We start from the raw sequence: 144179 nt of genomic DNA on the forward strand, positions 1-144179 counted from the left end.
ACCTGTCTTTTTTTTTTTTTTTTTTTTTTACCTTGCTGTTCATCATATAGCTATAAATTGAAATGTCATTACTCTGGGAGAAAAGCAGACAACATTAACATCAATTATCTCAGTAAATCACTGCAGAAATGTCTATAAACATACCTAATTCATTTATTTTAAACTCATTTGCTAAGAACCACTTTCAGCTTCAATATTTAAGTTATTTTCAGACAATTGTGGAGAAAGTATAGATAAATACTTACTTGCATTGTAGCCCAGTTAACGTTAGTGTTATTGAATGCTACTTGTGTGGCAGCCATAGTAACATAATTCCCTCCTTTTTAGACACTTCAAGATGCCACGCGCAGGAGAGTGAGATTATACAAGACAGACAAAAGGCCCTCAGGATTTTGTTTCTAACAAGAACATATGGCTTTTTGGTTGGGGGTTGTGGTAATTCTTGTTGGTTTCCTTTTCCTGTGAAGTGATACCAAAGCATCAGTAGTCTACAAGTCTAAAGTCTCTGTTGATGAAATACTGATGTTCCTGCTGGAGATGCAAATATTTGGCTGGATCCATAATTATGTCTTGTGGAAACGTATCTATATAAATTACACTCCATGGTTTCCTCCTGCTTAAAGAGCCTGATCCCATCTTACATATATAAGATTTGCAAAGGAATGTTTACAAAGAAATTGGGAAATAGTACAAAAAGGAAAGAGAGTTGTCAGAGCAAAAGGGAACAAGATTTAACTCCAACTGGACAAACAAAGAATCCAAAATTTTCAAATACTTTAAAAAGCACCGTTAAAAAGATTGCTAAGTGTCCATCTGCTCGCAACTTATCAACTGAAGAAGAGGAAAGTAATAGAGAATTTTCTCTTTCTCCGACATTCAGTTACAGAGTTGCTATTGCCAATGGACTGCAAAAGCATGTTTTTGTAACAAACAGTAATAATGAAGATTTAACACAAGATCTGTCTTCAAATGATAGTTCATATTCTGATTCATTAAGTGAGGTAAAAAGTAATAGCAAGAAAAACGAGTGCTTTTCACACACAATGCCTGTGAGACGCAACAGAAAGAGTTTAAGCAGCCTTGCGGCATCTGATGGAAGTTCTGATGGAGAACGTACTTTACATACACTGAAGCTTGGAGCTCTACGCAAACTGAGGAAATGGAAGAAGAGTCAAGAATGTGTCTCATCAGACTCTGAACTAAGTACATGGAAGAAAACATGGGGCTTGAGAAGTAAATCTCTAGATAGAACTGGCCGTCACCCGAAATCAAATACTCTTGAACCTGGCTTCAGTTCAACGGGTTGTATTAGCCAAACCCATGATGTCATGGAAATGATCTTTAAAGAGCTTCAGGGAATAAGCCAAATAGAAACAGAACTTTCTGAACTACGAGGGCATGTAAATGCTCTGAAACAATCAATTGATGAAATTTCCAGTAGTGTAGAAGTGGTGCAAAATGAAATTGAACAATTGCGAACTGGATTTGTACAATCCAGAAGAGAAACTCGAGACATACATGATTACATTAAGCAGATAGGCCATCCCGGAAACAAAGCAAGTCTTAGGTTTCTAAACGTGCCTGAAGAGAGACTTGAAAAAACTGAAAATATAGTTTACAAAATACTAATAGAAAAAATGGGGTTCTCAGAGGCACACAGCACTATTAAAATTGAGTTTGCCCAGAGACTGGGGCAACAAAGAGACTGTCCAAATGCAAAGCCAAGACCCATTCTTGTTTACTTTGAGTCATCACAACAGAGAGATTTGCTTTTAAAAAAGTCTTATAAACTTAAGGGAACTGGTATTGGAATTTCTACAGATGTTTTTTCACATGACATAAAAGAGAAAAAAGAAAGAGGGTTGCCTTCTTCTCAAACTTATGAGAGTATGGATATGAAGATTTTACCTGTGGAGACAAAAACTAAAATGCATGACTGGGAGTCACCTGACAGCGATAAAGACATGGAATCAGATATAAATAAGAACAGTTATGCAAAGGTATCTAAATCAGCACTTCAAATAAAAGCAAGCACTACAAAGGGGAATGTTGAGTCCCCAGATCATAAAGACCTTAATAGAACTGCTGATAATAACACCTTTTCAAACAGAAGAAATTATGACAGTCAGTCACCAGAATTTGACAACGTGGAAAAGCAACCAAAGATGTATTATTCAGACATGACTCCTCTATGGCATTTGCAGAATGACTTTGCTGCACCTAAACTTAGCCGTTCAGAGTCAGATTTCTCAAAATTGTGTCAGTCCTACTCTGAAGATTTTTCAGAAAATCAGTATTTTAGCAAAGCAAACGGTAGTTCATTGTTGTCTTCCTCAGATCGAGAACTTTGGCAGCGAAGGCAAGATGATTCTGCCAACTGGTATGGCAGTTCTCAGGAACAGACTTTTGCACAGGATGCACAACAGTATCCAGAGCAAAATGAAGTAGAGAATACTGAAACTGTTGACAGTGGATTAAGCAATGGAATAATGTGTGTATCTAGAGACAGAAGCCGCTATAGTGATTCTCAGCTTTCTTTACATGATGACTTTTCACCGTGGAAAGATTGGAATCAGTTGGAACAAGGGGCAGATTTGGGCCTAGACTCATCTACACAAGAAGTTTTTGTGTATGATATGAGCAGCCCTTCAGATCAGCAGACAGATTTTGGAAAGTGCCAAAGTTCTGACCTACAGTATGATACTGAAAGCTATGATTATACCCTTGACGGAACTTCCCCATCATGTGCAGGCCTTGATAGCGAATCACAAAGTCAGTGGACTGGTCAATATGACGATTATCAGGAAACAAATTCTAAATCACCTTATCAGAATCAAAATCGTTTGCCTATGATGTACCGAAGTCAGAGTGAACTACCAAGTGATGACTCAGAAGAAGCAGCCCCTAAGTCGTGGCACAGTAGATTAAGCATAGACCTTTCTGATAAGACTTTTAGCTTTCCTAAATTTGGATCTACACTTCAACGTGCTAAGTCAGCATTAGAAGTTGTCTGGAATAAAAGTACACAAAGTTTAAGTGGATACGAAGACAGTGGATCGTCTTTCATGGGAAGATTTAGAACTTTGTCTCAGTCTACTGCAAATGAATCTAGCACAACACTAGATTCTGATGTTTATGCTGAGCCTTATTACTACAAAGCAGATTATGAAGAAGATTTAATTGAACCACCTGGTGAGAATGAAACAGACTATGTTGAAGTAATGGAACAAGTCCTTGCTAAACTAGAAAATAGAACAAACAGTAGTGAAACAAGTGAGCAGGTCCAAGAATATGAACTGGGACAACCTCCACGTGAAAGTCCTTATACAATACTTCCAGAGGAACAGTATGATGGACAGTTTGATGGTTTGGTCAGCGAGGAAGTTCTGGAAGTTGAAAGTGAGATGGATGCTCAAATGGATGCTCACATGGAAATAAGGGAAGATGAAAACCAGAATGTCCAAGAGATGCTTACTGAAGCTCCAAAGAAAAAAAGAATACGACCGTCATTCAAAGAAGCTGCTTTAAAAGCATACAAGAAACAAATGAATGACTTGGAAGACCAAATTCTTTCTGGAGGTAAATTTAATATTTTTTATATTGTATTTTAGCAAAATGTTGTTCTTGTTAGAATTGGTTATTAATTTCCGTATGGTATCCAATCCTGCTTCAGTTGACATTTGTGACAGAAGTTCTGCTTATTTCTGGTTTGGTTTATAAGGTGAAGCAGTCCCGTGGAATTCAAAAAGCTATAATTATCCAATTTTCAGAGTACATTCATTCAAACATATATTTATGAGCAATTGCAGTGCTTCTAATTTGCTACTTGAAAATAAAAATTTCACAAGACTTACAAAAAGAACCAGTTTAATATTCTTGATACAATTGCAGTCACAGGAGCAAAACATAGCATTCAGTGTTTCTTAACAGTTTTAAGATGCATCTGTTTCTGTATTCATCCTGATAAGTAGTGGTCCTCATTCTGTATGCAACATGTGCTCTCCAAAGCACATAACAAGGTACAAGTCAAATCTGATGTAAGTTCTGTCCTTAATTATACTGGCAAAATACCCTTAAATGAGTGATTTGTCCTGAAAAAAAAAAAAAAAAGGGGGGCGGGGGGGAGGAGAAAGGATTTGAAAGAGGGAGGAAGCATAACAGGTATCCATGTATAAGAATGTGTGCAGGAAATGAATTTAACTTATGGAGGCTGATAGAGATATTTGTTACAATCTTAACTTCCCTGTGAACAGACTTCAAAGCAGACAGCCATATGCATAATTTTAACACTTCTAGTAATACACCAAGTATAATGATCTTCAGTGTTAGCCTACACAAATTGTAATGTTATAATATTACTTGCTCTTTTAATTGGAATCACATAATTACTATAGCTAGCCAGATGGTAGTTGTCATCTTGTCTGAATCTTTGCTTTCTTTATCAACCTTGCAAAAGTATTCATCTGATACATTCATATTAAAGATGAAGAATTCTGCTTCTGGCTAAAGATTGTTGTAGTAGTAATTAGCATCCAAATCTTGAGGTACCATGGCATTTATTTTGTAAATGAACAAGCACTTCATGATAAAATTAGAGTGAAATTGGAAGTGTGTTCTACAAAAAATGACTAATTTGAAAGTCTATATTAAAGTCTGTTTTTATATTCAAACAGTGTAACAAAATTGTTAGGTATGTGTTTTGTGGATGCAGCTTTATGGTGTTGTATATATATGTATATATAGTATTATATAATATATACAGTATGATATTATGTCTTGTGTGGCCAGTCCTTTTTTAATTCCTTTAACCCAGCAAGTGAAAGAACTCTTTCAGTCTCTTACTCTACTGTCATTTTTTTCTTCTGAACTACTGAAGTTTTTCTTACAGTATACTTACAGAGAAGACAACCAACCCCAAATCCTGTTCATAAAAGTGCACTGTTAGATGTACACTACAGGATTTAGTTTTTGCAGTGTTATAAGTTGTCATACTAGAACCTGAACCTTTTTTCCACTGAAATAAAGGTTAAAGGGAATTTACTGAAAGACAGCTACAATAGTACTTCTTAGATTATCCAGACAATGACATGCATTGATTTTTTGTTTTATTTTGTTTTATTTAGTGGCAGATCTGTTTTCTCTTCACGCTTTATTTTCCTGACAATTTTTTTCGACTCACTGGTCTCTGACTGGTTTGTTAAAAATATGCTTTCATGTCTTGTAGTATGTATGGTGGTACTTACTTACAGTATAGTCTGTCATGTTTTATGCCTAAATACACAAACTGTACAGTTTGTAGCCTCTAAGGTTTTCTACTCTGTCCATTCTCTTTGCAAGTGGGTTCATGCCTTTGGAGGTAGAATTGGAGAGTAAACGGGCTAGATGACAGTGAACAATACCAGAACTGTTTAGTGGTGTGATTCAATTTTTGTTGAAAATTATTGCCTATTTTTTTAGTGACTTGTTTCATTCGTCAATGTAGGCAAGGAAGGGAGGATAGTAAGCAATCTGGACAAGAAGAAGCATAGCTTGATAATATCATAGTGTCATTTCTCCAATCTAGTATTAAAAGAAAAAAAATTTAGAATCTTTTCATCTTGTAACACTTGAGGTAAGGTCAATTAAACTTTGGTATGTAAATAATGTATGAGTGCACAAGAGTCCTATTGGATAGCCCTCATCTGTGCTGCTAGCGGAAAAGAAAAAATATGTTATGGGCTGATTGCTTATGTATTATTTATTGCAACTTGGTTTTGGAGGCATACTGGAGTGAGTAATAGGATATGAGGGTGAGAGGAAACATGAGCAACATAGAAATAAACCTAGGATTTAAAGTTTTGTAAGGACATAGGAACATTGTAATTGTGTGAATATTAATTTTGGAAAAGAGTATCAGAAATATTTGTAAGTGGTCTGGTTTTCTGTGCACCATAATCAAGAAAAACCTTTTCTTTATTCGTTCCAGTCTTCGCTTGTTACTTTCTCTCTTTTTAGTTTTTTCCCTATTAGTGTCTTTCATTCCATTCCAATTTTGTTCTCCTTATCTTTTGTAGATGCCTTAGATAAGTTTATCTCCTGATGAAACTATCATTCTGGCTAAGCTTCCTGACTCTTGCAAGTCACTTCCAATGACAATACAGACTTCTGTCTGTGAAGGGTAATTTACAACTAGTAGCTTCATGATCTTGTTGATGAAGATCTTGTTAATCATTTGGTGGCTGGACAGGTTTTAGTAAGCCTTTGGTCTAGATGTTTGTTTATTATTTTAAGATGGGTGAATGCAATCCTACCCTATGCATACATATATTAGCAAGTCAGATTGCAGTGGCCAGGAACAGGAGTTGTCTTAAAATTGTATGACAGCTGCTTTTCTTGTTGTTTTATAGGAAGAGATTTGCATTATCTTTTTTGGTCTCTTACTAGAAAACTGAATTTACAGAAATTAGGATCAATAAAAGCCTCATTTTGTGTAGAGAAGGGTGCTTATATTTTTCCTCCTTCCTTTGTAGAAGGAAATGTTAAGGCTTGAAACTGTGGTCATTTGGTTGCAGATTAAGAAAAGCTGTCAGTAAAAGAAGTATGTAATTTACATACATTCCAAACTCTGGCAATTTCAACTACGCTATCTGGAAACGAGTGTATACTTTCTTATTTGGAAATATGAACAGTATGTATTAGATTATTTTCCCAAACAGTGTAGGCTTTAGAAAAGTAATCTAGTCTCGTCGTACTCTGTGTTTTTGTTTTTTTTTTTTTCCTTTTCCATCTTACCTCCACTTATTTTTACTGTACTCGTGAAGGTACGCACATTTATTATTAACTGACAACGTTAATGTATCAGTTTTGCTGTATGAATATGAATCTTGGATTTGGACTTCACAAGATCACTGCTGTGATTCACATGAAAATGAGTTAAAATACTGTTAATTGTTTGAACTTTTTGTGCGTGTTTTCTTGATTGTTTTGTTTGGTTTAAGAATAAAGTTTATTCTCAGTCAACTGATGTAGATTGTGTAGGAGAAGGCTTTCTAGTAGGATGGAGAAATTCTGGTTTGGTGTATAAAATAACACAACAATCAATGCTAATAGAATGTGTTTATCTGTGTGTATTATGCCAAAATGAGCTGCTAATTCTTTGACCAGCAGAAAGTTTAAGTACCATCAGTATTGTTCATACCATAGTGAAACAAATGTCATTTGTGGGGGACTTTTGCCCATTTTACTCAGTCTTTTTTTGCTGTAACAGAAGTAACAGTTTGGAATCTTCAAAATCTTTCAGTTGCTCTGTTGTTATTACCTTCTCATCTCTTCAAGTATTTTGTTGCTTAAAAATATAAATATAAATAATAATATAACCTTGAGTTTATAGCTATCCTGTTTAGTTAAAGGTGTTGAGATGCCACTGAAGACTTAGATGTAATTAAATCCAAACAAGCTGCATTGAGCTAATCTCCGCTACCGTAAATCTTACAAGAACAGAAGATAATTTAACATTATTTTTACCAACTTTAGAATTGATGTAGATTGATTAGTATTTGTGAAATTTCCCTGCATTTTTATTTAAACTGATTCAAAATAAAATTTTTAAGAGCTCAGAGAAAATCTAAGCATAAATACCAGTTCAAGCATTTGTTTACATTGATTCTGCTGAGGAAATGAGGACAAATTAATATTGTATTATCCAGATTAAGAAATACTTTCTCTTTTTATCTAAAATATTTTAACTTTTTTTTTTTTTTTAGAGAACTGTATTTTAGAAGCAAAAAAACTGCATACTTCTATAAAACAGTGGTAGGATAAAGGAATTTTGTTAAAACAACTGACTGAAAAGTATCTAGATGTATATTTTGAAAAAGTATAATGTCTTAGAAGTCATCAGTTCATAAATATGCTCAAACCTTTTTCTGACCTATTGAGAAAGCAGAATATTGCAATAAAGTAAAAAGCTGGAGAGGTTTTCTCTTTTGCTGCCTAAGAATTTTGACTACTTTCATGCAAGAGGTGCCCAGCTTTCTCTTTATTCACATTTTCCAGGTGATCTGTAGAAAATCCACAGAATTTCTCTTCGTACCTGCTCTGATGTGCAGACAGTATTCAAAAGATGGCTCGCATGATCAGAAATTTTGGTAAACTTAAAAATAAGGATAGAGCTTACTGATAAACATATGTGGGGTAAAAACAAGATGCACGTACACTTCTTAATTTTTACAAGTTTATTTCCTGTACTGGCCTAGCATGAAGTTCTTATTCATTCTGCTTCAATTTTACTAATTTTCATGTTAAAATCCACAAAAATAACAGATTTTTCAGGAAGCCCTGAAAAATAGCCTTGTCTTCTATAGTTGCGTTGCTGATAGAGATGTTTATAAATGTCCTTGACACTCTCTAAAATTAAGTGAATGGTGTATAAAATATTAAATACAGGAGGGAGGAAGAAAAAAGAGACCATTGTAAATGGAGGACTAATCAAGTAGTAGCAGACAACAAGCTACCAACTGGTAGCTGGTAGCTTCTCTGCAGTTGACTAATGAAGATAGTTATATTTAAATTTTTTCTTTTTCTGGCTCTCCAATTTTGTTTACTCATACTGTGATTCCAAATACAGGGAAAACCATTTCAGCTGATGTTTTTACAGGACTAGTGCCAAAGCATGTGAAGCATGCAAAGAATATTTTGAATTCTTTCAAATGTTTGAAACCTATTCCAGTTCAATATCTCCTACAACCTGTGTAAACTTCTGTTCAATTAAGTTGCTACTGAGAACGTAGCCTGAAATTTACTTACATGATGTAGTTTAATAATCCACAGAATTCTTCTACCCAAAGAATTATTCCCAAATATCACAGTGCAACTAAACATTATTTTCTATAATTTTTATCTTTACTCCATTTATCTTGTATGATAAACCGTATTAGCATTGAAGTAGTTCAAGTCTTTTTCTTCTCTCATTATTAGTTAAACAATGTTCCCACCAACAAATGAGCTTTCTTTATCTTATGTCAGTAAACAAAAATGGCTGATGTCACCACCTTACTCTGCTGGTGCTTGTACATTCACTCACGTTTTCTGCCTCTACTAAGTCTTGAAATTATTCTGACTTATCTAAAGTTTTCCACTTGATTTCAAACTTTTAAGGGTCATTTTTTAGACATTTGAGACTATTTAAAAAACATTCTTAAACTAAGCTAGGAAGCGAATACAAAGACATAGGAGAAGAAACAATCAACAACACTTATGAATGCCGTAGCCTGTGGAATGCACAAGATTGTTGTATAGTATTCCAAGCCAAATATATTGTGAATATGGTGGCTGTGTAGAATAATCAATTCTATATCAATATATAATCAATACATAATATCAATATTATATCAATACATAACCAGTGTTGATTTTGTAGACTTGGTTCCTTTTACAGTTATGATTTGTATTAAAAGAGATAAAATATTCCTCCTTATTCTCCACAGATTTTGTTTTACAATCCCTCTGCTTTTTGGATTTGGAAGAGTTCCTAAATGCACTCTGCATTTTACTGTAAGATCACTCTGACAAGAAGGAAAGCCCAGCTGAGGGCTTTCTTGTTTGTGAACACCAAATATTTAGAAACAGTAATATCATTCCACATATCACTATCAAGTAGTTCTTGACAAAGATTTATTCAGGAGATAAATTTGAGAAGTAAATAGTTGTATCCAGTAGCTCTTTGAGGATAAGTGAAGACAAGAGCCATTGTAAGTCTAACGCAACTCTATTTCTAAACACCAGAGATGTTTTTAAATCACGTCTTCTTGTTTCAAATTTTCAGACCAGCTTGTTTGTAAAGACACAGATGCAGTTTTTATCTTCACCAAGCTGACCTCCTGTTTTTGCTCTCGATGTATATGCTAGTAATTTTTCTACATCACTGCTAGTAAAGTGCTAGCAGCAATTCTTCCATTTCTCCTGTCAACCAAGTTTTATTCAAGTGTGACCTTCTCTCTGTCAGAAAAGCATCACTCATCTCATGTGATGTGTTAGCTTTGAGACTACCTTTCAAACATTGCACAGTATCTCTTCCTCAAATATACCTTAGCAATGCAGCATTCTCTAGGATCAGATTCTGTAATATTCTGTTCTGTACTGATAATTTCAGTTTTTCATTACCATATTTATTATATCAGCTTATCTTAATTTGTGTTATTATTTCAAACAATGTAGTGCACATCTTTTATTTTTGACACATCTTTTGCACATTTTTGCACATCTTTTATATTTTATTTGGACTTAGTTTTCATCATTAGTTTCCCTTTCTTAGCAGTTATATGCTACTTAGAATTGTCCAACTCAGACTATGCGCTGCTTCTGACTGGGTGATTTTAGACATGTTATTTCCACGGAACAGCTGTGTTGTTTTTTTTTAATCTATTTGAAGTATTTTGTCCAAAGGGTTTCCTTCCAGGAATAGCATAATTATCAGTCAGTTTGACGTTCTTGGAACAGTTTGCTAGAATTAAAGATTAAAATGTTACTTAAAAAGAATAATGAACTTTGTCATCTTCCAATTTAGTGTCATACAATTAAGCATAATTACAAGAGAGAAAAATTAAGATTGTATGCATAATAACATCTTGATCTTTCCTAATATTTTGATTTTTTTATGACCTTACTGCTGTTTTTGTGCTAGAGGGAGGAAGTTAAACTACGTTTTTGCAGTCATGAAAGTGTATTATGATATTCCACTGCTCAGAAAAGTGCAAAAATTAAATAATGCCACAAGGCTTGAAGGATCAATATGACTTAAATAATAATATAATCTTTTATAATTATAAATAATAATAATAATCTTTTAAACATTTTTAATGGAATTATTGCTAAAGGCAAACTGATCAGGTTGTTGTCTTGGGTGTATGTTTGATTTTCTGATTGTCTCATAAAAGATGAGTTTTAGATTAGAAATAAGGAAAAAATATTTATAGTGAGGGTAGTTGATGCTGGAATAGTTAAACTAGAAATGTTGCAATTCAGATCACTTGTTAATTTGAAAACAATTGATTACTGGAAAGCACAGCATTTATAAGATCTGTTGTTTTTCACACTGAGCTTGTGTAGTAATTATGCAGCACTCAGACACTTTTTGAAAGTTTTACCTGATCTGCTTCAAACAGTGTAAACAGATATATAGGCAGAAAGACACTTGTGGCCTCTTTTGAAGGAAAACCAAAAAGCTATTCTCACTTTCCCCTATCATGGGAATAGTTTACCACAATGGTACATTTTCAACAGAAATCAGTATTTGGTGGAGTTGCTGAAAATTATACAGCCTTTCAGTATTTTCTTATTGGCAGGATTTTAGCAAGTGATTATTCTGAATTTCTTGTTTACTCAAATCTTTGAGTCTGCTTGAGAAGCCTATGGAGTGATAGAGACAGGAGAAGGAATGAAGAATTAGAAGAGATTGAGAGGGTTAGAGATTGCGGTAGAGCTGTAGAGAATATTCTACCTCAGCAAGAAAAGCACCTGAAAATATGGATTGCAAAGTGTTCCTTAAGAGTATCCTCTCCTTTTTTTGTTGTTGTTATCAGCTATTAGGAATGCTGCATAGATCTGTGATAACAGATCGTGTGTTCTCTGCTGCAGTTAGTGATATTTTCCCTTTTCTTCTTTGTGTTAATTAAATTGTTGTCATTAGATAAATTTAAATGAAAAAGAGGGGCATTGTAGCACTGCGGTACCCTTAACCAAAGTTAAAGTAGGTTTTTCCTCTCGTTACCTAATTTACCTAATTATTATTGAGTTTGAAACTGTTAGACTAACAGAAATATAAATAAATGTTTTTTTGCCTTTTCTGTTTCATGTTTGTAAATGTAATTTTCACTAGTAAGTAGTTGGATGACCATTCTACTGCACAGTTGTATGTATATGGAATATACTGGGCAGAAATAATGTATTTTGAAACTGTTACTCCCTGAATTTTATTTCTAAACTTGGTAAAATTCCCTGCATAAATAACAGAGTGTATAACAAGAAGTGTATATTTGGGTATATAGTGAATCTTCACATAAAACATAGTATAAGTAGAGAGAAGCTAATTTAAATGAATTAAGAAACATCCCATAGGCTTAGCTAAATGAACCAGTGTCACACTGTTCTTAATACATTCATAAATTCTTTAATGTTTCTTGTTTGCCATGGGATGGGTAGGTGGAAGAGATGAGTTACATGAAGATAAGCTCTTTTAAGTAAATCACTGTCATTCTGCAGTATAATCAGAGATGTCTGCTTTCGTACCCTGAGACAAAAGTACATTCAGTGGTCTCTTACATAATCACAATTCACTTCCTATCTACATCAAAGAATGCTGCTGTCTGTTCTGGCAGTCTAATGACTACCAAAGTGAATTGCTTAGTGATTGCACACTTCTTAATTTGGTGCTCTCACACATAGAAAACATTTCCTTAGCTCAGGGTATGTTCAGAAGTAGCAATAAATGCTGAACTTTTCAGATCAATTTTATCTCTGAAGTTGCAGTCGATTCTCAAAATAAAATAAAAAGATGTCCTCAAAATTTGTTTTGAGGAACTTTGTGCCAGTTGCCTGCTTCACACAATTACTGTTGAAAAAGGAAATAGAAATGTATTTGAATTGAGAAATAAATACATCTTTTCTAAGTACCAACTGCAAAGAAGAACAAGTTAAAAAACCATTGTAGTACCTTGTTTCCCTTTCTAATTGTTGATTGTTACTCTCCTTCCTAGTTTTAGGAAAAAGCAAAATTAGGTTCCAGTAAAGGAAGTGTAGTGGATTTAGATGAAGCTGGCTGAAACCAAGGAGAGGTAAAGAAAATTTCCTATGTCCATCTCATGTTCCAAAACACAATATTCCATTTAATGTGGAATGCAAGTCTAAATATTTTTTTATTCTTAATATAACTTTCTGAACAAAAGCCATCTGAATTAAGCGTAGAACTCATCATGATTCTTTAGGCAGCTGGTAACAAAATTTCTGTGAACTGCAAACTCCTTAAGCAACTGCAAATTATTTAAAAGTTCCCTTTTCCACACACAATCCTAAAATTTATTATGAGTCGTTGAATATGAATATTTAGTTATTATTAGATAGATATTCTAGGAGGAAAATACAGATTGCATGAACAAATTATGCTGAGATTTCTTACCTTCCAAGTGTCTAGAACTTCCTGTCTTCTGTCTAAAACTTCCCTCAGTCCCAAAATTTCTCTTCACCTTCTGCACCATGCCTTTTCTGAGTTTGAGAATTACTTCCTTTTCTCTGATTCACCTGTCCAGATGCTGTTCCAATGCTTTGATATATTTCTTCTTTTATTTAGTCCCCATAATCACATATCCCCCCCCCCCCCCCCCCCCCCAAAAAAAATATTTTTCTTAAAAAAAAATAGAACTAAGAAATGATACTGTGTCCCCATTTGTATTTGGAAGAATGAATTTAGAAGGAATCACTTAATGGAAAGAAGATGCCATTTCTACATAAAGAACTTACTCTATTTTTACTAAATCACGGAAGATTTTGATGCTAGTAATAGTTATAATTTCATATTCTTTATAATGCATATTGCTTTTTTGTTTAAGACAGTAAGCAGTTCATTCTCTTAGACATGTTCTTTCTAAATGGATTGCTCACAACAGATTTGAAAGAAAAGCTAATATCTGCAGGCAAGCATAAGAAAAGGGCAAATTTTCTGGTGTTGCAATGGAGAAGGTCTGCTGCACAGTTAAATTTTCTGTGGGTTCATGTTTGGTATTGGCACACTGATAATATGTAGTAGCCTGATCTCTCAATTTTTTTTTTTAATAACACAAAATCAGATATATCTATCTGGTAAAAACACATTTCAAACAACTAACATCCAGTTTCTATTTTGCCCATTCTTGTGTACATGCTAGCCTTGACCATAAAGGTAGGGTTTCAAATTAGTAGCACTATAATAGGCAGTGCTAGTGGCACAACAGTGGCCTTTGATTTTGCTGGATTGTCAATGCTTTTAGGAGTATACACTTTCAAATCTGACAATACCTTTTAAATAAATATATACATGAATGTGTTGTTTCCTTATAGATAAATTGTTCTAAACCATAAAACGTGATGTGATTAACACAAAAATAATCATTATGTAACATACATATTTTGGGGTATCTCCAAATATCTAAAAATAGTTGAACTATTTTGAGAGCCTGTAGAAAATATGTACTCTGCTTGTGGAAGAAAAATGGAAAGCTCAGTAAAGTGACAAAACAATGAGGTTTTGCATATGTACTGTTCTATCTAAACAGAAGAGACAATTTATTGATGGAATATAGTACATAAAAATAATTTTAAATTTTCCTGTATTTCAAAATTGACAAAACAAAGTAAGGCCGTGCATCCCTGTCAATAAGTACTTTTTATGTGATAAGAAATGTGAATGCCTCGCAATTTATATTAAACAGTTCGTATACGTCATATCTTAAACTTGCACTGTTGTAATTCTTATGCAGTAAATCATAGCCTTTTTCATGGTAATTTTTATATCATTAAATGAGTAGTTGTAGTAGAACAAAGTGAAATTCAGGAGATATGTATATCCTTTCAGAGAAAGTCTTTACTTAATTTTGAAAATAGAGCATCATTTTTTAACACTTTCAGAGTATTTGCTTATTGGTACTAAGCACATATATATATATTAAAAAGCTAAAAATGCTGTGGAGAGGTGAGATTACAGAGATCATATGTTCTTTATACAGTCCTGCAGTATCAAACAGTGTCATCAGGTCTTAGCTGCAGAAAATATCTTTGAATTTCTTTACAATGTAGAGAGAGTGATTGGACTACACTGAAACAGCTGAACAAGGTGTTCATGCAGTTTGTTTCTGCACTAGCAGATAAAAACTATGACCGTTTTTTGTAGCATTAGATACTTTTTCAGAATCTGTTTTGTCTAACCTATATTTCCCTTCTCAATTCTCTTTCAGATAGCGGTTCTGTGGATGAAAAGGTTTAAAATCGTGTATTTGTGATAGGGATCATGCATTTTGTTGATACGTGTTTGTGACTTAGCTGAGCTGTTTTGTTCCTTCATTGTGAATTCAGTTGTGATATTTGCATGTTTTTTTTTCCATCTTTTCACTCTTTTGTTTTCCTTTGAGTGTATTGCATTATGAGCGGGATATCCCTCACTGTTGTGCTTGTTGTAATTGTGAACATAGGGGTCTGCTACTGTCAAACATTATATCTGAGATTTTTGCCTCAATTTATCATCTATGTTGCATACACTGTAAGACATGAAGAACAAGAATATTTGGGAAGTAATAGAAAATATTGCAGGTTCTCCCACTGTATGTCATTAAATGTTGAATGTGACTAAAATGTATTGAAAAGCAACAGTTAAAATAGCTTTGGCCTGGAGCTGACCCATCTAAACATATTTTCACAGTAGATGTTAATGTTTGTCACAGTTAAATTTTGTCCAAGACTGAGAGCAACTGAGTAACTGTGATTTTCTGCTTTTCTTTAAAGGCTCGGATAGTAAGTGGAAGTTCCTTGGATGCTTCCAAGCTATATGCAATCCAGGCATTTAGTGGGTAAGTACTATATGAATTTTTTTTATATCTGCAAAATAGTCTCATAACATTACTGTAATTTTTAAAGATTTGTTCTTATAAGAAAATTGTTTGTTTGTTTGTTTTAAATTCTATGAAGTCAAAATAAATTAATGAAATAATTCAACTGCAGAGGTCTATTTGAGGACAAAGGTTTTTGCCTCTTTGCTTACAAAGCTGTAGATTGATTTTGTGTCCCCATTTCAGTAAATGGGCCATAATGTAACGACATAGTCTAGCGTTTGAAGTTTGAATAGAAAAATGAAAAAAAATCTCTTTCAGTGACTGAAAGAGAATGAATGTGACATGAACTTGCAAGCTTTTGTTGTCTCCAGAAAGAGTTATCTTGAAGTCAGTCCTAGGGATCACTTCCTTCATATTTGGCACACCTTTTTATCATTTAATGTGGAGGTGTGTGTGTGTGTGTAAACTTATTGATAAAATTTATCTAATTTATTTAACTATTTAAAAGAGATATTATGTTTATTGGTGTGCTGTTTGCTGTAGTTACGTTACGAAGAGAACATGATGACATCACGTTATATAATTTATTTTTTTCACTTGAACATCTTAAAGACTTACTCAACAGAATTATACAACAGCATCTAGATACTCTGATGTGTTTCCACTTTGATTGCTATGGCTTTTTTTTCTCCTAAAAGTTCTTGATGGTGTTTATGTGCTTAATATAATTTGCAAGATGTTGTGGAGAGTGGTATGGTCATGGTAACTTTTGTACTTCTGACTAGATAACTTTGGGCAAGCCTAGGAGCACTGTCCAGTGGCTTAAATAGTTCTGCATAGCATGTCATATCTCCAAGCATTGCATTTTTACCTTTTCCAGACTGTAGAAACTTCTAGTGCCAGAGGTGACATTGTTCAGGATTAATGACTGAACTCGGTGTGAAAAAAAATTTTAATATTGTGAGAGATAATTGCTGATTTTTTTGATTAACTTGCTTTTTGACATTGGAAAAAAGTTGTAGCATACTTTTTTGGCTTGCAAAATGCACAGCCTGTTTGCTTTCACTTTCCTCAGCTGCAGTTTTCTCATAAGGCTGGAGAGAAGTCTGTCACAATTAGAACTATAGATTTTCACCTTATATATTGTCCAGCATTATTTATTACTGTGCCAAAACTACTTCTCCTTTTCTAAGTACTGTACTATTCTGAATCCTCGCAGCTCCCTTCATTTCAAAAACAGAAAAATATAACAGAAAAAAACAAACCAATATATGTGAATTTTTTTCCTGACTTCTAAATAAAAAGTTTTGGTATTCATATTCAAACGATATTGTCCATCAACAAGAAACTAGCAACATCAGAACAGCTTTCTCTTGTTTAGGCTACTGATTTGAAGACTTATTCATTAATGTATTAGCCTTGAAAACATTTACTAAAACTCGCTCTGTGTCAGTGTTCATCTAATTATTGCAATAGGATGTTCCATGGCTTTTAAGAGATTGCAGTTATGACAGCAAATTGCGATGCTAAACTTTCAGTTTGATGTATGTCTGTATATCTGGTGGCTTCTTTGTTGAAGCATCACACAAGCAGCTTGTGATATTTGTTACGAGTTTTTTCTTTTCGTGTTAACAGAAAAAGGTATATCCTTTTCTTTTTTTTTTTTTTTTGCTCTCCCACATTACTTTTTTTTTCACTTGTTAGCCTCTGATTGGAGTAACTGAGGATATGAGGCACTACAAAAAGTATTATACCTCACTAATGAGAAGCAGGAATCTTACATCTTGACTAAAGTAAGCTGTGGCTTAGTTAAACTAAGACAATTTGAAGCATTAGTTTGTAGGCCTAGCAAAAATGTTTTAGTCTGAAAAAAAATATTGCTGCATATTACTTTCAGCAGTTAGTTCTGAGAAGTTTGATGTGTAGGTCACAGCATAGCTTTGAGAACTGGAAGGAGAATATTTACTACCAAAACCAGTTCAAATTAAGGGAACAGAACTGAGAAACTGTCATTTATAGATAATTTAATCAATGCTGTTCAGTGCAGAATTGTTTGTTACGTCCAATGCTACAGTTCAAGAATGAGTAGAAATGGTGTTGTTTTGTTTCCCTGTGAAAAAATCAGATGAAAATTGTAATAACAAAGCTGGTTCCTAACTGTCTTGGATTTCTTGTCCATGCTTTTTAATGTCCCAGTTTAATCACTGCATGTGATTGGACTTCCATTGCTTAAGTTGTTAATTGTTTCTTAATATAACCAAAACCTTAATGAGAAAAAGTTCTATTTCATATGAACTTTCATTGTTTTTTCTTCTATAATCCACTTCTAGTTACTGTATTGCTTTTTATATATTGCCCCCTACATGAGCTAACTTAATAAGAATTAGTTCGTTCTCTCATGTTGCTTGCAACCTGCAAAAATGGTTTGTCCTTGTTCTTTGTTGGTTTAAAGGTTTGACACCTTGTTGCTGTGTAGATTAGGAATAGCGTTTCATAAGCAGACTCTGTCAGTGCAGATACTGACAATGAAACATTGATTTTATGGCTGCAGAAAGCTCTGTGACCATGCAGTTTAGCTGTGTGTTCCATTTTCTATTGCCAGTTACTTAATTTATTCGGGCAACTGTAATTATGTTGTAGGACCTAGAAAACTAACCTACAAGAATGTATAGAATCTGTATTCTAAAGTGTGTTGCACATTTGTAAAGCTAATGAAAGGACAAACATCCATCTTGTATGTATGACCTTCTGTCATTGACATGGACTTTTTAAACATAAATTGTTTTGTTTTTATTCACTCTGTTTCATTCGTAGGTGAAAAAGTTTAAACTATGAATCCTCTGAGGATAAAGTGTGTCAATTTCTTGTGTAGGCATCCTGTAACCAGAGCATAGGACCCCTTCAAATGACTGACAGTAGCTCAATACTAGATCATGTTCTTAGATTAAACTTTGCATCTTTTTCTGATAAAAATTGAGACTGGGCCTCTACCCCTTTTGCAAACCTATTTCATCAGCCCCCCTGAAAATGATGATACAATTTTCATTTAACTTCTCATTCAGGAGAAGAGTCACTGCAGTGGCGCTCTTTTAATTATACTTCCCATTCTACTCCTGCATTGAAAAATGAATCCTAAATGCTAGCATCCCTCAACCTGTTCACTGCTAGCATAACTGGCTGTAGCCTTAGCTGTAATTCGTTTTTTTCCTTTCCACTGACTTCAGCCAGAAAAGTGAAGTGAGGGGAGATGATAATGTCAGAGGCTGATCGTTTTGCCAGATGGCCTAATTCATTCTGAAATTTGCTAATGGTGCACAGATGATTCTGCATATAAATGGTTACTCTTCTCCTTCAGTGATGTGTTGGCTATGGCAACGCTTGCTATGCACTATGCTTGCATTTTCTGACAAACCCAAATAAATTATAAAAGTTAGATATAAGACTTTGTTAGATTACACTTTGTCTCACAGCAATAAAAGAACAGGATAATTTTGTGGGATCAATATGAACTCATGGCATAATTAGGGTTAAAGTACACACAGAAATAAAAGCAATGAAGTACACATAATCACCTTTTCAACATTAGAAACCGAAACCAGTGGAAGTTGTTAGAATCTCAACTTTTTTTTTTATGATCTTTACTATGCAATGGCTAAATGTTGGGCAAAGAAGAAACAGAAAAAGTTGTCATCTGATATTCATTCTTATGTTCTGTGTTTGTCTTGTCACTGATTCTTTGCTTAAAATGCAGATATTTTCCTTTCAAAATTGCTTTTCCGTAAGTTCAGGGTAGTTTCTTGAGTCTTTTAATAGTATTCAGATATGAAGTATACTCTTATAATTTCTTAAATATATGCAACTCTCTGACATTCCCATATTTAAGAAATTATAAGAGTTGCAAAGAAATTGCAGAACCTGTTGATAGAATACATATACTTCTGGTAGCTGCAGTACTGCACCAGTGCTGTCGGAGGAGATGGTGAAGTTCCTCCTACACTAAAACATCTTTAGTATTTTTCAGATGAAAATGGAACTGATTGTTTGAAATAATTTTTAGAAATAATGAGGTGTGGATATCTTCACCATTTTTAACTTTTATGCAAATATTTTCAACATTGCATAGATGCACAGAAAGGAAATCAGATGCAGATATTTTTGCTTAGCTGAATTTGAGAAATCGTAATGAAAAGATTAGCAGAGGGAGAAAAAATACAGAGTGGGGAGAAAAGCAAGTGATTTAAAGAGAAGAGGATTTGAATTATGGCAAATTGATGACTGATTAAGCATGAATTACACCACTCATAACAAAATCTCCTTGTCCTATGAAACCATCAGTCTTGATTCTGTCAAGTCACATTATCATTCTTAACTGTTCCCTCAAAGTCTGTGTCATCTGTTTCTTACTTTGGCAACATCATCAGCATTCTTAATTCAGACATAATTTTTTCTCCTGGGAAATACTATTATTCATTATTGAATTTCAAGCATTTCTTTTCTTTGCTATAGGCTAGTCCTTAGTGATCAGTAAAGGAAGTTCAGTAAGGGCCTTGGTTTTAATCAGGTTTTGTGTTACAGAGCAGAATAAGAGATGGGAGTGAATTTAGAGCCATTTCTTCTCCAAAGTAGCCTTTTCTAGCATAAGAATGAATAAAACTCGTCATGTGTATAAAGCATTGGCAAATAATAGAGCCCTGAGAATCTCATGTATGTTCAATTTTCACAACTTCAGAATGTTCTTTTAATTGCCTCATGCTTCTGCTGAGATTTATGGACATGTCTGGAAGGTGAATTTGGGGGGATCTACCTTGATTTTTATGTTCTTAAGAGGAAAGAATTCTAAGATCAAAACTCATAAATCAAAGACTCCTGGTGTGAAAATATAGAAGAAAATCATAAGCAGTCCATGAATCCCTTTTCCTTTCTTACAGAATGGTGGAGGTGCATCAGTAGGAGATATGGGAGAAACAGATTGTCTCCCAGATTTGTAGGATAAGAATTAGGATACTGCTTTGGAACATTGTGATGTTTGTAAGGTTAAAATGAACTCTTCTGTACTCTGGATAAGTTTTTTGTCCACTTAACTAATACACAGAAGAGATTACTATTTTTTGCACTTGTAACCAGAAGGAATTCTAGGAACATAAATGGGATGCTTTTTTGGAATTTTGATGTGCCTAAAATTTTGGAATTTTTTGTGCAAAAAAAAAAAAAAAAAAGTCACCTTATACAGTGCATTAGAAGAATAAGATGGCAATCCAGAATCATGTATTTTTAAAAAGAAATGTCCAAATTACTCAAATGGATATAAACTGAATATGAATTAAACTCTTAGAAAAATCAGCACTCCTTGTTTATCTGAAGAATTTCAGTAATAGCTTGAAGTCATTAAAACTACTTCTTCTTATCTTTCCAAGATTTTTTTTCAAATTTTACAGGCCAAGAATGATTTGTTTAGAATTACTCTGATGTTCAAGTCTCTTATAGCCCGCCTTCTAGCCACTGCCAAATCTTGTTAAAGTCTTCCTCTTTATTTTCAAGATTTTGTTCTTATCCTGTCTCAGATATCATCTCTGTTGCTCTCTACTTGCATTTCACCCTTCATCTTAACTCTCAGGTAAATCGTGCTTTGTCAATCACACCCATTCGGAACTCTCAACCTCCCAGATTCCAAATATTTTCAGTGCTCTTCAGATTTACTGAATTCTCCTTATTTCTTGCTTAACCATTCCATGAAGGACTTTCTAACCCAGCATTTGGTGTAAAAATAAATTTTCTTCATTTTATTGGCAAAGCTTTAATTTGGACGCCACCAGATGCAGATATGTGTGAAGTTGGGAAATAATTGTAGTTTGTTTAATTTTGTCTGTATGTTTGTTTGCTTTTAGGTTTAGGTTTTGCGTTGGTTTGTGGTTTTTTGGATTTTGTGTTGCTTTTTTTTTTTTCCCCATAGTGCAGAGAGGAAAGGAAAAGAGTTTACAATTTGAAGTCTTGCTACTTTGAGGCTGCATTGCCCAAAATCTGCCAGCATCAGCTTGCTGTTATGTGACTAGAAGCATAACAGGAGGAAATAAGGTTGGAACTCCTTTACAAGCAACACTATTTTTTCCAATAGCTCAACTGTCTCAAGAAACTGTTTCAAGTAATGTGTAAAGATGGTACCAAGGGACACGGTGTAGTGGGCAATTATTGGTGGTAGGTGGGTGGTTGTGTTAGATGATCTTAGAAGCCTTTTCCAACCTTAATGATTCTATGATTTAAGAGGACAGGGAATATGTGCAGCAGTTTCTGTTTACCAGCTCAGTTCATTTCAGAAGCCCTTAAGAATGTACACAAAATGAGAATTCTTTGTAAAAGTGATTTATAGCCTAGAATAAAATCAACCTCAGTGTCTGTGAGTTTTTCATTGCCTTCTTACACCTTTGATGGCCTTTTTATTAAGGCCGATATGTCTCAGAACTAGCTAAATAATATGAATGGAGTTCGGTGATAATGTTTTCAGTATAAGACAACCAGAACAACTTTGAGATGCTTATTGTTTTGTTGGGTTTTGTTGTTGTTGTTTTGTTTTAACAATGAAGAAATGGTGAGTACTTGTTTAACCAGAATTTGCAAGGGGAATATAAGTGTACACCAAAATGAAGGAGAGAGGCAAGAATCAAGAGGTTATATATACAGAATTACTCCAGAAAGCACTGCAGGGAGAGAAGTAAGATGTAAGAAAACTAGAGGAACTCTTCAAAGACTGCAATTTTTAGGTATTAATAAATAAAATACATAAAGAATAATAATAATTAAAAAAAAAAATCGACAGAGATTCTCTCTATTGGTTCTGCAAATACATAGGTAAGACTTCTGCTAATCTTCCATGCAGACTTAGTACCTGTTTGACACATTATCTATGTAGGTCACACTGAAAGTAATGCCTCCTATTTATTTCCATGGAAACTACAACTGGTACAAAGAGAATAATAGCACGGTTTGATAGAGCAAATTCTTAGCTACAAAACACTATTCTTTTACCAGTCACAACCACTAGCTCATTTGGACAGATGAGCTGATTGGGGTGCTCTTAATTTCTTGGTGTGACAGCTGTGCATGGCTGTCAAGAACATGGCTTGTTTTTCACATTGTCACCACTGATGAAATGCACCACACACTGCCTCGCCATGCTCACATCCACTGTTTCATCTCCATAAACATTCAGCAAGTATAAATGAATGTCAGTGAGTCCCAATTTTTTCTGCATGAAGGAATTCATTTCCACTCCTTTGCTTCCTCTGCACTTCCACGTTACACACCGTTCTGTCAGACTGTCCCTCGGCTGTCATTTGCCTCACAGCAACAAAGGGTGGGAAGGTTCAACCTCTACTGCCATACCACCACCATCTGCCTCTGATGTCGCGAGTCAACGTAACAAAATAAGAGATATTACTTTCAGAGCAACCCTTGAATGTCTTCTGCTTAGTGACATATTTTTTCAAAGATAATTAAAACAAGTTTGGTATTGTACAGGCACTGTATGTCATATTTTTAACTATAGCTCTTCTTTTTTATAGTTTTTAATAGCCTGTTTCTCTTTGTTTTAAACATTGCCCTTGCACTTGCCTTCAGCATAATCTTTACTGACTAGCAAGCATTTACTTAAAGATGGGTATTTTGTTCCCTCAAGGTGATACACATCTTTGCACTAGCAGACAATAACTTGCATGTTCCTGTATGCTGTCTGGGTTATTTTTCTTTTACTCAATTCCAGGGTCATAGATGAAAATTAGAATTAGAGACTGCTTCTCTGGGATTTCAGTTATAATGATTCTTTTGGGTAAAAATAAATAGCTTTAAAATCCCATAATCTTCTATGCTCCCTATGACTCCAGAAATTGTTATTTCTTCACTAAAATTATGAAATATTAAGCATATGCCTGGTTCTAACAAATGCTGGTTTCCAAGGAAATGAGTTTGCATTCATTTTCACTGTCAGTGAAGTTCCTCTTACCAACTGACTGTTTGATCTTTATAATACATGTTACTGTATCCCAGCTGAATCAAGATATTCGGATGAATGTCACTTAGAATAGAATTGCTTCATATTATTTTCTGTATGGGTTATGGATATTAAAGTAAAAAAGTGAGAATTTCTATTTCTGAGAACCATTTAGTAAATATAAGGTGAATCAAAATGCTAAATCGAAATGATGTGGGATGTGGTTCCAGCCTCCCAGTTCACCCAAAGCTGCTTCTAGGCAATTAGATATATCAAGTATACTACAGAGGATAACATACAGAGATACAGTTTCCAATTATAGTCTAGTAGCTGATTTCTCTGTTTATATGTTCTGAAAGGAAAATATATTTGAGCAAATTCTCATCAACGAAAAATGATATCTGTTTACATAAACATACATACATATCATCTGTCATCTTCTTCCCCCAGACAGGCTACTTACCAGTTACACAACAGAAGGTATTACGTGTTTCACTACCAGGATGTGTATCTGTATAAAATTGCCAGTCTCAGAGAAAAAATCAGATTTTATTGGAAGATATTGTTTTCATCAGAGTTCATTTTAGGTGCTTTGATTATAGCTTTCCAGTCCTATGTTTATCAGCAATAAAGAAGAAAGAATAATTTCACTTGAATGAACAGCGTGGACCTGATGAAAGCTGGCAGCATCAGACTTAAATGGGATATTGTTGTTGCTGCTGTGACTAAGTGAAAAGGATTTATTCTAATGTTTTAAAGTCATTCACGTGACTGACTTTAGCCTCTATCACAATCTTATTGAAAGCTTTTATCTCTGGGGAAATTTTTTCTTCATAACCTAAGTACAGATAGGCATGATCTAATTTATTTTAAAATGTCATGTGACACCAAGAATAAGGCAGATCCAGTTCTTTCCAAAATCTTACTCCAGAACTGCACTCTCCTTCCATTAAAAATGTATTTATGCTTTTCTCTACTCTTCATACTCTTGTCCCTTGGGTGGCATTTTGGGCTTCAGAATTCTCCAGCTTCCAATTTAGTTTAATAAAAATAATAATAATAGTAGTAAAGAAAAAATATTATGTCCAAGTAGGAGAATCTTGGATTGGTAAGACTAGAATAATCAGTTTTTTGTTGTCCTGTGTCTGGTGGATTTGAAGTGAAACCAGTTGATTGCACAGAAAGATAGCTTAATTGATAATTATTGGTGTGAGCTGAATGCATTGCTGTGTTTTGAACAATATGTAAGAAAGGGGAAATGGTTCCATACTAAAGACTGTGAAGCAATAGCTCAGGTAGAAGATATTAATCCACTTCAAGGCCATTGATAGGAAGGCAGCTGGTAGTCATCCATTCCTTACTGCACTGTTGACCAATAATGTGACCTTCTAACACCAAAATATGACTAAAACGGTACAACTTCAGCCTTTGTTCTCTTAAAAGTCAAATAGATATATTTTCTAATCACCAGGCTACTTTAAAACAAAAACTTAAGTTCTTGTGATGAACTATTACAAATACTAACAACAATTTAGAGCAGAACTCTTCTGAAAGAACATTCTGAATTCTCTTCCGGTTATAGGGTTCTCAACAAGATAAGTGGCTGACAATTTTGTCAACTATTTGTTAGTGTTGGGGAAATTATTGGTCTCTCTTTTGTAAAGACCGCTTGCTAAACATTAATGTTCATAAGAATTACCAGTTTCCAGCTATAGGATGTAATCTAATTTTAACTATGCACACTGATACTGTATGCACAGCTTAAGAATGTAAGCATTTAAGCTCTAGATTTTTATTCACATTTTCATCTCCTACAGATCTGGCCGTGGACTATATGGAATTGACAGTATGCCAGACCTTCGCAGAAAGAAATCTTTCCCCATTGTTCGAGATGTGGTAAGTGACTTCTGATAACATGAAAGTGTCCATTCTTTTTTCTCTTTGTCTAGATCTTACTTTTAATTACTGTTGTGCGAGGTGCATATCTGTCTACAATTGATTGTTTCTTTGGGAAGAACTATCTTGAGAGAATGGATTGAGACTAGGAAAAGTCAACGTTACTTTGTTATACTGTAGTCTGAGTACTGTATACTGTAGTTGTTAGACTGTAGTCTTGAGTATCTCAGTGAATATTCAAGTAATGCTTGTGGAGTCATGCAATGTGCATGTTTTGAAATAATAACTAATTTTAATGTTGAACTAGCTTATGTGAAAAGGCTGTTCTTGAGTGCTTGAGCTATTGACTGATTGATTTATTATGATACTGAAAGAGGAAAAACATTCTTCTTAAAACGTAACACTGACTTCAATATGAATATTTTAAAGACATTTTCAGTGCAAGATGGATATGTTATTTTAGCAGGCAATGATGATCTAGGCAAATACATTTCAGAAAGTAGAAAGGAATGGAAGTTGCTTTAGGATTTATTTTGACATATAGTCTAAACAAAATTTAGTAATATCTCTCTGAGCTGAAGAACTTTAAGTGCCATTCACATTTCCTTTTTTGATTTTCTGAAGTACAGAATTCATAATTCCATAAAATAAATATTTAGTTTCTGGCAGCAGCCAGCTCTCAAACCAGTTTCTCATGGTAGAGAAATGAAGGAGAGTCAGCTAAAGTAAATTATGAATGTTTGTCTTCATCCTTTCCCAAGTTATCGCTTAGTTTTTTCTCAGTCTCTCAGTTAATCTGCTCTGAGATATCATACAATCTGCAAGACAACAAGAAAGCATAGCAACAGTCTTAGAGTAGAATTCTTTCTGAAATCAATTGAAAGTTAAAATTTGTGGCATAGCAGAGCCTGTAATCATTGAAACCATCTTTTTTACAGTGGCTACTATACTGCAAGTTGTGTTACACAGGTGTAATCTACAGCTGCATTGGAATGCATTTATAAGTAATATCTTTATAAATAAAGCACTTTGCTTTATTTTTTATTATTGGAAGTATTTACAGAAATTTTCCTCATTTTGAGCTAGGGTATCAGAATCTTGAATATCCTTGTCTTTGAAAAACATAATCGAAAACATCAAAATGGAATTAAAAAATGGCATTGTGTAAAAATGGAATAGAACCTGCATTTGATTGTTCTAATATAATTACAGATACTGTTTACTGTTTTGGTGTCCAGTCATTCAAGGATAATTATTCCTGGAGAAATTCCATCTTGTAATTCTGACTGGAAGTAAGATTTGTAAAACTGCAACTTATTTGGAATTCAATAATTATGAACATATAATTGCCTTTTAACAATGTGTTATCTAGCCGTATGTTATTTTAAAACAGCAACTCATAGTACATCTCAGTTTTTGCTGCTGTAAATCTAAAATAAGTTTCTCATAACTTGGTAAACTTATTTCAGATCTAGGGTGAAATATTGAGATATTATTTATATTTGAAAATACATGCATTACAAGCAAACTCCTTTTCAGCTTTGAGGTTTCATTAGTTTTATTTGAAAATAACTCATTTAATTTAGTAAATTAATTCTTGAGTCTTTCTAGGATGTGATACACTGTAAATGGTCTTTATGTTCACTTATGACTATTTCAGAGATATAAAAATAATACTGCTTGAAATGAATGCTAGTCTCTTCTGACAGTGAATGGAATAGATATCATTTGATATTTTATAATAAATCAGGCAAATTATTAATGTTCTCTTATTTCTTTCCTATCATGTCTGGATTTTTCAGGCTATGGTAAGTGCTTTTATGCTGATAAATATTCTAACATATAATAGGTCTCAGGAATTTCATGCATGTCCTTCTTTATGCTGGCCATTTATTGCAAAATAGAGAACCTATTTTATGACCAAGCATTTAATCCAAGTGAAATTATGTCTTATGTAGATGTCTTGTCCTCCACATCATATGTGCTAAAATTGGTAGGTAAAGTTCACGTTTATCTATGTAATCCAAATATGCTTTCTGATAACGTAGGAAGATTGTTTGAAACCCAGTCATGTCCCTCTGGAACTGAACAACATTACTGAAGGGCTAGAGGTTAGAAGTGTTCCCTAATCTGTAATACTTTTGTTTCAATCCATTGGATTATTTGTTCTCTCTTGTAAAATATATATTTCCCACCAGAGATAGACTCTTAGGTGTTATGGCTTAATTTAGTCTGACAACTAATTAATTGCACATGGAAATATTTTTTTTCCATTGACTTTTGTGTCTGTAAAGGTCCCTCCTTTTTCTCCTATTCCCTTTGCACTTTCTGTTCCTCTGCATAGTTTCCACGTTCTCAGCATATTACCTACATTTTCAAAATAGTGTACAATTTGTTAAGACAATATCTTCTGCTCCTGTCTGCCTTTCCAAATAACGGAATCTAGATCTTTAGGGAAATGAACTTCCTCCACTTGCTCAAACAGACACAGTTATGAAATAGTGCAGCTTTTAAATGCTGAAAATGGAGTTTTGTGACACTCTTCTCCAGTGGATAGCTTCTGCTTTACATTAAAAAAGAAAAAGAAAAACAGTATTTGTAAAGCATTATCAAATATTTTGTTGTAAGTATGTTGATTCTTGGTGCAAATGATCTATAGATTCTGTTGAAGAAAAAGCTCGTGAAGGAAAAGATGAGCAGCAAAATTGAAATCAATTTCAAAAACAGAGGAATGAGTTTTGCATGGCACAGCCTACATATGTGAATAGCTGAAGAATGTTAGCTTGCCTTCTTCTTCCTCCCTGTTACTTTAGCTTTTCAAAACGCAGCTTTCTTCTATTTAGTCAAGACAGGTGGCTCTTTTTTCACCCACACAGTTTTCATTTAACACTTAATTGTAGCTTTAGTCTAATCTTCTCGTGCTTATAGTTACAATTTTCAAAGAATTTGGTAGAATGATTTCTAGTCTATTAATTTATTTATTTAATCTGCTAAGGCAAATTTAGAGGTAATACATAAGATAGTGTAGTTACAAGTTTTTAGGAGGCGTAAAATTCATGAGCGCAAAGGGGAGCATGAGCTATTTTAAATTCTGTAGCAGGGATTTGTAAGAACATAAAAATTAAATAGATTATGTTCTCTTTTATAACCACCTTATTGTTTTGGGTTATTTGATCATTGGGTTTTTCCTTTATATATTTCTGGCAATATTCTCATGATGAAATAGTACCTACATAGACATTTTTTACTCTGTTAAACTCAAATTATCATATAATGATAGACATGAGACGTGGTATCTGAACCATTTGATGGGGTTAGCAACTGTAAACTGCTGGCCCAGTGTTATCTCCTTTCAAAGGAAAATGGTGTTTCTGACCCTGTTCTTCTGATATTCTGGCAATTTGGCCCTCTTCCCTGGAGGCTTGAAATGACTAGCTTCAGGAACCTTTAATCCTTGCTTGTATTTGGGGGAGGGTATGGTGAAATATATTCTTTTTGGTACATTCTGTATCTGTCGCCTTATTTCCCACAAGTGAATCTGGCAGCATCTTTCCATCCCTCTTTGGAAAATAGTCTCTTCTTGTTTCACCGCCTGCTTAAGAAAAGTCACCTAGCTATTTCAGTTTTGTACTTTAGCTGTTGATTTATTACCACCTAAAGCATTTGAGAACAGAAACATTTTGTGTGCCTTCTCTTAAAGATGTATTTAATTCTGACAGAGATGTATAAATAGAAACAATCCCTTTTTAATCCATAATGGCTGTTAACTTTTCTGCTTTCTCACAAATCCTCTATCTTCTTTTATGCCCCAGCATTGCAAACTTCATTAAGAACAATCTAGTAATCTGTTTGTGTATAGGACATACAGGACACTGTACTGTGATTTTAGGCACACTTCGATTAATGAGTAAAACTGTGAGTTACATGATTCCAGGCACAGCTCTTGGAGATTGAGATCTCGCAGACATGTGAAAGCATCAAAATTACTTCCATAATTTGATTATTTTCTTACAGAAAAATAGCATGTAACTGTTGCTGTGTTGCTGGCTCACATGCATTAACAGATAGATTGCTGAGAGCACAACATAGTATGATTCACTGCTCTAAATTCAAGATTAATGTTCTTATGCCTCTTATATTCCTGCCCTGATATGTAGTCCACACTGTCCTATAGCCCCTAGAATGGGTATCACTGTGTTTTTAGAACTAAAAGGATCAAATCACTTTCTGAGTGTACAGATATGAATATTAGAGATAAAAACCATAGAAGCAATATACTTCAGGGAAGTAAATATCAATGGCTACTTTCCAAGACTTTGAGAAGAAACATATGCTTCAAGAGGGTTGGGGAGATAGTTATCTTTAATATTAGTCATTATTTTTAACCCTAACTTCTAATCATTATGAAAATTGTCTTTTCCTCTTGATGATCCTGTTTTGCTTGCCGTTCATCGCTTTGATATCTAGGTACTGTAGAGTTTGGTATTGTCACAGAAAGTCTGAAAAAGCAAAGTGAGAGTTTTCTCTCCTGTAATTTTTTTGATCTTGCTGGCCCAAACTGATAAGATTTGCCATATTTGCAGAAATAAAATCTAGAGATGGACATACAAGCAGAATTCTTTAGTCCTTAAGAATGATCTGGCTAAAGTGATAATAATTTAATATCATAGGTTTAGTTAATCCATTAACAGTTTAGCAGAAAAAAAGGCGTTCTACGCCATATTAACCATAATAGGACAACAAGGTTATAATCTTTGTACCAGAAATGAACTGGCAGATATTAATATACTTTTCTTGTGATCAAGGGAATAGAGTCCGAGCCTTTTTCCTCCTAAGTTTGTTAGTTAAAGTTAGTTAAAGTTAACTAACTTAACTTCAGTTAAGTTTCTGCTAAACTTAACTAAACCTATGAAGAAATAACCAGAGTATTTCTTCCGATACCTACTCATAGCACTGAATGAATGAATGTGCCTATGAGGAAAAAAGTTTTAGGTTTCATTAAGACTTTTTTATTTAAGGCAGATAGAAATTTATACATATCTATGCTGTTTAAAAAAAGTGCTGACTGAATTACAAGATATTATCTGGAGTGACAACCTGAAATGTAACACTTGCAAAATGATCTCCCATGTTGCTGCAAGCACAGACAGTTTCCAAATTAGGGCAGGATGCCTATCTTTTTACTTGACTTGACTGGTAAAGCAGAAAAAGTGACAGCCTGTGATTTAGGGGAAAAAAAAAAAAAAAAAAAACCCTTTAAAAAAAAAAGAAACAGAGTCAGAAACCCTGTATAACAGGTTAACAGGTTTTATATTAGAACTGGCAGCTCAGCTAGGCACTGCTGAAAGAAACAGTGATGATGTGAAGCACGCTTCCACTGTGTACTGAAAACTCAGAAGTTGTGCACGACAAACATTAGCTAAAAGTGTCTGTAACTCCTGCAGTTATGCTTAAGTATGATTAGTTTAGCATAATCTAATATGCTTGCTTTTCATTAGATTCCAAAGTTTATGTTGTAGTATAATTTTTAACTGTTTTTCATTTGCTTTATACAGACGCTTGCAGCTCGAAAATCTGGTATTTCTATGGCCATGCTCATCCGGACATCAATAAACAATGAGGAAATGGTAAGTGCTTTCAGTGGCAGGTTTTAATTCATTGAAATAATGGAGGTGTTTTTGTTCAGAGCTTCTTAGAAATTATTTCATTCTTAAACAGGGTAAAACTGCATGCATGTGCATTTTCTTAATTGTGCATGGACTTCTGGGGACCTTAATGGCACAAAGCTGCACCAACAGAGTTTCAGATTGACCATTAGGAAAAATTTGCTTGCTTTGAAGGTAGTCGAACACTGGAGCAGGATTTTGAAAGAGGTGGCTGTGTTCAACCACGCCTGTGTTCAAAAGTCATTTGAATAATACACTTGATAACATGCTTTAATGTTTAGATATCCCTAAAGAAGTTGGGAAGTTGGACTAGAAGGACTTTGAAGGTTCTCTACAACTGAATTTTTCTATTCTATTTACTATCTGATCCACTGTGACAGAAATTGTCATTTGTCAATTTGTCTTCTGCAAATGCCCCCATGTGCTGTGATATTTGCATTTCCCTCTCTAACTGCTGTTCAGAATCCTTTGCATTTAGAAATTCTGATCCTCAAAACTGAAGCCAAATGCAAAGAATTGCATGGAAAATTCAGAACATTAAATGGTGAGGCTATAGAATTTGGTGTCTCTGGTTGAAAAGTAACACATGAGGAAAGAAATGTAATTAGCTGTTCAATCATGCAGTTTGTCTATTACTATTATCAGCACCATAAAAAATATATATTTCTTGTTGTGGTTAGAGATACGTGTCTGAAAAGATAATTTAGTACCAAAGGCAAGTCAAAAAGACAAACAGAATGTTAAGAATTGATAGAAATGAACAGGAATATTCTAGGATTCATTATGCTGCTGCAGAGCCCATTGCATAGCTCAAAACACAATGCTAAGAATCACAAAAAGTATAATCAAGACATAAAAAATGCAGATGTAATCACATGCAAGAAAAGAACAAACAAATGAGGTCTGTTCTACATGGAGAGGAGAAGGCTAAGAGAAGACCTATGAATTCTGAATGATACAGTGAAAATATACCTGTAAAAGTTATTCACTGTTTCTCTTAACATAGAATTTTGTAGGTGTAAAACAGAAAAATAAAGTCGTCCTTAAATAACACGTTACTTTTTTGTTGCCAGAGTTAGCAGAAAGCATGAAAGTATTGAAAAATGGGGGGGGGGGAACAGTGTAGAAAAACTTCTGAAATAAAAACCTTACATTGAGAATGAAATATGGGGATTTCTATGTCACCTTCTGCTAAGAAGTCTGGGAAAACAGTCTATTGTTTGTACAGATTCAACTCTTTGACCCAGACTTGTTTTTGAATGTTATTGTAAACCCTATACTGCAATCTGCCCCACAGTGATGGCTGAATTACTTCCAAGGTTTGCTTCTGCTGATGTGCATCCATGACAGTCAGAAATGACTGTACAAAAAACCTTTGTTTCACAAAATAGTTTGGTGAAATTCTTAATTTTAGGGTGTCCAGTTTCACCATCCTTTTTACCTGCCTGCTATTAACATCTAAAGAGATCACACCATCAGTAAGAGTGCGATGACTCTGCAGTGTTTCTGTGCAGCCTTCTTTAAGTCCTTATGGATGACAGACATCTTTGAATTTTGTTCATGTAATTCTTATCAATAAAAAATGTGATCCTAGTCAAAGATTTTACTTCATACAGGAGCTTACCTGGATTACCTTTTGAAAAAATCACGTTCTCATAGGTAGTAAAACCTAAGTGTTGTTATCCAATTTTTACTTCACTTAGATTTTGCAGAAGAGAATTATTTTGAACAAAAACAAGGCAGATGATATTTAGGGAATTTTTTGATTGTGATGCTTGCAAATTTATATGGCTGAGCTCATCATGCTTAAGAAGGGAAGCTACTAATTTGAAGGAACAAAGGCTTCTTTTGTGTTCCTCAAAATCCTTATGCAAATAGAATCTTCTAGAACATACGCTACACTGAAAAAAATAATTAAAAAAAATAATTTTTCTCTTATTGTTGTTAATGTCCATAGCAGAATGCAAAAGCAGACTGAAACACACAGTGCGAGTGCAAGCACATTCATCAGTCCTCCCTGATTTGTTGTGAAACTTTTATGCTTATATGGTAATCGTAAAGGAACAGTTTGCTGATGCTCAGGGGTGGATTGTTGAGAGAGGAAGCAACTGTTGTTTGAGATGATTTTTCAGTGGAAACATTATTCATTTTGTTCTGTAATCTCAAAATAGCAAGAAAGGTTGATGGAACAAACTGCTGTGGGATCTTAAGAAACAGTGTGAAGCAGAGGGAAAATTGTAGAAAACAGACTTCTGTCTAGGAATCAGAGGAAAAGAAAAGTTTTTCCAGCCCTGTTGTAGCTGACACAGAAATACCTGAGTTCAGTGGGAAGACCCTGGGATATTTCATATGTTTTACTAAATAATATCTACAAAGCAAGCAGATATCATTCATGAATATTACAATTTTTTTGCAGTAAGTTCAGGTTCAACTACTCACATACGTGTCAGCCCTCATGCAAAAGCTGTCATATTTAGATGCTAGGGGACTGAAAGTGTAAATTAATGGAGCCAGTATAAATTGCTAGCAAGATACACTTGTAGATTCTGAATTAAGATGTACTATTCAGGAGAAAAAAAAGAAAAAAGAAAAAAAAGAAAAAACAACAGAAAATCTCAGGGGACAGCTCAGTGCAAAGATTTCTCCTCTGCTTACTGTCAATCAGGAAAAAGCTAACGTACGATGATCTATGATAGGAGAAACTGAAAGGGAGAATATGCTGAATTTGTCTTTATGTTATTACTCTCTTTTAATTTCAGTCTGAGCCAGTCCACGTGAAAAATTGTTTCAGAAATAGAAATTTCTTAAGAAGTCTTTAAAGCATTAGTGGAGAAACAGATTACAAATATAATTTAGAAACAGAAATGTTTAAGAAGAAAAATATAAAAGGTTACCTCACAGAAGAGGTGAATAAGAAAAATCAGTCTTGTGCTATCCCTCTCTAAACATACTGAAATGCTCGTTCTACAGTAGATATAATGATACAGATAAAACTGGCTTCAACATTGAAAGCAGGTGAAAATTAATATTTTTCTGCTTAGTCTGCAAATAGGCAGCAGAACTCAGTGCCCTAAGGCCCAATCAAAACAAAGTAGAGCAAGATACAGAAACAAAAGATACTTTCAGAGATAAAACAACTCTTCAGATAATGTCCATGAAACCAGATGAAGCAGCATCCACTGCTGAACTTTAAGGAGGAAGGCTCTCTTCAGGCAAAGTATACTTCTAATTATGGCTTTTCTGTTTTGTTTTGTTTTGTTTTTTGTTTTTTTACTTTTTGACTTTTTCCAGAGGGAACGTTAGTGTCACTAATGAAAACAGGTTGTTTGGCTGGTGAAAATCATTATCAAAATGCCTTCAGTATAGGAATTACTGGAACTAATATTTTTTTTATATTTTATTTTGAAAAGATCCAATGTCACTTACTTAAAACATTAATAGGTGAGGGTAAATGCTGAGCTTTGCTGCCCTACACCACTATCCTTCTAATGTAACATATTAGTGAGTGTGTCAGTCTTGACACATTGAGTTTGTGTTTTCAAGCACTGATCCAAAGGCCTTTTAAACACTGTCGAAGTATTAACTTCAGTGAAACTGAAGCACATGTTTGCTGTTCAGCATCCATTTAATTACTTTGCTGAGCAAAGAGGAGCAAAGAGATGGAGCAATAAGTTTGTGAAAATAATATGTTGGGTGACATTGATAAATCATCTGAAGTAAAATACAACAAAAATAAACATCACTTGGAAAGATAAGCAGATACATAGAGAATCCTCCTCAATGTGCTGTTACCATGCTTAGAGTTCAGTGAATGCACATGGTACATACTTTAAAATAGGACAGAGTATTAGGAAAGAAAGCCTCTGAACAAAAATATAAATAGAATTTTCCTTTACAACCATACTTTGTTTTATTAACAATAATTAGAAAGGGAAAGATCATGTTCAGCAGCAAAACTCATCTAAAGACTGTGTCTTTCAGCTGAAAACATCATTTACCTTCAGATGTTTGTTTCAAGGCTGGTTCAGCTGTTGAGCTGTGCTATTTCATTACCTGCTGCCCTTTCAGAAGCAGATGAAAGTTGCTGGCAAAATTCCAAAATGACTTATATTTTATGAAAAAATCAGTGAAGTTAACAGGGTGAAAGCATAAGATTTATTCTGATATTACCAGAGTTCAGATGGGTAAGATTGATCTACACATGAATCTTCAAAGATGTGATGGCTTCTGATTCGCAAGAAACGCAATTCCTCAGCAAGTGGCATAAATTAACTTTGGGTCATTTTTGAAGTTTTGTTTTTGGTCTCCACAGCCTCCATGGGAAATGGGGATGGATACACGTACAAAGAAGTTTGATGGTTTGTGGCTACCTCAGTCCTTGCTAGAGTATTCCAAACTGAACCAAAGTGGACTTTGCTTGCTTTTTGAGGAGTTATTAGATGGCTGATGTTTTAGGGAAGGCTAAAGTTAAAATGCAGCTTTTGGTCATTCCTGCTGTATGTTCATGTCTTCCTAGTTTTACAGTGTTCTCAGGTGCTAGGATCAATGAAATGTCTGACATCACAGGATAGAAGCTGTTATTAGTATGTAACTAGCAATGTCAATCAGAGCTCTTGTAGCCTAAGCTACTTAACAACATTTGCTTTTATTACTTGTAGTGCTTGAACCTATGAAGTTCTGATTTATGATTCCAAGGCAGTAAATTCATTGTTTCATGGCTATGAATGTGCAATATTATGCAGATATATTTTTATAAGTTATTTTTAGCACGTTGTCCCACATTTGAGGTGAGATGTAGCCATATAAATAGAAGAATTAAGTGCAAGAACATGTCAACATACTATTAGAGAGAGTAATACCTTGTACTTGAAATGCACTTCCCACTGCTGAGAAAATGTTAAAATTATGAGTGTTAATGAGCACTTAACAGAGTATAATCAATTGAAAACAACTGCAACTACAACACTTCTTACGGAAGAAATACACAGTTCACAGAATAATTGTTGCACTTCATTGGCTCTTGTTTAAATTCTTTTTCTGTTTCTCTAGCTCCACGGTAAAGCTATTTGTTGTTTCTTAAACTCAAGCTTTTGAATTCAGTTAATTCCCCTGTATTGGTATTCTGATCTAACCTTGCCTTTTTTATACTTATTATCAGAACTGTAAAAGTAGAGATAAAGCACATTGACAAATAATACCCATTCCAAAGTGCTTTTCCCTAGTTTGCTACAGCCATGCAGCCAGCATATGGCTGCCTTGGGTTGTATCTGCAGAAGATGAAGTGATGGCAGAACAGATTTTCTGAAATATCTTGGGCTGAAATATCTTTTACTAAGAGAGACAATTAACAGGTCTAGAGCTTCTAAAACATTTGTAGCAGGCACCTGTACATTTAATGAAAAAAAGAACCAGTCATATTTGTGTATGGAGTCCATTTTCTACTTATATACCGCTGAGTTTTTCTCATCTTCAACAAATCAATTGGATTTGAAAGGAAAAAAAAAGTGGTGGATCTGTGTGGCTGGAAAACCTTGAGCAAGTAAATCAGACCACTGTTCCTCAGTGACTATTTTTTTCTTTTTCTTTTTTTTTCTAGTTTTTAGCTCATTAAGCACTGTGGAGCTGATTTAGATTGTTTGTAATTCTAATCAGCAAATAACTGACTGTTCTCCTGCTAGAACTGAACATGGCTGCTAAGCCAAAGAAGAAGTCCAAAAAATGGGTGTATATCTTTAAGAATATGAACCATTCTAGTTTATTAGGTAAAAAGTGTCAGTAACAATAATGGAAGAATAAAATGAGAAAATTATTATTTCTGAGATAAGTTCATACTTCAATGTCTATGACATTGTAAATGTAATAACATATACTTAATAAGATGCAGTTTAACTTCAGTTCACTTGCATGAAGCAGTACTTCAGCTCAAGTCCTGATATATTTTTCTCACTCAACAGAAAATACATGTTTTCAAGAAGACATTGCAGGCCTTGATCTACCCAATTTCATCAACTACACCTCATAACTTTGAAGTTTGGACAGCAACAACTCCTACATATTGTTACGAATGTGAAGGTCTACTTTGGGGCATAGCCAGGCAAGGAATGAGATGCACAGAATGTGGTGTTAAATGTCATGAAAAGTGCCAAGACCTCCTAAATGCTGACTGTTTGCAGAGTGAGTATTTTGTGGACAGCTAACACTTTGCAGTACTTGACACTGTTATTTTATCTGTACGATCAGATATTTCTTGAAGTGAAGGGCCAAATCATCAGATACTAGTGAAGGCGTGTTGATTTTCAATGGCTTAGGATCTAGCCAGAAACTGTGAATGTTATTTTTGTCCTTGGAATGTATTGAATGTTGCTGGTCAGTAACAAAATTCTGTAGCATCAGTATATTATCTACTTTGCATTGCAAATGGCAACATCCAGAGGAATTTATTGTATGAGGTAACTCCTTGTTTCGACTCAAGGTATAAGAAATGTCAGGGCAAAGATAAAGGAAACAGTAGTGTGATATTCATTGTAGTCATAGTAATGTGCTTTCAGTAATAAAAGCACAAAAGTATGAGTAAATTAGATCTTCTTCTTACCAAGCAGTAATACAGGAACTCCTCTGGGACTAGAATTCAGATAAAATAGCCCCCTTTTTAAAATCTTTTTCTCCAGTCTCTAAGATTGGGAAACTATAAGCAAGTCAATACATTACAGTGTGATACCTTTTGTATTTGTGTTCACGTGACCTCCAATTTGGTCATATTTTACTTTGTGTTTTTCAAGGATACAGGAGCTGATTCTGAGTATTCATGTTGAAACTCATCTGTGGAGGGGCTAAGATCTTAGTATCACTCAAAACTGGTAATCCTTTACTTGGATATGGCACAACACCTTGAGTTAGTATTTACATGCTGATCACAATTCTTCCTGCTCCACCTTTCCCACTGCTTACAAACTGATAACAGCTGAACTGCTTTTCTAGGTGCAACAAACCTGAAGTTGGAATGAGATGCATCCATTCCTGTACTACTTAAAGCTTAGCCAAAAACACTGTGTAATATTAACTTTTTTTTTTTTTTTTTGTACATTTCACTTCTTTGAAGCAAACCTCACCCCAGTTTTTTACTGACTCACTGACTATTGCCAGCACTCAGCACAAAAATGGAAGTAATACTTCAGAGAGCCATATTGCCTTTTTACAATCTTCACAAATATGTTGGATGAGAACCTACAAAAATTTTAAAAAAGAACTGCTAGGTTTTTGTGATAATAAGTCTGGAAACAGTGAACAATTTAGTTTTAAAAGAGTAAACCTGTAGAAGACAAACTGCAGACCAAAAAAAATTGACACACCTGAAGGATCCTGGTCTTCACATCAGCACACAATAGTTTTTGAGCATCCTGTCATTGTGGATGCTTTTAACATCATCATCATTTTGGACATTCCATAATCACCAGGACATATTGGCCCCCAAACTTGTGGAGTTTTTTTGTTTGGGGGCTTTTTTGTCTGGTTAATTGATTTTTTTTCTTGTTGTTGTTGTGTTGTTTGGTGTTTTTTTTTTAATGTGTAGCTACTGATAATAACAACATAGAAACAAATTACCATCATAAGCTCTGTAAGATCAATACCTTGTTTTAAATTAGGTTTAAAAAAATCAGTGCTATGTTCATTAGAGTTCTCTTATTCAACAAGATGCACCTTTCTAACAGTAGCTGCAATATTAAATCAGAATTGATTCTAATCTTGCTGTTTTTGTATTAGTCCCTAAGGTGGAAGGGGCTTGTTACCTTATTGTGCAATGCAAGTTATATTGCCTTAATTAGTCTGATCAATAGTGCACAAATAAAGACATTGCTAGCTGTCAGCAACATAAGATATAAAAGCTGTTGCAGTAAATGTCTTGGTAGAAATTGAAAGATATGTCGATTTATTTATTTATTTTGACTATAACTTAAAACTTGCATTTTGAAGCATATTCCGATTTTATCTACAATGTCTCTAAAATCAGAAGATTTTCTGTGAGAATACACAGTTGCCATTCAGGACGTGTCCATGGTTCATGATGTTATATCCATTGTTTTTAAAGGACTGGAAGAGAAGATAGAAAATGTTGATTTCCTTCATCTTTCAGGAACGACTTGTCACAGTTTCCGTATCAGCCCAGTGATCGTCTCTTAACATAAAATTACTAGATAGTTCTCCATCTGGTATTTAATTTCATGGTAGTATTAAATTCTTTTTGTATTAATTCCTAATTTTTCAGTGTCCTGAATCTCCTCGTGGCTTATAAGAGTCTGAGGATACTTCATTTGTTTAGTCTGGAAAAAAGTACTGCATTTGTTTAGTCCTGAGAAAGGGAAGCAGAGAGGGAGGTGCTGGTCTCTTTTCCCTGGAAACCCATAACAGTACACATGGGAATGTCACAAAGCTGCAGCAGTGGAGGTTGACTGGATATAAGGAAGCATTTATCTATTGTGAGACTGGCAAAACTGTGGAACAGGTTTCCTAGTGACATGTTTGAAGTTCCATGCTTGTCAGTGTTCAAGAGGCATTTGGATAATGTCTCCAGTAATATGATTTAACTTTTTGATTAGCCCTGAAGTGGTCAGGTAGTTGGACTTCATGATCTTTAAAGGTCACTTCCAACTAAACTATTCTATTCTATCACTTAAACATCAGTTTATTTTTATTTTTTTTGAATTTAAGTGAATTAGACCAACAGATTTCCAGGATGTCTTGAGACTTACTGGCTATGGAAAATACTTTGACAGCCTTTTGGCTATTTGATATCATAAGTATCTGGAATCTCATCCTACATTTTTTCAATCTTATGAATTTATGCCATTCTCCTTTACTATATATATATATATCTCTTTTTGCACATCAGAGGACATTTAAAAAAAAGAGAGAGAAGTGATGCTTCAGACACAATGAAAACAATAAAGAGAGCAAATTATAAGATTGCAGTTATTTAAGATTTTGCTGAGATCTTATGCTGAAAGATAGTCTTTTCCAACTGTAGATGTATTGATAATTGATTCGGTACTCATTGCAAGCTGTGAGAATCTCAAAAAAGGCCATAAAAAAAAATTGTTGGTATTGTAGGAAATGAACTGAGATCCTCTAAATTGAGTAAAGCATTGAAATATCTGAATTGTAATTGAAGAGCAAGGTGTTTAACATATCTTTGTCATAATTTGACTATCCGTTCAAAAGGAGCCATAATCCTTTGCACCTTTCATGAGCTGTGTTTAGAATGCTAACTAGATAATGTTTTTACAAACTTCTTGAAAAATGCTTGATGCTAATAGTTATAGTGATGATGATTATGATGCTCACTGCCACATATTCTGGAACAGCATCTAAAACCATGAGCTAGAATTCAGTACTACTTTGGTCAAATGACAATATGACATTAATTATTAAGTATTATTTATTCTTGTATCTGACCTTAGATTTCTATCAAGAATTGGAATAGCCAGCTTAGTATGGTAGGGGTTTCAGCTTATGCTTCAGCTGTTTGTAATACTATTCTGGCCAAATGTCTGAGTTCCTTTCCTCATACTCACCTGCAAAATAAGTATTGACACTTTTTTTCAAGAGCACACAAGTTACTCCAATACAATATGTATTGCAGAGACATTGATTGGGAACACTTAATCTGACAGACAAATGACACTTTACAAGGAGAACTTTCTTTTGGCTTTAAAGTGACTCTGATATGGGTTATAATTTCAAAGGAGAAATCTCTCCAGAAATCTCCTGGGAAGAATAATGGATCAAACCCATAACAACAGGGTCTCCTCGCACAACACTGAAATACTGTTATATATAGCACTAAAATCTGAAGTGGTTGGTCTGGGACTTCAAAACCAGCAAATTGCTTGACTATTTTTTTTTCATTTCTGGAATTATTTTATAGACTAAACCTGACATACCACCATAGATTAATATAGTCTAAAAGTTATTCTCATTTGGATAACATACTTTATCTTCTATCTCCTCATATATTCACTGAAATTACCAATAACAAAAATGTTACTGAGAAATGGAATCTCTGTTCCATACTTGTAGTATATTCTTTGGCTGGGTGGTCACTCAGTAAGTGTTTTCCAAAGAACCATGAATTTTGATAGCACACAAGCTCAGGTATTGTGTTGACTAAGTTTTAATATCAAAATTTAGTGCTTGCCATTAAGTTTTGTTCCCATGTTTTTGACATTTGTTAGTGTTGTGAAAGCAACATGTGCCGTTATGTTATACTCCAGACAAGACGTGAATAATTACCAGGTATCAACACATAACGAGCAAGTGTTGTTCTGTCTTAAAACTGACAGTTCCATCATTGTAGTTTCTCTGTACTTGACACACGCCTTTGCAGCAACGCAATGCATATTGTTGCAAATATATTGATTTTAGCTTGAAGATTTCTTCCATTAGCATAGAGCTTGGTGAAACTCCTTTGCTCGCTCATGGTGTTTAAAAAAAGGGAAACAATGTATTGCACTCTGCTCTGGAGTGAGGATGTCAAGTCACGACTACTGACCTGTTTTGGCAGTTAGGGTAGTCTCAAGCTAATCTAAATGTTTAAGTTCAATGGATTCTGAATGCCTTAGTTAAAAGGATTTATGTGATAATTACAGTATCTACATATAAGCATATATATGAACGCTGTACAAGGAAGGAATGAAAAACTTTCTATGAGTGTCAGCAAATGAGATGTATTTGGAAGTGGGCAAATAAGCAGCTATGGCTGGTTTTTTGTGGGTTTTTTTTTTTTGTGGGTTTTTTTTTTGTTTTTTTTTTTTTTTTTTTCCTTCATTTGTTCATTAGATTTCCACTGCTGGAGAGCATAGTAGGAGTCCAGAGTAATCTTTTTACTGTCAAACTTAAATTCTCTGAAAAATGAAATAGAAACATTAGCAGTTTAAAATATTATTTTTGCTATTAATATTTTTGTCATAATAGAACAAGTATGTTTCCTGTATCATCCTGTTCTAGAAGGAGAAAGGGATGAAAATACTGCACTGTGCTGACTTAGAGAAAAAAGTACACGCAATTTGAAGAAGAAATTTTAAACACATTATGGCATTTCAGCTAATAACAAAGGCAAGATCAGAGCAAATAGACCCAGATACTGAACACTTCTGTACATGCTTCTGTAAGAATCAGCATGCCTAACCATATAAGAACCATTAGATATTCTGATGTTTTGACTGTACTGATCAGTACTGAATAGTACTGATTCTACAAATATTTCTGCATATAACGTGTAACTGAATGAGGGTGTATATTAACTTCTCATGTTAAACTTAGGCAATTGCTAATTTTTAGATATTTCAAAGAATAATTATAAGTAGCTTGGTATTCCCCATATGAAACATATACCTGCTTTGGATGCTGCAGTACCAAAAGAAAAGTTGGCTAAAGACTCTAAATGGGAGAAAGAACTAAGAGAGCAGTATTTTAAGAAATGTGTTGACCTTTTTTCTCCTTTTAGGAGCTGCTGAGAAAAGTTCCAAACATGGTGCAGAAGATAAGACGCAGAACATTATTAGTGCTATGAAGGAAAGAATGAAGATCAGAGAGAAAAATAGACCAGAGGTGTTTGAAGTGATCCAGGAAATGTTTGATATTTCCAAAGAAGATTTTGTACAGTATACAAAAGCAGCAAAGCAAAGTGTTTTGGATGGGACATCCAAATGGTCAGCAAAAATAACTATCACAGGTAAATATTCTTCTGAATCGTTTGCTGTCAGAGTTCTCTCCTTCCCGTTTTTCTTTGTTCAGGAATAACGTTTATTATAATTAGAATGGGATCTGCATGATAAATGGCATACTTGGTACATCTATGAATGTCTGAACTTGTATCATCCAAACCTGGAAGAGTTTTAAGTTGCAGCTATTAGCAAAACTATTTTATATTCCTCTGCTCTAGTTAGTACACTGGTCTAGATTATAAGGTAAGTAAAAGCTTTTATTCAGTTTCTTCTGCCTCCCACCAATAACTCTTGTGCTTGAGAAAATTTTTACTAAGTGTTGGTAAGTTGCAAATGTTAAAGGTTACAATGACTGACATGCTATAAATGCTGCAGTGCACAGTTCCTGACCCTGCTGATCGTGGGACTTATCATCCATTTTTATTTCTTGACTAAGGGTCAAGCAACTTCTCAATGCTTCATAGCAACCTTGCTAAAATGTATGTTTAAATCAATTCTGACTGTAGCTGGTGTTTCAGACCTGTCTGTGGGGTAATCTTCCCAACAGATTTTATAAGACATTTTTGAAACATTGTTTGTATGATCAAACATTCACAGCGTTAAAAATTACAGGAATGTCCTCTATTGCTCTTCATAAACCAAGCAATTAGAATACTCAGGCATATGAAGGGCAATCTTAGCAAGTTACTCAGAAAATATACAAATACTTTGTCTGTCTATCTGCTGAGTAAATACCAGTTTACTACTGTTGGTTCAAAACTCACACTGTTGAATGTTTGGTTCATCTCTTTTTAAAAGAAAAACCCACTGCTATTTTAGTTTTGCAGATTCAGGGCCTAATTATGGAATCACAGAGTAACATATGAAGTAATTTTAGAAGGGTAATCTCCAGTATATTCAAACCCTCTATTAAAAGTAGAACTAACTTGGAACTTACACAGCTCAGGGCTTTGTCCAAACTAGATTTGAAAGAATGCAGATTCTGGGCAACCAGTTCAGTGATTCACCACTCACAGTGTGTTTGTTTTGTTGTTTCTTAACACTGAGCTAAGCAGGTATGGCTGATCTCCCACAGGGAGATGATGTGCTAAGAATACTCAGCCATTTTTATGTATCTGTTTTTTCTGAGCACACTGAGGGAGCTTCATTATCCAAAATGATTGACATCAGAAAATATTTACTAAATGCTTCTACTGAGACATTTTAAACAGTACGTGCAAAATAATGAAACCTAGCTCCGCAGATGTTAGGAGGCAACCACAAGTGTTCTAGCTGCAGCTTTCTGGGTTTGATGAGTTGCTCTTTGAGAATTTTGCTTTCTCCCGAGTTTTCCAGGAAATGATATGGATTTATGCTTGCCACAAAATGTGTATATACAACATTAATTAGCATAAATGCTGAAAAATACATAAACAGTTAAAGAAAAATGAATACAACTGTCACCCTGTTTATGGTAGAATGGAAATATTCTGAAAACCATCATAATTTGTCTTTCAAGTGAGAAAGAGAAATGGCAATCACATTACTGATGACTAGTTTCATAATCAACCATGCAGATTTTTGGAAGTTTGGGGGTTTAAACTTTCTATATATCTTTTGCATATTTGCAGAAAAAAAAGAATTTATTTTGAATTTTGAAAAAGAAATTTTATGATTTGAGGTATCATAATATTGAGGCCAAATTATGCAACAGTATTATGTTGCCATGCTGATTAAATCAAAGTTTGAGTATCTGAATTATGCATGGAAAGAAAAATACTTGTTTTTGTGCTTTCTACTGACTCATTCAATTATTCTTCTATCAAACTATTTTTGTAGATTTTATTCAGTCCAACAAAGTAGTTAGAAAAATCTTATTTATCTCCGGAGGAACAGAAGCGGGGAAAAATGACCTAGAAATTTTTGTTTCAGCAGCCCTCATTCTGAGGGCTTTGTTTCCTGTTGCTGCTGTCACTGTCTCATTTATTTATTTGCAATAAAGGCTATGAGGGCTAAAGTGCATCTCTCCTTTTGTTGCAGTGCTTTGTGCTCAGGGCTTACAAGCTAAGGACAAAACTGGCTCAAGTGACCCATATGTTACTGTGCAAGTTGGCAAAACCAAACGGAGAACAAAGACTATTTTTGGAAACTTGAATCCAGTATGGGATGAGAAATTCTATTTGTAAGTGTAGAACATCACATTGTTTCTTACTTTTCTATGTTACATTTAGGTAATATAATGCTGCCAAGTGGAAAACTTACTTAATTTGAAAGCATTTGTTGTCTGTACCATGCATGTGCGTGGTACCATGTATTAATAAACTAGCATTAAATTTTGAGAGCATAGGAGTTTTTACAGATGTATCTATAGTATTCATACAACTCATATCTATTGGGGAATCTATTGATGGTGTCTATTTGGTTCCTTATTTTATAAGGAACTTCGATAACAAGTTATTCAGACTTTCACCTTAGGTGCTAAAAGATGTAAATGCATTCCTGGGCCTTGGGCACTGGCTATGAGAGTTAAAACATGGCTTTATTGGACGTCATGATTACCCTAGGTGAAACTGGGGCATTGACATTACTTAGTACACTTCAGACACTGGGCTGAGTTGTTCATAATGGTTATCCTTTCCAAGGCTGGGTGTTGTCTAGAGGTCAGTTCTGAAGAGTCTGATAGGACCCGTCTGTCTCTTTTCCTTGGCTACAGCCCTGGAACTGATAATAGTGTCGTTTGTTGTCAGCACATTACTGAAGTTCAACCCTGACCACAAAGTAGATGTTCCAATCTGTAATAGGTTGACTGAGGTTTCAATATGATTTTGTGCCAGTTGTAATTTTGGCAGCGTTCCCAGAATCTCTTTCAGAAAGGGATGTTACAGTAGAGGAAATTCCAATTCACATGTACTGTATTGTCCCTTTCCTTGAAACATTGTTTTAGGGCACAACATGTTCCTGACTGAGAACTGTACTGATCTGATAACAGCATCAGTTTGCTTAGTGTTCTTCCCCTGCATGGATCAGAAGTATTTCAGCATTTATTTTTTTTCTCAGTTCGATTACTATGTGCCACTGTATTTGATGTGCACTTAATTACTCTTAATTACTCAAAGTCAGCAAGGGATTCTGAAAGGCTAAAATAAGCTCTAGCTTTGTTTAGAAAATTTTTTGTGAAAGGGAACTGTTCGTTTTGACAGATGTATAAATTTTCAGTAAAGTTCTTGTCGACTCTGAAAGCACCTATAATAATATCATATAAAATTAGTAGATAATTTATGGAATAAACACAGGAGTAAATTATGGAAAGATAAAATCATAATAATTTTTGAAATGATATGAAATTCCAGTCTTTGTTAAATAAAATACAATCTTATTTGTGTTCTTACTGAGAGTATACTCAAACAGGTAATACATTATAATAGTCTATGTTATAGAAACCTGTTGTACTTTTCAAAACTGGATGTTAATTTGGTACCACTTACCCAATGAAACCCTGTACCAGTGATTATAAAAGCAATGTATCATCTTTATAAGCATCTGTGACTTTATTAAGCAGCTTACTGGACTGCTAAGGATCCTGCACACTGACCAGTGAGGATTATGAACCACTAGTTTCTCAACATATGCAATATACAATTTCACAATAGCCACTCACCGCAATGAAAAGTAACTGTCTTCAGGCTGTAATGTTTAATTTCTTCTCCCTTCCCTTTCTGAAGACGTCAGTTCTCATTATTTCTGTCCATACAAAACATGGAGGGAAAAATCTGAACAAAAAAAGTTCAGGTTCTTGAACATGAAAAGCACCTGAAAAAAAACTTTGTTTTCTTCAAGAAGGTGCAGTGTTGTCATGTAGCACAACAACTATTTTATCTCCTCTGCTCTTTGACTAAAATCTTTTGCCTTAGTTTGGGGAGATCATCATTCCACTTGTGAGTTTGGAAGACGTATGACCCAAGGTGCCACTTTTACTTCTCAGAGAAAAGTCCATCTGTGTTAAACAGTGTATGCCCCTTCCTTGCACAGATTCAAAGGCCAATAGTAGAAATAAAAAATTAATTCAGAGCACATTCACACTCAGAAGCTTTTTACCAGCTACTTGTATATCGACAGTGTTTTCTTTATGGGGATTTCACGACTCCAATAGCTGTTCAAGTATCATATCTTATTGAATGACTGTAATATAAGGTAGAAGAATGATTACTTTCTTGTATTTAAATATATGAATTGTGTAATATCTAGAACTGGATGAGCTACTTGATATGAAATTCTGAATTTATTTTCTCGAACATGTAAGCAGAGCTACCAGAAAATCACTGGAAACTTGAAATTGTTATTTTTTTTTCCACCCAGAAATTATAATCTGCTGCCCTAGTAATAATGTTAAAATAACAACAACAAAGCTACTACAGCTTAAATCTCCTGCATTTGAACTATATACATTTGAACTGATTTGAACTTATATGCATTTTCAATCGTTTTTGACACGTGCATTTTCTGCAAGGGTTATCACTCTGACTTATTTAATTTCAATTAAGGGAATACCTGAAGTGTATTAAGCACACTATAAATATCATAAGATTTAAATTTGAAGTAGTCAGTATAACCATTTCATTGACTCAGGAATTTTCACTTAAAATTGGCTTTATTTGTGGTCTTTGTCAGTCCTGAATATAATTGAACACTAATTATCCTTACAATTTCTAAATGCTGAATTCAGAGATTAAACATATCACAAAATCTTACCACTGCGTATTTAATCATAATACCGAGACATTCATTTAAATTTCCCAGTGTGTGCTAAAACAAGGAGTTGGAACAAATGTTGGCTCCCCAGCGCTCATTTGCTCTATCATAGCAGAGTGAGGGCAGTATTCAAGCTTGTAGAATTGCACATAATCCTAACATAATTGTATGGTTAGCAGAGAGTGAACGTTTCTAACAGCATATTCAATAGAGCTCTGCTAAACAACCATGATGCAGAAATATGGGATAGATTTAAGTGTGAGAACTCATAGATTATGATTAAAGGGGAGCATGTGTACACCTGCATGCAATTCAGCAAACAACCAACTAAAGACTATCAGAGGAAGAATCTTTCCTTGGAATGTGTATTTTTTGTACATAAGCTAAGAAAGTAAATAGACCTATAGACACCTCTTTAAATAATGTATTATAGGCAGCAAGGGCTTTTTATTATCTTAATGAGTAACAAAGCATCATGATTGGTAATTTTTTCAACCCTAGAACAAATGAAGAATCCTACAGCTGTCTGCTTTCTACCTTCTTCTGGTGGTATTGAACAAAACAAACAAAAAAAGGCTGCGTTTTTTTCTCAGTTACAGGGGAGAAAAATATTTTGGCTGTATAGTTTTCAACTTTTTACAGACCTCTAGGTCTGTCAATATTTTACCTGCACCCAACACTCTAATGGAGTCTTCTCCACTCTTATGATTTTCTTGACTATTTTCAACAGTTGATTCAGATTGTTAAAATCTTCCTCTGATAGTGTAAGCTAGCAAAGCTACCTCCCCAGACAGCCTTGCAGATTCTGCAGGGATCGTGTTCCTCTGATCTCTCATTAAGTTAACACCTCAGCTACGATTGTATATTCCAAAAGCTTTTTGTGTAACTGGATGATTATTTTATATTACTAATTCTATTTTGGTTTTCACTAGACTACCATTTGTCTCCAGTAAGCAGTTTTGTTGGATATCTGTTACCCTATTCAATGCACGAATACGTACGCTATTTGACTTAGATCAGTGAAAAGGTTTTTGTGAAGACAACAATTACCATCTGGACAAGATCTTGGTCATCACTAAACAGTTACAATTTGTCTAATGTCTGATATTGTTGAGATTTCCTCGTGGTATACTGCAAATGCCATTGAAGATACAAAATCCAATTGATTGTGTCTGGGAAGATTTCCAACAACTCTTAAGGGAGAAAAATTTATCTTTGTATGAACTAGATTGTTCCTGAGTTTTCTTACTGCTGTATGGCCAATCGTAATGAGAAAAAGTATCTTCTTGCCCTGAATGGCATTCAGGTAGGTTAGATGCAATGATAGTTGGTCTCCATTTTAGTCAGAGAAGCTGTTCAACTGCTTCATATTTCAGATATTTCATTCTAGAGTTTCTGATGAACTGAGACATTTAGGCAATTTCAGGCCTCCAGTTCGATGTTGTTTAGAATTCCCCTAAAGAGCAGTATTTGCACAGTTTAATAGATACAGCCAAAATTTCTGTGCTGATTGCTTGCAGAATTTCACTGTGATAGAATATTGGAACGTTATAGCAGTATCACTTTAGAATGGGGAAAAAAACTCTCTTAACAGAAAGTCTAAAGAATGTTCATCTCATTATATAGTGCTATACCTGAGAGGGTGTTTCTTTACAGGTAAGCAAATTACACAGAGAAAGCTCTGTAAGCTTAATGGTAAACCTTTCTGGAATCTAACTGTTGCGGGGTAGGCCAGTAGAAATAGGTGTTTATCCACCCAGCCTCTTTTTGCATCACAAGTCTGTACAAGTTTGCAGGCCTTGCATATGAACCTTGCAAAAAAACATAGAAGCAAAGCTGATTGATTAATAAGGGTTTAGAGAAGATGAACTTGTGAGCAAACACATAGGTAGCAATAGGTATCATCATGCTTCAATGATGGAAAAAAAATGTGATAAGGATGAAAGGATATCGGGGAAAAGTACATGATTCCTGACCATCTGAAATTCCTTAATCAGCTAAGTGTACATCAGAGGGAAATATATGCTGCAGCAGGAGAATAAAATATATTATTTGTAATGCCATTTAATGACTTTCTATATGTGTTACCTCCCCAAGAAACAAAATGGGAGCAAAACCTACTCATTAGCATAGATGTGGTGATTAGAGTCACGTAAGTGCCTCACCAGTGATAGATCTCCCTATATCACAGAAAATTCCTGTTTAAAGTTTAAACTGGATGCATAATTAAATGTGGTTCTGGACTGTGTCAATCAGTAATTCAAGGCTACACGTGAGGAACATCAGATGGTTTGATTCTGGGATTAGTCTGATTTCTTAACGTAAAAATGTTTAATTGATCCATCTTCATCTGTATTTTCCTATCTTATTCTGTCCTTGTTAATAACTTCTGAATTTTGCAGTCAGAAAAATTTTAGATTGCCTAATAGTGGTTCTGTCACATTCTCAGAAAAGCAAAAGACAGTCCAAGAGATGAGGTCCTAAGAGTGTCCTCGGTATGAACTCACCCTATAATAGACCCTAGGGAGTCCATATGAAGGGATAATTTATGAAAACCCCAATTATGGGAGAAGATTCAGTTTATGATTGCAGTTTGTTAGATGTCAGGAAAGGCAGTCATAAGACAAAAGGAAACCAGGCTTCATTAGTCTTGCTAATCACAGAATAATGTATTTTTTAATTACCAGAGATATCTTCAGTGTTAAAATTTGGAATATGGACAGGCACAAGTATTTCTGTGATTCTGAATGATGTCATAGTGAGATGTGAATACCATTTTTAGTGACTGATCAGCCCTGACAGTAATAATGACATTTAAAGCACTTTGTACTTCTAAAGCCTATTACTACTGCTAATTAATTCCTAGAACAAACCCTGAGGGGTGCCAGTTGGGAGATAAGTTATAGTATTACTGTTTTAATGCTGAAGTTGCTGAAATAGATCATTAAACAGTGTTAGAATTCAAACAAGAGCTCAAACTAATATCTTGAAGGTAGGTCTGAAAAAGTTTGTCCAGTTGGGAACTCTTGATGACAAGTGAACCACCTCACTCATCCAGAAGTCCAGAGATTTCTAACATCAGCTTAACTCATGAGAGTTTAATAAGCCACTTGAATTTGCAATTCTTTACTATACAACAGTCTGTCACCATCTCCTGATGATGGAAATGGAGACCTAGGATGACAGTAACATATCTTTTAAATAAAGCAGCGGTGGTGGTGGTTTGTGGTTGGTTGTTGGGTGGTTTTTTTTTTTTGCTTGGTTGGTTTAGTTTTTGGTGGGTTTTGCTGCTTTTTTTTTTTTCCTTTGTCTTTAGCCAAATTCATGCATGCTTTTTGGGCTTTTTCATTGCAAATTCAAAACTATTGTGCTGTGTATTAAAAATATTAGGATTTTCTCACATTTTTTATTATTACATTGTAGGCTACTACTTTTCTGGCCTACTAGAAGGACCACATAACATTTGTAAATAAAAAAACCCTATCTGACTTTAACATTCAGAAGGTGTTTTTAAAAGTATTGAGAAGTACGTATTGTAAGCATGCTAATAATTTCAACAAGAAGTTCATGACATTCATAAATGCAATCCTTAGGTATATGTGATTTATTCAAGTTAATCTCTTTACTTTCTACATGTAGTAATTCTACCTTTTTCCCTAGCAGTGTGCTATGGCCATCTGTTTCGCTGAATATTGCACTTGTAGGTATTCTATCACTTAAAATGTTTCTACAGAAGTCAAGCTCAATGAATAGCAGTACAAAAGTAATAACTGACTTATAGATTTTATTTTGTTGTTATTTTTACAGTGAATGCCATAATTCTACAGATAGAATAAAAGTGAGAGTATGGGATGAAGATGATGACATCAAATCTAGAGTAAAACAACATTTCAAAAAGGAGTCCGATGACTTCCTTGGGCAAACAATCATTGAAGTAAGAACACTGAGTGGAGAAATGGATGTGTGGTATAATTTAGGTATGATTCTTTTTGATTATTATTTTTTTTAAACAAATTTAGTACAATCTCAGCATCTGTGCCTTAGGGAATTCAAAATACACAGCTTTAGTACTGACATGCATGTTTTTAAATCCCAGATGTTACAGGTCAGTTTGAAAATTGTGGATCTTTTCTGAGTTTTGGTGAATTACAGAAATTGAGCTAGTCACAGCAACACCAAAGACAAATATTTGGTTTTAATAAAAGAGCAAAACTGTGTAAGAAAAGCCATCACTCCAGTCTAGTGTATTCGCAGCAGCATTGGCAAACATACGGTAAACAGTTCTATCAAGACGCATAGAAAATCCTAGCAAGTATTTTCCTTGTGCACTTTATTACATTTTTTATGCCTAATCACCTTTTATTTTCAACAGCTTTAGATCTGTCATTCTTCACAAAACTTATTTCATTCAGTTGTTTTGTATATCTGAAATATATTTACATGCAAAATCTTAAATTAATGCAATCTGCTGCAGAAGAGAACATTCCCTGATATCCTTACCAATGGTACTTTCTTGTCTGGTCAGGTCTTAAGTAGTATCATTCTTTGAACCAGAAATAAATTAATGAAAGTGTCTCAGAGTACATTCCCTTAATCTAAATCTAAGCACAAAGCTCTTGCTCAATTCTGAAAATCTTTGTGAGCCCTAAGTGTTCTATAATAGACCTTTAAAAGTTAATCTCCTATGTATAGTAGCAAAAGCATGTTAGAAATATTTTCCTTAACATTTCTTTCTATAAGAAACACGTTAGGTGAATTACATAATATACATTTCTGAAATTGTAAGTCATCTTTTGTAATTAGTGGTCCTTGTTTTCCTGGATAGCATTTCATTGCCCAGCAAAATAAATAAATAAATAAATAGGGATGTATCTGGAAATGTTTTTGTCTTCTTTACAATTACAGAAAAGTCTTGCTTTATTTCCTTTTTTATAATGAGGTTTGTTTTTATTAGAAACATGTCATCACGTTTTCCAAATGTTAACACTTCAAACATTTTGTTGGATTAAGCTGTTGTAAAGATTTATATAAATAATAAAACTTAGAAAAAGTCAATCAGTATCTGAAAAGAAATATCAGTAAATGGAATTTAACATTCTGAAAAAGACTGACAACTTTTAATCTGATACATGTACCTATTGACACAAAAGCAGTATATTGGTATCATATCACTCAGAGCGAAGAGGCGTGATTTTGTTTTTGACCATTTCAGATTTAGTCTTCAAAATTGGTGGCAGATATTAATAACTACAGTTGTTATTATTATTAGTTCATATACGAGATAGGCAATGGAAAATTGTTTGTATTGAAAAGACAAATGTGTTGCTTAAAGTGGTATGCAGCCTGCTTTGAATTTGGCAAATAAAAGAAGAAAAGATTCTTAATAACTTCATGTCCTGCTTTGTGGCTTTAAATCTATGGGACGTACTTAAAAGGTATTCTCTGTTCTCAACAGCAGGACTTTTTAGCTTTAAAATGAGTGTATTTTGTGTGACTGTATGTATACTTGATGGTTACTAATGTCATTTTTCTGCTTTCAGAAAAACGGACAGACAAATCAGCTGTCTCTGGTGCTCTTAGATTGAAAATCAATGTTGAAATAGAAGGAGAGGAGAAAGTTGCCCCATACCATGTGCAGTACACCTGTTTACATGAGGTATGTTGCAGAAGTTAAAGGAAGCAAGCTACATAGAAGTTAGTATTCAGTTGTTGCAGAGATAAGGAAAAAAAAGAGGTGAGAAAATATTAGAATGCTGATGCAAATAACTGCTCCTTCAGGACAAGTTCATTTTTGGTTTCTCTTTTTGTATCACTGATGGCATATCAAGGTTTGGAGTCAAAGATGGTGCAATGTAGCACTGTCAGATCATTCTGGCTAAAAGGAGTCAGAAGAGGAGATGAAGTCATGGAATTTTTTTTATAACAAACATGATTGCTAACATCAAGATGATACAACCATTTCTGCATACTACTGAGATATTACTATTAATTGAAAAGGACATAATTCCTGCTACAGTTATCCATAATTTGGAGATGGGGGGAATGAAGAAAAAAAAAACCAAACAAACAAGGAAGCACAGAAATTTGAATATTTTTTCACTGGCATAAATTGCTTTTATCAATAATGAAAAGCAAATCTTAACTGATTTGTATCTTTTAGAGATTCTCTTTGTATCTGATTCCTCTTGCCTTAAGCAGTGGTCCACACTGAAGTTTTATTCTAAATTTTTTGAGAACTTATAGCTAAAAGTTCATCACTAGTATGCATCTGCAAAATGCTGTTGTTCACCATGTGTAAAACTGAATTTTTACAGCGTTTGTGCCCACAGATATTCTTGTTCTTGTAGAATAATCCCCAAAACTCTTATGAACTAATTTGAACATTTTAAATTATTTCAAAGTTTTAAGACTTGGTTTGTTGTTTGGGGTTTGTTTGTTTTCCAGTGAAAGCAGACAGGAAATCGAATCTGCAGTTTATGGACACTTACAGAGTTCAGTAATCTGAAAAGCATTCCATGACTTTGCCTCTAAATAAAATAACAGGTTTGGCTTACAGTTTGCTAAACTTGAACATTATTGCACATGTTTCAGTGCTTCAGTGGCTTCTTCCATATTTCTAATTGTTTCCCTGCAGCATATTTTTTTAAATTGTGAATTTGAAATTTAAAGTTACAAATCCAATTCCTGTTGAAAGACTCCCCAGTGAGCATTATAACATCAGGATTAGCAAGGGCATTTAGGAGAGGAGTTTCTGCACTATTTTATGTTGCAGTCTCTCTGTGCCAGTTCTCTGAGGTGACCTTATGTCAAGAAGATAGATCAAAGTGCTGAATCATGGGCCTGCACTACAAGAGTTCAACAAAAGCATTTAGTGTCTTGGGTATTTTGTTTGCCAAATGATGGTTCATTGATGCCAGCCTTCAAAGGAAAAAAATAAAAATCTAAGTGAATGAGCATATGGCTGATTATATATAATATACTTATAGAATGTCATTTAAAAACTTCATATTCCTATTTGAAAAATTTCTTGCATTTAGAATCTATTCCACTACTTGACAGAAGTTAAATCTAATGGTGTGGTAAAAATCCCTGAAGTTAAAGGTGATGATGCCTGGAAGGTGTACTTCGATGCTGCTGCACAAGAAATTGTAGATGAATTTGCGATGCGTTATGGAATTGAATATATTTATCAAGCTATGACGTAAGTATTTTCATGTTTGTCTTTTTTTTCGTTTTACTCTACTGTCAAGAACGTGTTTGAGGGAACTGATGAGTTCCAAGACTTTGTGACTCTGTTTTCCATTTCACGCTTGTTCTTGAATTTGAATTCTGACTGTCCTTTGTGCCCCTCTGACTCACTGAAAGGCTGCTTAGCTGCACCAGCATTGCGATATTTTATAAGCATTTTATAAACTATTACTGGTATTATCACTAATGCATTACTTAATCCTTATGATATTGAGCAAGGATCAGGGAGACTTCACCTTCCTTAACTGGGATTGGGTTACTTTGCTAGCTAGAACAGAGTCTATCAAGCTGTGTACCCCTCCCCAGGAATACAAAAATTATTTACAGAATGCCAGCAATGGATATAGTAACCTTCCATATCAAATGTAAATAACTAATGCAAACTGCTTTTAATGGTATTAGAACATATCTCTACATCCTTCACATTGAAGTAGCTATGATTACTTTAGAACACAGCACTTCTGAGCTTATTTGGAAGCCTGGGGATACAAAAGCTATATCATACAATCTTGACTTGTCCAGAGGAGAGTTTTCTGGTGAAAAGGACTACGTTCTGCTCCTATTGCAACTGTAGGAAAGCAGAGGGCTCCAAATGAGTACATTATGACTACAGAAAGCTGACAAGGAACTTTTAATTGGAATATTTATTTTGTTTCTTCCATCACTTTACAGTCCAACCTAAAAATATGATCCTCTTCTGTAGTATGAAGGTACATAAACACAGAAAGTTTTCTTTTTGTTGCAAGATATAAGGACAAAATCTGGTATTGCAATGAACGTGTCCTTCACTTCATTGTGAGTTACTGTATTGTACATCTAATAGGAAAGTAGAGGTGTCTTTGCAATATATACTTGTTTAATGGTCTTCCTCCAAAGATCTCAAACAACTTTTCACAGAAGAATTTAATTAAGCCTAACTCTTCTCATGTGGTACTGTATATTCACACTACATATGGAGGAACACATGCAATAAGTTTCGTGAATAGAAATTGGAATTTCTAATTCCATATTCTTTGCTTTGTTTGATTTTTCATGTTTGCCTTTCCATCAGGCATGTATGTCTTTATATCTTATATTTGTAGATTACTGGACTGTGCAAATCAATCCAAAATATGTCTCAATTATGTTGATGTTCTCCTTTGGACACTGTACCCCAGTAATACCTTAGGATGAATTGAAGTATGATTGAATCCTGATGTTAGAGACAGACAAGCCACATTTTTACCAGAAAAAATGCAGACAGTTCTTTCCTGAAGGATGCCCAATTAGAAAGACTTATTCTCATTTCAAGATACAGCTATCAAGATATATAACTATCCCCTTTCTAAACAAGGAAATCCAAATGTGGAATTCATGTGAAAGAAAAAAACAATCATTAACCCAAACCAAAAACTAAGGTAAAACAAAAAGGCTGTTCGTGTTGCTACAACTGAAGCTCTTTGAAAAAAATTGACTTTATAGGTTCTATAATTCACCTTTTATTTTTAAAATCAGTTTATTTTTTTTCAGTTGGATAAAGAGATGAAAAATGATTGGGTTGGAAGAAGAAAATTTATTTATTCTTCTAGCAGCCAAATAAGAATAGTTAGCTATGCTAATGTTATGCATATACATGAATTCAGAAGAAAATGAAAATGAAAATAGGTACAATAGAAAACAGATGAAAAAAGCAACATATCAGTGATCCAAATGGCCTCTGTTTTGATGACTCCAGTGATGGGTGTAATTTATGTTGTGATTATGATGTCTTGAAGGAGTCATACTGGAAGTTTTTTTACCTACTCATATTAAGTAACGAGGAAGAATTTATTTTCTATCGTTCCTCTTCCAGTGTAATTTATTTCTCTTTGGAAGACAAGAAACAGGGTACATATTGAAATGGTTTTGACTAGATAATGAAAGTATACATAGCATCACCATCCTAGATCTACTCTGTAGTAGAGTCAAGTGCAGTGAAAGCTCAATTTTATCTTGCTGGCAAGTCACTACAGGAAGCTTCAGTGCTTCTGAATCAGCAACATTTTTCTTATTCTGGAAAGTTGATAGGCATTAACTATGCCATCTTGTTTTCCAAAAGGCACACAAATCATCAGTTGAAGTAATTTTCATTGATAGCTTTTGCTTACAAGCAGTGTGTGTTAATGAGCCTTATTTCTTTGCCTGTTCACACTACCAGAAGTACTGGAAGACTCCCAGGCAGTGAGGGATCATCAGGAATCGGCATAGTAAGAAAGTTGCAAGATAAAGCTGGCAGACCTGAATTAAAATATATGACTCTGGGTTAAACAATGCAATATAAACTCTAAAATATGTGATGCTTGGTAATGTTTGCTGTGATATACGTGCCCATTGGAAAGAGTTATTACTCATGCTACTGGTTGCTGTTTTCAGAGATTGACAAAGACAAGCAAGGAATTTCCTTGATGTATTTTTTAATTTATTTCAGCAAGCAGAAACAAGCTTTCAGATTTCTTACCTGGTTTACCAGCACTCTCAGAGTTATGGCCATTCTTAAGTGTCATAAATGTAATAGGCTCTATGAACTTTACAGATTTTATTTAATGACACAAATAAAAAATTCACGTAACCTTGACAGTGATGTTGTCATCAATATCACTAATCAAATTACTGGTGAAATGGAGTAGTGATCTAAATAATGATGTTTATAAACAAAATTATATTTATGGGTTTAATTTTTCGTTACAACAAATAAATATAATTTGATTCTATTTTCAAGATAGGAGCTCAAACCAGGTGTTGGATAGTTCAGTGTGTGTATTCATTAGAAGAACCTGCAGAAGTGACCTCACTAAACTCAAAATGTTGACACAAACAATATTTCCACAGTCTGTGTTGTCTCCTGGGGACAGTTATCATAATGGATTTTCCTATAGCAACTGCTGGTGATTCCCTTGAGCAGAGCATATGCTAGAAGTACAATTCCTAAGGGTGAATAATTACTGCCTTCATATCTCCAGCTTAAGGTTTTTCATGTACTGTGGATCTTTAGGTCTATTACAAAGTTTTTTGAAATTGTAAGTCAGTTTTAAAATCATATGTTAATTATTTTGGTGTCAATTAAAAAAAAAATAGAAAAAAAGAAAAAGAAAAAGATCATCAAAGGATTGTAGCAATTGGAAGGGACCTCTGGAGATCATCTAGCCCAATCTGCCAAAGCAGGTTCCCTACAGTGGGTTCCACAGGAAAACATCCAAGCAAGTTCTGAGTGTCTCCAGAGAAGTAGACTCCACAATCTCCGTAGACAGCCTGTTCCAGTGCTCTGTCACCCTTGCAGTAAAGAAGTTTTTCCTTTTCTTCATGTGGAACTACTTATGTTCCAGTTTGTGCCAATTTCCCTTATATCAGCATCGCTGAAATGAGCCTGGCCCCATCCAATTCATTCCAGTCAACTGCGTATTTATAAGCACCGGTAAGATCCCTTCTCATCCTTCCCCAGGCTGAACAGCCCCAGGTCTCTCAGCCCTTCTTCATAAGGGAGATGCTTCCAAGCCCCTCCTAATCTCTGTTGCTATTTACTGCTCTCTCTAGAAGTTTCCTATTCCTTTCCTACCTGTTCAGGTCCCTCAGAATGGCAGCACAGCCTTATGCGTCAGCCACTCCTCCCAGTTTTGTATCATCAGCAAACTTGCTGGGGGTGAAGCATGTGTCTCTATGTATATTTCTCAAAATTCATGTGATGAATAGATCTGGTGACATTTCTTTTACCTTTAATTTTACCTGTAACTGGGGAATATCACCTAGTATCACTATTTTATACAAAGGAAATTGTTTTTCCAATTGCTTATAGTAAACATGTGATCTGCTGAAAGATTTTCTTAATTAGATAGCTGGGTTCCTTTTTTTAAGATTCATACTGCAGTATTTAAAAGCACTTCAGAAAAGCACTGGCAATTAATGAAATGTTTGGTATTATTCCAGTCAGCTGGGAATGTTGACTTCTATTACCTGCTCATGTGATTGATTTGTTGTGGAGACGAGCAGTTTCCTGGAATTTCATAAAATTTGGGTAATAGCAGCTAAAGATATACCTTAAAGGAATGCTGAGAAATGTTTGCAAAACACTTTGAATGTGACCAGGACAATATGAAATTTACACATCAATACAGATCATCATATTGATATAATTCTGAGCCTGTGATCTATAAGCTGAACATGAAAGTATTCCAGTGAGTCTAATGCTAGAGAAAGCCCAGGGAGTTGGTCTCCTGTCTTGGCCTCAAAATGTTTCAGATAGAAAGGAACCTCTCAAATACACACTGAAGCCGTAGATTCTCTTACATATGAAGCCTGCCTCTTCTACCTCCCAGCTGGAGCTCTTTCCTTCCAGACTCTTTGCCCAGTCAGATAAACTAGAAAATCCAGCAATTATTCACCTTCTTAGTCTAGCTTTGGGAGGGATTAAGGCCTTGATTCATCACACTATCCCTTTCTGCTGTAATCTTATTTCCTTAACCATTCCAAGATTTTGGACAAAAATGAGTATGAATACTTGGATTTTCTTTAGATGTTTGTATATATGTAATTAATGACTCATTCTTTTTTCTTGAAAGTTGATTTAAATTATGAGAGGATTTATCATGAGATGCAAAAATGTTTGAAAATTACAATTTTCCAGCCAGTTGCATTTCAATTACAGAATAAATTGCTTTCATCTTTACAGTAAATTACCTCATGGATCACACATGCTCTTAAGTACTCATTGGTTATTACATCCAGAATGAGTTCAAGACTTGTCCTATATTGAGCACAGAGATCGTCTAGCTGTAGTGATGGATGGATGCGTTTAGCATCACTTTTATCTTGCCAGTAGTTGATTATACCTAGAATGTCTTTGTATGTCTTCAGATATGCAAGTTCTGTTAGAGGTCCCATTGACAAAGAATATTGTGGAGAATAGGTTGATCAGTGATTTTATAGAGCCCATTTATGATATTTAGGTACTGAATGGAAGATAGCAGCTATCAGGTTTATTAATGAAGGTTGATTCATGAGCCTGGACATCTGCAGAGTTTTGGAATTTTCTTTTTTTTTAATGGGTATGTGACCTAGCACAGATTTCTGAAGTAAAATTTGCAATTTAGATGTCTCATTGTGAAGTAAATGGAAGTGTTGGAGAGGGCTTAGTTTAGAGCAATGTGAGGTACTGGCAGCCCAGAGCATATTTTTAAGCTCATTTCTGAATCTGTAATGAATGCAACTGAAAAGAAATTATAATGACAGAAAGTGCAGACTCCTTGCCACCTTTAATAACTGTCAGTTTGTTTGAATTATAGGCACTTCTCCTGCCTGTCTTCTAAATATATGTGCCCTGGTGTTCCAGCAGTTATGAGTACATTGTTGGCCAATATAAATGCTTTCTATGCTCATACTACAGCAACAACAAATGTATCTGCCTCAGACAGGTTTGCAGCTACTAACTTTGGGGTAAGTAGACTTCTTTTTTAATAGAATAGTAACCCTTACTTTGCAATATATGATAAAATAACAATTTCTGAATTCTAATTTTAAAAAAGTTGCTCATTTAAAAGAATGAGTTGCTGTATGCTTTCAAAGATTTTACCAAGTCTTTATAATCAATCACTATTAAATCTGTGGAAGGTAGGGTATAAATCATCTACTGTATACGTATAGAACTAAAATGTTTATCAATCAGCTTTACTTTTTTATTGCAGTGGGTCCTACAGACTATAAAAACTGCATAAGCTAAGTACAGTTTGCAGTTGCTTGCTGGGTATGTCATTAGCAAATTCATTAACCTAAAAGACCCAGGCATAAATAATTGTAGATAATAACCTATAGATAGATAGATAGATAGATATCCATTGTTACAGACATATATTTTATGAAATAGTGCTGAATTGACCAAGCCCTGGCTTTAGGCATCAGAATTTTAGGCAGAATTTCAGACTCTAACGTGGTAGCACTTTGTTGTCATTGTTAACTCTCCTTGTGTGGACTTATATTTCACACTGGAAATATAAATGATTTTTAAAAAAGAAATTCACAATATATTCTAATCTACTTCCCTCCCTTCACCGTGGGTGTGAGAGCAGGAAGGAGGAGGATTAATTCAAGGGTGATGCTTACATATCTGCTGTTAAACGTGATATGGTCAGTGGTTGTGTATGAACACAATTTGATACTAAAAAATGAATTCCTGCTCACCTTCCTCTTTTACTTGTATAGCTAATATCCAAGACATTCATAAATTAACATTATATATGAAAGTTTCCTTAAATACTGTTTATGAATGTTTATGAACATAAAATCAAATACTAAGCAATTAAAAATAACTGAGTATGAATTATAATGATATGAAGTAGTGTCAGAGGTAGTGAAGCTCTTTCATATTTTAAGGTTCGCTATGAAATGTGAGTATTAAGTTTCCTCTATATGTATTATGAAAATCAGGATATTTATTATTTAATTACTGGAATATTGCTCTGTACTTATTCTAGTTTGTATAAACTAATTGATGGCATACTGTGGAATGAATCTACATCTTTTTGAAACAAGACAACTCGCTCCATGCTTGAGCTCTATTAGACTTTTGACTTTTATCCAGCTTTTGAAATGTAGACTGTTTCATTGCGTTTTCCACTCTTTCCTTCCATTTTGCTAATGATCTGAATTACTTTTTTTCATCCTCAGATTGGAGAGAGATTAAATCCTCTCTCTGATGTTAATGCCAGTGTTTACCTTTGACACAATTTCCAATGCAATTCATGGTTCAGCAGATGGATAGAAAGACAGAGTAGTAAGCATCACTAACAGAGATTTTTGAGATCTTTCTTTAAAAAATTGGCTTATAAGCAAAAAGTTATTTTACTGTCTTGTTCAAAAGGCGTTTGTTAGTGGATAGCTGCACATCATTCATCAAGAACATCTCATTTCAAGACCTTAGGCTACAGCTGGGAAGGATTTGGCTGACGGAATACTTTAGTGCAGATTTATACCATGACAGAAAAAAATCCTTTTGATTGATCCCTTAAGGGAACCATGCCACATTGGTGGCTTTAGGTGTAGGTTAGTGTTCCACTGAGGGATAGGAGGGATAGTGCACAAAGGGCTCTGTTTTATTATTAGTGCATATCCTATTTCACAGGTAGCATTATGAGAGCTATTGGTTTTCACTACTTCCAACATTCTGCTGCTTTTGCATATGTTGGTAAGAATTTATGCACTGCATTGATGTATGTTCTAATATGAAGAACAGCAATTAAAAACTCTCATTAATATTGCTTGGGAATGGCACAGATTAGGTGGTTATCTCATAGCAAAATGCTTTCACCACAACTCATCTATGACGATGACAAGGTAATCTTAATGTTTAAAATGTAACGGCATAGATTACTTGGTTTATTCTTCCAAAAGCCACTGTTTCTGAATTGTTTATTTTCAATCATACTTTTACTTCAAATTCTTTTGTAAATGAACATCATTTCTTACGTGGGAAGAGGAAGTCATTTCTTCAAGAGTATGAGTAATTGCAAGGCAAATATAAAAAGTTTAAGAAGCTCATCTGTTTCAGTAAGCCCTGATAACATAGCTGAAAACTTTGGATTTTTGTCACAGACAGCAGACGACATTTTTCAGTTCTTAGGTGGTTTGTCTGGGTTATTTAACAGTGTGTCAGAAAGGTAAATACTGTACAGGAAATCCTCCTTCATCTCTGTAATGCATTGCATGGCAGCACAGTGTTGAATGCGTACAAGGTAAATGGCAATACAAAATAAAAGCAAAAGCACAGTAGTAAAAGATGCGTTGCCTGCCTCAAAGCCCAGATATATTGGACAGTACTCTTATATGAAAGAATGGAAAATAATCTATCTTTCAAATGAATTAAGAATATAAACAGATTAAATGATTTCTTAGAAATTTGAAAAGAAAAAAATTGAGTTGTAATTTTACCCTTGTTTACAAAAATGTGCTAGTTCTTATGCAAAGTATTCTCATTTTCATTTTACAGAGGGAAAAGTTCATTAAACTTCTGGATCAATTGCATAATTCTCTGAGGATTGATTTATCTAAATATAGGGTAAGTTTATCATATTTTACCTAGATGACCCAAATGTGTTTTCCTACAAACATCCTTGTGCACTTTATCTGCTTTAAAGAGGTTTTAGAGATTAATTCTTCCTGTGATATAGGAGCTATAAAAGAGTGCTAATAGAAGACCCCAAATTCTTAAGATCAAAACCTGCAGTGTTTAAGCATTTTAACTATTTTTCCAATTTGATTTTTTTTTTTTCCCCAAAAGCTACTAAAGAAAGTCAGGGGATGAGCAGACATTCAGGAAAGTATAGGATTCAATGACTTCAGTAAGTTAATTCACCATTTAATTCAACTGGGATTTACCTTTCACTGATGTACTGTAAATTGCAGTTATTGATGGATTTATTTTGAGAGGTGCTACAGCCACCGAGATTAGATCCTAGGAACGCTGAGAGTTGACTCTTCATTTTTCTAGATGATAGGAATCCTAATTTTACTTATGTGTTATAGAAGTTCTTTCCACTGAGTTGTGCCCAAACCCATCCTTCTCTGGAAAGAGGCAGGCATGAAAACCTGCCACTTATCATACCATTCTTTCTCTATCTCCATGTCACTGGATCATGATGTTTTTTAATGAACAGTTATTTCATATATTAATTAATAAGGACTCCACCAGCTTAGCTCTCCTTTCAAATTCTAGGAATGGCAGCACAAAGCTCAGGATTGTCTTTGTTCAATCTGGCTTGCTTTTAAAATGGAAAGATGGAGAGAATATTTAAAAGAACCCTAAGGCATGAGAGATCATAGAAGCTGCATATACTCTGTGTTTAAGACCTAACCCTTTGCAGTTAACTGAGTTATTTTAATGTTGAAGAATGTTATTCAGGTTATACTGGGGCATAAAGATGTTTGGCTGATGTTTCATTATCATGAATCCTTTTAAGTAACAGTACTTACCATCAATCTTCCTGCAAACCTAAAGATCACAGCATAAATTTCATGAATGATTCCTTCAGTAAGCTTACTGAATCTATGGTCACCAGTGAATTGTATGCTGCGCAAAATGCATGAATGATTTTCATTAGCAACACTTCCCCCAATTTCTTGTTGTATTTTTATTATTAATGTTTTGAAGTCATCACAGTAATTTAAATAATTCATATTACAGACTCAGTAGTACTATCAGAAGTGCTCCTATTCATGTGAAAGGAGGTATTTATTCCTAGCTTCCTCACAGGCAGAATTAAGGCAGCAGTGAACATTTCTAATCCTTCCAAGCATCACTTTTCTTTTTCCAGATAATTTTTTTTCCTAGTTTTTCAATTATCTTACCTTCAACTTCCGTTTCACAATTCCTCTCTTCCTCACTCACCAGGATAACTTTCCTGCCAGCAATTCTGAAAGACTTCAAGATCTGAAATCAACTGTGGACCTTCTTACCAGCATCACTTTCTTTCGAATGAAGGTATTGTCCTTTATTTGCACTTCAATTATCTAGAAAGCTAGTATTATAATTCTCTTGATCATTTCTTAATCAATTCATCTCCTGCAGTTTTTCAATCTCTCGATTTCCCAAGATCACTGTTGTAAACATTAGCAGATCACACTAACAATGTGGTAAAAATAAACCCATTCTCTTTGAAAAATTTTCAGCTACCTTTTCCCTTCCTAATAATTACTTTACATGTTCTGAAGGAAACAAAACTAACAACAATTAAAAACAACATTTTAATTAAAGTCAAGACAAATAAAGGAAAATCAATTTCCTTAAGAACGTGAATCATCCAGACTGTGTTCCTAGTAACATCACGTGTGAAATAGAGAAACATATCTGATAACTCTTATTTCTTTCGTCAATTTAGAGATTCAGATCTAAGTGATAGAGTTTAGAATGAAGAGTGTCAAATTGATATTACTGGATGGGAATACTGAAACACTAAACGAACTTTGTAACAACAGATTGTGATTTCACTGTGTTAGGCACAACATAAGGAGAATTAAAATGACTAATTAAATTGGAATTCAGATTAATGTTTCCTAAAGTGGAGTAAAAAGCTAGAGTTTTTGCTGTAAAAAAGTGAAAAGCAATTGGGCTGGTATTCAGAGAAAATCACATAATCAAGGGCCTAATGTTATCTTAAAGAGGAAAATTTTAAGGGAAAGAAGGAAAAATCAATCAAAAAGAGGAAAATCAAGGGAGCACATAAACAGGAGGGGGAATGGCTGTTTACAAGGGTGTATAGTGACAGGACAAGAGGGAATGGTTTTAAACCGAGACGGGGAGGTTTAGGCTAGATATTAGGAGAAAGTTTTTCACACAGAGGGTGGTGAGGCACTGGAACAGGTTGCCCAAGGAGGTTTGTGCATGCCTGGAGGCATTCAAGGCCAGGCTGGATGTGGCTCTGGGCAGCCTGGTTTGGTGGTTGGCAACCCTGCACATAGCAGGGGGTTGGAACTAGGTGGTCATTGTGGTCCTTTTCAACCCAAGCCATTCTATGATGATATTATGATGTTTAACCTTGGGTATGGATGTTTCTTCCATTCTATGAATAATTTCATTCAAATAACATGTGGTGATATCACTTATTTGCTTAGCTGAAGTATGCTTTAATGCATCTTTAAATTTAGATCAGTGTGAAGTCAATGTGAGTTAATACATTATCATTACTGTATTTCAACACTTGTGTTCTTGTATTTCAAAACCACATTCATTGCAACATTCGGATTTTCTCTATTCCACCTGATTCTGAAATTGTCATTTATGAAATGTTTTCTTAGGTCCTTGAATTACAGAGCCCACCTCGAGCCAGTACTGTGGTGAAAGACTGTGTGAGAGCCTGCCTGGACTCAACATACAAATACATATTTGACAATTGCTATGATCTTTATTCCCAATTAATAGACCAGGTAAGGCTCCATGCTTCACTCAGTCATTCCGGTTGGCTTACAGTAAGTAAATACACAAAATCCCTGCATTGTCTGATATGAAAGCACTTGAGTTATTTTATTTTCATGAAAAAGAGCATAATATAATAAATAAATCCGCAGACAAATGTGAACTCTTAAATGGTTTGCAAGATGAGTTTCAAAATGAAAATGTCAGCCTATAAATTAGACTTCCCATTGGACACAGCTATAAAATCGTCCAATGACTTTAGGGAAGATGAAATTTAATTGCTTACTGTTCATTTATGATTCGTAATTGGAAAATAATTTTTAAAAATTCAATATTGCACTTCAGTGGTTGTAGGAAAGAGGTATTATACTCTGTGGAAAATAATATACTGCCTTTCCAGGTTAGTATTTTATCACCTGTGATGCATACTTTGATTCAGGCTTTAGAAGCAGAGGATAATCATGTAACATTTCTAAATAATAGTCTATCAGGGTGAGCTTTCCATGCAAAGTAATTACAGCATTTGTCATGTTCAAATGCCATGCAAAAGCCTCAAAAATGCTTTTTTTCTATAACACTGACAGAATTTATTCTATAAATAATGCTAAAATAAGGAAATTTGCAGAATTAAGCTACTGTCTAAAAGGAGCATCACTGCTTTATCACATTACCTCCTGTTCACTAGCTTTGCCTTCTGGGTGATACACTGGAAAAATGGTATTTTGGTGACTACTGTCTTGGAAATGATGAGTTATGTTGTTAGGCAAATACACATTTGCTGTGTAGTGTATCATAAATAAAAACATTTATACTACATGATATGAGACATGAAATTTAATTTGAAAGCACATCTCAACTGAATTAAAAAGCTGAATACCTGCATTCTAGAAGAGGAAATACAGGCCATCCGTTCTACTTTATCAAATGAAAATGTTTTTTCTAATGTTGGATTCCGAACACATGAGAAGCTTATCTCTAGTTTTCAAACTTTTAGTGTAAGAAACTCCAACCAACACCTGTAGGCAGAACTCTTCTAGGAAATCAATTGTATTTATTCAGCTGTAGCAATGACTGTCCAATAAATACAAAATTCAGTAACTTTAAGGCTTTGTGATTCTGCAGAAGCATCAAATCACACTAAATAAGAAATCTCTGAAAGGTGATTTGTCATAGGCTCATATTGATTTTTGCTGCTGGGTAACAGGAAACAGTTAAATTATTTGAATTTCTAAGTGCCTGAAATTTATCTTGCTGCAGCTACCTTGATACTACTGAAAACAGATGCATATTGTAGGTATTAAACAATGTAAAGTACAAACTATATGTATTGCTTTTATAACAGTACAAATGATTACACAAGTTATTTGTCTTTTTCCCCTATTTTTCATACAGCTTTCTTTTTGTACTGTGGTTAATGAATTATTGCAGAAGGAAGTTTTCTACAGAATTCCTTGGGGGCTTTTTATTTGTTTGTTTGTACAGAGATTAATTACATTTATTTTATTCAATTTTCTGGAGAAGAAAAGTTAAATAAACATAGGAGGAGAAAGGGATTGTATAAAGAAAGTCTGTAGGGAGAGGGGGGGGAGGGCAATGATAGTCAGGCACTCCTGAAACTAACCTGACTTAGCACGTTTTCATTAGCTTTATCTTTGAGAAGAAGGGATGTGTAAGGCTTCCCACTTTCCTGCATGCATTTTTGTTGCTTTTATACTTCTGCATTTCATTTCTTCTCCATGAGACACCATTTTTTTCTTGTTCTTATGTTATACTTTCATCATGCAGAATTGTTTTAAAATTGTTGTCTGTTTTCTTCTAAAGGATGTTTGTTCTTTGTTCCTGTGATAACCTTGAAAAAGAGCATGTTTAGTCAAAGAGCACTAACCTGCTAATTATGAGCACAGGCTGGTGATTTTAATTTTATCCATTTTACTCACATGGCTGCAGGTAGCACAGCACCCATTTCTGCAGGCAACTTTTACCCCCAAATAATCAAGAAGCACACTCTGAAGGGTTCATGTATACATTTATTCTCCAACAGAACGTACTGCAAGCTGAAGACCATTGTGAATCAGTGGGAGCAGCAACTTCAAGCATCACATCTATTTGCCTTACCAACAGCTCTGGTGTTGTTTTGTTTGGTTTTTTTTGCTAACATTTACTTTGCAGCAATTTGAATTTGCTTGTTAAACATAGTATGGGCAATTGCTAGCCTGGATATTGATAAGTCTGCAGAGCTTATCAGCAAAAACTTGAGTTAACAGGTAAATGTGGAATACGATATAATCTTCTGCACAGCACTGCAAAACCTACAGTAGCAGATAGTCTAAAATGCAAGGATGTTGTAGACTGCTTTGGTGGAGAATGTAAAGCAGGTTTAAATTGATGTCTCTCTCCAGATTAGCTTTTTAGAACAGAAGGATGAGTGAGGCCTTGTTACATTATTCATGTCTTACATAATTATTTTGACATCCTGTACTTACTGATAGAATGGTATGAAGTCCTTAAAATAATAATAATAGTCTGCAAATATTCACTCAGCTGCAAAAACAAATTAACTGCAGCTTCCTCATAGTGACATACCTCGTCTGCTCCCTTTCAGCAAGTATCCAGCAGGTGAGTTTGTATGTCAAAAATTTTTGAAGGCAAGTGTCAAACTATAAACTGATAATAACCGAGCAAATGTGGGAATTTTAGTGAAAATTAGAAGAAAGTACAATATAAACTGAATAAATAGACTATATACAAAATAACTCATCAGAAATCAAACAGTCGCATGCAATCTTAACTGAGAGGAAAAGTTTCTGTTTCATGGCAGGTGGTAGGTAACTGAGGAAATTTAATTAATTAGCTTTAGTAAAGAAATTAATAAGATGATTCAGATTAGAGCCTAAATTCTGCATCAGCTCTAGAGTAGTACTCATTGTCCTCTTACTGTTTGCCATCAATACATCTGCACACAGAACAGCTGCTAAATACAGTTTGTTGGAATCCAGAGCTTTGAAGGATTTCTGGTGAATCAAGGCATATTGCAGACAGATTTGTGGTACTGCAAATATCATCATGAAGCAGAAAACAATAATGTAATTAATATTTTATTAGCATTATTTCAAAAACCTTTATTCCAGTTACCATAGATTTCATCATTGAGCCTTCTTCATTAACCATTCTCTTATCTCTGCTTGCTTTCCTGTTCAATGGAGGCCTCCTCCAAAAGGAAACTGAGTTGATGGTAGCATGGTGGGGAGCAAAGGAGGCTCACGTTTTAGCTGCACAGCTGAGATTTGAGCTGTGAGGAGTGAGAGCTGAAACCAATGAACCCCAAAGCAACAAGACATGGTTTGTATATAGGCCACCACCTGCTCTCACTCAGGGGAAAGACTGGCAGCTGCTGTCTTGCTGAAGCCCACTGCAGGCTTGGAGCTTTACAGTGCTTCACTTCTTGCCTGAATCATCCTGTAGACAGCATTACCGTTACTTAAACAGTAGTATTTCCATCTGCACAGAAGTGGTAGGTTCCTGCACATTATACTACTATGTGTGCAACCCATGTTAATCACCTCCTACATTTGCCCTTCTCTACAACCTGAAATTCTCAAAGGCACAGTATTACTAGAAAATATGCTGTCTGAACATGTGTAATTCTCTGATTGTAGAATGAAAATGAAATAAATGTTGTAAAAGAGGATGGTTAGGGTGGGGATTGGAGAGTTTCCACTGCAAGAGGAATGAGCAGAAAATCACTGAATATGCTCAGCAATCTTTGCTTCCTATTTTTATTACCTTCATGTCAGACAGCCAGCCACAGTTGGAAAGCAAATGTCTTACACTTACAGCAAAATATCACTCTCCGGGAATAGCAGTATTTCCTGGAGTGAAGCATGGCAAATGCTAACAGTATGCAAAAATGTCACCCTACCTCTTCATAGCAAGATTAAAAAAAACAGCTGATTAAGAATTAAAATAAATAAACAACAACAAACGAATACAAGAGAAAGTAGAACATGACACTGACAATCTTACAAATATTTATTACAGTTTTCATTATTTGAGACAAAGCATTTCAATGAGGAACTGTCTAATTCCCTATGCAGCAGATGTAGTATCTTCTGTTGACACTGAGCTCAGGGAAGAGCTAGATGTCTTATGCTGAAAAAAATAATGCTGTCAAAAGCCAGTTTAGGAAGAATATTGCTAACTTTCTGCCTTAGTTTACAAATATGTTGCTGTTTCTATTTTAAGGAAACAAGTAAAAATTTCCAGAATTTTTTTATGTTCTCAATACATGAAGTTCCTTCAGGAATCCTCTTGCAGTTTTGTCCTGAGAGAACGTATGCAATGTAAGTGTGAAAGTATGAAACAGAAAATAAAGTTATGCAGTAGCAAAAACTGTTTTCCTCTCTGAATGCTACTTTTCAGGCACACCATTTCAATGTAATAAGGCTGTGAGGGATTCATCCTATTTACACACTGATTTAGACAGTATGTAAATACTGCACGGATACTGTTACACTGTAAAGGTACTAAGTTTTCTTCTAATTTCCTTTTCCCTGAAACTGATCAAAATTTTAACCCAAACCTCTTATTAATCTTGGTACAATGTGAGTGATTTTATTTTGCATTAATCCTATGATGCTTTTTTAGATTTTCTTTTCCAGTAGGTGTGACATCACTGCTCAAGTCAGTGTCAGCCTTGGTTCTGCCTGCTGTTAGGACTTTCTCCCATTTCATGTCTTCCAAATAAGTTGTCATGCTTCTAATTAGTGTTAATATACTGTTGTGGAAATTTATTCTGCTGATTGATTCATGACAGCATTACTGCCCGGTGTGAGAGCAATCCTTGATTTCAGCTTGTTCAGTGAATTATGCATCCACCAAAAATGAAAAAGAAACTTCAGAAAATGACTTTTGAAAAGTAATGAATCATGAACAATAGCTGTTAACTGGTGACTTTTCTTCTTTGTATACTTGAGAATTTGTTTTCCTTGACTTTTTAAATGTATTCTTAAAAATCTCCTTAAGACTACTATCCTCTACAACAATAAGCAGTATTCATTGGCTTATGTATCTTTTCACTGTGTTTGTGCATTTGTGTGTAAACTGAGTACACTGGGTATTTGGTTCACATTTTTATACTACTTTTTTCTTGATGTACATAACTTGAGTGAATGGATTACTGATATTGAGATAATAATGGCAGCAACCATTACAGTGCAAAAATAACTTGAACGGCTTTGATCCTTTCTAACCTATCTGTCAGATTTTAGGATTTAGAATGGAAATTAAAACTGGGTGTGTGCAAAGCATATGCTTTTATTTCAGAGCATAAAATACATATCTTAATTTCAGACTGCTTAAAAAATTACTCTTTGGGGCAATTTTGTAGAGGTCATCTTGACTTTTAGAAGATTTCTGCACTCGAGCTTTTGTGGAAAGCACTTCTTGTGCTACTCAGACTTTGTGAACTAGATATATTTTTCTACCTATAATAAAGCATAGAATTTCACATTCTGTGATTAATTTTCACAGTCCCAAAACATAGTTTCAGCTGCATGGCATGGTAGATTTTTGCTGTGAAATGCAATTTTTGGATAGGATGTTGGACTAAACGTGAACCAGCTTTATCTTATCCAAGTACCTCTCAGTTAGCTTGCCTGAAATATTATCTAGCTTCTGAGAAACGTATATAAATACTATTTGAAAAATATCTTTCTTATGGAAACAAAATCTTAATGTACACCAGGGAAAGGCCTTGTGAGTGACACTAATGCTCCAATATTCATTCCTGTTTTGAAAAACTTCTCTGTTTGCAGAGGTGGTTGCTGATATTAGTCATACTCCACTCACTGTAACTGCTTCTGAGCCTTGCCATTATTTCAGCTGTGTTAGACACTGAAGCTGCAGTATTTGTAGATGAACTCAGTTTGCAGCACGGTTATCTGAGATTCTCCAGAGGCTGCAAAAACACTTTCAGTTATGTGTTGTTGAAATTCCCTTTTTGATACTCTAGATATTGTTAACAGATGAAAGTTAATTGAGGTTAAGATAACGTTTAATTAATTCACTATGACACTAATAGAGGTCTAACCAAAGAGAAAAAGGATTCACTGAAAAGGTCTTATTTGGACTACAAGTGAGAAGTACAGAGAATGCATTCTTAAAGTTAATGCAAATTTCAGTGAGGTGAAAATTAATAAATTCTCAGGCAAAGTTTCTAAGTGGTGAGTATTAATACATACTTACAGCAATATTAAAAGGTGCAAAGGGCAAGCTTTCAATCAAAAAGCATATAAAACACTGCATTACTTGCCAAATTTTTATTAATGATTGGAGAGTTCTGTTGGTAATTCATCTGACATGTCAGTATCTCATGTCCTTACGTGGTCCTTACAGAAATATAATGTGGCTCCTCAGGCTGTTTTGGATGCAAGCTTAGTTGTGGTTCCTTTCATTTACAAAAACATACAAAATTCCATTTCCCAAAATAAAAAAGGAATAAACTACGTGTCTGGGTTTGCTCATGTTTATAAATCCCTGGAGAGATAACATCCTTCTTGAATATTCTGAGGTACCTTTTCCTAGTGTATCTCCAGGTTTGTTTGTTTTTTTTTCTTCCTACTCTGCACTGTTTTTCTTTGCTTGTCTTAAATGCACATGTTGTGGTTCTTGTCAATCTATCAGACCCTGTTAAAATGTCTGTGAAAATTCATTGGGCAATAGCCTTTGTTATTTTTGTTACTGCAAAATAAATTAAAGTGTAACTGTTTCTTTATTTAGAGTGAAGAGCACAGACAGTATTAGACCCAATAACTTTGGCATAGTTTAATCCACAACAAAACAAGAAATATTTCTCATTATTAATTTATTCAGTGTTTATTATTTAGAGAATAAAAGTTCTATTTCAGCAGATCATTTTACCTACACTCTGTTTCAGCACAACAAAAACTTGAAGAATGAATTTAATGAAAGTATGGATATGCACAAAATGTAAAATCTGCTCTTGGCTGACTTGGATGCCTTAGTACTATGCCTGCAGCCACGTACAGGCTATTATGCAGTTTACTTTAGTCTGGTTAGGTTGAAGACAGTGTTTATCCAATTTTTTTAGGATTCTTAATATGTCTAAGTAATAAGCTGTAGGTGGAAATTACCTAATAGTTTCTCTTTTTTTAATATATGCTATATTAAAATCTTGTTTTAACAGGGTAAGAAACAAGAAGTTCCTAAAGAAGAACAGGGACCAACAACAAAGAATTTGGATTTCTGGGCACAGCTTATTACTCTGATGGTCACTATTATAGATGAAGATAAAACAGCATACACACCTGTCTTGAACCAGTAAGTAACTACTTTCCCCATAAAAAGTAGGAATCGTTGATTTATTAAGAACAGGAAAAATACACCAGAACAGTTGTATTTTAAACATTATTTGATTATGGATTTAAAAAAATTTTTTTTAAAGCCTATAGAATTGATTGTTTGCATTCTAGTCACTGGAAAGAAAGTCTTTTGTTTTAGGAACACTAGAGGCACATGGTATGTGCACCATCCCAAAAAGTCAAAAAAGTATTATGCAGGAGCATAAGTGAAACAATGCGAGTGCATTTGTTATCAAATGTCTTGGTACATAAGTTGTTTAAATGATGATGAGACTTCTCTTAGGAATTGTAACAGAGTTTTTTGAAAGAGGGGGAAAAAAGTACTGAACTTCAAAAAAGGGACACTGAATTTAGGACTGGTTGGAGAGAAAGCCTAACTTAACCGACTTGAAAGTTCTAGAAACAGAGCAGTATCTTGAGCTTGCCACAAGTGGAAGTTAGTTTCTCAGAACTCAAGATATAATATGCAAGGAAGGAACAATCAGTAACCAAGACAAATGGAATAACTAATCACTGGCATACCTGTAGAGAAGAGCAAGCCAATCGATTGACGTGAGAGAGGAAAGGTTTTGAAAATGAAATATATGGAGAATGTCAAAGAACATGCCTCACATATCAAGACTGAAAAAATGTAATGGTGGTAGTTGAAACGTGTCATGGCCTACAGAAGTGTTTTAGCTCTTTTAGCTCCTTAGGGATATCTTGCAGAGTCTACAGATTCTGAGCATCATCTCATTGTGATGATTTATACTAAAAGTTAAAATTGCATCTTAGACCTGTGTTACAGCTAAGCCTTTAACAGAGGCATCTACAGTGGCAGAAGAAATTTAATAGAATGGTCTGAAAGGGAGCAAGAATGACTCTTTCTTTCAGACAACATTTGACAGATACTGAAAAGCACTCTATACAGGTAGATGTACTTGTCTGCAGACCCAGAGAGTTCAGACTTACTCTTCAGTATAATTACCAAAGAAACCTCCAGGTCATAGCCATAAACTGGAAAATTTTTACCTTCTCATTCCAGTAATTCCTTTAAATAAATGAAGAATTGTCTCAGCCCTGGGGAATAAGCAGCTCTGAGCAATCATTTCCTTCACTGACCTTATTAAGGAACAGCTTTCTATCCAGAAGAAGAAACAAAATATTTTTCCTGTTTACTCCATTTACACAGTCTAGTGTGAAATTCCTGGTATCTACTTGTTTCTCATGAAGATATGTATCTCACACAGTAAGACCAGATTAGCTAGACAGATTGTATAAATGGCTAATTTATTTGTCATGAAAACCTAGCATGTTCTATTTATTAAGAAGTCTTACCAAATAGCACTGTTTGGCTGATTTATGACTTGAGGATAAGAGACTGTCATGTGGTGTGGAAGTTGATTTTGACAGCGATGTTTTAGATAAACTGTGATTTTACGGTATTCCTTGAAGAATGACAGAAATTGGGAAAATTAGGACCTATGAGATAGAAATAACTGTAGCAAGAAAAACAAAGTGACTCATTGAGCATCCTCCTGGTTGTCCTTTTGCTTCCCTAAGAAATGTGGAGATCATGGCTTTTACAAAGACTAGAAATGTGATATGTAGAGTTTTGCTTGGGAAATTTCTCTGACATTTTGTTGCTTAGAGATTAATTTCTGAAATTGTTCAGAAAAAATATTTCAACATAGCAATAAAATAGAAATAGTACAAAATTCCTTATGTGCACAGGTGCTTTAGAATTTAACCTTTAATTATCAACTGCCACTGTTACAATTTACCTTCAACATAAGGATTTCTTTTACAATTCTTTTGTATGTTAAACCTTGTTAGCTTCTCCCAGATTTGCAGCACTGAAACAATGGTATTTGCATAATTCCTATGACAGCTGCATAATGCCCACCAGTCTCTAATTGCTTTAAGTATGGAAACAAGTGTAAGTTTTGGAAAGGAAGTTCAGAGAGAACTGGAATTAAGCATTCATCTTCCACAGCCATTTTTTTCTTATTACAAATTTTGAAATTCCAGCACAGTAATCTCTTAAACCTATTAGAAGCTTCTAAGTGCTACAGTAGTGTAAACAATAAGCTACTCTGACAGGAGTAATCTTAGAAATATGAGTAACCAAATGAACATTAAATGTGGCTATTCACATGTAAAGCTATCTCTGAGGGTAAATTGTGGCTGGAGTGGTGCATGCCTTAGTGATACCAGCTACTGCTTTCCACAGGAAAAAAGGAGAGCACGTGTATGTACACCTTACCTGCAGAAAGTCTTGGCCAGTTTGTTGAAGTCTCAAACAGAGAATACAGTGACTGCGTCGTAAGGGAGTTATTTAGCAGAAAATAATTTCCTTGTGGAAATATTTGCATTTCTGTTGTGCAGCTGCAAGAATAATTTCTAGCAACAGGCTAACTGATGTAATGTGATTAATTGTAGGTTCCCTCAGGAGCTGAACATGGGAAAAGTTAGTGCTGAAATCATGTGGACTCTGTTTGCCCAGGACATGAAGTATGCTCTGGAAGGTAACTGTAAAAAAATGTATGAATTACACTAGAGAGTTCACCCAATGATCTCCATTGCAAATCACACCTGTCACTGCATTTTCACAGGTGGAAAGAGTTTTCTGATATACTTGAAATTATTCACATGGTAGTAGAAATACATTGTAAAGGAAGAGATGTACTGACACTGTATGAAGTAAACTCTGCAACCAGGAGGCAAAAGAACTGTAAACTGAAATGCAAATTCTAATTATCCAAATATCCAAAAATCATCTTCAATGTCCAAAGAATCAAAAATATGCCGTTATAGGTATTCCCAATTTTCTTACCAGCTGAAAATCACTTGCTTGGCCCTAAGAAATATTTACAGAATGAAGTTATGGGAAAAGTGCATACAGGTAGAAAAACTGTCTTCAGAATGTGAAAACAGTTTTGTTATTCCCAACAGGATCAGATGCAGTTCTCTTTCACTCTTTAGGATAGTAAACCACAGGTGAAATATATATTTTTCTTACAAGAGTTAAAATCCAGATAATCTGCAGACTCATTAAAGTATGATTATTGCAGAATTCCCAAGTAAAAATTACTGCGTGAAACATTAAAAACACTGAAGAGATGGTATTAAGGGAATAGGCTTAATAAATAATGGAAATATTGCCAGCCGAAGTACACATAATCATTCTTCTAGGTAATTGTTAAAGCCATCTCTTCAGCACAAATTTTTCAAACTGTAATGTATTTCTCCAGAACAACAACTACAAAAAGTGTTAAATTAATTTCACTCTTAAACAGAGCTCAGATTTAAATCTGGAATATCTGCAAGCAGATTGCAAATAAATTGGAAATGAAATGGATCAAAACTGGATTTGACCAGAAAAACAGTTTTTTGCAATATAATGCAATGATATGTAATGGAATGTATTCCATTAGTCTTGACCCCTTTTTTTTTTTTTTTTTTTTTTTTTTTTACTTGCACTCTAACAAAAGTAGCTGATTAGAATAAGCCAGATGCTGTGACTTTTAGGAAAGTAAACTCATACATTGTCTTCAGCCAAGCCTGCTGCTGACTACAGGGCATCTATTCCAGGGTGAAATTATGAGGTCAGACTTTAAGGAAAAAGCAGTGTTGGAAGATTAATTTCTGCAGTATTTTCTCCAGAATGTGATAATGGGATACTCTGATGATGATACAAACTTTCATCTTGATGAGCAGAGAAAAAACAAGTGACTAAAGCATTTATTAATGGAAGAATTAATTTGTTCATCTACTGTGGTATTGCTTAGTTATTTGAATTCTGGAATTTGCACACTAATCAGAAAAAAAAAAACCCAAGACATTAAAAATGGGAAGGAAGGAAGGAATTACAGGAGCAGTGATTATAATATGTATAATGTCAGAAGAAGATATAAAAAAAAAAAAAATCTAGAATGTGGGTAAGAGAAGATTTGAAAACTATTATTAGAAGCCAATGTTCTATAGGCATTTTAGAGAATCAAAAGGACTAGACTGAGAAAGCTACTGTCAGGCAGGAGATAACCCTTTAAGAGTGATCAATGAAGCTGAAAGCCACCAGACACTGAGAAGCAGGAAGACCAAATGAAAGCCATGATTTTGGGTTAGAACACGTTCCTGGAAACATGAGTGGTAATAGCCTTCTATCTCAACAAGCTGTAAATCAGGAGTAGGTATCAACAGAACAGTGTACAGCAACTGAATTTTCTGATCATAACATCACAAAGATTCATAAGAATTTCTAATAGCCTTTATATATTGTCAGGCTCCCATAATTTTGAATGTATAGTTCATACTTGGTGCACAGATAGCCATAAGCACCTCCCGTTCTTGTAGAGTTTTAGTCATTCAACTACAAACATTTCCTACAACAGAAAGTCTATTCACCCGAGATCACTCTACTTGCCAGGCAGAGTGTATCTGATCCCACAAAAGCTGCTCTAGATCAAGTAAGGGTTTGTATTCTGGTTGTGAAGAACAGGACAAGAAGTTCTTGAGGAATACAGGAAGTACAGAAGGTTTGAGTGGGTCAGGACTTGAAAACAAATATTAATGTGTCTAAACATGATTAATATATTATGTATGTCCTAACTGTTCAGAAAGAGGTACAGAGGATTAATTAGGAGGCATGTGACTTTTAAAGTCTATTCCAAACCAGACCCTGTGTTTGGCCTTGTCTCTGTGCTGCTGTGGATACTCTCTGAGAGGAGCAAATGCCATTTTTCTAATGAATCATCTCAAATCATTCCCAGAATCAACAGTGAAATAATTTCTGTACATAAAGAATAAGTAAAGGAAACTGAGTTTAATTACAAATTAATTAATTAATTACAAATAAATGTATATAATTTCCATCCTGCAGCAGAATCTTGATAAATGTAGTCACAGAATATAGATCAACATGCTCCTCTATCCACATTTACTGTTCTTTAAATCAGTATTTCCCCAAATCCTCTATAAACTGAATTCAATTCTGCAATTGTTAATGGCAGGAAGATCTTTCAGTGTGAATTCTGCAAAATTACAAGTAAACCATTAAATATGATCAACCTCGATCCATACAGTTTTTTAATGGTATTTATCATTAAAATGTATCATATTCAGCTATGCAAGTCTAGCCTTCCAAATTATTAACACAGGCTGCCATCTGCTCATATGTAGAGTCCAGGGTTGTTGCAAACTCAGCTGGATCCAATTTAGTATTAATCTTCTCAAGCATCATCTTTATTGTAAAGTTGATTCCTTCCTGTGTCTGATCAAGAAGCTATGACATAGTCCAGCATCATTTGAAAACGGATCACTGGTGTGGTAAAAACAAACAAACAAACAAACACAAAAAAACACCTAAGATCCTGTTTCTGTTCTTTTTCTCACTTCATTAGTTCTTACCCACTAACTCCCATAAATGTAAATTCAGGGAATCAGTATGTCCTATCTCTGTTCTCTAACAGAAGATGAATACTGAAACATCTAGCATCTGTTTTCACTTTTTCCTGAGAGCAGAGAGAATGGCTGTCCAGGGCCTGTCCTCTGACTGCACAGCTGAATGCTTCATCTGTCCTCTCGGGGATGCAGGGAGCTGCACCTGCTGGTGTTGCTCATCAGTAGTGCTGTCTGACCTCATTGCAATAAGAACCAGTAGGTGCTAGGAGGCGGGAAGCAGTCACTACACCTCTCCATCTTGTCCTTTCCTCAGTTCTTGCCCAGGGACAATCCAGCCCTTTGTGATGGGAAGGAAGGGTCCTTGAAGGCTGCTGCTGTGTAACTGAGAAGACAGAACAGCAGCCTCCACAGCAGTGGCCTTTTGCTCAGTCGCAGTGGCTGCATGATGGTACAAATGCTAAGGTAGCATATCGGTGTGACAGGATAGATTCTTGCTGTCAGTTCAGTCAGTTCAGTCAGCTCTCTTTATGGGTGAGGGGAAAAGGGCATCCCAAAGGACAGATCCAGACTCCACGGCTGCTGAGACCAGGGCTGCACTGTTCCAGGTTGACATGACTTGCAAACAAGAGACTGCAATAATATCCAGCATTGAGCTAATTGTTTTATTTTAGATTTTCTTCCATTTCAGATTAATAACAATGTTTAGTCTTTGGCTAGTATTAAAAGTTCTATACAAACTTGAGCAGATTCATCCCACTCCAGTTCTTATTTTTTTTCTAATCTGAAGCTATTGGGATTATTTTCACGTACTGATGCTGCATGGAGAAGGTATCAGATATTTCTCTTTGAGAACTCACTTCGTTAGGTCTGGCTTTTTTTCTTCTTCGTGAGTTATCTTTGAGAGGTAGGAGTGATTTGCAAGATTGATTATATGTTGTTGTTTGGCATTTAGTTTATACAAGCCCATCTGAGTTCACAAGACGTTTAAATTTGTTCTGTCTGGTCATTGAAATATTCTTTATTTATGGTTTGAACAAGAGAGAACACAGAGAATTCCAGCAGCAGTGTAAGTGATTTGATACTGACTTCATATGTTAACAAATCTTTTTTTTTTAAGCGGGAAGGCATAAAGGTTGGAAGATGATAAGAGACTAACCGCTGAAATGTGACATACAATTTGAAAAGTATCTTTTTTAACCTATGTCCTCAGAAATGTCTTTCTCTCATAGTTTGCATCTCTGAATTTTGAATAGATCAGATCAAATGTCCAAAGCTATCCAGACTGTCAGAAATAGAGCACTCTAATTGCTGTTATTATGATTATCTAATTCTGATAGTGGCCAGAAGTCAAGATCAGGATCAGACCAGAAATTGGCGCCTGTATAGATACAGCAGGAGATCACCTCAGTTCTGCAGAGATGATATTCTGAGTTGTCAGACCTTAAAAATATAGAAGCGGAGAGAGAGTGTTTCACCATTTTATGCACTTCATATAGGTTTCATATAAGATATTTCAGAAGTAATGCCTCCTATACGTTTCCATGGAAACTACATCAGATACAAAAAGCAAAATAACACCATCTGATAGAGCAAATTCTCAGCTACAAAACGCTCTTTCTTAACACAGTCACCACAATCTCCACACAGAGAAACTCAATTCTACTCCTTTTTTGCATCCACACTTCCACATCAGACACCATTCTGTCAGACTGCCCCTCTGCTGCCATCTGTCACTCAGCAACAAAACGTAATGGAATATTGGTACAAAGGTTTACCCTCTACTGCTCTATCACCATCTACATCTGACATTATAGACCAACATCTAAAAAAAAAAAAAAAAATAGGAGGCATTACTTTTGGAGTGGCCTTGCAGAATGCTGTTGTCCTCAGTGCACAAGTAAATATCTTTTTGTTTCTCTGACAGATTCCTTGTTCATTAGAGAAACTGATAAATGGTGTGAAAGAGGCAGTTAGTGAGTCGATTCCAAGCACGGTGCCAGCATAGACAAAAATAATAATGCTGCCCACAGAAAGGTCACACCATTTCATGGCAGATTTCAAATTAGTTTTCACATCAGCTTAATTTACAAATTTCCCCTTAAGACAGGATATACCCTTGTCTTAGATGAAGACTACATAGCAGATTTGGGGTGAGGAGGGTAGTGAGGGCAGGTTATTGGAAGAAAAAGAAAGGCGGCACCCTGCAGAACGCTGCATTTCATCAGGGTATCCATTGAACTATTGAACTTCTTGATTTTAGTAAATCCTGTTCTGTATTCAGGTACTTCAGCAAATGCGTCTTCTATCCTCATTTCTCCTAAGACCTTAGGAATGAAGAGTCCAATGCAGCCTCATGGGGAAATCAGAGAGAAAGGGCAAAGAGGAGCAGATTACTACTGGGGTTAATTAACAATTTTCCTTTGGTAGATAATCAGTTAAATTGAATATGTCATGATCAGAAGATCAAGGAAGTTAGAAATGCTATTTGGTCAGCATAATTGGCAATGATGACAATAACAGCAGCTACATTCTGTGCATACTGGAGGGGTGCCTGAGCTTTTTGAGTACAGCAATCCAGTTGATTATTGATCTCAAACGACAGAAAGATCTCAGTTCTTGTCTAAAAAGCACTGTAGCCATACTAAATGGCACTACTTTGTTGAAGTTAATTAGACACACTAATTAAGACAGATAAAGTGAACAGAACTGTTCCCAGGGGCTAATTTAATACTTCTTCATGGCATCATATTGTGCTGTATCATTGTGTGATCTTACTTGCCATTATATCTCAGAGATCGCTAGTATGGCACTATCTTACTACTTGGAGATATATCTACTGTATCTCTGGGTCATTCCCTAAGCCATTTTCTTCAATTTTGCAAACTGAACCATAATTAGAACTAGAAGTTCTACTGGGTGCTTGTACACAGTGCAAGCCTACAATAATCTTAATAAGTTAAAGCTACTTTATTTCTCATTTCAGTGCATTCATTACACCAGATCTTACTGGAGAAAATGCAGTGAATGTCTGACATCATTCTACTGGGTGCTTGTACACAGTGCAAGCCTACAATAATCTTAATAAGTTAAAGCTACTTTATTTCTCATTTCAGTGCATTCATTACACCAGATCTTACTGGAGAAAATGCAGTGAATGTCTGACATCATTATTTTATCTTAAAGTTGTGAGTCAATAACAGAAAATGTATATTATACCATGTAATTCATAATCAAAACCCTGGCCTTATTTAATCTTCTTTTATCAACTTTATTCTGCCTTTTTTAAACACAGATACAGTAGTAAATTTGCCCTGATGGGCAAGCCCATCAGCTCTAAACTGAACATTTGATGCTTGTCCCAGCAGCCTTCAGGAGAATAAGATGAATCCATTAAAATTGTTAGTTTCCATATTAACTTGTTTTAAAGCTTAATGTGCAATTTCTGAACATCTCTGTTTCTCCCTTCTGCTACAGAGGCACATCTGGATACAATGCTATTAATAATTAAAGTCTTGCATTTATCTTTCTGCCTGATTCCTCCAGTTCTGAAGTTTTTCCCACTAATTGCTTATAAAACACTACCATGAGTGTTTTATACTCAACTTGCACTCTTGTGGTAAATCAAAGAGGAGTGCATCAAGTCCAGGTGTTTCCTTCATGGAAGGAGGTATTTAAAATTGCTGTTGGAAATGTTAAGCTGAAATGATATACAACACAATTAAAACTACCTTTATTACCTTTATTCTCTATTTCCTCCCAAACTCAAGCATTATAGTATCGCATTTAATGAGGTAAGGGTTTCCAAGACGTGAATGTATGCTCTACTTGTTTCACAAGTATTGGCATGTATTAGAGATCTATGAAAGCCCAATAAATGTAAAGGGAATTCCTATACCAGCATTAATTTTCCTCCTACATGTAATTACTATCTAATTATATGATTACTTTGCAACAATGTTGAAGCTTCGGTATTTGCAATTTCCATCATATGTTTCACAACCAGAGCTTTAATCATTGTCATGGATCTCGCACCTGATAGAATGGACGATTTCTTCAGGTCCATTCACAGTCTGCCTTCCTTAGGCCTTCTATGATCAATTCATGTACAAAGAATTCCACTAACAGTAAAAAAGGACAATTCAAATTATTTAGCTTCTTGGAAACAAGTGCTTATTTCCTTTTGTAGTCAATATTAGCTGTGTATACCCAACGGCTGAATTTTGTGTTTGAGTGCTTGTTCTTTGGATTTTATCGATCAGTTTGGCTTTATAGTGCAGATTTTAATCTGATGTGATACTGAAGGGCAGAAGCTATATTGAGGTTGATTATTTGCTATACTGGTATTTTTATTTTATTTTTCTATTTTAGTTGCTAGCAGTGCAGAGCAAGCTTGTGCTTCGTCTGTTTTGTATCTTTGAATTGTTCTGTTATGACTCACCTATCCACTTCTGGTACTTTTTGAGAAGTATTCGATGTTGAATAAGTAATTAACTGATGCGACTAATAAGCTAAATTTTCAGTAAGGAGTAACAAAGGAGTTCAGTAACATTGGGAAGATATCAAAGTTCACTTGTCAAAAGTAATTTGAAATGTTTCAAGTATCAGTGTAACACAGCAGGGATCAAATGACAAACACAATGTTTTATAGTTCAAAATAAACTGTTTTTTGCAGCAGATTCACACATCCCCACATGGTATCACATGTTATGTCCCTTAGATATTATGCAACATTATTGTTTTATGCCCTTGAAGTCCCCATAAGCAGTTTATGTCTCCAGGAAAATAATGCACATCTCTGTCTTTTCGGATGCTAGGCAGCTGGCCCTAAAGTCACTCCTACCTCTTGTGAAAACTGAAGCAAAGTAGAGCTCTCTGACAAACAGATTCTCCTTTTGAAAGCTCCTCCTCTACCATAAAGGGCAATGTCAAATCAAATATAAAGCACTCTGTGTTGTCAAGGATTGACTATTTCACTTCTGCTGCTGCTAAGAGAAAAAAAAAGAAAAAAAAATTGTAAATCTTTTTTTCCTGTCCTACTTTCTGTTCAGTGAGGAAATACAACTCTGTGGTTAAGAAATCTATGAACAAAATCTATGCTGCTGTTTCATATTTTATGTACATTCCCTTAGTAAAATGTCTGGTTCCCCATCTGTAAATTGTGAATAGCACTACTTAATCATCTTATAGAAATGTTGAAAGTGGAATCCTTTACATTTGTGAAGTGTTCAAAGATATTTTGATGAAAATGTCCAAGCAAATACAGTGGTAAGACTAAATACCTAGAAGCCTCTTGTGAAAGGATATATTTTTAATAGGAGTACTAGAAAATGTTCTTTTTCTTAGCTGCAAATCAGTTGTAGTAAATGAAAAGAAAAAAAAAAAAAAAAAAGGCAGAACAAGTTTTTCAGGGTTAGTTTTCAGTTTATTTCATTTACCCTGACACAAAGAGCCCTTTCAGAAAGGTCAGTAGTATTTCACATTATCAAAATAAATGTAAATTACACATAATTATCAATTAGTTGGCTTTCTTTGTATTTCAGATAATAACCGCTGACTTTCATTGCCTTCAGCAAAGTATAAAAATACTGGGGTGAGATGTGAAGTAGTACATAAATACGTCCTTCTAAATCAGTGATGAACTTTGCATTTTTCTTCATTTGTGGCCTGATCCAATATATTGCATTCAATCATATTATTTCACTTCACTTCAATGTTACAGGGATTAAGAGTAGACACTGAAAATACACTGCCTGAGCTGATTCACATTTGCAATGACTTGTGCAAATTTTTTTAGAAAGTATCCATAGGTTCTAATCTAAATTAGAGCACCAACAGTGATGTTCTTGTGTTTTCTTACCTACATTCATGGTGGATAGTGCCATCTTGATCTTCTCATAGGTTAATATTAGGAACTTAGGATGTATTTTTCAGCTACATGTAGCTGCAAGTTACAGCTGAGAGATTTGTGAAAGATTCTTTCCCTTACAAAAAAGGAAAAAAAATTTAAAAAAAAAAAAAAAAGAAACTGCTCATGAAATACTTTCATGTTCATTTCTAATATGTTAGATCTTAACTTCAAAAACAAACTTTAAAGGGATGGAATTGTATAAATGGTGCCCTCCTGCAAACATGTGCCCATCGTTTGGCAGCAGCTCATTTCTAGAAGTGACCTGCTCTTTGGTTTGTATTTCCTAAGGATATTCAGAAACTGCAGTTGCTCCTGCCTGTAAATAATCAAACCGATTGTCCTTCAAAATGCAAGTACTGTATCACTACTTCACTGAGGCAGAATAATGTCATTTACTGTTAAAATGTTATTAAATGCTTTTATTTCCACTCCTTTTATTACAGAACATGAAAATCAACGGTTATGCAAGAGCACAGATTATATGAATTTGCACTTCAAAGTGAAATGGTTTTATAATGAATATGTGCGAGAGCTCCATGCTTTCAAGGATGCAGTGCCTGAATATTCTCTGTAAGTAGTGTGTAGGGAAGGCTTCCATGAGTTTGGGGTTGGTATAAGGTTTATTTCCTTCAAAAAATGTATGCTTAAGTTTATGCAAGATATCAATATATACAGCACTAATGTTAAATACATATTTTATACTTCATCCTCTTTAATTCTACAATTTGTAAAGTAATTACTAAAACTGTTATTAGTTGTTTCATATAACAGTATATCTGCCTGCTATAGCAGCTGTCATTTTCACAGATTACAGAATATTTTGATCAGAAAATATGTGAAAAAATAGGAAATGTTGGAAGAACAGCAATGTTGATCATTGGTGAACATATTTCATACATTTTTCTTATTTCTGGATCAAGGCACAATGCCAATGAGACACATTACTGAAATGAATCTTAGTGCATTGGGTTAATGTTCTTTTGATGTTTTAAATTTCAGTTTTTCTTATGCAATCAATACATTCAATTCTATCCTTTTGTATGAGAAATCTTTATTCACATCTTTAATCTACAAGCTCTGCAGATTTTCCAAACAGGTTTGGTGGATGTCATTGCTTCAAAAAAAAATCTAAATAAACGGAAGAAGGATTAAACATCTGATATTTTATTAAAGAAAAGCAAGTAAATATTAAAAAGGAACCAATAATGGAAAATAAATATAAATAAACACATAAAATAAATATGAATAAGATCCTCTGCAAAACATGAGTGTATTTCTCTGATGGCACTGCAATCTCTACATCACTGGGGAAGACCAGATTGAATAGCACAGTTAAGCTGAAATCTGTTTTGTTAGCCACAGTATCTTATAGCAACTAGAAGAGACATGAAGACACAATGAGAAATCTTTAAGGAATATACTTACTTTAGAAAACTTTTTAATTTTCAGATGGTTTGAACCATTTGTCATTCAGTGGCTGGATGAAAATGAGGATGTCTCAATGGAGTTTCTTCATGGAGCACTGGAAAGAGACAAAAAAGATGGGGTAAGTGCATATTTTTTAAAACAAAAAGTACTAAGGCAAGGCAGTTAATTAGTGTTGCAAAACAAGAAGTACACTTGATCCCGCAGTATCCTCATTAAGACCTCCCAAGATGCACAGTAAATAACAGTATAAAAAAATAACCCTGTGCACAAATTCCTGCTCTAATTTCACCTGTCTAAGCTCCCCACTGACTTCCATCTCGAGTTTTACTAAACTCTGATGTGGTACTGATGTCAAGAAAGAGAATTTTTCTTTTATTTCTATGGGGACTCAAAGTCATATCAAGGTGAAAAGTCTCTGTATTAGCAGTAAGATTTTAATACTTTTTCTGTCTCTAGAAAGAATGTTAAAAGTAGGAAAATGAGTTTATACAGTTTGGACAAGTATTAACTATTTGAATGTCTTCTTTCTCTAGTTTCAGCAAACATCAGACCATGCCCTTTTTTCGTGTTCAGTGGTTGATGTCTTCACACAGCTCAATCAAAGCTTTGAGATTATCAGGAAACTGGAGTGTCCTAATCCAGAAGCACTGTCTCATTTAATGAGAAGATTTGCAAAGGTAGATTAAAATTAATGCATCTCAACTAAATTTCAGAGAGTGACATTGTGTTGCCATTGTACTTAGATGCTAATTCCAGTGTTGTTCAGAAGCAATCTCTCTGCTATTGAAAACTGCATTCCATTAAGAATAGCGTAGAGACTTTACTGCATGGATTTGAAAGTATGTTCACAGGATAGTTTACATGAAAGTAAAATAAGATACACAAAATGTGTAAGCACCTGTAAAACCTACAGTTAAAAACCTTTGCTCTTTTTTTTTTTTGTTTTACATGATGAAATTTATTAGTTTCTTCTCTTCTCCTAGACTATCAACAAAGTGCTGCTTCAGTATGCTGCAATTATTTCAAGTTACTTCAGTTCATACTGTGACAAAGAAAATGTGGTGAGTACAAAGCTGTGTTTTGTTTCTACCTACATGTCTTACACAGTGATATACTCCAAATATGAGAGTCATCAATATGCCATCCCACATTTTATCTCCAATTTTCCAGCAAAAAAAAATATATATTTTCTTTATCTCAGCTTTCATTCTGCATTGGCTTGCTTCTTTTTACGAATGATATTCCTGGAAGTTTCCTATGCAAAGAATATGTGCTGACTTTTCTGCTACTGCCAATCTCCATGCAGCAGTGAGAAAGATGTGCTGTTCTGTTGCCTCACTGCCTGCAAGGGCTGGTGAACCAGTATGAGCCGTAACTATTCTATAAATTTAATGTAAAATGAACTAAAACTTGTAGCTGTATTTTCTACTTCTTCCATTTTAATACTAAAAGTAAATCAAATTTACCATTTTCTGTAAGAAATGAGCTTTAAGGCATAGAGTTCTGTCACTGAGTCCCACTGTCTGTGTAGACTTTTGGCCTGTACAACAGGATTTTTTTAATAGTAGCTGATTTCTGAAACCAATCTAGGATGCCAAACTTTTCTGTGGATTTAGATGGAAGAAATATAGTTATGTTATCGTAATATTTTTTTTAAAAAAGCTTAAAGCATTATAAAAATGCCTTTAGGGGAGATAACTTTTAATAGAATCTGTTTTTTTAAAACACATGCTTCTAGTTTAATACAGGATCATTTGATCTGGTGAGTTCAGTTATATTAAAAGTCCATCTTCTCCTTTTGGTTTGACAGAAGAGATTTGAACAAATATTTCTCATAATTATAATTAGATTCAAGTCAGTATTTTTACTGTTTTTACTATGCACTATTACATGTATGTGTCAACTGTTTAGATAAAAATATTCCAGAGGTGTTTTTCATAAAGTATATAATGTAAAAACATCCCCTCATCTTCCACCTCTTGTCAGAGTTTACAAACAAACCTGATTTTTATGCATTGTAGTCACTATTCCCTTTTGCATATTGTTGCACCTGTCTGATTGCTACAATTCACTGCAAAGGGTATTCCGAAGGACATAACATATTGAAGTAAAAAATCAGTTTTTGAGCTCTAGTTCTGTTATTTACTAACAGCAATAGATATTTTGCATTGGTCTGAGGTAGGTTTAGGCTCTGAGAGAGCCATCTTTGTCAGCCTGAAAGAAAATGTTTTAAATGCCACATTAACAAAGTATCTATCTCATAGCTTCTCTATATTGGCAGACATTTCCATTTGCTTTGAACAAAAGAACCCTGACATTTTGTTCAACTGTTCTTTCTCTCATCAGAAATCATAATCAATGGTGTATACAGTATATAGTCTAGAATAATGACTATGGTATAGAGGAAGAGTATGATAGAAACTAAGGAGAGACAGACACAATTTTAGTCATTTGAAATGATCAGAAGGTAGATAAGAAACTAGAAGTGGGGTTTGTGGATTTCTGAAGAGACTGGAAAGAGGCAGTATTTCAACCATTACATTCCACCCACTGTTTTTTGGTGGAGGGCAAATAGCATGTTTTACTGAGAAACAGTAATGCAAGTTTAAGAAGTTAGATCAGATTTCTCTTTTTACTTCAATTGAGAAGAGCTTACGACCCTGAGTTCCTCTGAGTATAATTGCAGAAGGCAGTTAAAGCTAAATTTTGTACCTGATTTTTTCAGTACGAAATATAATCCTACCACATTTCAGCGCTACGCTGCAACATGCTACTAGCTAGAAAGGTACAGCTGATTATCAGTTGCTCAAATTGTTACTTTACCTTCTTGTTTGGAAAAGTGTGTATCTATTTCATTAAAATATATTACTTCAATGTCTCAGTTATCCAAGTTAAGCGCTAGAACACACTGTCCTTGGCCAAGAGAATTACTTTAACAGGTGCTGTCTTGTTGCTCCTCCCACACAATTCCAAACTTGCTTATAATGTCATCCAAATAACTAAAAATCTATCAAGAGGTCATTTCTTCCATGTTTTTGTAATAAGATGCTTAATCTCATCCACGCTTTACTGTTTACCTTCTATTTATCAAACAATTGCCATCTTTTACACTGTGATTTTGTTATGCCTTAATTAGCTTAAGCAGCAATATTTTAAGACTAAAGTGTTTACAAAATTGTATTGCATATTCACTGAATTTTGGACCAAGAAAAGTAGTACTCTTCTGGAATAATATTCTGTTCTTGAAAGTATTGCCTGTTGATTTATTCATATACTTGTGCATCAGCCTTTTTCTGAGTTACAGTGCTGTCACAGCTTTCTGCAAAGACTACGTCTAGAAAGTAATCTAGTACTCCCTCTCTTCTCATCTATTTTCACTCCCAAAGTACTTTGGCCATTACCGCCTCTGTTCTCAAATAGATAACAATGCAGTTCTTGGTTAATTGTACTTAATTGAATGCAGTTGATGAAATCTGAAAACTGCCCAACTGCTTGGGAGAAGGGATTCAGTCTCCTGTGGGGCAACATTTTCTTAAAGGCACAATGGGCAGTCACTGTCAGAGTGGGTGTACTGACTGAGCAAGTGTGAAATAAAGCAGGAAGCAAAAGCTGCAGATGTCAAGAAACACAGATCCTTCTCTAAAAGCACAGCTGCATGAAAATAACACACCTATTTCTCATATCTTTTTTTTTTTTTTTTTTTTTTTTTTTTTTTGTAGCCCTGTATCTTGATGAACAACATTCAACAGTTACGAGTGCAGCTTGAGAAAATGTTTGAGTCCATGGGAGGGAAGGAGGTGAGTGGTAACTTTTCCTGGTTCATTCAGTGTTCCTTAGAGATCATTAGCACCATGTTTTCAATCCAGCAACAGCCTTCGCCTCTGCTTGCAAAGAAAATCAAAATTTAGAAAGCAGTATAAGCAATAACTGTTTAATGTTCTGACAATACCAGAAAGACCTAACGTTATTTCACAGAAACATGCTAATGATCTGTAAAGTTCTACCAGCAGTGGGTGTTCTGTGTTGCAGTGTGTAGTGCCAGCTTTACTTTAATGTTTGTATTGGATCATAATTTGCCTCTTTATGTATCAGTATGTTTTGCCCATATCTGAATATTGTGCAGAATATGTGCCTTGTGCTTTGTCTGTAATGTGTCATGTCTTTGTCTAATGCCTTTAACTTGCAATCCACTGAGCAGAAGAAAGAAGGAGAGAGATTCTCTTATGAGGTTTGTGATAGTAAGCATCTTTTATTATTCCTGACCATATTTTCTAAAACTAAGAACAGTCACATTTCCTACTAATCTTCATTGATGCATTTGTGTAATTCCCTATCAACTAAAATCAAAAAGAGCTATGCTTGGGCATTCGAGACTCTACACTGAAATGTTTTGCTAGGCAGATAGTGTGAGGACTTTCAGAATTTCTAAAAAGCTATAAAACATTCTTCTAAGTGCTCTTCTAACTATCTCTGAGGGCTTACTTGTATCCAAGGTTAGACACTTATTTCAGCAAGAGCAGCAGCTATTCAGTAGTACAGAATATGCTTAGCTTTATCTCCTTTCATATTTAAGAAGACTTGAAAAGTATCTCAAGTCTACTCAACAGTAAAGCAACATAAACGTGTGTTTCAATATTTCACTAATCTTAGCCTTTAGCTCTCATGTCAAATGATCGTATGGATGAGTAAAAAATTAGTTCTGCACCTGTTAGGAATTATTTTTAGCTAATTAGAATAAACACTGATATATTCCTTTTCAAAGTAATGCCATTTTGGTGATGACAGAATTGACTTTGAAAGCCTAGCTGTTGGTTTCATTCATTTTAGTTGAATAGCACAAAAACCAAGGTAACAATTGCTTCCCTGGCCCGCTGCTAGCCTGCTATGTAAACACTTCAAAAGGTGCCATATGTGTTTATTTTAATAAGATCGTGTTTACTTGACGAATGTGTCGGAAAGCATTCTGAAATTATAAGGATCACAGACTGATTTTTGCAATTCATCTTCCACAGATAAGTACATGAGTATGCAGTTGGTAGTCACAAATGTGTTACTGTTTTTAACTACTTGTTTTGAAAGCTTATGAAGAAATTGACATCTTTTCAAGGCATTGAAACCTGTCTTGTTAAAAAGTACTATTTGGATGATGAATATACTAAGTATAACAGAGTACAGAGACATGAATTATAGCAATTGGGTTTGTTTGTTTGTTTTTTAATTTAAAAAGTACCAAAAACAACAACAGCAACAACAACAAAAACTTGAAAGCAAGTTATGTGCAACAATATAATATCCAAGTCTTTGATTTGATGACAATGGTCCAGACCCACATAGGATTCAGGCCAAACAGTTCTGAAGCATCCAAATTAGATTCACTGTACCTAGGACAATCAGCTGGGTGGTCATGGTAGAGAAAGGATGAGGATGAGGTCTGTTACAGACAAAAAGAACCACTGAAGTGCCACATTTGATAAATACCCGTCACTTCCCTGTTTGTAACTATTTTATGTAACATTTTTTTTCTGAATTGAAGTAACAAGTTAGTCTCATTAGGAAAGCATAAACAAGCTATTCAATCTGTGAAATTACAGATAAATGCAGTAAAATGGAATTCAAATTAGAGAGGTTCCACTTAGCACATACAGATGTGTAAGTTACTTTTGCATTTTCCTTTGGAAGCTGTAAAAATAAAAGAAAGAAAAAAAGAAAAAAAAATTGCAGTTAGCAAGATTTTCTGTGCATTAAATTACAGCATAGAATAGCTCAATCTAACACTTTAGATAGAAAGCAGTCAAATTCATCAGAACTTTAACTCATTTACAGTATTTAAAAAAGATTTTTAAACAGCATTTGAAAGCAATGGTATAAAAACAATTTCTTATTATTTTTAGCTGTTCATTGAAAATATTCTACACTTTTGGGTGGTGCGCTTCAGTAGTGGTGACAGGGCCAGTGGGTCAGCTCCACTGGCGCAGATTGTTATGAGAGTGGTGCGCTGGCCCTTGTTCATAGCTGGCAAACATGTAGCTGATGGTGGTGACTGTGTTAAAAATTATTTTGTGGCCGAGAACTTGTTCTATCACACAGTGCTGTTGTGCTCTTTGTATCTGTTTTAGTTTTCACGGAAATAAACAGGAGACATTACTGTCAGAGCAGCATCACATTTTAAGGCTAGACTGCACATTCATGTCACAAATTGTAAATGCAACCCAAGAAAATAAGATAAATGGTCTTTCTGCTCTTTCAATTCTTAGATTAGTTATGGCATATTATTTACAAACCTTTTTCTCTCAACAATTATCTATTCAGTTAGTTTTTATTTTCCTGAAAAAAAATATATTCAGGTTGTTGGCTGTTATTTGATTGGCTTTTATTATTTATCAGATACCATGAGAACACATAAGGCTTGAAGAATAACAGTCCCAAATACTGCAGATGCTTCATCTACATCCCCATATAAAGTAATCTCAGACCATGATCACCATATTATTTTGCCTCCCTTTCATCATTTTTTCATTCTAGTTGATTGCAAAGTAGGGTAACGTTAGGGCTAGATTAGACTTAACATTCATCATCTGACTGTGGTTGAGATTTCTGCAGCTGAATATATTTCTCTCAGTTTTCTTAGATTGCTACTAATAAAAACTAGGAATGAGGAATTCAATTTCTCACAGACTTCCCTTTCCATAATAACTGCACTGTCAGATGTGGAGTAATCTAGCAGCAGATCAGCACATGAAACAGATGGTAGTTTTCATCGTTACTTTCTAGTGAGATAGCAATGGCAGGCCACAAAGCTCAGAACTTCTCCTGTTTACTGGAAAGCCTTGGATAAATGTGTCTGCCTCATAGTAGTTTTACATAGTAATAGCTATGTGTTTCTATCTCAAGTAATAAGTGTTGTGATGTCAACCTATGTAAGTTTTGCAGCATGCCAACTTCATTAAGCTAAACTGCACATCTCTGTGCATTTCCCACACGATGCTTTCCTGTGAACAAGCAAATCTGGTTTAAAAATTAAAAAAAAAAAAAAGCAGGAACTGCACGCATCATTGCTAAAATACTATCTTCTTCAAAAGCAAAAGCACACACTAAAAATGTCCCTATTGAGATGTTTGTGATTTTCTGCTGTCAGCACTGTGTCATTTTTGAAGTGCAGATAGGCTCTGATCAGCAGATTTATAGATTATTTTAGAGGGAAACAGTAACACTTTCTGTGCATGGACAACAATCCATAGTAATTAGTGTGCAACGTGCAGTAGCACCAAAAGTTGCTGCATCTTATTTCCATTGTGTAAGGCCATTCCAAACCATCTTCACCAGTAGGGTATTCCCCAAAGATTTTAAGTGTAGAAGTATCACAATTGATCCCATGTCAGCTCTACCATATCAGAGAAAATGTGGCTTAAAGGTGAGGTATATTTGCGTTATACTAGTCAAGGACTCTCTGATTCGCCCTTGGAATGCACTGGCATTTACCAGGACACCTGGTAAAGAAAAGTGCACATTTTACTTTTAATGAAGCACTCAAGCTATCACATTGTCCTGTAGTTAAACAAAATTAATAACAGCACTTAGAAATATTGCTGAAATATTCTCAGTCATCACAACACCACCAGGTATTCATCACCCAGACAGTCAGCCTGCATACCTCTTTATTCCACTCCTCCCTGCGATGCTGCACTACTAAGCATGAGCATGTGCATACCCAAGGCTGGATGTCCTGCCAACTGCCTCTAGCTGTGCTCACAAATGTGTTTGTGCAATTTTTGAGCACAGTGCTCACTTCAGGCACTTGCATGCACTTCCTACAATGTGTTTTGTTCACAATCCGATATCAGTAAATGACAAAAAGTTGAGTAAGTCCAATTTCAGGTGAATTTAACAAATGTACTACTGGGGTTTCACAACAACCTCTGATAGGATGTTCCTACGTTTGTAGTCCTACTAAGAAGATTCTCTAGTTTGTGCGTAACATAAGAAATTTTGAGACTTCTGCCTGCACAGCATTCTGTGTTTTCTCCAAAGTGTACCATATTCAGTGTGAATGCTTTTGTGTTCTGTTGTTTGTTAAATGTGCTAATGTTCTAGTGGAGTTCCTCAGTTTGTATTCCATACACATCTTACCAAAGGGGTGGCACAATTCCATAGAGAATTGCTCTTCAAGGAAAAACCGGTGCCTTTGTTAGTCAACTCTAACTTTGCTAATACAGACATTTACGTAAAATTCATTCTTTAATCTCTGCTTTTCATATGATGGAAAGCAATCACTTTAAGTGTCTGAACTGTCAGAGCTTATCTACCAGGGAAATTACTAAGACATAAAGTGGAGAAGCAACAGAACATCTCAAAATGCAAAATAAATAAAAACTAAATTGCTGAGTATTCACAGGGTTAAAATAGCAGCTTCTCAGATTAGAAAAGTACTGCACATCACTGGATATTTACTAAAGGATGTATGCTAATTACACTGTTCATCTATTTCAGATTTTTGTTGAACTGTAATTGAAAAGTCAGATTTTTCTAAGCTTTTAAACCACAAGTAATCTTTAAGGAGAGAAGGAATACCCTGATACTAGAACACAGTTGATCTCTGGGGGTGTTTCAGGGTTTGTGCTTTCTTTATTTTGCCTTAGAATTTCTGTGTAGTCTTATGTAAGCCATCCAATGTGCTGTGGCACAGCTTCCCCTGTGGCTGAAGTATGATTAAAAATGCTGACCTATTAAACCACAGCACTCTGAAGCATCAGATAAAGAGCAAGCACTAAACACTCATGCAGTTGAAAGATATGAAGAAGCAAATACAAACATGTTTATGTATTCCAAAGGCAAAATTTTCTTTGAATTTATCTGAAAATCTCTATCTGACATTACTGCAGAAATGAGCCTAGAATTTGAGGATTATAACTGAAAATCACCCCCCCTGTAGCGTTGTTATATAGGTAGCTCAAAGATGAGGAACATCACCTATTAAATTATATTCAATTGTTGATCCTGATGACCACCAATCATACCCTACAATGGACTGTAATTATTTTCCTAAACACTCAAGTAGGAAAACAAAAGTCATTGTGATTTGGAAAAGAATGCATAGCAAAAAAAACCAAGCTGCTGATCAATATCAAGAGTACCTTTTTGATTAAATATACATGCATGGATCCTCACCCTTGTAAATGTAAAGTCACATTTCTTCCCTGCATTTTCTCTGTTCCTATGTTTAGAAAACCTGTATCGAAGATACAGGAGCTACTCTCCCTGTACATCAGAATGTGTTGCGCTGAGCTTGAATTACTGATGTCTTAATGGCTTTTAGATATAGAAACACTGAAATACAGTGGATCCCTTTCCTTCATACCGTGTCAACAGAAGCAGCATGGATAGTCTTCAAGCCATCTTTTCCAGTGCAAGCTGTCCACTTTCATGCTGCATTAATGGGAAAATGGAAACATCTTCCAAGGGAATCACAAAAGTAATTAATAAAAATGCCATAGGTAAAATATATACACAAATTAAAAATAATAATAATAACATAAGCACTGATTCCTCATGCATCTTTGTTTCGATGTGCTTTGTAAATACTACTGGCCTGATACGGTAATTCTATTCTGACACAACCTGCACTATCTCACAGGAAGTTATTGCACAGTGGCACTGTTTGATTTCCAACATTATAATCTTTTCACTACTGCAACCAAATGTTTTACTCTAATTGGCAATTGGATTTTTAGGTTCATTAAATAATCCTGTGTTGTAACAGGTGTTTCCATATTTGGTTTTCCATAGTGCAGTATATCATTGCATACAATTCCAAGTGTGCTAATTTAACAGAAAACCCAAGACATATTTTATAAAAAAAAAAAAAATATATAGCATTACTTATCTCTTTGCAGTTGGATCAAGAAGCTAGTACTGTTCTAAAAGAACTTCAAGCAAAACTTAGCAACGTATTGGATGAACTCAGTGTAACGTATGCCACAAGGTAATCACTTACTTTACTTCAAATCTTAGAGACATATTTCTGTTCATAAGCCTGCCTTGTTGCCTGTCTTGATGGCTGTTTGTACTTCCTGAGATACAGTTCATTCCTATCCTGATCAAGTAGTGTGCATTTGTGTGTGTGTGTGTGTGTGTGTCAGACACTGACACATGCAGCGGTAACCTCTCTGCAAGGAAAAGTGAAAATGGTCTGTGGGCATAAATGTGTTACAGAAGTGAGGCTCTGAAATTTGGTTCTGCATTTTAGAAAACAGAAAGTGCTGGTCTGTGCTTGCGTGATGCTATGTTAAACTTTTCTCTCTGGCCATGTTCATGTTACCCCCAAAACTGAAAGCTTTTTCTACATGGTCTGTGAAAACCAGAGATATCTGCCTGTGTTGAGCCTGCTTCAAATGGTCACTGTAATTGGGCAGACCCATGGCTCTGCAAGAACTAATTCTCAAAATCTTTGATTACTCAGTGTGAACTCTTGAATGAGCGTGGTCCTGCGTCAGTAGTGCGCCTCTGCTATGAGAAACTGCAAGTTATTTTTGCTTCAAATTAGAAAAGAACTTAACAGAGAGTGATTAGTGCTGTAATCTAAAAAAAAAAAGTCTGTTTCTATTGGAGGGACTGGTCCCAAGTATTTACATGAGCAGCTTCAATAGCAGGTTTGTAGTTAATCTTTGCCATTTATCTTTTCCCGTTTAAATGCTCAGTATATTTATGGCCTCTGTTTTGCAGTTCTGTTCACAAACTAATTCTAAAACAAATTACTACATGTGCAAAGGCCTTATTCAGCCTCTGAACTGCTGATTCTGAATAACTGTTGTTCTGCAGTGTTTAAATGTATTGACTGAATCCTGCATCACATCAGTGATACTAGAATATAACCCAGATTTGTCTACTATATTGATTAGGAAACTGAATGACTTGCACATAAGCTGAAATGACCCAAACTTGAGGAGCAACAACTTGTTCACACACACCTTCAAGTAGAAAAGATTATTTCAAAAGCTCTCTGTATCAACTTCTAAATGTTGTTGGTTTTTTTTTTTGTTGGTGTTAAAAGATGATTTTAAACAGTTTAAATGTTTCAGCTGTGCCAACTTGCTGCAAAGAAGTAAAGTTTCTGGTAGTACTGACTGTGTGAAACCTAGGAAAATGTCCACGTGAGCCAAGTAGGGCAAAATCAACAGAAGTTTTCTACTTGTCCTCAAGAAAAATATCAAAGCTTGTTTCATATTAGCCATAAAAAAAAAAAAAAAAAAAAAAAAAAAAGAATTCTGGTCTCCTTTTCCTACTGTGCTTTCACACACACACAAAAAAAAACCTGGAGTTGTTGCCAGCTTGTAGTCTACCGTATCCTAAATTGCAGATTCTAATACATCTATTGCTTCCAGAAAATAACTACTTAACATCACCACAAGGGCATGAAAAGCATAATGACAGAACTGAAACAAGAGAAATAAATCAAAACAATAGTTGCATTAATTACACAATGCACAGGAGGTGGAGTTTTCAGACTGTAGCACCTGAAGTATGTTGTGTTTGGGAAAATATTCATTTTCACTGTAGAAAAAAGATTCTTGTTGAAGAACCTGATGCAAAAAGGTAAATCACAGAACAGTAGGAGTTGGAAGGAATCTTTGGAGATCATCCAGTCCAACCTCCCTGCTAACGTAGGTTCCTTAGAGTAGTTTACTGTCTTGTCTTCTCTCCCAGAATTCTTCCATTCTCTTTTTTTTTTTCCCTTTCTCCTATAGTTTCCAATCTATTATAGAAGATTGCATAAGACAAATGAGCTCTGAACTCAATCAAATGAGAGGAAATGGGACTGCAGCAGCCAATAAGAACAGTGCAGCCATTGATGCAGAGATTGTACTTCGGCCCCTCATGGATTTCCTGGACAAAACGTAAGTGTCACACATTAATGTGTGTGTGGCATGTTAGAAATATCACGCTAGTCAAGGATACATACTTGGCCATACCCTGAAGCATGGATAATACTAGAAACTGTTTGCAGTATTTTTAATATTTGTAGTTTACGTGTGGACAGAATGCTATACTTATCGTGTTTATTTACACTAAGAAACTTTCCCATAAATAGTACATATATGTCTATTTCTAGTCGTGTTCTGAGGCACTGTAACAGAGCTAGTGTCTGCTCTGTGCTCCATGAGCAGTTGTGTAACGAAAATTGTGCTGAACATAGTATATTCTGTATCTTAAAATGTCTTAGCATGTTGACTAGGCTGGCACCCAGGGTCTTAAGTACTTCCACAATGTTAAAAGCTTAGCCACTATTGAAAGATTTACAGAATAGCTTGATTTTTATACTTTTATTTTTCACTTATTAAAGAACTAGATTTTCAAATAGCGCCACAAATTCACATTGGCCCTGAGAGTAAGCATGTCTCTTTTCCTCACCGTCCAGTAGTGACTGGATCAGCTGTTCAGAAAGGCACGTGCCTGAGCTGTCTATAAGCATCCTGCTGTCCTTGGTTGTAACAAACACAAACTGGAGCATAGAAAGTTCCATATGAAGAGGAAAAACTTCTTTATTGAGAGGTTTACAGAGCATTGGAAGAGGCTGCTCAGAGAGGTGGTGGATTCTCCTTCTCTGGAGACATTTAAAACCTACCTGGATGCTTTCCTGTGTAACCTGCTCCAGGGAACCTGCTTTAGCAGAGGGCTTAGACTGGTGGATCTTCAGAAGTCCCTTCCAACCCCTAAAATTCTCTGATTCTACATATTACTAGCATTTGTGAAACAGCAGTGACCTAAAGACCAAGCAACATGACACTGATCCTGAGCTTCAGATCCTGAGTTGCATAAGTACATGTGAACATAATAGTTAGTTAGTTACCCTTTTAACACTTTGGTTCTTTATGTATATTTCTCCAAGGCAGAAATTTTCAAAGTGAAGGTGGAAAAAGGTGTGCTTAGGAGTGAGTATCATTCTTGCTTAAAGTAAAGTAGAAGAAGCATAACCAGGAGGAATTGGTTGGATAGAATTGGTGTTAAAGTTGGAGCTGTGCTGAGAAGATTTGAGGAAGGCGCCGAGCAAAGAACGGGCTCAAGGAAGCCAGTGGCTTCCAGAAGTCATTATGTGAGATAAAAAGCCCTTGTTTGTAGGATGCCTGCTAAGTCTATCCTGTTAAGTCCTTGTCTGGAGAGACTGAGGCAGCAGAACAGGTTCAGTATTCCTGCCAGCTTCTGGGGTCTGTTTCTTCTCAGGCTCTGCACTCTCTCATCCCTGAACATTTTTTTGCTCTGACCAGCTCTGCATGTTCTCTGCCCTGTTAAAAGAATATATGTACAGCAGCAAGGAGTGTTTCTTTGTTTTCTGCACTGGAAGTTAGTCTGTTTCCATTATTCCAAAATACTTCTCTGGGTTACTAGTAACAGCTGAATCAAACACTGATTTAAGAATACATTTAGAACTGTCTTTTCTCTCTCTGTTAAGTAGTAAGGTTACTACCTAACAGTTACTAAAAATGGGACAGATGGGGTTGCTGTCTTGTAGTCATGACTGGAAATCACTGCTCCCAATTGTAATATGCATAGCCAAAATATAAAGTGGACCACAAAGGGTGGGGGAGGGAATTAAAAGAGATACAGATTTGTATTTCAGGGTTTCTTTCTTCTAGGCTTCATTTTTGAGGGCTTTACAAGTTATGTGAGTTTTATGTGAATTTCATTGCCAAAAGGCAATGGGCAAGGACTTATTTAAAGTGTTTATGATAAGAGTTGACTATTGCTGTAATACTGTTGAGGACAGCACACAATTTCCTGACTTGGCAAAAAAAAATTGTAGCTTATAAATTTATATGTTAGCCTTTTACTTTTGGCAGTCTACCCAGCTCTACAAGCTAATTTAGTCGAGGGTTATGTGCTAGTAGAGGGCTATATATACAATAAGATTATAAACATTTATTAATATGATTCAGTTTTTAGTAATTTTGTAATTCTTTTAGTTACATACTTGCTAGTGATTTGATATATCTAATGACTTTACAGTAATTCTTTTTAATGTGAATAGATCAGAAATTGTTCTCTGAAAATTCACCCATGTTTGCAATGTATAGTTTTCAAATGTTTTCTTACACCTATGAACTGCTGCACTTTATTTGTGAAAATACTCACGATGGTATCATTATATATGATAGTTTCAGACCATATTCTTAAAGAGACAAATGTACTCAAAGATGCAAAGCCTCTAAAAACTTAGCTTGACCATCTAAGTAATAGACAGTATGATTGCACAGGTATGCTGAGATATAGAAATTAATGCTGCCAAGTGGTAGCCCTGGATTTGTATCAGAAACCAACATCTTGTCCTCTGTCAAACTGTATACACAGAACAACCTTTCTTTCTTTTGTACTTTAGGGCTTAACATTATATGTCAAAACATAAAGCTAGGGACTTAAGAAGTGTTAAATCATTTCACCCATCAAATCTCACACGTCATTGCACATGTGCATTTTCAGTCAATACATACTGGTAATATATTAAGCAATAAAAAGGGTAGTCTGGATTTACACGAATCCAGAAAACCTTCTATTAACCAAAAGTATTTATTTATAAAAGTATGAAATAGCTAAACTTTTGAGAAACAATGAGAAACAATTCTTGGTACAGAAATGCTTAACCACAACATTAATCTGAAGATACAGTGACACAGCACCTCTGAAGTCTTAATGCTGGTTTTGGAGATCTGTTCATGTTTTCTTTTGTTCCAGTTTAAGCCTCTCTGCAAAAATCTGTGAGAAGACAGTCCTGAAAAGGGTTCTAAAAGAGCTATGGAAGATAGTCTTGAACAGAATAGAAAAACAAATTGTACTTCCACCACTGACAGACCAAACTGTAAGTGTATACAGTATATAAAGGGTTCCAATAAATCAGTATGAAATCTAATTGCTGAAGGCCTGGGAGGGGGGGGGGGGGGGGGGGAGGGAGGATTTAACATGGTATGGGAAGATTGTGCTAAGGTAGAAGTTAAATATAAGCTTTTAGTAATTTTGGAGTGAAGCTGATTCCACCAGCCCAGCCAGGCCTCTGTTTATTAACAAATTCAGCAGTTATTACATGTGCACAATCAGAAACAGGCTGTCTTTCACTGGCTATGACAATTTTTTATTTCAGATATTTTGAACTCGCTTTTCTAAAATTTCAGTGCAAAACTTTTTTACTTCTGTATAAGTAGTGCTTAAATGTGGAAACATTTTCAAACAGGAGTTTTGCTATTGTTTGTTTGCTTTATGCAACACCAGTTGTTACACAATGAATCACAGAACAGTATGGTTCAGTGTTGAGGAGTTTTTTTGCTGCTCTTCTTAATCGGTTGCCAAGAATGCAGAATTACCAATCTAAGGCTGAGTAAACCCACTGGGGTAACAGGATGTATCAGTTAGTTAGGATTATAAAACAACATTTTTGGACAGATATCCCCTGAACAGCTTGAAAATTGATCTCTATTTAAAAATTAATTATTTGTCCACTAACTACAGTAAAAAGAACCTCTCACTGCTACCTGAACTCACATTTCTGTTTATCTTTTGCAATTTGTGAGCACTGCTGTTGTCTTTACTGATGTTCATAATCACACCAAGCAGTAACTTGTGATGCTAGTTACATCCCATTTCAGAACAGCTTGTTTAGCAAACTGATACTTTATTAAGCTGTGGGTGGACATCTGGAACACAGAACATAGGAGGAGTAGTGCAGAAGCAGACTGGCAAAGGCAGCGACTGTTCCATTTGTTTTGCTACTTCTAGATACAAGTGAATACACAGTTAAAATCAGTGAAAGGTAGGATACTGTAAAAGAGATTTTCCTTTTTGCAGACTTGAGTATTACTCTCTGAAGGTGAAAGGCATTCAGAAAGTAGAGTTTATTTTTTAATTCTCTCATTTACCTTACTATTCTCCCTATTAATAAATAATGAAAAATTGAGATGTAGCTCTATAGTTCTAATCCTATATTGCATATGTACAGTGAAACAAGATCTGGAAACAGAAACCTTTAGGAACAGAAAATACTAATGAAAAATTGCTTTATATTACACCATGCAATTTGTACCAGAAACCAGACATCCAGAGCTATGTCCTGTTCAGCTGCCAAGTAACCGCAATATTTATTATGTTTCCTGGAGTACTTGTGATAAAATTGTGATCATAAAATTGTAGTAGGATACTGTTTATTTCATGCAAAGAGTTAGTGACTAACAAGAGTTAGTTTGGTATCACGTCAGCATTTGGCTTTGTAATAATACAGGTTTAAATTCACAACAGTACAGTACCCTTAAAAAAGTAGCTTTGGCATGATGCTAGATCATTATCTTATGTGTTTCACAATAAGGATTTCACTTTAACTCTGAGTTAAGCTTTTGCAGGTTCTTCAGTTTGTTCCCTTCCATTGAGATTATCTACATTAGCATAGCACTTACTTATGGACATATTGACACTGACACACTGCATAAAATAATCCCAGCTTTAGTTTAAAAATATTAGACAAAACTAGATAGCAGACAGAAGCAGAAGAAACTGCTATCAGAAAGTCACTATTTGTATCAAGTATCATGCTGAAGGGATTCAGCTACTTCTTATCAAAATTATAAATATGTCTTCTATGTAATTTAAGTTTTCATTTAGCTTTGCAAAACAGTGATTTTGGCTAACATCCTAGCAGAAAACAAGATCTGTGGACATATAAAGCAACTACACTGTATTGATTCTGGTTCCTGAACTTTCAATGTGATTGCAGGGGGCCCAGATGATATTCAGTGCAGCCAAAGATCTTGGACAACTCTCAAAACTCAAGGTAACGTAGCCAAATGAAGCAGTGAATGGCTTGCTCTAACAGAATACCAGAAGATATTGGTGACTGTGAGGCCAAAATTCTTACTCTTATTTACTGTAGTAAACTTGAATGTAGCAGTAGCTGTTCATAGACTACTAATGATTTTACAGTCTTATCCAAATAGATGAAGAATAAATGATGATATGCTTCTGTGATAAAGTGATGATCACTAGCTGGGTCAAGATGATACAACTCCCATGCTGCACAACTTGGCCTTATATGCATTAAATATCACAGAATAACAAATTGAGATTTCTGCGTTCCCTGCTGGAACAGTTCCCTTCTAGAACTTCTGGAAGCAGTTTTAAGAAAAGATATGAGTACTTGTATATTTGTTCTGCATATTACCGAAAATAGGCCTTGAAAAAGGACCTACTTATGCCTCTGCAATATACTCATCGGCACCACATCACTGAAGTCCATATTGTCATGTCACAGAGACCTTAGATCTGTGATACTAATGTCAGTTGTTTACTAATCAGTTTTCCCAACTTCACTTCAGATAAAGTTCACAGGCATGTAGTTTCTTTATGACTATTTAACCGGTTTTGTAGTAAGAACCCTTTTGAATATGGGGCATTAACCAACATTAGTTAACATTTCAAGTTTTTTAATACGATGAATTGTTTCAGTAACATCGAATATAATTTTTTGAACTTGAAACCTATTCACCTGTCTCACAGAACACAAAAATATTCCAGTAATTAAAGAAAGTGATATAGGTACTGCGTATTAAGAATTGGATCTTTTTCCCTACGGTCTACGTTTTCAAGGAACAGCACAATTGTTTTAGGTTATAATTTGTTCTAAAATAATCCTGAAGTTGAATTAATCCCTGTTAAACATAGAAGTTTGAAGAGTACTTAGAAGTTCTGCTTTTCCGAAGTTAGACAGGCCACAATGCTGTCTCTATTTCATAATGAGCTACGTTCTTAACTCCTTTTGTAGGAGCATGTGATTCGAGATGATGCCAAAAGCCTGACACTGAGGCAGTGTGCAATAATGGAAGTAGCACTAGCTACTATAAAGGTACAGCTTTACATGTTTTTCCATTCAGTGTTGGAATGAACAAGTATGTAATTACATAACAGTAGATTCCAATGTAGAATGGTCTCCTAGAACCATGAAGATTACTGTAATATAGCAAGAGCCATTTGATCCTAAGCTCTTCATAGTGACTTGAAAGCAAACGTCAGGTAGTCTGATTGCAGCAAAAGCTATAAAAATTATTCAACCCAAAATTAATTCACTGAGCAACTCACAAACATAATCTATTATATTTTAACTGTATTGCTGTTTAGGAGAGAGTAAAATAAAAGGATAATCTTTTACCTTAAGTATAACATATTATCATTTTGTAAAAAAAAAAAAAAAAAAAAAAAAAAAAAATCTTAGCAAATAGGTTACCAAAAATGAAACTCTTTCTGGCCTCGATTATCTCTTCTATCTTATTATCTGAACTTAGAGATGATTTTCATTCATTATATCATTCTAGTCTAGTTTCCATTTTGCAGGGTTTTTTTTGTTTGTTTGTTTTTTGGTTTTTTTTTGCAAGAACTGTGTGTAGGAAATTTACAAAGTAAAAATACCATTCAGTGTGACTTACATTTTTCAAGTTTTGATTGAGACCGCAGCATTGATTTCCATATTGGTGACATTGTACTTGTGTTTGCACACTTCACTTGTCAGTGTGACTGACTTTTAAGAATATATCCCTTACTTGTGGAGTAAACTGGGCCTTAATTTTAGAGATTTTTTTAGATAGAAAAAAGTTAAAAACTAATTCCGTACTCTACAACCTAAAAGAACCTTACACGTGTAATTTTTCCCAGAAATCTTAAATTTTCACTTTCGGAAAGAAAAACAATTGTAGAAATGATAATAGTTCATTGCAACAATCACAAATCTAACTGGCACTGCCAATGTTATTTTTAAAGGCAAGTTGGAATTTTACTTTTTTTCTTTTTTTTTTTTTTTTTTTTAATACTTTTTAGCAATACTTCCATGCTGGAGGAAGTGGGCTGAAAAAGAACTTCCTGGAAAAGAGCCCAGACCTACACTCTCTGAAATATGCTCTTAGTCTTTACACGCAAACTACTGATGCCTTGATAAAGAAATTCATAGACACGCAGAAGTCTCAAAGTAAGTGATCTTTAAGAAAAATGCAGATCTATCAAACTTTAGCAACCAGTCATTTAGAACATTTAATCAGTCAGTATTTTAGAATTTATTGCCACAAATCTGCCCAGGTGATGTTATCCTACATCAATCACTGATTTCAAACAGTGGAGGTTTGATTACCATCTGTAGCTATCATCACATGATCAATTAAGCAAAGACTGACACTTGTGACTAGATCCCATAACTCTACATGACGACTGCATATCAAGGTTATTTACAGAAGCACTCCATATGCAAACAGGGTTACAAAGGACATAGCAGAGTGAATGTTATAATTCCATAAACAGAACAAATTCAAAGAGTATATTAGTATCTTGCAGAACTGATTGCTATTAATTACTTACCTCAGGTAATTGCAAAAAAGCATGGCATATCCCTTAAGGTTTCCTTTTTGAATTAAGAACAAGGGACTGTAAGTAAGTAATGCGGCCTTACTGTAGTACAATGATTCTGTATTACAGAACCCTCACTTCTCCCTCTAGAAGGCCATCTATGGCTTCCAAAAGAATAGAAGGTTTCAGGAGGCTAACAGTACAGCATTATCCTCCCTAATTGTGTGCATGCACATTTCAGAATATAGACTTAAAACCATTCTGCTGAGAACATCACATCATTTTCCATGCCTGCTTATCAAAGGTCAGTTCCGGCCCCCTCCCAAAAGGCAGCAAACGTGAAAGGATGTTGTATCAAGTTAACTGTGAAATCTGAATGTCACCAGCATAGAAGCTCCTGTTTTCTGCTCTGGAAATTTGGTGTAGTGCACCCTAAAAACCTGAAACATACACATACCATTCATTAATGGTGTATTTGCAGAAGAGGACTTAAATTTCAATAAGAGGAGAAGTGTTTAGGTTGTTCTTTTAGGCAAAGATGCTTTCTTTCTGTCAAAAAGAAGCAATTGTTTACCTTTTTTGGTATTGATGTAGGTTAGTGTTTTCATACCTCTACAGTACATATAGGAACTGGTTTTATATGGATAACATGCATTATATTCCAAACCAAACAGATGTTATTTCATTTTAGGAAGTGTAAAGTTTTGCAATTTTTAGATGCAATGGACATCTTTTAAAACAGACTGCCATTTAGCAACTTCAACAAATAACGCAGTTTGATCATACAGACATATCTACCCTGCTCCTGCTCATTAGAACTGTAGAATTTTTAATTGCATAGCTAAGCTAGAAATTGATTGCTTTCACCTCCAACACACATTATGTCACATTATAAAAAGCAAGAAACACTTTGCAGCTGGCCTCAAAGATTAATTATAAAGAATGAGTTTCTGGACAACTCCCATATTAGACTGAGGATCTTTGTTAATAATTCATATAAAGTTGTACAGCTATTTTCTCAGTTATAAGGAGTAGACATTTTTCCCCCTTTCAGAAATGATTAACAATATGGATTTAGGCTGAACATTATTAATCACTAATATGTTTTGCTTTTTCTCTTGCATTTTCATTGTAACAAAAGGAAATTATCCAGGTTGTAGCCATAAGCTACATAAGCTAAGATATCCTTTATGATCTCTGAATGGCAAACATAAATTTTCTGATTTTCATCCCGGTTTCTCTCTCAGGTCTGTGTTCATTTCTATACAAGTCTATATTTGCACACCAGTGTTATTAAAGATATAGCCACTGGGAATGAAAGCTAAGGAAAAGCAACTCAAAGCTTTTCATCATCTTTTAACATTTCATTAAAAGAACTAATAAATGTATCTATAACAACTTCCAGTCTCACAACTGTAGCTGTACCATTACCATGCAGTTACAATGAATGAGCCTTTGTACAAATTAGAAACTGAAGTTGTATATAACATTAAAATGCTAGAGAGAAGAAGTTCAGCTGGTTCATCAAAATTTTCATGCAGAAGTTCCATGGTAACAGTGCAAGAGTGGACTTGCAATTTACCTGTAATAACTCATGCACATACCTGAGGTGAAAGACATATTCTACCATCTATTCATTTGCATACTATCAATCTACCTATTAAATATATTAAGACATTGCAATATATGATGCAAGGGATACATTTTAACTAGATTTTAGCTTCATTGATTAGATTATCTACTAACATTCACAGTACAGCCAGTGATTCTTTCCTGAAGCATTTCTTGCAGTCAGATCCTGCTATATGCCACCCAGAATTAGATGGCTAGAGAAAATTGATGATAAGAACTCTACTGTCATATCAATGTACAAGAGTCAACTATTTTTCTAGTCCCTGCTGAACCAGCCTTTACAAGCTCCAGCACCATTGCTAACATGTTAAGTGTTGCCTTCTCTCTTTACATACAGCTGTGTTTCAATTTAACTTAAATATGACCTCTGTACAAGGAAACACACTTGCTGGTCATCTACCAACTACAAAATAAAAATACATAAGCAGCTCCAGAAATAACAAGAGTGCAGCATCCACTAGTGTTACACTATGACATCCATTACAATGAAAATAACACCTCTACCCACAGTAGTTATACTAGAAATGCACAACTGTCATGTGAGAATAGCTGTTTGAGAAGTGTTTCTTCTTTAAAAATCCATGACTGCTTTTAGATCTGATTTCAATACGGTAAATAAGCATTTTCAAAATAACATCCAGCCACTCAGTAATTTATGTGCACTGATCACACTTGCTGTGCCCTCTCAGTATTTACTGTACACTATCACTAAACTATAAGTGAATAAAAATCAGGCTTACCTTTTAACCACAGATAGATAATTTTTTCTCCACTTGCCATGATGAAGATGCACGATTCTCAGGAAAAAAAAAAGGCATTCAATCAGTACAAGAAGCAGAAATTAGACTTTTCCCCTACAAAGGGCAAGACTTATGTTAAATTTGTATGCTCTGGCACCTGATATTATCTTCTTGTATATGCAGGGTTATTAAATTCAGTAGGAACATTCAAATACACCAACCAGTGAGCATGCTTTTGCACCAATTCTGAACAAGAATCTATAGTTTTGATTCCAACTCTTTGTGTCTACACAGTCCTAAAGAGCTTCCTGGAAACAAAGTTCCTATGGGCAATACTAATAAAAACATTCCTAATTTGCAGAATAACCACCCAGTGATATTTGTAGTTATTCATGTGTTTTCCATGTTGAAAGCTAAACTCTTTCCTTATTGCTGTCCCCAAATATGCCACAAGACTAGATTGTTACTAATCCATGCTTTAAAAGCAAACTATCAAGAAAGTGAGACAAATAAATTAACTCCCACAATCTTAGTCTGATGGATTTTCCTTTTCAAAGTGCTTCTATAGCCTCAAGAGCATACTCAAAACAATGAGACAATTCTGAGCACAAAGCAGCAGCAGCTTTTTGAATAGCTAATGATATCTCAGTATATTTATATACTGAGTACATACAATATATATATATATACACACACCCACAGTATGTATATATATATATATATATATACACACATACAGCATATATATATATTTTCACTATTTTATGGGATTATTGAGAGAAATATCATAAATTCAATCCTCAGTGTTGTGAAAACAAGTCTATAACTACACTATGAAAATGGAAAATGAAAATGGTTTCTGAAGAAACTTTATTTGTTAGATGTACAGATACCAAGATCAGCATACTGGCATATCTTAAATTCTGTCAGATGCTATCTTACAAAACATCTGTCTTTCTGCATGGCACAAGAGGAGAGAGAGATTTCTCTAATTACATCTATGCTGCTATCTCACACCTGCCACATGCTTTCACATGTTTGGAAATTAAATACTACTGAGATTCAGATTATTATGAATTTTAGCATTGGTATTAATAAGATAAGGAGGGAGATAATTACCTACGTTTGCCCCATAGTATAAACAATCTTTTTTTTTTTTAAGGAATTCTATTTCCAGAAAAATGAACAAAACCTGCCAGCATCTAAACTACTTCAATCTCAACTCCCAAACGCAAGACTAATAGAGCGGTATTCTCTTTTGCAAATAAATTATTGGTTGGTAGAAACACTTCTACAGTTTAACATGCAACAAAATAGAAACTGCTAAAGAAATTTAGTTACACTTTTCTGAAACTCAGGTGCAAGATCAGGTAACTGCAGCACGAGACACCCTATTGTAAGCACGTTCTCCTGATACTAGTGTTAGCACTGCCAAAAGAGATAGCTTAACATTACTATACATTAGCTATCTTAATTTTGTAAACTACATAACAAGACCTCACCTCAAATATTCTGGTGTCCTGAATTTGATCCTGTTTCTTACCAGTAATTTCTCCAAAGTTACTTTGGAGTTACTTTGCCAGTGTTGTAGGTGCCAGCATCTACAACAGGTACATATCAGAAATACCCATTGTACTATAATTTTTATACATATACAGCAGGTTCACTTTATGAGCCTCAAAAGGGAATGCTAGCATTATTGCAAAAGTTCCATAAAGATGAAAGAACTGCAATATGTTTTTTAGCTTGACTTTAAAGAGTTTGTACTGCTTAAGGAGAAAAATCAATACTCATTTAGTAACACAGAGCTCATACTACATTCCCCACTTGAGTGTTTAAATGGCTGCAGAAAAAGGTATTCTTTCACATCAGTTGATTTGTATTGAATTTCTTTGTTCTCATGATAAACAACTGAAAGCTGAAAGAGGAAGAAGCATCCGAAGATGTGAAATGATTATATGTAGAAAGGAAAATATTTATCTAATTAGAATGAACAACTATAACTCCTCTTGCAAAGCCACCAACACAGGGAAGGAAATTACATGCTCAAAAATAAAGAGAAATTATTTCCAAATACCAAGCAACTGTGCTCCTCTGCAGAACCTATTATCTTTAAACATATGGAATCAAGTTCAAATACTAATTCAACAATTAACACAGACAGTAGTAAACTTAATACAAACTGAAATAGCTTAGACAAGCAGTTAAGCATCATCACAAACTACAGTAAAGAAAAAAATAACTTAGCAGTTCTTATATGTGGAAAAAGAGAAGTTTGCCTGCCCCTTTCTATTTCAAAACTGCTGCATTATCAATTTTTGAAAATTGTTCTGGTATGTCATTACAAACTTTAATTCCTGTACAATTCCAGTTCTGCCATAACCTGCAATGCAATGGAATGTAATGGAATGCAATCCTTGCTTCATCCATTGTATTTTCAAATCGAGGCTTCAATCACATGCTAAACAAATTACATAAAAGAAAAAAAAAAAAGTGCTTGAAAAGAGAACTTGAATCAAGATCAAAAAGATTAATTATTGCTTACTAAAAGGACTTAATATCACAAACTGTTTTGCTGCAACATCTGTAACAAACACTTATTACAGTTGGAAAGCTGCAGAATTTCAGACTAATATCACAAAGAATAGACAGTAAATTACAACAGAAAAAAAATGAGCACAATATTGAGGCTTATAGAATTACAACTAACGGAAGTACTGCAGTGCATCTTTATAGCAAAATAAATGCATTCAGAAACAAGAAAATTAATACTTTAAAAGTTCAAATAATGGAGCTGCTGGTAAAGTGTAACTACTTCTACAAAGCATTTACCTGACAGCCTGTTGTGACAGAAAAATTCTTCAGGTGTTCTTTAAGTCAAATAAGTGCACCTTTCTAAATACGTAATTTATACATTACAATTTTTCTTAAGTCTTCAAGAAAATGAAAAAAAAGTATTCAAAAGGTATCAATGTTTTGTTAATAATGTGTAACAAAGTCATCATTTATACGTCATCATCTTAAAAAAGGATGTTTTAGTGTCATCAGTGGTCTGTACAATACAAATGAAGACCTATAAAGAGGCTACACGCCTCTGTGCAGCACTGCTTGAGACACACAGATACATCTGGATGTTGCTAAATGAACTTCCCAGACAAAAGCTGGTTCATCCATGTTTTCTCATTGATCAAACTCACAGAGGGCTAAATAAAACACAGGGACATAACAGGGTTATACGATTTCCAGCCCCTCTCATCATGCATTCAGAAGGATGGCCTATATTAGGCAGAGATGAAGCAGCTGGTTCCAGCCTGGTGCTCAAACAACTACCTTATGCTTAAACCTATAATGGCATGCTTTGTATTATTTTCCTCAGAATTCTTCACCATGTGACATTACAAAATATCAAACGGGTAAGAACGTATTTAATAGCATGGCTTCAAACAGTTGGGAAATGTACAAACACTGCAGAATCTTCCATCAACCTTAATACCTTCACACAAAATAATCCTTAGGATAAATTATTTATGTCTTCTAGTCAAATACGATCTCCTAAATCCTTTCAATCCTTTCATGGAAGCCTGGTTAAAGAATGGCTGCTTAAAGTCAGTCATCACATAAATAAGAATTCTCCCCATAAGTCATCAATTAGCAATAGTTTGTAAAAACAGCTTAAATTCAACCAAAGCATGTTTTATAGTTAGCCTGGTTATCATTACCAATTCATGTGCGATGAAGAATGCAGCCCTGGACAGGGCTATAACAGTAAAATGTACATGTCCTTAAGTTACCTGAAAAGCCTTTCCCAGACTGTGCAACAACAGCTAAAAGCTTTCTGCCCTTCCTGCAACCATCAGCCCAGTAGCTACTCAGACCTCATTAAGTAGCGTTTGCTGCTCACAGCCAAGTGCTGTATGTGGTTTCATAGTCACAAACAGCACTGCTTCTTCACCTCGCATTCAGTAGCATAGATGAAATCTTTCTCCTCTTTCATTTGTGCACTGAGAGCATGAGCATAACCGTTCTCTCACCAGTCCCATGCTTTCTTGCATTAGGAGTAAGCCATCTTCCTCCACAGTACACTAGGAGAAAAAACATGCTCACTGATTGCCCTCTTCCTCTCTATATATACAGAAAAAAAAAAATCTTTCAGCTTCCTACATCCAGAGAATTCATCTTTAATTTACTCTTTGTATTACATAAAAAATTTTAAAACAGGCACTCCAGATTTTCTTCCAAATTATTCAGCCTTCGGATTCCATGAAAAATAAAACAATAGAATGACTATCCAAGCTGAATACATCATCTAAGAAATTAGGAGAACAACCTTAGGAAAATATAATGGCTGCTCCAGAAGTAATGTATCATTGTGTTCTTTGCATCTGCTGTAGTTCACATGGAAACAATTAGGAGGCATTATTTTTAGAGATCTACATGTACATAGTTTTTGGCATTAATCAGAAGAAGCCCAGTGTACGTCTAAATTAATGTGTTGGTTTCACAGCTTATATAATTTCTGTAGCACCACGCTCTGAGGAACCCTGAAGATATGTCCAACTTTTTCCTTACACCTTATACAGTAAACGAGGTGAAAACCTTGGTACGGTATTTCATTAAGTAGTGAGATTTATGCTGAACAGGCCCGTTAGGCAAATGGGGTAGGATAGGGTTACCACAAAGTAATGCTGCTAGTTCAGCTGTTTTTATTGCCTGACTCCCAGTGCTTAGAGAGCTTTTCTATCTCAGGTACTTAAAACATATCATGCATGATGATTAGCTTGTAGCTAGTTGTTTTTCTTTTAAACTAGATTTCTAATCCCCTTTTAAACTAGATTTCTAATCCCCAGAGAGATAAAGACCTGAAACCAGAGTAAAATAAATAAATGAATACATGTGAACCATCATAAATTTAAGACTTTTTAGCATATTTTTGAAGACTATTTCAGAGCCTAGCTTATCATCTTTAACTAATTTGAAGCCAAAGCACTACAAAATTCACCAACTTTTGTGACTAGACGGGAGGAGGAAAATGTCAGGAAGCCACAAAACTCCAGAAGTTTTTAAAAGAGCATCTAGCTCCAGAACTACAAACTGCCCACAGACAGAAGAAGAAGGCATTATAGGCAGAGGAGGACTTACCAAATAAAGTTAAAGCTGAAAAATCTCAGTAAGAAAGGACCACCTTTCATTTGGGATGCAAGATCAGGAAATCAGAGAGCCAGGATGCTGAAGTAGAGCAGGAAGTTATAGCCTGAATAATTCAAAGTTGAGTATAGATCCATTGAAGACAAGTAATAAACACCTGCATGGTAATGCAAAATGAGACAACTGTGAAATTTCAGATGAACAGAAGAGAAAAACAGTTTTTGTCAAATCCCATCTTAATTTGGGCACAAAAAACGGTCACAAGTATTTAGTACATGAGTTTCTGCTTTAGCTGCAGAAAACATAAGTGGGTCTCTTTCCTCCTTATGTTCTGTCAGATATTCTCTACCAGAGTGCACAAGTCCCCATTTTTCCAAAGGTACCTGCTAAGGACTAGACTTAGTTGTCCACTGAGGAGCAAACTGGAGGAAGTGCACCTTACAGCCTTTTGTTGCAATGGAACGACTGCAGTCTAAATGAACATAGGTGATCGTTTTAAAACACACCAATGTGAGGATGTTGTCTTTTGCTTCATTTATATTGGGAAGCAAATAAATAAATCAGTGAGAGTAAACATGCAAAATGGACGTACTGGTAAACTAAAGGAAACAAAGCTCATATTCTGAATTCCATCAGAAGCTGCCTCTACTAGCTGAGATGTTCTGCTGCACAAATTTTATAGGGTCATTTAACGTCAGCTGCTTTCAATATAAAACTATGACATTTCACACAGATTTCTTTATAACCATATCAAACAGTACTGCACACAAGACTGATCCCAATATATATTTGCAGTATTGCTTAGAGCACTGCTGTGAATTATATACCACTAAGAAAAAGGAAGAAAAGGATCAATTAGAAGCTGTTTGCAAGGAAATACTTTGCACAGTTTAAAAAAAAAAAAAAAAAAAGCTTTAAAAGCAGAGACTCATCTCTTAAATTCATAGATTTGATATTGGTAGCATCTAATGAGCCTTACTAACAGTGTGCTCTCCATTATTAACAGCACCCATAGGTTGCTGCGCATCCAACCTAATGAAAATGCTAACCATTTTCTTCCAAAGCATTCCTGATTCCTGCACATAGGGTTAAAGCTAAAGCTAAATCAATTAATTGACACTTGCTGATATTTTCAGTGATCCTCAGGATCACCTTGGCTCACCTTCCACTGCACTCAGGGTAAATTGTTGTTAAACTTTGAATGGGAGAGTTTGGAAAGATCCATTATTTGCTCCCAGTATGTTCAGTTAATCCTACACATTCAATGTTCCTGTGCCTTAGTAGATGTTGCAAACTCACAGCTCTCTTCTACACAGTTTCATTAAAAAAGCAGGACAAAAGATTCCATCACACATAAAGAGGTCTGCCACCCAAAAGGGAACTTGTTAATGTTGATATTGGTCCAGTATGTAGTAATACCAGAACATGGAATTTTGCAACATGATGTAAAAGGATAGATTAACATTCTAGAAGCTCCAGTCTCTACTCTCTCCAATTTCCTTTACAGCATCAGAAAGTAAAGAGTTTAACAAAGATACACAGAGAACTCCTGGAGTATTAGCAGTGATAGTCTGCTTTCTGAGTTGTAGGTGTCAAAAAAATGCATTTTCTTAATTTAATTCAAGAATTCAAAAAAATATAAGGGAAAACACTGACAGTTTTCACATAGCTCTGCAGGTTGGATTGATTGTAGCTCTATCAGAAACATCACAGTACATATAATGAAAATGAAGTCTCTTAAAAGTCATGTCTATTAAACAGAAAAATTTTATAAAGCATTTAACATTACAGTTTCTTTTTAAATAATAAATAAAATTTCAAGAAGCAGAAACTTCTATTAGTCCTATACTACTCAAAGATACAAGTTTCAATGATAACATGCAAGAAAAAAAAAAATCATCATCTCAGTATTACTTTACCTGGTTGATACTACTTTTAGCGGCAAATTTTTTTTCAGGTAACCTGCAATTCAGTAGCAGCAGCTATGACCAGATTAAGACACTACGTTGTGCATTTTTGATAAAACACTCAAATTCTAAAAGTTAATTTGTGGCAATTCTGTGCAAAATTCACTTGAAAGCAGAAAACACAGAGCTATATTCAAGGATTCCGAACAACTTAATTGAGCACTGAATTTCTTCACCTTGATGTGTCAGGAAGAAATCTTGTTCTCTGAAGTGGTAACACAGGCTTAGATTATTTAATTGACCTTGCAATGTTCAACCACTGTAGAGAATGTCATTACAGATTACACCAAAAGGATTCATCGATAGCAATGCAGAAATGTTTGCAGCAAGGTTCGTGAAAGAAACTATTTACAACACCACAAACTTTTGCGTATCAGGATGCACGCACATCTAATGGCAACAAGAGCAGATAGTTCCTAATGAACGATTTTCCTTGTTTTACTGAGACATTTCATAGAAACCTTCAATTGCTAGAGGCACTTCTGTGGCAAAATCACTTATCAATAGCTGATTCCCATCTGAATATGAAAGGCATGTCAAATTCCTTACGAATATCATTCATCTTTCACTTTCTGTTTCTCTTGATATGCCAAGAAGCCAAGCAGCCAAGCATGCTAACCTACGCATTATTATTTTCAGGCCAAACCACTAATAATTCAGTGGGTGAAATATCTGTACAGGTGGATCTTTCTACACATCCTGGAACTGGTGAGCATAAAGTTACTGTAAAAGGTAAGTTTCAAACAGCTAATTTTAGAAGCAAAAACATCTAAAATTCCCAGGTATTAAATCCTAATTAAAACACACCAACAGTGAAATAATAAGTGATAAGTGTTGCAGTACTTGTAAAGCTGTGAGTATGCTTCAAGTGATTAGGTTTGTACTTCCTTGCTCAACATCAGCACAAGCCAAGTAGCACTGCCTATGCTTCCCAGTGTAGACAAGATCTGTTATACAAAGTTACACAGTTATAAATTCTAATTTGCCAAATTACATCTCTGAATTACTTGTATATTTTGGAAAATTATATACTTCTGAATAAGTTGTATATGGTTTAATTCTCCACAAGCTCTAGGAGAGGTGGGTGGTAACTCACTGCATAATATTTAAAGCACTCCCTTTTTAACAAGCAAAATTCTTTTGTTCTGCACAATACAAACTCCAAATCAAACCCAGCATCACAGAGATTATTGAAGGTTGATTTTTGAGTTACAGCGAACGTAGCAGAGAAGAGAGCTGTTGATGTAAATTATTCATAAAATGGTCATTTGTCTTAGCTGCTGCTGTAACTGGAAACATACACATATAAATATATATGTGTTTATGTAGTTACATGTAACAGTCAGGAGTTGGCAGAGAACAAGCAAAAGTCCTTCCGAGGCTTGCCAGGAAGAACCATAGAATATCCTGAGTCAGAAGGGGCTCATAAGGAAAATCAAGTCCAACTCCTGGCTTCACAAAAGACCACCCAAAATTCAAACACCGTGTCTGAGAGCACTGTCCTAATACTCCTTGAATTCCATCAGCTTGGTGCCCTGGGATGCCTATTCTATGTTCATGAAGAACCTTTTCCTAACACCAACATGATCCTTCCCTGACGCAGCTTCCTGCAGAAGAAAAGCTCTCAGGTCACCTTTTGCTAGGTACACAGTCATACTGGATAATTAATTGAAGTCCTTCTAATGGACTTTCATTTTCCTTGTTTCTTCCCCCCTCTAGTTGTAGCGATTAATAATCTCAACTGGCAAACAACAGCTATGTTCCGGCCATTTGTGGAAGTCTGTGTATTAGGTCCTAACCTAAGTGACAAGAAAAGGAAACATGGAACCAAGACAAAAAGCAACACCTGGTCACCAAAATACAATGAGACTTTCCAATTGTAAGTTTTTTGGTTTGTTGCTTTTTTTGTTGTTGTTGTCTGTTAATCCATATTTCCTGCAAATTTTGTTTGAATTTCTTGCAATTTTACACAAAAATAACCTTAAGGGTAAGGCTGTATATCACAGCCCATAAAGACAAGAATCACTTAAAAACTATTTATTAACTTATAACTGTTCTACATGAAGACAAATAACAACCACTACGCTTTCAATCTTCTAAAAGCTGCTTAAAAGGTGCAATTCATTTTCATATGTAGGAATAAGTATCTGTGTTCCTAGGAAATGATTTACCTAAATAGTTATCTGGACTGATGTATTAACTCTTACAGCTAGGCCATTATCTCTATTGATATACCTAAATATTTAAAGTGTTGTGTATGCTTTTGTGAGTGGTTTTATCTTTACTTAATGCCCAAAGCTCTAAATACCTGAAGTTTTAAATTTAGTATTTCCTCACAGTGCATCCCTTTAACCTGTCCACTCATCCCCCTGTTCAAGCACTAAATTCCCACACACACAGTGGGGGGACAGAGCTCACTTTCTTGTGTATGACCATGAAGCTGTTTTTCAGGCTGGTTGCCAGTAATTTTATTTATCCCAGTGCTTTATCTGTGACAGTAAATGACCTATAAGGATACTGAGCAGCAAGCAGGCTGAGACTGCTTTTATGTGAACATAAAGGGACAAGGTGAAGAAGAAAGCCCTAGGAAAAATGTGAGCAAAGTAGGGTTCGTGTCCAAGCTCTCCAGTCAAATATTTCTCACAACCTCTTCAGAACTGTTTCCCAGACTAGCTGGGAACCTCAGCTCCTCAGAGCTGCCTGGGAAGAATGAGGGGCATCACCTGCAATCACACTGTATGATTCAAAAACAATTTTTTTTTTTCCAGAAAAATGATATTAAATGCACTGAGATTGCAAATGGAAGTAGCAACCTATGAAACGTAGAGAAAGAAAGTGTTTCCTTTACTTGTTTGTGGCTATTAAAATCGCACAAAATTTACAATGTTGAGTTTCATATACAACTACATGGATAGAAGCAACTAAAAATTAGATTAAATGGGAATAGTTGCAAAAATCCAAATGAAATTACAGTAAATTATGTACAGCCTTCTTCATTCTTATGAATACTGCTGTCTCCTAAAAGCCAAACACACATTCACCTTTATGATGAGCTGGATCTTCTTTCTGAAGCTTATGACAGCGTTATTTTATAGATATGCACAGATCTTTCCTATGATTACAGCTTAAATATTTATTTTCACATAAATCAAAACCTGAAATCCCATTTGAATGACTGCGTTGCACAAGGGTTAACACTGTCTATCAAATACCTTTATATTTACATTAAATCAAATGATATTGTAAACGTGCTGTCTCAGAGATACCCTGTCCTGCTCATGTGATTCAGAACAGAGTAAAGGACATGAAGAACTAAAATAAAATACTTGCTGATTGTTAGGAAACAAGCCCCCTTCGTATCTATGGCAGCAAGCATAACTGCTCTTCTTCGTAAGGGATTGCAGCGACCTGCAAAATGAGCTCTGACTTCAGACAGGATGAAGACATAAGCAGGCCATGATAGAATTCCCACTGCAGCAGTTGCGTAACAGGGAAAATTCTCCCCAGTTTGCTTTGGTTTTTCAGTAGGTACAATTCTAATTAAATGTAACTAGCCCCTAAGCTCATGGGGATATCTGCTGTCTCACATGTGCTATATATAGCTTTCAGGCCAGTTTTTAATACAGCATAGAGGATCCCTAATAGTCTTGGAAGGGAATAAATTTTACTTTTAAAAACAAGCTTGCAGAGCTTCTTGTTTGGTTGGGCTTTTAAAATCCTCCATTAAACTTTAAAAACATCTCAGATCTATTGGATGAAAGATGCTAAAAGCAGGTTCTTGCTGCCATTTCAAAATTACTGTGATAGTTTAAGTTTCTTTCTTTTCTATCTAGGAGCTACAACACTAGCAGTAAGTAAATACAAAGTGTGAGACTGGTACGTAAAACAGTTGTGATAAGATGGCAGTTATTTAAATCAACTGACACCAAAGGAAATGCTTCCTATTAATTTCTCAGTGCAACATCTGTGTTACATTAGGAATCATATTGATAGATAGATACTAAATACAGAACTTCGAGCAAACAGAAGTGTACATCCTCAAGCCAATTTGGTCCTGACAAAACAAAAAGAAACAGAAGTTCAGCTCAGATACATTTTGTGAGCACAGAACTCACTTTAAGGAGACTGAAAAAATCCAGGTGCCAACTCACGGCAGGGGGAAGACAGCAAGGACAGAAGCAGCAGCAAACAGTGGTGTAGGACTTTACACTGCAGGCACAGAATTTACATTCAGAAAATAATATGTGATAGCAGAGAAACTACTTCTCCCTGGTTGCACAATTCAGAACTACTCAGCTGGGAAAAAAAAAATGAGCGAAATCTTTAAGAAAAAAAATTTATTCCTACCTATGAAGAAGGTAATCCCCCTAAACAGAATCCATCTATGATTTAAGGATGCCTGTGTAAGTATTTTTATAGTTATGATAGTTGAGAAAATAATTGCACATTTGAGGTATTTTCTGGGGAAAGGTAACAGCAGTACAGATGCTGAAGGAACTGCTAAATTCCTTCCATTTCTGTTCAGCCCTGTGGGGAAAAAGGACTGCATGACCAACAGCACATGAGATATTAATGTGCAGAAGGTTCAAAACTATATGATAATCTGTTGTAAAAAAAAAAAAAAAAATGAACCACAAAAAAAGCCGCCACCACCATTTTCATAGTGACAACATTTCTAAAGCACACTCATCTCTCAGGGGAATGAAACTAAACTTCTTGTTCCAAGTTTGTATTCTTATTTTTTGCAGCACTTTGAGTAATGAAGATAAACCAGGAGCCTATGAACTTCATCTGTCAGTGAAAGATTACTGCTTTGCTAGAGAAGATCGCATTATAGGAATGACGGTTATTCAGCTGCAAAAAATAGCAGAGAAAGGTAGCTGTGCATCCTGGTATCCCTTGCTGAGAAACATCTTTGTAGATGAGACTGGGTTGACGATTCTTAGGATACTTTCTCAGAGGACCAACGATGAAGTTGCTAAAGAATTTGTAAGACTTAAATCAGAAACAAGATCTGCCGAAGAAACAGCCTAAATTAGTCAAGTAATGCAAGACTATCACTGTAAGAACATAGATTCAGTGCTGTTGTCTGAATAGTGCATGCATGTGCAAATTTGTGGGAATGTTTAACCATGTTTTCAGTGTTTGCCAGTACTTCTGTACTATACTTGCAAAGTATGTCAAGGAGCTGTATATCTTTTCTACATATTTTGGTCTTTGTTAAAGTAATTGTTCCAATGAAGTGCCAAAACTAAAACTAACATTAAGAGTAAATGATATATACTATATTTTAAAACGCTGATTTTGCCTCATCTCGATCCCTTTATTTTTTAACATTTATAAATAAATAGCTTTTTGAATTGATTACTAGTCTGTCTCTCTTAAACCACTGTGTTACATATTTTAACTTAATTTATGTCCCATTACTTAAAGAAATAGCTAATTTTCTTCAAATCATCATTTTATGCTAGCCTCATTTTAGGTATCTTACTGATAACTTTTTCTATCATTACTACAGATGCAGTTACTTATAGAAGTGTTTGTAATTTTATAATTACCAGTATAAAGTAATGATTTTTGCATAAAAATGAAAAAGGATGGAAATATTTTATGCTAATCTTTTTCCAACCTTTCATAAATATCACTGTGAAGAAATGCTGTTTAAGCAAGTTCTCAAGAAGCTGTGCTTATTAGAGTTTGTTACTGATGTTTGATATCTTGAAATAACTTTGTTCTTCAAAACTGCCAAGGTAATATCATATTTCTATTAAAGGGGTATCTGTAGAATAAGACTGTCATACAGTACAGTATATGTGCATTCAGAAACCATTTTTAAATGATAAGGTACTGCAGAAGGGTTAATAGTTTGGAATACAAAGCTGGTTTGTGGTTTGTTTCCAGGAATTGTTTCTGAAAAGTAACAATGCAGGTAGCATTTTCACTCAGTTACTAACATTGCTTTACATACTTAGCTGTAACTTCAGTTAAGTGCTTTATTTCTTTTGTTTTGGAGACTTTTTAGCTTTGGCTTTTCTTTTTGTTTGTTTTGGTTCAGGGTTTTATGTTGGGTTTTGGGTGTTTTTTTCTTGTGTTTTTTTTTTTTTTTTTAAAAAAAAAAAAAAAAAGAGAAGTTCAACAGTTTGTACTTATGCAACATTACTATGTATTGCACTAATCAAACTGTGTGTCCTGTAAATATATTTAGTGATAAATTGTAAAATAAAGTATGAAGCAACCGCTTCTAGTCATATTATTTGATACTGTTTGTGTTCCTATAGATTTAAATACCAGTGAAGCCAGCGGACAGGTTACAATACAGCACATCACAGAACAATGTCTAGTGCTTAGCATTTGGCTCTTTTCTAAGTGTAAGATGCATGTCAAGGTCACAGAAATTCATGATCAGTGATGCACACATTTTGTTAATGTACATGGACATAACATTCTGTAATAATGCAACACACAGCATTCTGCAGTATACTATGTGTATTATGACTGAACATTATATGCACGTCATTATTGCTAGCTACAAGTTTCCAACCCAAGTTGGAGTTTTCAGCTCAGAATAAAAATAAATAAATTGAATGAAGGATATAGAGCTAGTACAGACTTGATTCCAGTCTTTTAAAACACAGTATGTGACTTCACATAGGTAAAACAAAAATTCTTGCCAGGATATGCTTCCGTGACATATTAGCATGAAAGAGCAATTTAACATTTTTTTTAACCCTACATCCTCCTGAAAGCTAAGAATTAGATTTCCCAGAAATATATTTACACCTTTAGAAAAGACAGGTTAAGTTTATCAGCACTGATCGCTATGTATTGCAGAATTTGTACGACAGATTTTGATGAGTATATTTTTTCCTCATCACTTTAAAAAGGCATTTCTCTATATGAAGAGAAATGATAGTTTTACAAAAAGCAGTTCATAATTTTAGGCATTAAATGATTCCCAAAATGTTTCTAAGAATGCTACCTCAATAATACCTACTAAAAATAGGTTTCATGTAATCGCAAGTACTTGCAAAACTCTCAAAAATTTGAAACAAATTCAAGAACCTAATATTTCAGGTGCGTTTTGTGCGTTACTTGAAAGCAACATCCATAGGTAGGCATCAGTAACGAACAAAATTAAAGATCTTGAGTCCGCATAATACCTCCTCCACAGCAATAGCCACCTGTGTGTGCAAGTCACACCACTCCTCAGCTGTATCTCTGCACAGTACAGATCAAAGCTTCTACAGTGGACGATACTTAAAATACACGATCTATTAACAGTTAAGAATTAATGCAAGAAATCATCAGCAGATTTGGTCTCAAAAAAAAAAAAAAAAAAAAAAAAGGGAGGGAGAGGGGGGAGTTCTCAAGGGATGAGGTTATTCCTGCAGCATAAGAACGAACATTATAGAATCAAAGAAAGATCTAGGTTGGAAAAGACCTTCAAGATCATCTAAGTCATCTAATCATCACCTAACACTGCCAAGTCCACAACTAAATCACATTCCTTACTGCCACATCTACATATCCCTAAAATACATCCACTGTTGGGGACTCCACCACTTCTCTGGGCAAAATTATTGTAGAAACTACCAAATTTTAAACATACCTTCCAAACTAAATCATCCTATGATCACAGAGCAGATCCTCCTGGATAACATGTTAAGGCACATACAAGATGTGGAGGGAATCTAAGACAGCCACAGCTTCCCCAGTAGCAGATCATGCCTGACCAACTGGGTGGCTTTCTATAATGGAGCAAACAAAGTAAGATGCCATTCACCTGGATTTGTGCAAGGGCTTTGACATGGTCCCACACCACATCCTTATCTCAGAGAAATATGGATTTAAAGGCTGGATTATTCTGTGGATAAAGAGTTGGTCGGATGGCCACAGTCCAATTGCAGTTGTGCTCAACAGCCCTATGCCCAATTAGACAGCAGACAGAAGTGATGTCTTCCAGGTACCAGTCTTGGGATCAATATTCTTTAACACCTTTATCAATGACAGACTGTGAGATTGAGTGTACCTTCAGAAAGTTTGCTGATGACACCAAGCTGAGTTGTATAGTTGACAGAGTAGAAGGAAGGGATGCCATCCGGAGCAACCTGGACAGGTTTGAAAAGTGAGCCCACATGAATAGAATGAGGATCAACAAGACAATCCCAAGTATGAATACAGACTGGGAAAAGAAATCTTTGAGAGCAGCCCTGCTCTCCAGGGCTCCAGCAGTGTGCAACTGCAGCCCTGAAAGTCACCTGCACCCTAGACTGCACCAAAACAGAACTGGCTAGCAGGGTGAGGGAGGTGATTGTCGCCCTCTACTCTGCCCTTGTGAGGCCCCATCTGGAGTACTGCACCAAGGCTCAGGGCCCACAGCATGAGGATGTAGAGCTGTTGGAATGGGTCCAGAGGAGGGCTACAGGGACAATTAGAGGGCTGGAGCACTTCTCCTATGGAGAAAGGCTGAGGGAGTTGGGCTTGTTTAACTCAGAGAAGAGAAGGCTCCAGGGAGGCCTTGGTTCAGTCTTCCAGTACCTGAAGGGAGCTTATAAAAAGAGGGATACAAGAAGGAATAGCTTTAAAACTAAAACAAAGGAGATTTAGGTTAGAAGTTAAGAAGAAATCTTTTACTCAGAGAGTGATGAGAGGCTGCCCAGAGAAGCTGTGGATGCCTGATCCCTAGAGGTGCTCAAGGCAAGGATGGGGTTGGGGCTGTGAGCAGTTCCACCAGGTAGCTGGAACTAGTTGGGCTTTCAGGTCCTTTCCAACCTAAGCCATTCCAGAATTCTATGACTGTAGATAACATGAAAAATTATTACACAGTAAATAATGTCTGGTTCCATTATTTAAAAATGATAAGGCTAGGGAACGTGACTTGTGTTTCATTTTTGCATTAAGCACTTAGCACATTTCTGTTGTTTATTCTACTATAAAACAGCATGCATTTTGGTCTGCAATATATTCAGCATCCACTTAGCACTCATACACACCAATACAGAAATAGCAACCGAACTTGTCAAGGAAGTCAGTCGCTGTCCACAGTGATAAATAGTCTGGTCTCAGCTGCACACACCAGAAGCAATCAGACAACCTGGCAAAATAAACCCTTATAACTAACAGCTTTAAAAACTAGGCGCTAATATTGCACTATTTTTAACATATTATTATTTACTTCCTGCATCTACTCTTCTGAAAGATGAAAAGAATATTGTAACATATCACAGGACAGTTACAAATGGAAACGCAAATAAATGCAATGGTGTAACACAACTAGGTAAATTCAAACATTCTAAGTTGTGAAAGTCCATTGATGTGGAAAAGTCTCTAGTGCTATTTTATAAGAAATTATGTTATCTTTTTACTTAAAAATATATAACTTTTCTAATCCCTGAATTTTTATTTACAAGAACATTTTCTGAATTCTAATGAACTAACGTGAGTGCAGTGACAGCTATTTATTTCCATTTCACCTCTCAGTGACAGTTGAACTGATGTAATCAAAACTCAAGTTGGAGCTCCATTTGTGTTTGTTACTATAGAAAGCAACTTACACACATTGGGAATTAAAAAGAATGAAAGAGGAAAACGGCAAAATTGATTTAAGAACAGGTTTTCTATTCTGTTTTCTATCCCATTCTTTTACTACATGGAAACTATCTGACATGCACCTAGAAAAACAAATACATTTAGAGAAGCCTGAGCTATGACAAAACTTCAAATTAACCAGCATAGAAACAGCATGATAACTCAGTTCACCACAGCTTAAAAGAGACTTCTTTAAATTTAGTTTTATGAGATGGAAACATATTAGCCAATTATAAGGAACTGCATTAAATTTTCCTCAGTGAGCTTCACTGTTAATATCTGACAAAAAAAAATAAAAAAAAATTAGTAGCACTTCAATTAAATACATAAATATTCAGTAAAGGAAACATTCTTAAACTTAAAGCAGCAGATTTAAAACAATTTTATTTAGCAAGAAGCACAGGCTACAGCACCACCTTCAACCTCCAACTCCTATGAAATATTACACAGGCCCTAAAACTCCACATAGATAAACATCAAGCAGGATCTGTCTAATGCCATTTTTCAAAAGTACCCGTGTTAAGATGACAGCATTTGAACTATAGCATTTGGCCTTTCACGTGGGACTCTATACCCAGGAAACTGAACGTACGAAGGGAAACATCTACCAGATAGAACTTCACATGCATGGCTCTTCATATGCTGTATCTCTATGGGAGAGTTATTAGCATCAGAATAATAAAAACATAGTTGTTGGATTATCAAAGTCTAAGCACTGAACTATGAAACTATTTTTCACATTATTTCCTCCCTACTGGTTGTTATCTAGGTTTTGATTGTGCTCTTTACTCTGTCTAGATGTATTGGCAATGAAAGATTTTAATTTCCTTTCAGGTCTTGTATGTTCCATCACTGAAGATTCCCCTAAGACTAGACTGTAAATGATTGTAAAAAAAAAAAAAAAAAAAAAAAAAAAAAAAAAAAGTATTTGCACCCTTGAACAGTATCCAATCAGGAGATCCCTTATGAAAAATTCAGAAAGTATTTCTCTCATTCTGTAAACTGTAATTCTCCCATTTTGGTCTGGCCTACAAGAGGACACCTGTCAGCAATTTAATTGTTGTTTGTTTAATGTAGAATTTCAGTATCACACCATTTTATCTTGAAATCTCATCTGGAATTGTACAACAAATGATCGTTTCTTGTTTTGGTGGTCCTGTGTGGATCCAGGAGTTGGACTCAGCGTTCCTCATGGTCCTTCCCAACTCACAATATTCTACTGTCCTAGAACCACATTTCACATGCAGTTTCTGATAAACGCACTTTCTACTCATGAGCTTATGCACCATACCTGTCCTCAACCTGGAAATAAGCATATCCAGGACAGCAACCTCAGCCATGGCCCGACCATTCACACAGTTCATTAAGGTGCAGACAGTGGGAACAGCTCTACAGAAACAAATGCCATCCCTCAGAGCTCTGCTAACCCACACAGTTGCAAGTGCTCTCCAAGGTACAAACAAGGCATTATCTTCTAAATTGCTTTCACACTCTTGGCAAGCACTAAATGTCACTGTCAAAAGAGACTTGATTTGCATTCTAATCCACCCTATCAAATGGTGGTTCTTCTGTATTTTTTAAATACACCAAAAGGCCTAAACTACCCTAAGAACTGAATTTAGCCAAACAGTTGGACACAATGCACTCACCACCTTCCTGCATAATAGCAGCAATCACAACTTTCCCTACAGAACTTCACTGCCAAAAGTAGTGAACTCCATTCTTCATTACACACAGTCCATTCACAATCAGCTTTTTTTATGCAATAGGGAAGTTAGTCTTTATTCAGGAAGCTAGTGAATCCATCCATGAAGTCAGTCAGCCATATCTAGAAAAGCCAATATAAAAATCATGCTATAAACCCATTTCCTCACATATTGTGCCACGCACATTGGTTGGATTTGATATACTTAATTGAACTAGTCTGTTCTGGCAAGTTCTATTTGCATTTTCTCTGTAAAGCCAGGACGTTGCTGTTACAGGGTGCAAATTCACTGAATTCATTTCCCTTCCTTAGGAGCTGGGTATCTTTTATTGTCCATCACTGCTCCCCAGTAACTAGGAGTGACAGTGAACAGATTTAGTTTTGATAATACGGAAGCAAAAACTTCCCAAAAATCATATGCTGCTATCTGAATTTCTACATTATCTACTACATTCATTCTAATACTAAACTTCTACACTTATACTTCCAGCAGCGAAACAATTCCAAAATTTTTAATTGCAGTTGACTGTAACCTCTCCAGCAAACAGCACAGCTGATCAACAGCCAAACAGAAGATTTTGAGTACAAAAATCTGTTCTTTCAGCACTTCATTTGAGTTGAGCCATTTAGCTCAAGTTACTTCTACCATCCTGGATCTGCTTTTCCAGTTTGTGGGCAGAAGGTTACTTGTTGAATGGGACTCTGAATTTCAGCAAAAAAGAAGATACACCAAATCAAAAACATTCAGAGGAAAGATAAACTTCTCTTTTGAGGTATAGACATTTTTTAGAATAAAAGATGTTGTCTTGTCAAGACTTCTTGTATTACTAGCTAAGATTTACACAGAAGGGACAAAGGTACCGAATGCATATTTTAGAATCACAAAATAAGTTGGGAGAGAACTTCAGAGAGCACCCAGTCCTACCCATCCCTAACACTGAGACAACAAAAACAAGCTGTTACCACAGAGAACTGCAGAAGCAGATAGATGTACCTTCAGGTTTCACAACAAGCGTAGTTAAGAGGGTAGACTAAGACAAATAGCTCGGTTGTAGCTGCGAAAAAAATGCAAATAGGTCTTATGAATAGTAGATTCCATGGCACTGCAATTAACTTGAATTGGAGTGGGCCTCAAAATTAGCATCTTTGTTTTTTAATATTGATAATTACATAATCTTTACTGGATCTTAGCATAAAGATCCTTGATTACTAAAACATGCTATAATAAAATGAGAACACTTGTACATTTAATCATTACAGTTAACACTAGGATATAATTATTATTTTGGTTTAAAACTCCCGAATAACTCACAGCTGTCCAGAAACAGCTACAAAATGGCACATCTACTATTTTACAGTGAAAAGAGATAACACTTTTTTGTAGAGACATTTCATCCTTTCTGTATGCCCTTTGTCCTGTGGATGCTTATTTACATGGCATAGTCAGCCAGAAAGTTACAGCATCAAAAGAAAGAGACATGATTAAAGTTCTCACCTCCCTTTCAAATTGAGAAGAAAAAAAAAAAAAAAAAATATCAGATGTGCGTGACAGGAGACTAGATCTTGACATCTAAAATGGCAAATCTGGGGAGATGGCAATCTACCATACCTAAAAAGAAAAGAAGTATTTTTTCCTGAGCAAGAGAAACCCAACTTCAACTTTTGGAGTCAGTATCAGCAAGAAGTTCTGGACCACGCAGTTTCCCAGCATTTAGTTGGCCCACTAATTTTCCACACTAATATAAAATGAGAAAAAAAATCCAAGAGATTATCAACAACATCAATTGAAAAACTTAAAAAATAAATAATAAAACAAATATTTTCATGGTTTCACTTCTCTTAATCTATTTTACTGGTTTTCATCAATATTCTCATGCAGTAACTGCAGAAATCAAATCTGTAGGCAAACACTGAAGACAAAGGGATAATTTACTGTTACTTCATTAGTCTAAATTAAAATACCCATATCATGCAAATCCCTTGAAAACTAAATAAAACAGCTGAACAAATGTGACAAACGTTAAGTTATTGTATTAATTTAAATTCAACTGACAGACATAATTAACATAAATGGATTCAGTATTATTTACAGACACAGCTGGGCATGTCTTGGAAAGTATTCTGTGAACACCATTCAGTTGTTTAGACCTGCTTATTTCAATAGCATTTTCATATCATCTATGTGCACCTTTTGGTAATGCGTACACATTATGGAGTTGCACTACCAAAAATTCAAGAAAATGACTTCACAGGAAAAAAAATCCTAAGTTACTTCAGAAGTAACAATCAACTTCAGATTGCGACCAACGAGCAGAACTGGAATACAACAAAAAGATGTTGCTGAAGGTATCAGTTGATACATAGAAACATTAGAACATGTACTTGCAGAATATACCTGTGCACATAGAGTATAAGTTAATTTCTAAGAGATTCATCTATAAATTCCTACAAAATCTAATTTGAGGACAAACCTCAGTCAAGAAGATGACGAACAAAAGGATCTTCCCAAAATGATTCTATAGCTCAAAGCTCATTTACACAAACTGCTCTGAAACACCTTATGGTTTTCAACTGATTTGAAGGGCAGCTTTGAAGATCAACTACTCTCCCAAACTTAGGAATGTTAATGCATAAGGTTCATGATTTAATTCAACAACATAACAGACAGAGAATAGTGTTGGATACTACAAATAAAGATTTGAAGCTCTGAAGTTGTCAACAAGAAAAAAAAATCTGCTCAGACAATAGGAAAGCATGTTTTCTATTGATGGTAACAAATTCAGTTCACCTTATTCCTTGATACAGTACAACACTGCCTGCAAACAGCATGCTGTACGCCAGATCACAGAGCTCTCAATTCACATTAACCGTAAGTATTAAGCCCTGGCTGTAAAAGACTGCTCAAGACAGCCATGCTGGGCCTTACTTTCCAGACTCCATGCAAGAACGACTCAAAATCCTGAAGGTGACATATGCCATACACTAAATGGACTGTAAAGATTTGCATGAGGACTAAGAGAAACTTCAATGATGCTACATTAACTTGGGACCCCCAAAAAATACTCTTTTAAGTGGTCTTCAGTTTTACAGGGAAAGAGAGCAATCCAGAGAGAACTACTGGCCATAGAAACCACTTACAGCTTTGCTCGGTAAGCTGTGTACATGCTCTTGTTTGACTGGACACAGTGTATAAAACATACACTGGTGAGTGCAACCGACTTTATCAGAATTGCAACCGAACAGTCTCAGGCAGAAATCAGAAATGTCTTCACTTGCACTTCACTTACTGGAGCTTGCTAACAGTGCTCTTGTTCTTGGCAATTCCTCTGATGGTCAATGAAGCAGCTCTATCTTTCATTCTTCTGATGATTAGGAGGCCCCACACATTTTATTCAACAATGGTTACCCATTTAAGCAGAAGTTTTTTTTGTTGCTGAGTGATGACAGTTGACTGCAATGTGAGTTAAGCCTTAGGCCTGAGGTTACAGCAGTATGAAAACAAATGTCAGTGACTGACTAGCAGCACACAAAAAAAAAGGAATTGCCAAAATACACACTGAATAGTACAACACTAATGGAAAATTACTGCGCACTGAATAAGCTCCCTTCCCCTAGATAACAATCTCTTATGTTTCTTCTGAGTAAAGAAGTCACTGTAGCTACACCATGCCTGCTAGCTTGATTTTAGCTTTTAAGTAGATGGCAGGGCTTTGTCCATAAAACCATACAATTCATACACAACAGCCACACATCAGCTGTAATATACATGTAAGCTGAATAAATACAATAGCTTGCACTGTTTTGTAATTCCCTGTGACCACTATTTTAAGATTTGAAAGAGAGAAACAAATGCAAGCCATCAGTTTGCCTTGCTTTTGCAATTGAAATGACATAGTACAGATAGTTTGAATATGTAACTGTGATCATCAGCAGTGGGGTAGAAGGACAAACCTTGGAAGACCAATTGGTTTCTGAGGAAGAGTGAAGAGCTTCAGCAAGAGAGATGAGCAATATAGGCAAAATGGCATAAGAGGATATTTTACAGAGATGGTAGAGCAAAATATGATCACCTCCATAATCCAATCACCCACTTAGGTATCTTTTTACCTGGTAGCCTTCACTGCATTTTCTCCCAGCAATAGGGAGAGAGATTCAGAAGAAAGAAAAGCAGGAAAAGAGGGATAGATATAGAGTCGGGCTGATGTGCCATCCAGCCTTAGACCGTATTCCTTAACTGAAAGCAGAACCAGAATACAATAGGTGTGACACTGATACAACAGATAAAGACAGGTAGAGCTCTCTATTTTTGTCTTGTTCTACTCTAGTTTAAGTTTCCTTCTGTTGACTGCCACTTCATTAGTGGTAGATTTTGATCTGGGTCTCCCCACTCCTCTTGTACCAAGTGAAGCCTGAATACATGGGCTCTGTACTTCACTATCCTTTGTTTGTTACAAGATAAATATTTTCCCAGTCTGGAAAAAAAAAAAAATTCAAACTAAGGATTCTGAGAAATCATTTCCCTGACTAATGCACAGGCAAGAGACAATACCATTAACTAGGTAGAATGTTCTCCTGAGGAGCTTGAGAAACAACAGCAATTTTCATCTAATGATGCATCAATGTATCAACATGCTAATTTGCACCTAGGTGGCAATATTAAATCAATACGCATTTTAAATGGCATCATCTTTCCCTATGTAATTTGTGAGAAGAAGCTCACATCAGACTAAGCTTTCCCTGTACCCTGACTGCTAGGAAACTGAATTAAGGCTCTCATTCTTCCTTACACAGCTTGACATTAGAAACAAAACATTGCAGGAGCCACTGAAGTCAACAGCAGACGTGAACTTAACTCCTATCAACAACTGTGCTCTATAATGTTCAATAGCCCATATAATTACAGCACATCTCTCTAATGCAGAGGATTTCATTTCTGATCAGGGAGACACTGCACAGCAGAAAAAAAAGAAACCCGTAACACTGCTTACATTTACTATTGGCTTACTGCATTTTTTGCTAGTTGGAAACAGTGAAGAGTATTATTCTGAATCTATATCCTTCACTGTCACACACAAAGTAAACAAAGCTTACATACAACATTTATTGTAAATATCAAATCTCTTCTCTATTTACAAAGTGCTTATATGCAGCTTGCTATTTTGATAGGTTTTATTATTTAAGACTAACTACCTAAATCTGTGAGAAGTGGTTAAACCTTTGTTATTAGCCATTTAGGCTAGCTCCAACCAAAAGATTCCTATTTGGATGAACGTAATAGTTACACTTAGCTTATTGAAACAGAAGTGGTCTAAAATCCACTGCTTCAGATAATGTTTTTACCAGCAAACACAATTAACTGGAACAGCCAGAGCACATCTGTCTATGCAGAAGACAAGCGAGCAAGCATATCAGGAAATAAAACTTACCACTAGAGGAGAAAAGCTTGGCAAGGTAATTGATATTTCAAGGAACAGTTTGCATCTAGATGACAGTATCAAATAAAGTAGCACTGAAAAAGGGGATACCTCAAACAAGATATATTGCCACAAAACAGAGAAGAAAGGGCAAAATTGAAAGAGAAAGGCCTTTTTTTTTTTTTTTGTGCAACACAGACTGCACTTCTCTAAATCAGACCTGTCAGCTGGAGAGTCCTTTGAGATTGTTACAATGTAAATTATTTAGACAACTGACTGGCAGAGAATAATTAGCAGATATCTGTGCCAAGGTGACCATAACAACAAAACCCCACAACTCTTCAGAGCAGATTGTGAAGGAGATCTAGCAGGAGGGGTGAAGCTCTAGATGCACTTGGAGATTCCATGACAGGAACAAAATTGATTAGATATAAATCAAGTACCAAATATACTTTCAGTAATCCTTTTGTTAACACTCAACAGTGGAACAACTGGCTTTTCCTACTCTTCCAGCCCACAGCTCATGCTCCCAGAAGGTTTGTTATCTGAGCACTGATTGAAATTTAGAAAACTATTGAAATCAGGAATAACAAATGCCACACTCTGCAATGCATTTTACACTACTTAAAAATCACAGTCAGCCAATACCATAACATCAAAAAACCAAGACACACTGCACACAAATTAAACACTGATCTACTAACGTGGGTTGGACTCAGTTCTGCCACAGTTAAGAGCGAAACAAATGCGCTATCTGTTAAGATTATTAAACTGCTGCACCAGCACTATTGCAGTTTTGGGCTTATGCAGCTTCCTAACCTGGGAATGCAAAGGGTCACTCCCTCGTTTCCAAGCAAGCTTGAAGAAGGCTCGGTTTGTGTTATTCTTCTTTCATTATTAATGCAAAGAAAATAGTCCAGCTGGTGAGGCCAATTGCACAGCAGAGGTTTGCAGCAGCCCTAAGGCTTGAGAAGGAATCATTGTGGCACAGCAGTCCACTTATCAAACCAAATTTAAATTATAAAGACAAAGTGAGAGCACAATTTTTTCCTCTAGTGTTATAACTTCAGCAGTTTATGATTAAACCCATGCTACTACAGTAGTATTCATGGAGCAGTCACAATCAGGTAACCACCAAAAAAGGTTCAGCAGCAAAATTGACCTTGGACCAAAGCTGGAATTGAGCAACTATTTTTCAAAAGCCTAGTAAAGCAGATGTAGAGGACCATTAAAACAAAAGAACATACCAAAAAGCTTGATAAAATTAACTGTATTTGTCAAGAACATAATTTCATTAACAAATGTGACTTACAAAAAGAAAGCATTCTCAATGAGATTTGTGAACTGAATTATAGTGGAATAAACTCTGTAAGATTCTGTCGTTAAGGACAAATTGGTGCTAAAGATAGAGGATGAAAAATTAGAATCCAAAAAACTCAAGGGGTTAGAATGACCTTTGGCTGCCAGCTTATATCAGATTGTTTTAAATAATTCTGATATCACATTTCAGTGTTAATTTATTTAAATAACATCAAATTCTATTATAGTTTGCAAAAAAAAAACAAAAAAACCTGTTTCTTTGTTTTTAATTCTGAAGCATCAGATTTTTTTAAAAAACAATATTACATTGCTATCCAGCAGCTTTGTTATGAAGCCCAAAAAAGGTGATCCATCTGCAGCAAATTAAATTTTCTCCTTTGAAAGGCATCAGATTTCAGAATTTACCATGTCTTTTTCTTCCTTAGGCCTGATTCATAAACCACTGAAAACAATAGGAGTTTTTAAAGGACATGGAATTCCACATGTACAGTTCTCCCTACAGAAATAGACGTGCCAAGCACAATGCGCAGGTATGCTTGCATAAAAGCACGTCTTCAGAGAACAAGATTACACACAGTCCCACATGCACATTAATTCACTTGTAGTCTCCACTACAAATGCATGCATTGCTCTAGAAACAGGAATTAAAAAAAAAAAAAAAAAAAAAAAAAAAAAAAAAGAGACTGCCTGTTTCTTGGTGGTATTTAAGAATGGATTTCTGAGTGGGCAATCAGCCAAAGCTGACAAGTCAGCATTGGAAGAACAGCCCCTCGGTATTCATCTTGTGCTGCTGATCTACTCCATCGCAAGCCTCTGAGGAATGATTCTCATCATAGTTACTCACACACAGAGAACTGAGAAAGCAGGATTCAATGATTTGTTTAAACTACAGAGGGCCAGTGACAGAATGAGAATTGCTGTTCAGGCAGCCAGATTTGCTCCCTGTTGCACTTTGCGTTTTTCCCAAGGCACAACATGGGGCACATCCCTGCCTGTGATTCTGGGTGCTTCAAAGTGTCTCACTGATTTTATTAGACCGAGAAGGAAGATTTCAACAGACTTTTCAGCTCAGCTGGCCCTCTGGTAATTGTAGGTAGTAAATGGAGGGGAAAAAAAGGCACATGAAGAATCCAACTCTCTAAAATTTCTGGAGATATCAGTGTGAAAAGGTAATCTATTTTCACTGTGCTGAAGGATATCAATATGCACAGGCAGAAGAATTATTAATTCACAGCTTAAAGTCACTTGCTGAAAGTGTTTCCAAGTGCTATTTGCCTATGTATCCCATACTTGCTTAAAAAAAAAAAAAAAGAAAAGAAAAAAAGATTTTCAAGAGCTATAAATAAACAAACAATCCAGGCAAATTAAGCAGGTAAGTTAGCAAAGTCAAACCTTAAAGTCACTTATAATTCAGTAACTTCCACAGCTGCCACTTGTAGCCAGAATCATCTTTGCCAACTGAAAACTACTAAGCTTCATTTAGAATCTAGGGCTTGGAAATCGTACACCCACAGCCAACGGTTCATAAATCTTTGCTAACTACTAGTAAAACTGCCTGAGATCTGATCATATGAGGACTCAGAAGAAGAAACAACACCAGCATTCTGTCACTTGTGCCCATTACAGTGCCCTGTGGGTTTAAATCCATATAAATCATTTCTCCTTCATATTAATTTTTCTGTTGACTTGATTTATATATGAATTCATTTGCTCATTGTCAGTATCCTTCAGTAAGGTATTAACAGGAGTTCTCAAGTTTTCACCATTAAAATAGTAGGCATCTTTTATGCTTTCAGAAATGCTACGTATTTATTTATCTGAAAAATACGTCGCATCATTTGAAATTATTTGAATTTCTCTCAACTCAGAGAGTTTGTTTTTGTTTTTTTCCAAAAGGGGTTCCTCAGTAATTTCTTACCTTTTCCCAGCTAAAAAACGCAGCTGTTGCTAGGAACTAAAAGGTGTTAAATGCACTGAAGCAATCAACAGTTCTGCAAGACACTTAGCCAGTTAATAACTTTCTGTTAATCTGTGAATAACAAGATTACACAAGTGCCTAATTATTTCAAAATAAGATCTCATTACACCTCAAGAAGTGAGAGTTGTTCCCAGAACTAATGAAGTCCACAAAAAAGGAACATCACAAAACAGGATGTTCAGACCCTTTTCAGATATTATTGCATCTGAAATCCTAATGTCTCTATGTTTACTAACAGTAGTTATCAAAAAGGCAAGTCCAAAGCAAAAATCCAAATATCCCAGAAGACTGAGTACTCTCCACATTTAAGGAGCTATTAATTCATGAATCTAGGAGGGCAAACTGAGATACAAATTTAAAATTCAAAGCTGGCAAGCTTTTAATTCAGACTTAACATACTGTCTGTTCTATGATTATATTGAATTTACAATTAAGTTACAAAAAACTATGTAAAGAATCTTCCTCTAAGAAAAAGTAGGAAAAAGTTACCTGCTTACATTTGTATTTTATTAGACTGTTTTATAGTATATCTGGCACAGATGTTCTTTTTAAATTCCAATTATTATCTCAAAAAAATACAGTCAGAAGCAGATACTTCTTGCTGCAAACAGATTATCAGAACAGATACAGCACACTGGGAAAAGGGAAAACAAAGCAGAGACAGCTGTCTAAGGTCATATGATACGTCCATGCCAGAACAGGGAACAGAGCCAGGCTTCGTATGTACCAATTAGGTAATTTACCTGCAGGCTTCATTCCTCACAATTCTACAGTATTATTTTGAATAACTAATTAGGATCTCAAGAAGTAGAGGTTTTTGATTTACTGGCAACTGGCTGCACTATATGTAAACTATTAATCGTGATGTTCCTAAAACTATTCAGAAATGTAAAGAGGCAGAGAATCAAGGGTCATTTGGAAATACCACTGTGAACTACAAGCTGCTCACAGTCACACAGCTTTTTTATTAAATAAATCTGTGCCTGCATTGAAAGTGTAAAATTAGGACTTGAAATCTCATTAGCCTCAATTTTTCCCAAACCAATTTCATCATTCCTGATGAAACCACCCAACATATGCATATCTTACACCATCCTTTAGCTCAGTCAATTTTTATTAATTAATTAATAAAAGACAATTTTTATTCTTAATCTTGGATTTGCTCAGTGATTAAAAGATAACAGAGATGGACACAGGATTCAACAGAAGACATTCTAAATAAAAATATACAATTTTTAAAGTTATTAGCCAGGAACTGTTTTTATGTTATGAATTAAACTTCACAGAAAATGGCTTAGATTAGATATAAGATTTCTTCAATCATCAGTGAAGTAATTAATTCCTATCAGATGGTCCCAGGATAGCACAATACATATGTATGAGAAAGGAGCAAAGGCTACCACTTAAGTGCTATCAAGGTTGTTCCAGTAGCTAGCATGGAGTGATAAAAGCAAAAGATGTTTTTGAGAAGAATTTTATTTGAACTTAAACTTCCCTTAAATTTACAAAGACTTCTGCATTTGTAAGACTGGCACAACTACTGTTTGAGTATTTAGGTTCTTCTAGTAAAATGTATTTAACGTACAACTTGAAAAAATCTTTACATAAAGTAGATGGGGCCCTGAGCAATCTAATCTAGTACTTGATGTAGAGGCTGGCAACTCACCCTGTAGCAGGGTGGTTGGAGCTTAATGATCCTTGAGGTTTCTACCAACTCAAGCCTTCCTATGATTTTAACTCCTAACTAACATTTTAAAAGGTATGTGTTGGTAACGTAGAGTTCATGTATACATTTCCTAAATGTGAAGGAGAAATAAATATTGGAAGAGAAATATTTTAAGCAAAGGTCAACCCAAGCACTTGAGAAAGATGACAAGAAACTAAGCTCAATTTGAAGCTTGCTATCAAGGATACTATGCAGAAGGAATTCTAAAGATGCCTCATTTCCAAATATACTGAATTATTTATTAGCTAGATCTTGTGTCTTCTTCTTTACTAGATAAAAGAAAATACAAAATCTATTGCAGCATTTTAGAAGGTATTACACTGTCACCCTTCCTCCTCCACCTGGTCTCTAATGAACTTTCTTACACAAAGTTACTGCTAGTTAAGCACAGCTTCACAACTTCATTTTTTGCTTCTGCCCATAAAAACCGTACCCAGCCAGGCATTCCTGCTCCTTTCCTGTGATAGCAGCAGTGCTTGCAGAGCCTATGGTGAATTAGTTACATTAGCTCTTAGTTCAGTATTTCTTCCTATTAAATGAGCTGTCATTAAGTCATGCATCAGTTTCTTTTAATCGCAACAACACAACGTTCCCATGTTTTCACAAGAGCTTTTGGTTCTGGCTCAGATGCACAAAAGCTCTTAACAGACACTTAAAAGCAATAAATGAGTCAATACAGACTATCAGTCTCTTAAGTAATTATGCTTACCATCCTTCTGCTAACAGTTGGAATCTACAGAGCTTAGCAGTGCTGAGCAAGACTGCGTACAGCAGAAAACTCATTCATAATCATTCACCACTGCTTACACAGTTTCACCTCTCCTGACTTTGGGATCAGTAGGTAAATTTTGCATTTCCAACTCATACAAGTCGTATATGAGATGACATTACGGAGTTACATTCTGAACTCATGCTCTTTAGAACACATTCCAGAGGAACGCATGCACGAAAAAATGCAAAAATACTCAGAATCAAAGCATTATTTTTACCCTTTAACAAACACAAACTAAATGTCTGTGTATGAAGTTCACAAGACACAACCAAGTTCAGCTGTGGAAAAAAAAACTATCACCTGATGAGCTGGCAGACATTTGTACACCACTGAGAGGTTGCTCTGAATCCATATACCAAATCTCCAAGGAGCACAGAGAAGCCCCTGCACTCAGCTACTAGGCGTTCTCAGCACTTGCTCAGTGAAGACTGACTGGATGTTAGCCTCCACCCATCTTGTTAGAGAAAAGACCATACAGCTAGGATTTTTTTTATTTTTTATTTTTTTAAATATACAGGGCTATACCAGTTGCTAGTAAAACATAACAGGAAATTTTAAAAAGTCTCTTGAAAAGAGATTCAGCTTTTTTTTTTCTTTTGTCTTTAAGATCTCCACTCCAAGAAATACATTTTCCCAAATCAACATTTCTCAAGAAATGTTCTCAAGAATTCTCAAAAACTAAAAATCTCTGGGATTAGAGCAAGTTATTTCTGTAAAACACAAAGGTGCTTTTTCAGTCAGTAGAAGACAGGAAAAAAAAATGAAACATCTAAGATAAAAATACAAAGACCAACACCTTTCCCTTTCTCCTTTGTATTTCCTGACTGAAGAAGATGTAGTGAATAGCATTCAGTTAGAAAAATGCAATAGAAACTGACTTGGTAGTACTTCTTAATGCTTTTAGCACTAAAGCTCTGCACATTGTAGCCCTTAGAGAGAAGGGCAGCTATTTATAGAGAAATGTGGATTTCAGGTGGGTTGGTGTCTTGCTCTGACTTCTGGGGCACAGGAAAAACACAACTCTTCCATTTGCTCACTCACTGAAATGAGATTATGATCCCTGTCATCACAAACTGCTCTCTGCTAGAATGCTGACACGCCACTAAACCACTTCTAAGCATCCAGCGCTTAATACAGCCCGATTCTTCCCACTTCAGAAATCTAGCATCAGTACCAATAAGCATAAGAGAATATTTACTGAATTCTTAGACTTTGCATTTCACACAGCTAAGGGTAACTGTGTAAGAGAGAAAAGCAAAAACATACAGTCACATCACTGTCATAAAGCTGGCTTTCTAACTTTAGCAGCTGCCTATTGGCATATCTGGCAGTGATATTTCCTGTCTATTTCATTTTGAACACTTCCTATACTAAAAATGTAACTCATGTACAACACCTTTTCAAGAGATCTGAGAACTGTTGCTTCCTTGTTCGATCTCCCAACATTACTCAGTTTCACCCCCACTGTGACCCTGGAAAACCAAGGCACTCACCAGGAAACAATAAGTAGGTAGAGCCAAAAAGAGCATTAACAGTACTGCTGAGCATCCTGCAAGCTGGGTGAATTCATGCTGTGGTCTAAATAGTGCCAGAAGCAAATGTCACATTCCGCCTACAATAATGACAGTTATAAAGGTAACAGAAACCTGAGTTCAGTAATTAAACCACAGGAAGATGAAAGAACCTAAGAAGGACTTGAAACAAATGCCTTTTATCTTACTGAATTCACGCTAAGACATTCTCAAGTTAGCTCTCCTTGAATCTCTCCTATCATGTTCTTAACAGGCCATGAATATGCTCTCCTATGACTAAGTGAGACAAGTGGCAGAACAGAATGAATTTGGAAGTGCAGTAAGCCCCTTCTTTTACTTCTATTGTTTGACATTCATCTAATCATCACTCTTACTACTTGTCATCATCACCTTAGTTGTTTGACCTGCCTTAGTACTTCAGATACAACCTCTCTTAAGTTGAATCTTCCCATTAGAAAAAACACTGAATTTCAGCTCTGAGATCAAAGTGCACTTTGAGACCACAGTTTCACATTACAAATCCTTCACTGCCAACGATTTAGGAATTCCTAATCGGTAGAAACTGCATGAATAAGAAGATAAAGTGTGGGTGTACTCCTTCCAATAAGTCACTCACACATTGTGAGCCCTTTCAGTCCTTGTCTGTTCATTACCACATCACTACAGAGCAGATCTGAATGCTTTACAATGCTTCTAGGTTCAAACTACCACCTTAAAGTGAAGATGAGATAATTAATTTAATTTTCACCCCTTAACCAGACCCTATTTGTGGGAAATTACACCCACAAAAAAACCACCCAGAAACACTGCTGTGTATCACAACACAGAATCTCTGCACATGCAAGTAAATTTCTGGAATTTAAGTGGATAATATACAGAACGTATGTTTTAGTTATCGATGCTGCTGTATGGTGTTACACTACAAAGAATGATAATGACAAGGAATGCTATTGTCCTGATGTTCAAAGAAAGTCAGAACATGAATAGAAGTCACATACTCATACCATCTCAAGTGGTTCCCCTTCATTCCTGACACAGTACTCACTACTTCATACCTGACAAAAGCAGCTCCAGACATTTATTGAACAGACAACAACTTGTTGCTTATTGCTGTGACAAATCTTTATCCTCTACACTCCCTATGTGCTGTGATAACACACACACACTTAAGAATTCCTCCTTCTGCAATGTGTTATCACAGTGTCCTGGAGGGGGGAAAAAAAAAAGAAAAAACAAACAAAACAAACTACACACTTGCGAGGTTTTGAAATTTGTGATTCTAACCTGCTTCTTAAAATATGAGAAATACAGCAAGGGCAGCAATCTTGTGCCTTTCGATATTGTGCACTACAACACTTTTTAGATGTCAAGGACAATGGAAACTTACGCAGAAATTTTTATAGTGTTTTTCAATTTAAAAAATAAAGAAAAACATACACTTGTAGTAGTAACATCCCAAAGCCATACACTTATCTGCCAAAACAAACACTAGATTTGTTTGGATGCAGGAGTCTTTAATCAAAGATGTAATCAATTAATTTTCTATATAATCAGACCTCACGTGGAAGTCAAAGGATCAAGAGTTCAGGACTGTCCTTCTACTTGGCATTCTCATCATTTGATTTATGATCTAACCAATCCTGGCAAACACCTGCCATAATAGATTATCTTAGGCATTCTTGAAATCACAGTAATAGAACCAATTCTTAATTAGGTTCACCACAGTTTGAGAATTTCACTGTCATTTCATATTCATTCAGCCTTGAAGTCTGTCCACAGAGAATGAGATTTGCAGCACCAGGTCAGTTACCAGCTTGGAAGAAACCTGAATACACAGCACCTTCTCTCCCCCACTGCTCCTTGTCCCCCCTGTCTCTTCTTTTAATCTTATTTTGCATGATTAATCAGACTCATAGTACATGGCTTTCTACAGACTGCAAAGCAAAGCCTTAGCTACCATAAAGTCTTACTTGTGCAGAATCACAGCACAATACTTCACGTGCCATTTGTCTTCACTATGCAGCTGATAAGCGTGCATGCTGACTGACCATTACAAAAATAAGTTTTGGAGCATTCAAGTATATTGATATAAATAAGTTGTTTTATATTTAAAGTCTTATTTATAATATATTAGTCTGTTTTGTGATAGTATATACCCTGAAAACATACACCAGAAGCAGTACAACTCGTCCATTTTTTCATCTGATCCAAAGCCATCAAATAAAGTTAAAAATACTTTGTTTAACCACTTTATTTCATCTTTCTTCACGTAGGATTTGTATCAGTATATATAACATCATACAAGTGGTTCCTGAGATTTCTGGTGGCACCTGTATCTTTCATGAATATTTATACACTATTTCCACTAATGATGTTTGAGAACCTGATCAATCTACATCCATACTTTCTCACTTTCTTTTATCCTCTCAGAATTGCTTTGTAATTTTCCAATATCCTCTCAAGAACACCCTTGCAATGCTCTGTGTAGCAACTCAACAGAAACAGATTTAGCTGTTGCTGTACACCTAACTTTATGTAAACCAGCAAAATTAATTATCCGTACACTTGAACTGAATAACAGGATGAACCAACAAGCTCTTTTCTGCCATAATGAACAGCTAAAGAAAGTGAGCTAAAAAAGAAATAATTTCACCTTTATTTTCTGCACTAGAGTCAGGGGATGCAGAAAAGATGGTAAAGACAAACTCAGCAGAGCCAGAGCTGCGATTAAAACATACAACACCGATCAAACACTTGTGAGGGACTTGCTATGAATCAAATATTCTACATTACACTAGTACAGCCCTTCGCAGTTGGGTTGGGGAGATTACATGCTAATTTGGTTGACATTTAAATGCTACGCAGCCTCCAGATCACAGAGGACCAAATACAATGTCAGTTTCTAACTATTCAATATGGGCAACATTTTACAAAAAACTCTGGCAGAAGCACACTGCATTTACCATTCACTGGTATGAAAATCTGGTTATGAGGTTCCCCAGGGAAGAAGCACCTATTAGATGATGACACTATGATATCCTGCAGGGCCTGCTTAGACACAAAGCCTTCTGAAGTAAACATAATTCTTCCTGAGTACAGAATCCTATTTAATCAACCATCAGGTATTCACAGAGTGAATTCAGTAATCACAGATTACTTATAGCTGAGTAGAGGGGAGGACTGAAGTAATTCAAAAGGTGACAACAATTAAATATCCCTTCAAAATTAAAACAAGCCTCAGGGAGGGGGCAGGAGGTAGAATGCCCCACAACTGAACTGAATCACTGCCAGATCTCTCACTTCCCATCTGTTTTTTTTTTTTAAAAAAAACAAAAACAACAAAAAAAAAAAAAAACAAAAAAAAAACACCAAGAAATATTGTGGTAGTAATGAAACTGTATTTCCATCTTGCATTTCTTGACAATATTACATAATGTTGCACAGAATAAATGGTTGGCTGAACAAGTTTTCATGCAATTTATTCAAAATCTGTGAACATTTAGCACCCTCTTAAGATAACTGCTTCTCAGAATCTGAAACATTCCTAAATGTACAATCGAGCAGGCAGACAAGGGATTTAATGCTTCTGAAGAACTCAGAAAGAAGAATTTACAATTAAATCACCAATCTGAATGGGGCTTCCAAGACTTCAATTTAGAAAAGTATAAATCCAAAGCACCTCTAAGAAGCAATCATCACTACCAGTTTCAGCAAAATCCCTTCATCTGAACATGACAAATTTACTACTGATGACTGCCTGTTCTGAGACTCCCTAGAACCCATTATCAAAGAAAAGAGGATTGTAGTGCTGATAGGGACCAGTGTCCCTATCTAAAAAGCTGAAAAAGACAGCTTTTATTTTGCTTTCAGCATAATAGATGAATCAGTTGTTTGTGGTTTTTGTTCTGATGGTTTTGTTTTGTTTCCTTGCTTCACAGTTTTGAATTACAATTCGTTCCTTTTTGGATTTTGTCCTCGCAGCACTTGTGAACATTCATCTCAACTCCCCAGGTACCCATTACCCACACCGAGCTTCCCTTCCTGAGCTTTACTCTTCTGCAAGCTTCAGACTTTAGCCTCAGGAGCTAGGTAAACTTAAACAGTCACACTCCATCTGCGACTTTCAGCCTGCGAGTTCGTGTTCCAGACAGTAATTTTAAACCTCAGCTGATGTACCATATTACCACAGAGAAGGAGAGGGCATAAGGCTGAAACAGCAGCAACGTGTAGGGTAAAAATCAGAAACCATCATTACACAACACAAAATGAGTAAGAAGAGAAATATACATGCTTTACTCTTTTGTCTCAGGAACATGCGCTACCTTCATTTCTTCCCAAGGCTGATTTCCTGACCCACTCCCAGAATGCCTTTTGTTTGTAAGCATAGTTTTAATCAGCACATTTTTCAAAGTGAGAGAACTTGTGACACACTTCTTCCCTAATATCTACACATCTTAACCAAGAAGTTCTATTTGCCTGTATTGCTAAGCCATTCTATAAACACAAAAAAGTTAGCTCTCCAGAAAATACATCTGTACAGCTGCTTATCTTTCTTCATTTTCTCTATTTACCAAAAAAAAAAAATAAGCTCCATGAAATTTGTCAAACACATCATTTGAATGAAATACCATCCACAAGCGTATGCAGAAGTAAGAAATACTTTGTTCCATTTCCCTTTTCCCCCCACAGCAGCATCCATCCTGATGCTACCCTTCCGTATGATGGCATACGTCTGGGGCCTTTCACATTAGCTTCTAATGGGAAGAAAAAAAAAAACCAATGACATCAAATCTAGGTATATCTTTAACGTAATTTGTTCTATTTCTGCAGAACCTTTGTTCAAATTTGGAAGAGAAAAGATCAGATAGCCTAGAGGCAGTCTCTTCAATAACATGCTCAGTAGCAGCAGGAAGTTCTCAAGGAGCAGCTCTGCCTCGAGAATTTAATCTAATCAGAAGCAAGGACAGAGTTAGTTCCACTGCTCTCATACGCCCTCTCCAAAAGACCTGCCATTATACTGAGACTTGCATAACCAAAGCTGACAGCAACACAGCACGTCTTCCCAAGACTGAACATATGTTCGTAAGCTAAGAAAAAAAACACTACTCGAAAGACTGCATGTAGTTGTACCATCTGCTGACACCTACCATTTACAAGAGACGACACCTACAGGTCAGTAAGTTTGAAGCTTTGTTGTGCTAGGCTTCCTGCAATTTCAAAAAAGAAAAACAACAACCTCACTGAACAGTCATCCGTAACACAGAAGTGCCAGCAATTAGTGGAAAAAAAGGGCAATCCTGCAAATTCTGCATCAAGTTCTGAAAAGGTATTTTCAGAAGCAGCATTTTATGTTTCTAAGCCCTTAATGTTCAGGTTAAAATTCCAAATGAACAAAACTAGAACTCCTCTCTTTTGACAAGCTCATAATAAATGAGAGAAATAATATTTATAGCAAGATCACCAGCCAGTATCGGAGCTAAAGTCACAGCAGGCATCCATTGAAGATCG

The 144179-nt window shown here is 35.3% G+C and overlaps 1 protein-coding gene across 1 annotated transcript; it reads left to right on the forward strand.

The window, feature by feature from the left end:
• Window positions 1-602: 602 nt before the first annotated feature.
• UNC13C (unc-13 homolog C) lies at window positions 603-119670 on the forward strand (the record flags this gene model as incomplete). Its single annotated transcript, XM_079541048.1, has 30 exons — window positions 603-3602; window positions 15505-15569; window positions 25350-25428; window positions 30984-31055; window positions 37049-37268; window positions 42595-42822; window positions 44834-44975; window positions 51350-51519; window positions 53083-53198; window positions 54580-54743; window positions 60085-60235; window positions 62781-62849; window positions 64182-64271; window positions 65585-65713; window positions 72907-73040; window positions 75503-75588; window positions 84815-84941; window positions 85821-85917; window positions 86333-86476; window positions 86783-86860; window positions 89519-89596; window positions 95690-95778; window positions 97541-97690; window positions 100521-100644; window positions 102544-102600; window positions 103588-103668; window positions 104634-104781; window positions 115276-115368; window positions 116356-116515; window positions 119385-119670. The coding sequence occupies 30 exons, from the start codon at window positions 603-605 to the stop codon at window positions 119668-119670; spliced, it is 6627 nt and encodes a 2208-aa protein (XP_079397174.1).
• Window positions 119671-144179: the final 24509 nt, after the last annotated feature.

The sequence above is a fragment of the Tetrao urogallus genome (assembly GCF_951394365.1).
Source record: "Tetrao urogallus genome assembly, chromosome: 11".
NCBI lineage: Eukaryota > Metazoa > Chordata > Aves > Galliformes > Phasianidae > Tetrao > Tetrao urogallus.